The 141,345-nt window shown below is 38.1% G+C and overlaps 5 protein-coding genes, 1 long non-coding RNA gene and 2 other non-coding genes across 10 annotated transcripts in view; 5 read left to right on the top strand and 3 right to left on the bottom strand.

Annotated features, from left to right (window-relative positions):
• Positions 1-8,265, top strand: part of LOC148970766 (uncharacterized) — a 9,025-nt gene extending 760 nt beyond the window's left edge. The window contains exons 2-3 of the long non-coding RNA XR_016147846.1: positions 6,548-6,600; positions 8,004-8,265. This is a non-coding gene — a long non-coding RNA (uncharacterized LOC148970766). The remainder of the gene's footprint in view (positions 1-6,547; positions 6,601-8,003) is intronic.
• Positions 2,036-2,107, bottom strand: trnaq-cug (transfer RNA glutamine (anticodon CUG)). Its single transcript has one exon. It is a non-coding gene; the product is annotated as a tRNA-Gln (tRNA).
• A 1,354-nt stretch (positions 8,266-9,619) lies between the features above and the next one.
• shc3 (SHC (Src homology 2 domain containing) transforming protein 3) lies at positions 9,620-40,005 on the top strand. Its single transcript, XM_089123939.1, has 12 exons — positions 9,620-10,434; positions 17,746-17,816; positions 21,633-21,696; positions 24,346-24,465; positions 24,589-24,642; positions 26,833-26,884; positions 28,339-28,468; positions 28,547-28,694; positions 29,996-30,050; positions 30,189-30,383; positions 31,968-32,272; positions 39,342-40,005. The coding sequence occupies exons 1-12, from the start codon at positions 9,910-9,912 to the stop codon at positions 39,468-39,470; spliced, it is 1,848 nt and encodes a 615-aa protein (XP_088980065.1). The 5' UTR covers positions 9,620-9,909; the 3' UTR covers positions 39,471-40,005.
• Positions 40,006-44,780: 4,775 nt separating this feature from the next.
• Positions 44,781-47,533, bottom strand: s1pr3b (sphingosine-1-phosphate receptor 3b). The gene is made up of 2 exons (XM_039661023.2): positions 47,430-47,533; positions 44,781-46,046 (listed from the first exon to the last, which is right to left on the bottom strand). The coding sequence occupies exon 2, from the start codon at positions 45,912-45,914 to the stop codon at positions 44,889-44,891; it is 1,026 nt and encodes a 341-aa protein (XP_039516957.2). The 5' UTR covers positions 45,915-46,046; positions 47,430-47,533; the 3' UTR covers positions 44,781-44,888.
• Positions 47,534-69,674: 22,141 nt separating this feature from the next.
• On the top strand, positions 69,675-69,747 carry trnav-cac (transfer RNA valine (anticodon CAC)). The gene has a single exon. It is a non-coding gene; the product is annotated as a tRNA-Val (tRNA).
• A 469-nt stretch (positions 69,748-70,216) lies between these two features.
• Positions 70,217-81,690, top strand: LOC120471246 (small ribosomal subunit protein RACK1). The gene is made up of 8 exons (XM_039661032.2): positions 70,217-70,426; positions 71,082-71,253; positions 73,710-73,857; positions 76,722-76,817; positions 77,009-77,119; positions 78,975-79,115; positions 80,118-80,228; positions 81,551-81,690. The coding sequence occupies exons 1-8, from the start codon at positions 70,318-70,320 to the stop codon at positions 81,614-81,616; spliced, it is 954 nt and encodes a 317-aa protein (XP_039516966.1). The 5' UTR covers positions 70,217-70,317; the 3' UTR covers positions 81,617-81,690.
• A 1,128-nt stretch (positions 81,691-82,818) lies between these two features.
• Positions 82,819-86,600, top strand: hnrnpabb (heterogeneous nuclear ribonucleoprotein A/Bb). 2 transcript variants are annotated; one of them, XM_039661033.2, is made up of 9 exons: positions 82,819-82,936; positions 83,378-83,551; positions 84,516-84,684; positions 84,766-84,924; positions 85,003-85,158; positions 85,343-85,439; positions 85,521-85,688; positions 85,778-85,860; positions 85,994-86,600. In XM_039661033.2, the coding sequence occupies exons 2-8, from the start codon at positions 83,397-83,399 to the stop codon at positions 85,843-85,845; spliced, it is 972 nt and encodes a 323-aa protein (XP_039516967.1). In that variant the 5' UTR covers positions 82,819-82,936; positions 83,378-83,396; the 3' UTR covers positions 85,846-85,860; positions 85,994-86,600. The 2 variants fall into 2 exon arrangements, with proteins under 2 accessions (XP_039516967.1, XP_039516968.1); XM_039661034.2 differs by having other exon boundaries at positions 85,003-85,134.
• Positions 86,601-91,745: 5,145 nt separating this feature from the next.
• On the bottom strand, positions 91,746-121,688 carry zbtb7c (zinc finger and BTB domain containing 7C). 2 transcript variants are annotated; one of them, XM_039661015.2, is made up of 3 exons: positions 121,495-121,688; positions 96,702-98,013; positions 91,746-93,160 (listed from the first exon to the last, which is right to left on the bottom strand). In XM_039661015.2, the coding sequence occupies exons 2-3, from the start codon at positions 97,997-97,999 to the stop codon at positions 92,614-92,616; spliced, it is 1,845 nt and encodes a 614-aa protein (XP_039516949.2). In that variant the 5' UTR covers positions 98,000-98,013; positions 121,495-121,688; the 3' UTR covers positions 91,746-92,613. The 2 variants fall into 2 exon arrangements, with proteins under 2 accessions (XP_039516949.2, XP_039516950.2); XM_039661016.2 differs by lacking the exon at positions 121,495-121,688 and adding an exon at positions 106,212-106,508.
• Between the last annotated feature and the right edge of the window lie 19,657 nt (positions 121,689-141,345).

Here is a 141,345-nt window from a genome sequence, read left to right on the forward strand (position 1 = left end):
CACGGGCTAGAGAGCCATCACAGAGCCAGATCGTACGTCACTGTACATCTCATGTTGCCCAGAAATGCTAGCGCGGCACACACAAACACACCGGGCTTGTTCGAGATGGTTCGGCACTGTGAATCTCGAACTGCGAGAGTGATTCAAGAAAACATTAGAAAAAGATTCGATTCAAAGCAGGAGTCGTATGCTCTCCAAACACTCCCACAGCTCCAATCAGTCCATGCCGCTCCGATGCATCTCGAACAAGCCTTACATCAACAATGGTGGTTGTTGCGTTACTATTTATGCTCATGGCTTTGCGAACCAACATCGGTATCCAAACACGGCGAATCCAGCACGTCCGTGCAGCTCGCCGTAACTTGCATTAACAGAGATTACAATCCAGCTGCTATTAGCATGATTAGCTGCTATTTAAAAAATGGTGGTCACAAGTTTCTATTCGTCTTGTTGGTCAAGGTAACCCCGCCCCCAGCCGCTGACGTAAGTGGTTCTTACTTCTAGACCAGCAATGATTTGGTGCTACTTAGGCCGTGTGTCCACCAAAGCGGTTTTCCACGCGCCTGGCGTATGTTTTCAATTGTTTTCAATGGGAGCGCCGCGTTTTTTAAACGCCATGAGCGTGCCGAGGCGCTGAGCGTTTTTTTCACGCTGAAGCGCCGAGCGCCCAGCGGTTTTTACTGGTTGCTGGGAGTTGAAAAATGTTCAACTTTGGATAAAACGCAGCACTCATCACTGTCAATTTTTACCCAGCCGTCCAATCACAGTGGAGGAGGGGCGGGACCAATACCACACCGACCAACTGTCACAACATTCAACTGCTGCGGATATTCTGTATCATAGCAACGAAACGTCTCAACGGAAAAAACGCTGCGCTGCCAAAACGCTCTCAAGCGCCCAAAGCACGGCGTCTTCAGCAGAGCGTCTAGCGTTTTCAGCTGGATAAAAACTCTTTGGTGGACACACAGCCTTAAGAACCACTTTTACTGGTTTGGAGCTGGTGCTTTGGTGTTGGTGTTCGTGTTCTAAAAACAAAGAACCGATTTGAAACTAGGCTCTGGCTCCAAACCAGCACCAGCTCTGCCTTGGTGGAAAAGGGGTAAGTGAGGAGTCCATTACAGTAATCCACCCTGCTGGTGATAAAAGCATGAACATTTCTCTAAGTCTTGAGTGGAAACAAAACATCTAATTCCAGCAATATTTTTCAGGTGATAGTATGCTGATTTAGTTATTGCTTTGACATAACTATTGAAACAAAGGTCTGACTCTAGAGACACACCAAGATTCCTGACTTGATTTTTAGTTGTTAGACCCCTAGAGTCAAGGAATGCAGTCACCTTGAGAACTTTATCTTTGTTTCCAAAATGTCTTCAGTTTTGTCTTTGTTTAACTGAAGAAAGTTTTGGCACATCCAACTGTGCTCAATGCATTGACGCAGGGAGTCAATGGGGCTGTAGTCGATAGGCAATAGGGTTAAGTAGAGCTGTGTGTCGTCTGCATAGCTGTGGTAAGCTATTTGGTTCTTGGCTCATTTGGAGCATATACAGGTTGAACAGGATTGGTGCAAGAATTAAGCCTTGAGGGACTCCGCAAGTCATGGATGTCCACTCAGGCTTATGGTCTCCTATGGTCACATAATAACCTCTCCCTTCTAATTATGACCTGAACCATTTTAGGACTATCCCAGAAAGCCCCACCCAGCTTTCCAGCCTGTCAAGAAGTATGTCGTGATCGACAGTGTCAAATGCAGCACTGAGGTCGAGTAGCACCAGTACTGATAATTTGCCTGTATCAGTATTTAAAGCTATTGTTAACTTTTCACATACTTATAAGTATTGCTTTTCACATGATAACATTGTATATTTTCTTAACGTCTCTGCTGTAAAATAATAAAAAAGTAAACAAAATAGTATACAGTAAACTAAATTGTAGTAAACCACACAGAATAGGCCTACCACCTCACCGCTCAATTCAAATCAGCGCTGTCAAAGTTTGTTTTCGGACGAGGTCCTGTGCACATTCCTGTCAAAAGCACAGGTCCCACCGAGATTTGAACTCGGATCGCTGGATTCAGAGTCCAGAGTGCTAACCATTACACCATGGAACCTTGGTGTGGGTGGCTTTTTCCCACTGAGCAGCAGAGGTGTTTAGTAATTCAGCCTAGAAGCGCGACAGCAAAGAGCAAGTGAAGCTTTTTCTTTTTAAGCCCATGTTTCCCTGATCCCGACTGGGTATTAGAGTGCCCGTTTCACCGGCACATCAGCGGTTGCGCATTAGCTCTGTTTTTTCCCAGCCTTCCACAAAACAAGCTAAAAAGGTTCCACCAACATTTAAACTCGGATTGCTGGATTCAAAGCCCAGAGTGCTAACTATTACACCATGGAACCACGACTCACTGGTCCCTGGCCGTTTGAAAGGCAGATAGCGATGAGGCATCAGGTTGACAGTAGGTGGCATTTGGTAACTGGAGGCCATCGACCAAAAACACAGTGACCAGGTTGCTCTGCCAAAACCCAGAATTGAACCAGGAACCTTTAGATCTTCAATCTAACCCTCTCCCAACTGAGCTATTTCGGCCAGGTCTACTGGCCAATAGTTTGTCCAGAAGGGAATTCTGGGAGACTGCACGTCACTTTCGAGATTAGCAGAGAGCAAAAGCATAGCCCATACAGGGATCGAACCCGCAACCTTGGCGTTATTATCACCACGCTCTCATCACGCTTCTTTGTTTAATTTGCACCCTGAATATGGGTTGGAGCTTTTAATTTTGAACTCTCAAAGTGCACCAGACTGCTGAATTTAACATTACAGAACACAACATTTTCTTACGGGGGAGCATGCCCCCGAACCCCCCTAGAGAAGGGGGGGTTCATCAAGGTGGAGTAGCTAGTTTAATTGTGTTAATAAACGACAATTTTGCACTTATTTTTTTCTGATAGCTCTCATTTCTTCCTTCTCACTTATTACACAGCACACTTACATTACATTTTTCTGGGGGGGGGGGGTGCGCTAAAATTGTTGCTGCATACCCCTCTGAAACTGGGTAGTTGCGCCCCTGCTTGCACACATGCTAGGGATCGCTCCACGCCGTTGTCTTTGAGAACGATGGACACCTTCTCTCCACATCATCAAGGGGAGTTAGTTCAAATGGTAGAGCGCTTGCTTAGCATGTGAGAGGTTGATGCGAGAATCATACCTAGACCAGTGGAAGGCTTGCACAGAGAAGGCTCACAAGCTTATGGGAGACAATACGATCCGGCCGCATCCCATGTTCTTGCCTAAAACGGTCAGAGACACGAGGGGGCCCCGGGTTAGTGTCGCCTTGCTGCTCCCACAAGTGCACTAGAATTCTCCAGAGAGCTCTCTTAGCAGACCCTGTGAGTCCTCCAATCATCTTGTGGCGTCTGGTCATTGCGGAGCGTCCGGTGCCAGGCTTACGACTGATGTATCTTTGAGAGTTTGCTCTAGGCCTGGATGCCCATATGTGTGACCTTCAACAGGTTCCACATGCTTGTTCCACGGCAAGCTCTTATTGAAGCCAGTGTTTACCCTGGCAGAATTCGTCCTGCCGTCCCTGTCAGTGTTGTTATCCTCTGAATGGTGAGAGCCATTCAGGGACCCCGTATTGCACAGCCCTCACAAGGCTAGTCCATACAGTATCTTTCACTATACCTCTAAAGATGTGGATTCCGCAGCGTTCCCTCCTTTGTAAAAGAAGGGGGGGGGGGGGGGGCACGCTTTCCCAGCGTTGTCTAATATTTGTCACTATAAAGGGGTTATTCAGAACAGTAATGACAATCTCTGGGTAAGCCCTTTCTCATCGCCAAGAAGGGAAAGAGGGGTTAGGAGGCTTGCCCAGGGCGCTGGAAGTAGAGGTCTTCACGGGTCCAAAAATTCATGCCCGAACCGGAAGAGACCCGTAATGTGCTCCTCCGAACCGAACCGACCGTCGTTCATTTCAAAACTTGGACCCGAACCCAGCAGAAAGACAAACCCGAATGGACCCGATTGTCACATATTAATTCACACGAGTTGCGAAAAATAAAACGTTTTGTCTTACCTAATTTTAGTAGCCGTCGTCTCACTTCCTTGTAACGTTACCTGACTGACTGTGATGCATTACAATCCACCGACAAGAAAGTTCTATCCATGTTATTTCTCTCGTAATTCCAAGCTTAATCCACTCATGATTTCAGCTTTAAAAGTCCACTTGATGTCACGGTGATGGATGACAAATGCAACCTTGCACATGTACATTCTGACTCGAGTTAACTCGCATAATAACTTTAACTGTTTGCCCTTTTGAACTGTAATAACGATTGCTTGTTGCTTGTTCAGCTTGATCATATCTGTGCTCTCTGCTCTTCGTTGAGTCTGAATCTGACCACCAAAACTTTAAGATTAAACATGACGGTTCATTTATATTATTATAAACATTGGAGAAAATGTAAAGCGCGGTTTGACGGAAGCTCTGCTATGGTTGTCATAGAAACATGACACGCGCTTGAGACTGCACTCCGATCGCACGGTTATTACACACAATGTTAAACAGACCCGGGACCCAAAGTAATAGATTCGGACCCGACCTGGACCCGGCTTATCATTTAAAATATAGACCCGAACCCGTACGGGTCCCGGGCCGACGGGTCTCGGGTGCACTGTGAAGACCTCTAGCTGGAAGCACGCAGCGCCGTGGCACTTTGGTAGGGATCCCATATTGTTTGTTACGACAAGACGTCGAGAGTGAACGAACGATAGGGAACGTCTCGGTTACATATGTAACCCTCGTTCCCTGAGTGAGGGAACGGAGACGTCACGTCCCGTCGCCATGGGCGTTGTGCCGTCACTGGGGCCTGGGTCGTCAACTCCTCGGCGAAAAACTGATTGCATCATGCACCAGCTGCTCATTTATACCCGTGCTGACGAGGCAGTGCAGCTGAATGCAATGATTGCATGCCAACGTGAAATTGGCTCATTTAATCACTTTCGAAGTAGATTGGTCCTCTGAGCGAGATCCCATATCGTTCGTTACGACAAGACATCTCCATTCCCTCACTCAGGGAACGAGGGTTACATATGTACCCGAGACGTTCTCTGGCTAACCGGCTAACTCAAGTTAATGTTACATCAGTCATTCGGCAAACATACGGATATACTATTATAAATACAGTTCACACGTGCACCACAATAAATTAGAAATATCGGTTTGTTGATGGGACGGAGGTAGAGCTATTTTGATGCATGTTGCTTTTTCTGACTCTCTGATTGGTGGAATTTTCAGTACAGCATTATGGGTAATGTAGTTTATCACCAGGAATTCTGCTGTTAAACATGATTATTGTATATAGCTGAAATAATGTGGGCTGGCGGCTCCAGCAGAAGCAAATACCATTGATTAACAACCTCGTAGCTCACTGTACGGCTCTCTTTAAAGGTTTATAAGTTATTGTTCAAAATCAATTTCTTTATGGAAAAGTTTTTACTTCCGGAACCGGACAGTTACAGTCGATAGGTTTGTGCCATTGCAGCTGCTTAAGATGAGCATTTCATCTTCACGCTCCTAAATGCAGCAGAATTTAAAAAACATGAATCAATATTGTTCATGATTCAGTTATAGTGACTCACACCAGGGCATTTGCATTATAGATTGTTTGCACAAAAACAAATGTTTATCTTATGTCGTGGTATCCTAGTAACACCTGAATTCCATCTTCCTGCAAACACATGTAGTGGCATGTACACCAGAATATGCGGTGCTACACCGGAAAACACTCTCACTCACTGCAGCCAATGGCATCCACCGGATGTGAGCTGCCAATCACTATGGCCAGCCCCCTCACCTCATTCCTGTTGCTATGCTGTCTTTGAAACTATGGTTACAGTAAAGGTTCCTGTAGGCAGCGTCTCCCTCTCTGTATGGACCTAACGCATGTGTCTGGATGCATCCGCAGTGAATGCACTCTGCTAAATGCTGTGCAGTGTCACACTGAAATTGAATCTCTGCAAATCTATACGTTGTGAATATTACTTATTTCATCTGTATTTACATCGTTCTACATATACACGTTATAGACATGCACATTCAAATTTGTAGGGATCACAAACATAGTATTATTAATGTAGCCTACAATGTAGTTAAACAAATGCTCCTAGGTCGCTAAACCTCACTATTAGTCACTGGGCTAAAATTGGTCTTGTTTTAGCCTGCGTTTAAGAGTGACGTACCTGATGTGTGTCCCAACAGACATGTGATGTGATTTTTGGACTTTGGAAAGCCTTCTGTGTTCTCTGTCTCTGTCTCCTCTAGTTTCTGTACTTCCTGCTGTTTTAATGAGCATGTGTAGGAGTGAACCCGACACACTTTAGTCACGACTATGAAGATCACACACACACACACATGCGCAGTCCACCACCCACTATCTCTTCTCTCTCTATATGTATAAATATAAACATGTAGAATGTCTAAAGTGCAATACATACATTTACAGTGAAGCAGTTTCATTTCCTATTTGTTTGTAATAGATCTTCTGTATTTTTCATGCTTCAGGACATTCAGTTGTGTTATGAGAGGAAGATAAACCCGATGAACTCTTTTCCACGGTGAGTAAACTGCCTGAGAACCTGTGTGGTGTTCAGAGAGATAGATGTGATGCAGATATATAAATCAAATCCTGATCCAGACAGATGTGCTCAACTGAAGCTTATTCATTAATCAAGGTTTTTGACCAGCTTTTTATATTGAATATTGAAAGTCAGCATGAAGTAATTAAACCCCCTTTATTTTCTTTCAATACATGTTCTTGGTCTTATTTTTCTTCAAAAAGTGCACAATATTTCAACAAATGCTCTATATTTTAAAATTAAAATTTAAGTCCTGTCCTACGTTTTAATAGAGTGCATTAGTTCACTCTTTTTCAGCACGGTTGGTTCCGTAAGAATTTTTTTATTCATTTTTCCAATCAGGATTTTACAATAATCTTTTTATAAAGAGTTATAAGCCATGAACTGAACCAAACCAACCAGCTTTGAAGGTTGATCACTTTGATTTGAAGCAAGAAAGTTTTTGAAAATCTGCCAAAGCTACAAAACTACAATCCCATGAAGCATTACCAACAGCATAATCTAATTAAAAATGATGGAAAAATATAAAACTACTCATTTAGAAATGTTGATTACAGGTATAAAAAAAATCGATTTTAAATTTATTCCCAAATATGCATATACAAACATTTAAGCATTTTGAGAGTGCAGGGAGACTCGATTACGTAATTCGCAGTGCTTTATAGAAGTGGGCGGGGCTATTTTCATTATTCTGATTGGTGGAATTTTCAGTACATCATGGGTAATGTAGTTTATCGCCAGGAACTCCACTGTTAAATTTGATTATTTTAAAACTTAGCTGAAATAATGTGGGCTGACGGCTTCAACAGAAGCAAATACAATCGATTAAAAACCTCGTAGCTCACAGTACGGCTGTCTTTAATGGTTAATAAATTAATGTAGCTTTTACTTCTGGAACCCAACCATTACACTCTATGCCAAGTCATTACATTATGGTAAAATTTAACTTGGTGCTATTTGTGCTTCAAATCATGCGTTTTGTTGAGGAGAGGTGTGCTGTTGCTTTCCTAAGTGATCAGATTTAATAATTCCACCTGCTGGAGGATGAAACAGGTGAAACACACTAAAACACACCTAGCAGCCACTCATATCAGCCTTGCATCCTAACATTTTCTTCAACAAATGTACAAATCCAGTTCCTTTAATTTGTTTGTTTTTTCTGCCTTGTATTTTTATTTCCAGAACTGTCTTGGCTAGCATACTGCATGTAAATGGCTCTGCCGGGCAGGATGCATCTGATAATTCAGTTGATTCAGTTCAGCATATGCTCTTTGATCACCCTTCATTCATATGAATGTGCAAAGTTTGCACTCAGGAGGACACAAGGAGGGGCCAGTTTATTGGAGTGTGCAATTGATCGTTGTTATACTTTTCCGAAACAGGCCACGCATCCTGCCAGGAGATATTTTAGGAGAGCACAACACGGATTCAGGAGTTTAGATGCGACGCAGCGAGCAGTATGCAGTGCTGTAGGATGAGAATGGTTTCTCCCTTCACCTGTGCTTCAAGTGGTTTGCCCCACTATTCAGCCAGCCTACCCTGAATGAGTCATCCTGCTCTTCCCTGATTGGCCGGTCGGGATCCATCCCGAGGGATTGCCGTGCAGAAAGCTGCCGAGGCCTGACTTCATTCACAGAAACGTCGGTATGCCCGTCTGCCTTTCCATTCACAGCCAGCCCGAAACATTTTCCCTCCACAGCTCCTCAGCATCCTCTCTTCCTCTCCTCAGCATCTCTTCTGCATCTCCGTGACAACATCGAGCGAGGAGCACTTATAACGCTTTTTTTTAGTTTTTTGCTTGCTTGTTTGCTTTTGTCTCAGTGGAGAAGACAAACCCCTTGCTCTCTCTCTCACTCTCTCTCTCTCTCGGTCTTTTCTTCTTTCTTTTTTTTCAATTCGCAGGCAGGCAGGAAAGCGAGACGCTGGGAGGGACTGCAGTGCGTTAGCCGCAGCGTTACAGAAGCTTGTGAATGACTGCCGCTTCCCTGTCACTAGCTCTTCTGGACATTTTACATGAATGGCTCCTTTTCTGCTGCCTTAATGTCATGGGCTTCATCCCGTTGGATGCTTTTTAATGGGGCTGGGAGATCTGACATCACTATTTACGGTTGTATCCTTGCTGAATCCGGATGGCGTTTTAGTGAGATCGAATCTCGACATTGTGTATTTGAGAGGGATGTTTAATTATTCAACAAAGCTCATTCAGAAGCAAAGCTTGGCTTGTTTCGCCTTCTGTAGGGGGGGATATTCGAGTGCCCGTGTGGATAGATTTATGTTTCGTAGTATGTAAGGAAGAACGAACGTGACAAACAAAGAGATAAAGCCGTATTGGTCTTGCGATTTAAATTTGTGCACATTTTAAACTAGAACGCAGTTGTGGGCGAAAGGTGAACGCATTCAAATATATTTAACCCTGCTGTCATTTAGGTAATTTGCTAGGTTTTTTATTTATTTTTATGTCACAGTCATGTGCAATCTTTATGCTTACTTTTCATTAGAGCACCTTGCTTCTGAATTAAAGTAAAACCACAATTGTATGTATGACAAATTAGCGATCGCCATGCACACCGACTCAAGTTTCATTCTATGTGGCGTACATGTGATCCGACAACATGCGCGGTACTCTAATGTGATTTTTGCGTTGAATTATGTCAGCAAATTATGACTGTTTTTGCATCATTTTGACTAGTTTGACTCAAAGATTCTCGTTCATTTTGACTGAGCTCGGATTTCAGTCATCTCTTTATAGCATCTTTTTCATTCTATTAATCTGTTTTCACATGAACTGAATCAAAGCAGGAGGCGTTCCTATAGACAGGGCAAATTTTGCGAATTGATTGGTTCTACCGAGCAGTAAGTGGGAGTTTTTTTGTAACGGAAAGTGCTCTGCAGTGTAGAGTGAGTCTTTTGTTGAGAAGGGTCTCTCTCTCTCTCTCTCTCTCAGAGTGAGTCATGCATGTTCAGGGATCTGCCAGGATGCGGGGAGAGAGAGAGACATCTCTTCACTAGAGATCTGTCTCTCTCTCTGCCATCTCTGGCCCTCTGTAGAGGAGTGACCTCGCGCTGCTTTTCTCTCATCGTCCTCTGTCTCCATGGATTCCGCGTTTTGTGGTTTATTTTTGGTCCCTGAGTTGCTGCTGCGTGGCGTCGGATTTTCCTGACGACCACCCGCTCCCTTTCTTCAAACCCCTTCGAGGACGCTTTCTCAGCTCCAGCATGCAAAAGATGTGGACGGTCAGCTGGGAGCTGGATGTGTCCGTTCGTGTGTAGGCTGGCATACCGAGGGGAATGCTTCACCGTGCTAAATACAACCGATTCCGGAATGAGTCAGTTACGTCCGTCGATGAGCTTCTGCACGGTCTCTCCATGAACGCCAAGGTCTCGGCCGTCCCGCCGTCGCCGCCCGTGGGCGACCCTCCGTACGCCCCTCCAGCCGACCCCGAACCCTCGGAAGAGTCGGGGACCTTGTGCACCCTCATCAACAAAGTCTCCAACCTCAAATTCGCCAACTCCTCCGGTCTGCTGGGCATCAAGGGCCTGCCGTCTGCCGTGAAGGACCTGGCCGTGTCCAAACTCCAGGGAGGAGCGTCAGGAGGCGGATCCGGCAGCCCGGGCTCGTCTTCGGCGCCTCACGCCCCGCTGGAGCCCGGCTTCGTGAGCTCGGGGAAGAAGTGCAGGATGGAGGAGTCTCAGCCTGGAGGAGGAGAGGGATGGAGTCTGGGCGGGACGGGCGGGTTGGTGAACAAGCCGTCTCGTGGATGGCTGCACTCCAGCGAAAAGATTTCCGGACCTGGAGTGACGTACGTCGTTAAGGTAAGATCCAAATCCTTTCTCTCTCCTTGCATTTCCCTCGTCGTTCTTTGGTCTTTGTGTCCGTGTGCTGGTACGGAGGGATTATGTGTACGCTTTGGAATAGTGTAGGTCGCCAGTTACGTTCACAACTGACCGCTAAAGCACAGGCTGTTCCGTCACATACAGTACCATGCATGTTTACATGGCATCTGTTGCATTAATGCATGCATGTGGAGGTGGGCGGTATGAATCAAATGGTGTTATTTAGCAACAGTATATCGAGTGATGTATAAATAAATACATACATTTATTATATCACTCTCTGTTCGGTGAGAAACTTTGTATTGTTAGTGGTTTTGCCTATTGTTTAATTATGCAGTAACGTCTTTAAATCATTCATTTTCTTTGTTCTAGTTGGAAGTAAATGGACTCAAATCAAAAGATGATTGTGCATAACAAATGGTTGACATTTTATAGCACTTGAGCTGAGAACAAAAAAGTCAAACTAATATTATCCACACACTTGATCATCAGTTGTCAAGTGTAATGTTGGCCAAACTTCCTCATTGTGTCATATTTATTTATATAGCGCTTTATACAATAAAGGTGTTTCAAAGCAGCTTCACAGTAATAAACAGGAAAATGTTGTAAAATTCATACATTTTATAACAACTGTAAAGCAGCACTACAGAAGACAATAGTCTCATTATTTGGCTCAATTGTTGACTTAGAGTTGATCCAATAGCAGTGTTTATGTTTTATGTAAATAAGATAAATCAGCACCGTCCGATCATAGCCGTGAAACTCTATTTAACTTGGTATATACTAGGGGTGTAACGATACCCTCATGTCATGATTCGATACATATCACGATAATGAACTCACAATACGATATTATTGCGATACTCCAAGACATATGGTAAAAGGTTAACAAAAAATGTGCTTTTGATTAAAATGCTAACTTTGATAGTACATTGTGGGTTTAAATGAATAGGCTTGGACTTGGTGCTTGTAACCCAAGGACAATTAGAGACACCAGAATAGCAATTTTCATGATTCTGAAAATACAGAATTGTTTTAAACGAATATGCTTGCACTCTTTCACTAACTAGATATATTTACTTTTTACTGGTAACATCAGACACTTGGCATTATCGGGACCCACAAATATTCCCCCATTGCATTACTATACAACATTATGTATAGTAGTTGAATGTAGTACTGACACTAAAACTTTTTGTTTTTTGGGGGAACTATCCACGATACATATTGTCACTGTCTACTATACGTATTTTTGCATTTTTGTTTTGCGGTTTATTGTGGAATGATATATTGTTACACCCCTTATAGCATGTAGCCACGTTTCTGCCATCTTCATGCATGAGAAGAATATATTGATGGTGTTCCGGTTTGTCCGTGCAACCGCTTTTTTTCTTACCTCCACAGATTTGATCTATTCAAATTAACTGCAAGTTTATCACATCAAAAGGGAAGTGCATGCAAATCGCGTAACCACGGCGACCAGTTACCAGACCAGGGGGATGTTGTTCAGGCTACAGTTCTGTTACTGTATCGTCTCCGGGGACCATGACGCGTTGCAAGAAAGAGCTGTTATTCTTGTCCACACATATATGCAAAGACAAACATGATAAGTGATCTTTGATTTGTGCACGTACGCCTCGCGTCTCCTGTGTAACTTGCATGTGGCTCCTGAGTCCTGTGCTCTGTGCATTTGATTTAAAATGCTCGCCTCTTGGGTTCCGACGGTCAACAACCCTAGAAATATAATTTTGAATTATTAGGTCTGGCCTGCAATGAGTAAACTCTTGATAAGTAATGGAAATTTCTGTAGTGCATGTACATTTTTCTTGTATACATTAGCAGCTAGCTTTAGAAATACAGACATCATCACCTCCGTTTTGGGTTATTTGAAGATAGTTTTTTTTTAGATGTTTGTGCGTTAATAAGTGCATTAGTTCTAACACATGTTTGCATAATAGATCATGCATATTGTGCACTGACCTCAGGTCTTGCAATATCATGTATTTTAAGCGTATCATCTAATGCATTTGTGATCATATAAGCATGGTCTCAGCTTCAGTGAGCTAAAGGTGACTCTGATTCGTGCCGGATGAATCATACATTATTCCCTTCTAGCTTTTTTTCCCTTCTGAATTGTCAGTGGCTGTCAAGGCAAAACACGAACCGTCGACACGATTGAATTAGATGATGCAAACCAATGTGCAATGGAAGGGAATTAAATGTCTTTATTATCATTGACCAAGGTCTCTCAAAGCATTTATTTCTAGTTTGTTGTGCTTTTTGTTAGAGTTAGTTGGTAAAAGTTGGCAGCTTCAATAACAAACTCTTCCGGCGTCCCTTTGCAGGCTGGATGTGTGTTATTCTTTACAGTTCACTTATTGAGTGACCCTGTGCATGAACGCACACATACACACACCATGCTCCATTTCACTAAAAGGACAGCTGCTGACATTGACTGGACAGGCTGCTTCTCAAACACACACCACCAGCGTTCTGACAGACTACAGACTTTAGAGACGGCCCTTGCTTGATTTATGGAGTGAAGTGAAAATTTGTACACTTAATTTATATTTATTAAAAGTGATAAGACACTTGGGTTACAGTAAATATATAGTGAATGTTCAAAATTGTTGGCAGTTTAGTGTGCCAATATGTTCGGGTTATTCTGTTAAGCTGTGTTGATATTTAGCCGGTTTTTATTCAAGTGTGAATTTGAATGTCAAATAGAGCAATACATACGAGATAGCAAGTTTTGGCTGCATCGGCATGATTGCATGTTTATATCCTCACAAAAATTTCAACTGCGTTATCGCACGGCTATATATACATATATTTATATATATATGTATTAGATCCACCTTTATTTGCATACAGTATACTCATTTAAACTGTAAAGCAATATTTTTTTATTTCATTGCAAAATGTAACTATATATTGTAGCCCAGCACTTTATATAAAGATAGTTTATGTTAGAATTTCCAACTGTATCCGCATATATATATATATATATATATATATATATATATATACATTAAAGTGATATATACTATGTAGCAAATCTCAAATGCTTGATTGTTTATATCATCATAAAATGTAACTCTATTATCACCCAGCTCTAATCTGCTAAATGTGACTATAAGGCATGAAGATAAACATTAAGAATTTTTATTAAGCTGCTTTGAAATTTGTATTGTGAAAAGTGCTTTATAAATACATTTGATTTGACTTGATTATCTTGGCATGTTACTGTATAATAGCCACTTTGTCTAATACAATCAGTCAATTAGCTTCCGTCATTGTATTTAACCATATACCGAGTGCCAAAACATTGCTCTGACTCATCGTCCGCTTCCGGCCTCATTTCCTGTGTGCGCTTTGAACCGTACACCAGTGGGTTGATCTGGACTATTAAAAAGAGGCAGTAAGGAGATAGTTTTCCATGAACCCCTGGAGTAATCTTAACTAACCAGCATTGAATCTGACGTTAGGTCGGACAGCGTGTTAGACGGTTCTCAGGTGGGTTACTGCAGGTGAGTCATGCATTTAGTCAAGGAAAGTTGTAGTGTGACTCTCGACGAGTGAGTCATACGGCTCTGAGAGATCGGCGAGGTGACGGGCTGAAAAAGGCAGAGATGATGTCACTGTTTATGCATGATGTCATCGACTGTTCTCATGCGCAGCTCATCTGTAATTCACAGCTGAAGCATTCATGGCTTTATATTTTTATATTATAATCATAGAAGGATTTCATTTATTTATTTTTTTTATTCATGTTATTTAAGACTTTTTTCTATAGTCCATGCAGGGTTAGGATTTTGTGTTTGAGATTAATCTTTAAAGCGTCTTTTTTTGTAGTTGATCACTTTTTATTTGATTTTATTTTATTATGTAGGTTTAGGGTTTTGAGATTTTTATAGTTAAAATAAAAAATGAGGTACATCCTTTGAAGTTTAATTTTTTTTTTCTGTTTAATTTGACTGTTTTTTGGTTTTGTTGTTGATCACTTTTTTTTTTTTTGTCCATGTAAGGTTAGGGTTTTGATTTTTATAGTTAAAATATGAGCGCTTTTTATAGATAAAAGAATATCATATGAGTCCGTGAAGCTAAAGTGTGTTTTTTTTTTCATAGTCGATTTCGTTTTTTGCGTTATTTATTTATACACTTTTATCCGAAGCGACTTACAATTCTATATATGTCAGAGGTCGCATGCCTCTGGAGCAACTAGGGGTTAAGTGTCTTGCTCAGGGACACATTGGTGTCTCACAGCACGTTCAAACCCGGGTCTCTCACACCAAAGGCATGTGTCTTATCCACTGCGCCATCACCACCCAAATTTCACTTATTGAATACTTAAGGTTCTCTGTTCATGCAGGGTTAGGGTTTTTAAGCTGTGGCAGACTGAAAATGACTGAAAATGAAAAAAAAAAATCACAACAAATCCATTCACTCCTTATCCACCAAATGTTTTCAAGTGAGTTTGTGAAGTCATGTGATCAGATCAGACATGATAATGCCGTGGTATAGAGCATACCACATCCGATGAGGGACATTGTATAAAATCGCAGTCTGTGATTCTGAGAAATTTGTGTAATTTGTTGTTTTTTCCTGAAGAAAATGTTTGATTGTGTGTCTGCACATGTGAGCTTGGCGTGTCTGTGTGTTTTTTGTATGTGGATAATATGACATTAGTCAGAAGTGGTGTGTGTGCGTGGGTGTGTTTTTAACAGTGTGTGACTGTACACAGGCAGATTAAAGTATGAAAGAACAGTTAAATTAACATTAATTACTCGCCCTCATGCCGTTCACAGACTGTATTCATTAATATTATTATTTGATGTTATTTTATTGAATGCAAAAAGGGAGTTTTTGATGAATCTTCATATTAAAAAAATTCAATAAATAAAATAGATGACACTTTTCCACTTCCACTGTAAAGAAATGAAGTCAAAATATCCCTGCTAGTCTCCACTTCTGGCACAGAGAGGCCAACATGAGCAGTGTTTTCTGAATATTTAAATAGGAAAAATACAACACTAGGAGCATGTATGAAGCAATTAAATAGCATTTATTTTAATTTCATGTTAACTTTAAAGTGATCCTTACAAGCCATGTTTCCATCCACCTACTTTTATTAGGGATGTCCCGATCCGATCCACGGCATCGGTATCGCGCCGATACCGGCCCAGAACGCTAGATCGGAGATCGGAGGGGAGAAAAAAATATGAGCGATATCCAGTTTAGCGGCGCAGCCTGTCACGTGATGATTGTTGTGTTTACGCACACGCGCGCAGAGAATCACTCTCGCTTTGCGTGTCAAGAGCGAAACTGGCGCGCGTAAAGTTTGAAGCGAAATTTACGCGCGTGACGCGCGTCAGAATCAAAATCCGTTGGCGGTCATTGTTTTTATGTCCACCGAGCATTCATCAAGAGAGTTACCGCTCTGTATTTACTCTGGATAGCAGAACAGCGGCGTGGGGATCATCGTCGCCGTATATTTGTGTCCACCGGACCCTTCGGAGCCGAACCGTTTGGCGAGTTTCACCATTTGCTCGCTCCAGGAGCTGCGCAGGATGACGGCCGCTGTCAGCGGTACTTCCGCCTGTCACGCGCCCAGTTTGATGACCTGTTGTCCCGCATCTGAGCGAGGATCACCCTCGCCCGGCCCCTCATCCATCTAATCTAGCTGTCATTTATTTTTGTTTTGATGATAAATAGAGCCAGCCTTCAAAAGTTATTAACCTGTCCTGTGATTTTTTTCTCTCTCTCACCTCCAGACACGAATTTATGCACATATGTTGATTGTCTTTACAACATAATACTATTTCTAGATATGGAATGAATAACATTCAATACAAAATGAACATGTCTCCATATAGAAATAATGTTTTAAGTGATGAAACATTTGCTTTGTTGTGCATAATCCCACCATGCATTTAGTCATATTAACAAAATAATTTATTGAAGCATCCAGACACTTCACCACGTGAGCAAGCAGCTAGGCTCCTGATTGGTTAACGCGGCGCGAATTCACGCCAAAGTTCAGCCAACTTGACGCGCGAATGAGGCGTATTCGCGTCTTCCGCGCCGCGCTCCACGCCTCATTCGCGCCGCAGGAATTTTTCTTGCATTGACTTAACATTGAAATCATTCGCGCCTGACGCCCTATTCGCGTCCGGTGTGAACGTAGCATTAGTGCGTCGAAGTTGTGATAGCGCTGTCGGCTAACGCGAAATGCTACTATTTACATTCCATGGATGTTTATTCATATTGTTTTGGACTAAAAACTTCTTCAAATTGGATTGTATGGACGCTTTACAGTGAAACCAAACCATTTTTGTTGGAATGTGGACTAACAGATGGCTAATTGGTGAGTTTCTTCCAGTTTGTGTTGGTTTGTTTTGGCTGTTGGTGGTCTGACAAAGAGACAGATTGTGCCCGCTGTGTTGATTGTATCTTAAAATGGTTTACGTCGTTCGAATCACGAGTTTCTCAGCTTTCCAAAGATATGTATTATGTTTACTTTTGTGTTTGTTTTGTTTTGTCTTTCACAAAGTTAAACCTATAAACCACCCTGTGGGCCGTATACGGCACGTCGGACCACGAAAAAAAAAATATCGGACTAATATCGGTATCGGCAAAAGCCAAAGGTGCGGCATCGGTATCGGTATCGGAAGTGAAAAAGTGGTATCGGGACATCCCTAACTTTTATGTGAATACATGATTTTGCATAAAAAATGCTGATTGGAAACACCAAGATGAATCAGAAAATTGTTTTTATCTAATAAGAAGAAATGCGCATAAACTACGATGGAAACACATTTACTGGATGCACAACAAAACCTCACAAACTGTGATTGGATAACTGGACTAACCAGCGGACCAATCGCATCGCATGGAATCGTAAATGTTGGTTTGATGGTTCTGTCATCAGAATGATTGGGTTTAATTCCCTTTCTCATACGATTGCATTCACAAACCCCAGCATCCAAACGCAAGATAACATGACAGCGTTTATTGTGTTTCATCTGCCGTAAGTCATTTATGATATATGTAAACAGAGCCCAACAGAGTGGCTTCCCCCGATTGCAGCAACTTCAATTTTTAATACAGATATTTTGCGCCAGGAAGTGATGTTGTTGTTCTCTTAACACAAGTTTTATGCAATATTCCTTCAATTTGGTTTGAATATTAATATGGCACTTTATCACACATGGGCAATGACAATATCTAGTTTTAAGGAAAATATGATTTTCAGCTGTTCTAATCTCATTTGTGTCCTTTCTTTTTCAGTATTTGGGCTGCATTGAAGTCCTCCGGTCCATGAGATCCCTGGACTTCACCACACGATCACAAATCACACGGTACAACAACTCTCTGTCTGTCTACTAATGAAGAAGTGTAAGATAGCCCCAAACTCTTCCTCTTGTGTTGTATGAGGAATACTGGGTAATATGAGCTGAAATAGCATGCATGGATTCACACGCTTCCAAAGAAAGAAGTTTTATCATATCATACTGGCATCTTTAGTAATATTTTGAATGCTTTATGAATGGCATTGACTGCCAATTGGAATCCATGCTGCTATGAAGAGTTTGAGCATTTAAAGCACCTGATGACAAAACGTCATCTGGACACTAACATAGTCATCGTTATCTTTATTAAAAAAATTGTTATTAACAGTAGTGTTTAGTTTAGGATTTTGCTATAAAAAAATATTGAAAAAATTAATGTGTTCTGTAACTTACACTCTAAAAAAAGTTTTTGGTTAATTAAAAATGTAATTAAAATTTACAGTTGAAAGTGAAAGTTGAAGTTTTTAATTACATTTTTTTTAAGCCAACATTTGGGTTTGTCCACATTTGACCCAAATTTGGGTTAAAACAACCCAGCATCGTTTAGAGTGTTAGGTGCAAATATCAATGAATATTAATAATAACAAAAGAAAAAATTGTGATCTTATTTTCCCCATTTACATTTTTTTTTTTTTTTTTACAATTTATTAATTGGTTTTAAAAATAAAAATTATATAAAAAGATTTTAAAAGAGGTGCAAATATCAATGAATATTAATAATCACAAAATGAAAACAATATGTTGATCTTTGCTTTTTAAATGTATTTTATTTTGCATATATCTTATAGATAAGATTATGTAAAAAGATTGACAAAATAGAGTGCATCATTCTATTTTTCATGTCTTTTTTTCTTTTTTGACTATGGAACACAACCAAAGGTATTGATTATTTTACTACGCTGTAAAAAATATTTTCAAGATTTGTTATCACAACATATTTTCTTTTGTCAAATCAACTTTGTAATAATTTATTTAGTTGAGATAACTTATTATTTTGAGTTTCTGATGATTAAATTAATCTCCTTCATTGTATTAACTCACTTTTTCCAGTTCAATCAACTTAAAATTTTAAGGCAACCCAGGTTACTTACTTTTTTAAGTTAAACCAACAATATTTTTTACAGTGTAGTAATCACAAAATTTTTTCTTTTGTCAAATCAACTTGAATAATTTATTTAGTTCAGATAACATATCATTTTGAGTTTCTTATGATTAAATTAATCTCCTTCATTGTATTAACTCACTTTTTCCAGTTCAATGAACTTAAAATTTTAAGGCAACCAGGTTACTTACTTTTTTAAGTTAAACCATCAATATTTTTTACAGTGTAGTTTTTGTCCAAATGAATCAGACTCCAGTGCTACACATGAAATGATACCTACTGTATAGAAGGGGAGAGCATTTTAGTTGAGCGTGTTTAGCTTTCTCTTTTATATTATGTTTCTTATGTTTATGTATTTATAAATATTTATGTTTTTGTTGTTTTGCTACTAGATCACAGTTAATGGCTTTTGTAGTTGCTTTAACGGTTACATCACAGTTAATGGCTCCCGTGTCGCGTTACATGACTGTTATCAGCTCTTTTATGGCACTTTTATGTTGTTTTTTTGTTGTTGTTTTTTTCCTTTATTTGCACCCGCTGCCAAACACTCATTTATTGCTGCTAAAATGAGCGCATGAGATGTGAATGTAACCCATCCATGTGTGCTGCTGATGAGTCATTGCGTAACATTAGTGTAGAGGCAGCAGATCGGATCCCAGCGGACGCTGCTTGTTTATTGAACGCTGGGCTGTGTGGGCCGATCCTCATACAGACGCTGGAGATGACATGTCATATCCTCTTTTCTGCCTGACTTCCTGCCACTCTCTGCTGTAGCGTTCGCACGAACACACAACACAGTCTCTGGACACAAAGACGGGTCCAAAAACTGCATTCAGCAGCAAACAGGACTGTGATAGTTTTTATATTTATTGTGCCTTTTGTAAAACATCTCATCCAATGTGTAGAGAAAAACAGTTTAAGCCTGCTTTTATATTTCTTGTATTTTAAAATTACTGTAATTTTTTTAATCCCAATTTCGTTACTATAATACAGAAATTATATATATACATCATGGTAGTACTTTAAATTAATTTAAATAAATGTTTTACAGTAATGAGTGTCTAATAAAAATCAGCATTAAGTTGAGAATTATTTAAAACAACTTGTCAGAACGCATTAAATAGGAAAATGGTTAGAAATGTGGTTAATTGCTCTGAAAATAATGTTATTGTGCAAAATAATATTTTTAAATATTAAAAAATAGGCTTAAAGGGATGGTTCACTTTGAAAGTATTTTTTGGTATGTTTTAGCTTCCCTCAAGGGCATCCAAGATATAGGTGTCTTTGTTTCCACAGTATTTTCAATTTTGATATTTTTAGGTCAAACCGTTCTTGTCTGTCAGTCATATAATGGAGGTCTATGGTCACCACCTCAAAGAGCATGCACAGAGAAGTCCAAATTAAACATGATTTAATGGCTCGTAAATGTAAGTACACACTGATGGCCTAAGACACGAAATGAGTGGTTTGTATGAGAAAACGAACAGTATTTATATCGTTTTACCTTTTGTAATCACAGTCACGTCCAAGTGATCTGAAGGCACGGGCGCTTCGATCTGCACAAGCGCGCCAGAAAGCCCCGGAAGTAATCTCTTGTGTGTGTACGTCACTCATTGTTTACACAGAGAAGTGTTCCTTCACTGTGAAGATCTAAACATATTTAGATATACAGGAAATCGCAATGGAAGATGATTTCGATATATCAACAGACAATGTTGTTGTTGTTTTTTCGCAACCGCACGAGAGATCACTTCCGGCGCATGCGCAGACCGAAGCGCCCTCGCCTTCAGATCACTTGGACGTGGCTGTGGTTACACGAGGTAAAAACAATATAAATACTGTTCGTTTTCTCACACAAACCGCTCGTTTCGCGTCTTAGGCCATCAATGTGTACTTAATCTGGACTTCTCTGTGCATGCTCTTTGAGGTGGTGACCATAGACCTGCATTATATGACTGACAGACAAGAACGGTTTGACCTAAAAATATCAAAATTGAAAATACTGCAGAAACAAAGACCACTACATCTTGGATGCACTTGAGGTAAGCTAAAACATATCAAAAATTATTTCAAAGTGATCTATGCCTTTAATTTTCTTTCTACAAAATTCCAGTATGTTTTATGATTTCTTTTATTTACTTTGTGATGAATATGAATATTTTGCCCTTTTTCACCTGATCAATATATAATATTTTTAGCAAATGCTTTTTAAATCTGTATTATATTTTTATTTATATTTTATGTGAGTTTTATATAGTTTTGTTTGTTTATATAATTGTATAATAATTATTATTGTTCTTATTATTATTAATCAACAATGTATTTATCAAAAATGGTATATTTCCTTTCCTTTCAACGTTGTAAATAGATGTAAATATATATTCAAAATATTACACACACACACACACACACACACACACACACATATATATATATATATATATATATATACATTTATATAATTTTCTAGTTTACGTTTATAGTATTATTATTATTTATGTTTGCATTATTTAATATCAACCATCGGCGACCCTTAATATTATCATGATACTTGTGCTATTGAAAACCAGGCGGGATTGACAGAAACAGATCAAATCTATCCCAGAATGAACAGGTTTGCTTTGGTTCCAGACTGTTTTCACAGAGCATCATTACAGTTTGTTCTCTCTGTACTTACTTACTCTTACTCATGTCTTTATATTTTCTGTAATTTCTCTCCACAGGGAGGCGATCAGTCTGGTGTGTGAAGCTGTCCCTGGTGCCAAAGGAGCTCTGCGCAAGAGAAAGGTAGAAGAGAGAAAAGAGAGATGCTTTGTGATTAGACAATGTGTGGAAATATGTTAAAGACAATAACTAAATAAGATGAACTATTATACTGCAATCCATTCACTTTCACAGAAGTAACAACTCCATTCATATTCTCCATAGGAACATTTATTTTGAACGATTAAACCTTTAAAGAGAGCCGTACAGTGAGCTACGAGGTTTTTAATCGACTGTATTTGCTTCTGCTAAACATTATTTCAACTTAGTTTTAAAATAATCATGTTTAACAGTGGAGTTCCTGGTGATAAACTACATTACCCATAATGCTGTACTGAACTTTACGATATGAAATCAGAGAGTAGAAAAGCAACACGCCAAAATATCACTTTAGTTCAGCCCCTAGTCCCTACTCTTTTATAATACTTGAATATATAAGCATAATTAATATATATACTCAACATTTTTATAGTAGTAGTTCTCGCATTCTCATCCCAAGGCATCATATGACACTTTTGCCAAAGCGTAGACATCCAACGCACATGGCACCCTTTAGCGTCAAATGAGACGCTTCGGTTATGGTAGGTTTTGGTATGGGGTAGGGTTAGGGTTAGACCACTAGGAGGCGCCTTCTGCCCCATAAGTATCTGCGTCTCATATGACGCTAAAGGGTGCCGTGTGGATGTCTACGCTTTGGCAAAAAGCTTCGTATATGACGCCTTGGGATGAGAATGAGCTCAGTAGTTTTATATTTCTCCATTGTTTTTAATTAATGCTTCATGGGATTGTAGTTCTTTCCCTCACTAAAGCCGTGAAGACTTTTTGTCCGATTTTCAAATACTTTTTTTTTGCTTCAAATCAAAGTTTTGAAATTCCTATGGGAGAAATAAATGGACAAAAAATACTTCCGGAACCAGCGCAGCTGAAAAAGTGGGCGGCCACTGTTGCAAAGCCTCTTAAAGTCGGATTTCCAACTCAGAAACGCGTGCAACAATCCACAAGTCTGGTTCTTTTGGGTTGCAATTATTAAGTATTTTTGCAAATTTGATAATGTTTTTATCTGCAGTGTGAGTGTAGTACTCTCAGCGCAAAACATTTCTAAATCTATTCTACGCAATTCAGCATCTTTTCCCTGAAAGTTCAGCACAGATTCGCTGTGCATGTTCACATTGTTGTCTTAGGAAATGTTCAGTTTTCATGGACAATAATATGTCGCTGATGCTAAAGGCATGTCAGGATGAAGCAAACTGAATTACATACCAGAGACAAACAGAGTTATAGATGATTATACATGGCAACAGGAAGTGGACAGGAGGTGGAGGTTATAGATGCAAAAAAAAAAAAAAAGACCAGAAGCGGGGCATCAGAAGGTTTGGAGTGAGATAAAGACGGTTAGAGATCAAATAAAGGCTGGAGAAAGAGAAACGGCATGCTGCAGTGTGTGTGTGTGTGTGTGTGTGTGGGCATACTGTTAGCATGGTGACTCATTCTGTGCTGAGCAGCAGTAATCAGGCCTCCTGCTGTGTGTGTGTGTGTGTGATGCGCTTTGCTTCGAGGATAGCAGCCGTGGAAAGGGCCGTGTCCGCTTTCAAATGAACAGACGTGTGTGTGGGGATTTTAGGAAACCTTTAAAGCGCGCTGCACTTTATGTCCCGATTTAATCAAGCCGCATTGGATCAGTTTAGCACACAAACACAGAATGATGCGATTCATGTGTGTTTTTATTTTTTTCAATTTCTTCCATTAAGTAATATGAATAAAGACTGGAGAGTGATTTGAATTTCATTAATAAAGAAAAAAGCGCATTTTAATAGGCAAAGCATTTACATCTAAATAAATTAGTCAAATAAATGAAAGTAGCAATAGTACAAACGGAATATCAATATCATTCAAATTAATCAAATATTAAATAAATATACAAAATAAAATAATTCAGAATTTATAATAACAATAAACCAAATTAACATGAAATATATATATTTAAAAAATAATTCCAGTGTTATTATACAATGAGATACTATTGTAGTTTTTTTTTTTTCTTTTTTTTGGGGGGGTAGATTTTCCATATTCATTTTAGTTCCAATTTGAATAATTTCTTTGTGTTTTTGTCATTTTTTTAAAAGTTTTTTTTTAAAGCATGTCTATAGTTTTTATGAATTTTTATTTCAGTTGTAGTGATTATAGTACTTCAAAAATAATTTTTCAAAATATTTTATTTCAGTTAACATTTTTTATTTCAAACAACAACAAAATAATGCTTTTAGGGTTTTATTTTAACTATAATAATCCTGAATCATTCAGAATATATTTAAATAAAAACGTATAAAACAATAAATATTGAAACATGAAATCTAATCAAATAATAACTCAGAACATATGTCATCTTTATATGTGGAACATGATTTTTTGGACATTTCACTGTGGAAGAAGCTACCGTTCAACGCAGGACAAATAATTAACAAGCAGTCTAACAGCAACACAACAAGTTTTTCATGGTAAACTGATGTCCCGCTCTATTTCAAATGCAACTTCTCACAGGAATGACAAATGGATTTGCAGCGGTCGCTTTGTCGTTTCCGGTGTGGACGCTGTAGGACATTAGGGATCATCACATGCAAGGAAAGTAAGAAACATTTGAGAAGGATAGTCTGAATGTGTCGCTCTCTCTTTCAGACTCCCTCGAAACTTCTCTCCAGTATTCTGGGCAAGAGTAACCTGCAGTTTGCTGGTATGAGTATCAATCTCAACATCTCCACCAGCAGTTTAAACCTGATGACACCGGACTCCAAACAGGTACAAAAACACACATATCTCTTTCTCTCTCTCTTTCTCTGTGTCTCTATCCTCTCTCTCTCTGTCTGTCTCTCTCTCTCTCTCTCTGTTGCAGATGAATGATCCTCCTTCCTGTTTCCACAGATAATAGCCAATCATCACATGCAGTCCATATCCTTTGCCTCCGGTGGAGATCCGGTAAGACTTCACAACATCACACCAATGATTCATTCTTCAGCTGACGTTCAGTCTCACGACACTTTATGGCGAATCTCAGAGCGCTCGGGGGGGAAATTAAGGTGTTTAGCTTTTAATGATTATTTCCGCCCCTTTAAGACTTCTGTTCGTAAATTACCTCATGACTGGCTAGTCTCTAAGTACTAGTTGTTTAAATGAGATCAAGTTGCTGAATAATCATCTTAAATAATCATGATGTCATAATCATAACATTTTTATGAATTAGACATTTTTTCCATTTTTAATGCGTAAATGTGGGCGGTCAAATGTGAATGAACTCATAGATATAATGTCATAATAATGACAGTCACTTTTCGGTTTTTAGTATGTAAATGTGGGAGCTCATGTTAATGAGTTCTTTTGATGTCATAATCATGACATTTATATTAATTATAAATGTTTCCATTTTTAATGCGTAAATGTGGGCGGTCAAATATCAGTCCCTCCGGAAATGATTTAGTGCATAATCAGCCAAAGCCCACGCATTTATGTGGGGGCATTTTCTCAAATACGCCACACTTTCACCGCATAAATTGCAGATTTTCTTGCGAAACATGCGGGCTTGCATGATTTCATAATCCTCGCATTTTCATTGCAAAAAGTTTGCTTCCCACAAGAGCAGCCATTTCCCGCTGTTGCCTTTGGAACGTTTTGAACTGATCTAATTACGCGACGTGAACATCACCGAAAAGCTGTAAAACAGGAGCACACTTTATTAATATATTTTTATTTATTTATATTTTATTTATTCATTTTTACAGAAGTTGTAGCATATTCCTTTTGTAAAGCTACAGAACTTGTTTGACTTATCAATGCTTTGTAAGTTTGATGTTTTTTTTAAGGTCTGAAATAAAACAAGGTATATTCCAGCACTTTCTGTGATGTATATGCTTGCTTATCATAGGAAGTAATAAGAAATGACTCTTTACATTAAAGGTGCATTGCGCAACATTTCATGTTAAAAATAGCCATTTTTCGAACCCATACATGCTTAAACAATTGCCTGATGGGCTGAATGAGCCCTTCTCGGATCACTGCGATTGCCTCTATAATCCTGTACAGTAAAATAAACAAGAGGGATTCGGGACTGAGTTTGAGACGGGACGTGATGTCATGCGCGTTCACGCTCGCCTGGCTGTCTGGCAGGTTTGTGTATTCGCCGCCATTCTCCGTATCAGCGAAGAACTCGAGAGACACAACTTTAGTCAACTTTCGACTAAAGTAGGAGATGGATTCAAAGAGACCGGCTTGCAGTTCATTCCAAACCCCAAAGCAAACTCCACGTGAGACAAAGAAAATAAAGATCCAGGCGTCGGAATAAGACGAAAGTCAACATCGGGAAGGCTTTCAACAAATGGAGAGATCTCCGCTCTGAACGTGTTTCCATAATAATACAATCATAAGTGGATACAGTAAGCACATAAAACAGATAGATAGAAACAAAGTTTTCTACTGCCCCCGTTTCCCCCCTCACACACACACACACACACACACACACACATAAGTGTGTAATTTACTCAAATGCCTTTCCTTTTATATATTTAAAATGACTTGCAGATTTATAACTTTATTACCTCTGAAGACATTATGACTGTAACAAAAGATTTGTGCGGCTGATGCTTTGGTGATGAACAGCTCGTGCAAGCGTGCGTTTAGTCCATGAGCGCACACACCTCTGGTTGCAATTCCGCTTGTCGCCAGAGGCGGCATAGTTCTGCAAAAACTCAGAGACTTGCGCAGTGCACCTTTAAGGTAGTAGCCTAGTGAGAACAGGGTGTTGGGGAATCACTTTTTTTTCTGTTTTTCATCAAATAAAATTTGCATAAATATCCCGCATATTCCATCGCATTTTTAAAGAAAACGGGCCGCATAATCAAGGATTTTTGCCCGCAACAATCACAAAAAACATAGTTTTTCTGGAAGGACTGAAATGTGAGCTCATAGTTATGATGTCATAACCATGACAACTGACAAATCAGTCATTAGTTTCGATCTGCGCAGACTGGGGAGGGGATGAGATGTACAAATACATCAAACTCCTGTTTCAGAAGAGCCAGAAATATCCTGTTCTCCATTATATGACGCCTTTGAAGAACCAAAAGCATTAGCTCAGTTTAGGTTTGAATCATGTTCTCTGTCTTCTGTCAACAGGACACGACTGATTACGTCGCTTATGTAGCGAAAGATCCTGTTAACCGGAGAGGTATTACTCCCGTCTTTTCCTTTGCTGGATGTTAAAATACTTTCTCATGTCCATGTTAGTGTTCGGAGACAACCAGTAATCCCTTCTTATGTTGAGACTAGAGTAACTCTGTTTGTTTGTTTGAGAGTGTGTGTGACGTGTCAGCTTCAGAACAGAACTACATGTTTGACCAGCAGCAAATGAATTATCACTTTTAACTAATTTCATAATAGTTCCATAACATTCACAATGATGGTTGTTGCAGGATTGGCGATGCTCTTGTTGATCAACCACAGTTTTAGCTGTACGGCTCCTGAGGGCCTTTTCATTGTGTTCACCACAATGGGCCGCCCTGTAGCGCTACATCCACAAACAGGCGTGATTGATCAGTCCGCCACGGCTGCATTTAGCATCAAAAAATCAATTTCTGTGGCTGTTTTATCTTCCTCTCTTTTCATTTCATGGATCTTTTAACTTCCTGTCAGCGCAGAGGCCACGTTTTAAAACTCTTGCTGTACTTTCTAAAGCATTTTTGATATTGTCAGAGGAAAGATCCTGTAATGAACACTTCACAGCGGAGTGAGTCAGCAAATCGCCATCCGTTTCACCATCTGCTGATTTCTAAAACTTCAGCATGTGTGCGTGTCTTATGTGTGTGTGTGTGTGTGTGTGTGTGTGTAGCTGAATGCCAGATTGATTATTGCTTCATTTGTGTTTCATGTATTTTGATGAATAAAAAACATGTTCATGTCACAATTCACCCTAAAATTAAAAAAAAAGTAAATTCAGAAAATTGGATTTGCATACAGACAATGTGAATTTTCTGAAAATTAAACACATTTTCACTCAAAATTCTCATTATCATAATGCACGGTTTCTAAAACTTGTGAAAGAACTGTAGTTGGTTTGTGAGGACATGAAAAGCTCATTCATTTAATAACTATTAGCTTAATTATTAATTATTAAATAATAATTCATTTAATCCCAAAAAAAATTTAACTTGAAATAATCATTTCGAAATTAAAGGCTATCTGTGACAATTAACCAGCATCAGAGAACTGTGAACATGCAAATTTGTTGTTAAATTATTGAAATCATTTTTACAAATAAAAAATCCCATTTGGAATTAGAGTATTTAAAATCAAAAGGCTTTATATATATATATATATATATATATATATATGTGTGTGTGTGTGTGTGTGTGTGTGTGTCACTGTAATAGTATTTTTACATGTTTGTACTGCAATACAATTATTTTTAAATGAACATATAGGCAGTACAATAAATGCTACCATGATGTACAAAAGCATCACAATTTTAAAAGCATAATTTTTTTCGTACTAAACTAATGAGAATTTCAATGGTTAAATTTGCAATTGGCTATGGGGGGGGTGAATTATGACCCATTTTGACCCAAATATGACCCATCTTGACAGGTTTGGTGAGATTCACCCTGACTGTGTGTTGATTTCTAGCATGTCATATTCTGGAGTGCTCTGACGGTCTGGCTCAGGATGTGATCAGTACGATCGGTCAGGCGTTTGACCTGCGCTTTCAGCTCTATTTGCAGTGTCCGTCCAGCAAACCCTCATCCATGCACGACAAGTGAGTCCACACACACACACAAACCTTCAGGACTCTGAGTCTGAGGCTGCTTCTACATCTGATGTGTCCTCTCTTCAGGGTTATGAGTACGGACGAGCCCCCGTGGACAGAGGAAGGGGAGGAGTCCGCCGATCATCACTACTACAACAGCATTCCCGGCAAGATGCCGCCACCAGGAGGATTCATTGATGCTAGGCTGACCAATCAGACGCAAGACAGCAGCCAGGTCTGCAGCACTAGTCACTCACACACACTCATGCGCTGTTTATACCAGCTGACAGGAAGTGACCTGACCAGGGATCAATACATTCAAGCTCAGTTCGTTCTGTAAATGCGGTACATGTGTTTTGGTAAATAATGAGAGTAAAGGATTATGCTATGATGACGTTCCCATAAAACATAGTATTCATTTCTGTTCATAAAAGAAATTGGGTCATTATAATGAATCGAGGGACTATTTTAAATTGAGGGAGCCAAACATATCTGATATTAATGGTACTTAAATTTAAAGACACAAAACACAAAACAATTCCAACTTTCCCACTCCAACATATATAATAATTCAATTAAAATAATAATTAAGTAAAAATTTTATATTGTTATAATATGGAAACCAGTGACTCAAAATATAGAACAATTCCAACTATCCCACTCCAAAATATTTAATAATTTAATTAAAATAATCAAAACAGTAAATATTAAATATTGTTATAATATCGAAACCAGCAGCACAAAGTACAAAACAACAAACAACTTTCCCACTCCAATATATATATAATAATTAAAAGTAAAATAAATAAATATTATATTTTGTTATTATGTCAAAAGAAACAACACAAAATACAGAACTATTCCAACTTTCCCACAAACATATATAATAATTAAAATAAAATAACAAATAAATGAATACAAATAAAATAAAAACTTAACAGAAGTTATTACAGTACAGTATTACTGTATTCATAGATGCCACCTATGTCACTCCGAATAGAACGCCGCCATATTTACGACCGATCTCACCCGGTATGGCCGCCCAGACTGCCCATTTAAATGAGAGAGAGAGACAGACAGAGATACCTGGAGAAAATTTCAATTTTAGGCCCGATCCTTATTTGTTACCCCCAGTTTTCTTTTATCCATTATTATCTGCCCCAGACTTGCCCCAATTTGCCTTCCATGAGATTTATATATCTCGTGCGTAACCCCTCCCCATACAGTGGCGATCACTTGAAGGCTTTTAAGAGTACTAATGCTTATCAATATGCTGTGGCTGGATGGGTAAAAGACGTAAAAGTGCGCCACCTGGCCACTTTATATGTAATCATGGGAAATGTAATAGGTATTATTAAAAAAGATCACATTCCACATGATCTGCGTCTTAATAACTTGTATAAATGTTGATATTATTAAATGACTTCCTATAGTGTGGGCTCTGTTTCCTGTCTGTCAGTGAATGTGACTCCAGCAAGTCAGAGATGAGGAGGCATTTCAATATTGTTGTTGATAACTCATATGCTGTCCACATAGGGCGCCGGAGTCGACCAGACATACTACCAGGGCCGACCCATGTTCTTCCAGCAAGGTACAATTCACTTTTGAAAACCTTTGTGGCAAACCTGTATGACACAAAATATGACATTTTGAAGAATGTTACCACGGTTTTGTTTTTGGTTTTTCAAAATATCTTATTTTGTTTTTCTGTCTTTTCTGTCTCATTTAGGGTCCTGTGACATATACAGTCTCCCTGAGGTCAAAGGTCAAGCCCCTAAAGCAGGAGAAGTCCCCACGTATGTGAACACGCAGCACATTGACACGCAGGTGTTGGCCGCCCTGCAGGGAGAGTCAGAGGCGGCGTCTGATTCGGGCACGACCGGGACAGCTAAAGACAGCCCGAGGAAGGACCTCTTTGACATGAGTAAGAGCCACGGAGGCCGGAGCTTTCAATGTTGCTGCTAATAGCTTCCGATGATTTGATTTGGTGAAAAGCACTAAAGAGTAGGGGTTGAACAGACTAGTCGACTTACTTTGAAATTAATCTTTGGTATGTTTTAGCTTACCTCGTAATTGGTATGTTATGTTTTGGGCATCCAAGATGTAGGTGTCTTTGTTTCCACAGTATTTTCAATTTTGACATTTTTAGGTCAAACCGTTGTTGTCTATCAGTCATATAATGCAGGTCTATGGTCACCACCTTAAAGAACATGCACGTCCAAATTAAACATGAGAGCATGCACGTCCAAGTCCAAATTAAACATGATTTAATGACTCGTAAATGTAAGTACACATTGATGGCCTAAGACGAGAAACGAGCGGTTTGTGTGAGAAAACGAACAGTATTTATTGTTTTTACTTCTTGTAATCACAGCCACGTCCAAGTACTCTAAGGGAGCGGGTGCTTCGTTCTGTGTGTATGTCACTCATTGTTTACACAGAGGTTTCGGAAGTGTTACCCTTCACTGTGAAGATCTAAACATATTTAGATATACAGGAAATCGCAATGGAAGACGATTTCGATATATCAACAGAAAACGTTGATTTTTTTTTTTTTCCCCCAATCGCGCGAGAGATCACTTCCAGCGATTTCCGGTGCTTGCGCAGACCGAAGCGCCCGTGCCTTCAGACCACTTGGACGTGGCTGTGGTTACAAGAGGTAAAACCATATAAATACTGTTCGTTTTCTCACACAAACCGCTCGTTTCTTGTCTTGGGCCATCAATGTGTACTTAAATTTACGAGTCATTAAATCATGTTTAATTTGGACTTCTTTGGGACGCTCCTCCTATATGACAAATAAATGCATACTCCGAGAGCCCTCCACGAGATATGTTTGATTTTGCCATCTGGATGTTCAAGATTGATCGCGTGAATGCACGTTTTACACAGCTTATTGTACATCTTTAAGTTAATCTTTCGTTCTAAACTGCTGCTGCATTGTAACACACACACACACAGACAGTTAAGCACATATCATGTAAAGATCATTCAGTAGTGCAGAAATATTTTGCAAACTTAGTTCAGTGATTTATCTATAAAATAGCTTAGAATCTGCAAAGTTCTAGCATATATTTCTTAGTAACTCAAACCCAGAGCTTCACTATTAGTAGAGAGATGCCGCCAGGTAGAATTATTTGTTTATTTATAACTTTATCTGTATCTGATTTAGAAGAGCTGAAATCTGAGAAATATAACGACCAAAAGACAAAAGTACTGATCAGAATAAGCTGTAATGTAGGAGCGCTGTGTCAATGAGCACAAGACAACCCGTGTTCAGTCTCAGCTCGAGGTCCAGACTCCAGTCTTATTTGCTCATCAGTGACATCATCAGCAACTAGTCCGTGTCGACTTGACTTTCATCACATAAATGCCTGAAGTCTCGATTAGTAAATGTGGTTGTCAATCCACTGTGTGAATGTAGCCTGTATGCGGATAAAGTTATGTTTTGCAATGAAATAAAAAATGAGTTCATGCGATAACAGGTTTTGTGTGCTCACGCCCTCAGAGCCGTTTGAGGACGCCATCATGACTCAGTCTCCAGCTCCTCCAGCCTCAGAACTGCATAAAGCGGCGTCCGTGGATAACTCCAGTCCGCTGCTGATGCGAGCGGCCGCCCTGAGAGCTCAAGAGGAGCTGGAGGACCACGCGTGGTATCACGGAGAGATGAGCCGGCGCCAGGCTGAGAAACTGCTGCTCCACGACGGAGACTTCCTTGTGCGCAAGAGCGCCACAAACCCGGGGTCATACGTGCTGACGGGGATGCACAACGGCCTGGCCAAACACCTGCTGCTGGTCGATCCAGAGGGAACGGTGAGGACTATGCACTACGGCTGTCAAACCAACATTCATTCAGATGCCTTCAACATGTCTCACATTATCACAGTTTATTCGCGATCGTTTAAAAAATGGTATTAAAATATGACAAGAAGAACTCAGAGTTATCAAATCAGTTGATATTTCACTGGTTTTGTCCGTCTTTCTGTTAGACTCTTATAAATGAATGCGCTTGAATATCTGTCCGCTGTTAAATTTAACCCTCGGGTGCTCTTCGGTCATTTCTGACCGGAAAAATTTTTATTTTGAATTTTGAAAAATCACAGTTTCATCGGAATGTTACGAAACTTGGTGACTTTTATGGCATTATGTATGTGAATACAAAAAAAAATTGAGGTCATGATCCGAGCATGCTGGTCGTAAAAAAAATAGTCGGTCAGAAATGACCGACCCATAGGAAATGAATGGGAAATTGACAAAAAAAAAAAAACAAATTTCAGAATTTTTGTACGTGCAATCTACAAATCGGCCACAATTATAAAAAAAAGTACACCGCAGGAAAGGGGTGACACTCTACAACATCTAGAGTGCAAAACAGACAAACCCACCAACAAACACACACATACAAACACACTTTTATACACATACACACCAATACATTTTGATTACAAAAAAGTATGTTTTGAATTTTTAAAAATCGCAGCTTCATCGTAATGTTATGAAACTTGGTGACTTTTATGGGATTATGTATGTGAACACACAAAAAAATTGAGGTCATAATCTGAGCATGCTAAGTGGTCTTAAAGAAAAATAGTCACACTTGTGATCTTTAGTCAAAAATGACCCCCATAGAAAATCAATGGGAAATTGACAAAACACAAAAATTCACAATTTTTTTTTTTTTTTACTTTTTTTTAATTTTTTTAATAAAAAACGTTTTTGGGATTGTTTCAACTATATATTCAAATCCACAAAAACAATGTGTTCATAAACATCTGGGGAATTCACATGCTTCTCCATAGAGAGCTGTACATGCCATCTAGTGGTTACACCATGATTCTACGCTTTTTCTCTATACTGTAACCAGATGGTACTAATTTTCTTAAAAAAATATTTTTTTTCCTGAAGGCCTAGACTCTATATTAAACTAAAATACTGCATTAATAATTAAAAAAATAATAATAATATATATATAGAAATATATATATATATTTCCATGGCAAAAATAGACCATAAATATTAATAAATTCAATCAAATTGTCTCAAAATACTAAATTATAAAGAATAAATATTATAGAACAAAAATAAATTACATTGGTTGTACTGGGATGAAGGAAATTTAATTTTTAGGTGTCCGGTCACTTTTGACCGAGAAGATAACAAGTGTGACTCCGAAACAAAGAGCACCGGAGGGTTAACTATACAATTAGACAATACTAATTTAGGTCAACAAATTGCCAAGTAATGCTTCATTTTGTTCAGTCTGTGGTTAAAATATACTTAAGCAAAACATGGTCAGGTCAGAGTGTCCAAATTTGTATACACTTCAGTGGTAGTCACTGTATGAAGAATTTGGGGGTATAAAATGTCAGAGTTTTCTTTATTTTCCCATCCTCACATACATAAATGAAGTGTCCTGCTAATTTTTGGTTTGACTTTAAATGTAGTCGATAAGAAGAGGCTTGGTCGACCAGATGTTAATTAGTTGGTTGGTCACAGAAAGAAACAAAGTCTGATGGACAGATCGTTAAGACGGCTGATCCATGTGGTAATTATGTCAGGCTGGAAATCCAAACACTCATCGACTTCTCACTTTTTAACATATTAGTAGTAGCCTAAAGTTAGCCGCTCACTCTTACGTTAACCTAGATAAATGTGTGCTATTATTAGGTGCATTTCCAAGTGTTCATGTGGAGTGTGTGTGGAAGCTAAATTAGCACAGCGCTTACTTCCATTTTTAACTTAACGTGCATTTCTCTCTATAGTCAGCCTCGTCCACTTCATTAAAATTTTCAAAATGTGCACTTAATTTATCTTTTAAAGGCTCATTATGGTTTAGTACATTGCACAGCCAAAGAAAAGTCACCAGTGTGTTATATGTTCGGCAACAGTTCTTCTAAGCCGAACTGATGGAGTGTGTAACTTTACATGTGATGTATGTAGACACATCATGGCCATATTCTAGGATGACAATATTAAGATTCATCAAGGCTTGTGAGAGAATGGTTGTTCGAATTGTCAATACTTGTTCTTGACCAAAAATGTATGCCAGTGTTGTAATCGAGACCACCTCACTCGAGTCCGAGTCGACACCGAGACCAGAGAGAGTCGAGTCCGAGTCAAGACCGAGTCCATAGAGAGTCGAGTCCGAGTCGAGTCCGAGACCAGAGACGGTCGAGTCCGAGTCGAGTCCGAGACCAGAGACGGTCGAGTCCGAGTCGAGGCCGAGACCAGTGAGGGTTGATTGCCTAATTTACTTTTATTTACTTAGAGAAATCCTTTTTTTTTTACTGAATTTACTTAGAGTTTAAAAAATAGGATCAGTTTAGGGTAAAAAGGCCACATAGTAGGTGGTGTTAAAAGTAATTTTATTACAATTTGTCATGCGCAGTTGCGCACTAGAAAATCACCAATCACTGGGCGTGTCAATCAATTTAAAGAAATATTTTATTAACATACATTAATAATCATGAAAAATATTTTTAATTGAACTCGAGTGGACTCGGGAATAAGTCCGAGTCCTAAAAAAAAAAATGTTCGAGTACGAGTCAATTCCGAGTCCAAATGGACACGAGTCCATGACAAGACCAAGACCATTAAAATATGGTAGACCGAGTCCGAGACGAGTCCGAGTCTCGAGTACTACAACACTGATGTATGCACCTTTTGATGGAAATAATTAATGCAAACAAATGTTGCGATGCAATTCATGTGTGAAATAATTCTTCATGCTCTTCACAACCATTATCTCAATGTTGATGAATCTTGACATTGTCATCCTGGAATACGGCCATGATGAGTCTTCATCCATGTGTGTTTAAGGAAATGAACAGCTACACACTCCATCAGTTCGGGTTAGAAGAACTGTTGCCAAACACATAACGTGCTATAAACATAATAATCACTGCAATAATGATCCAATCATAGACTCTTAAGAATTTGCCCGTTTAAATGCAAACAGCAACATTTAAGCAATGGTACATAAAGTATATACTGGCTCAGTTCTGAATCTCAAACCATTTTCTGATGCTTCCCACCCACCCCCGCAACACCTCCATATATTTAAAGGGTTAGTTCACCCAAAAATGAAAATGCTGTCAGTAATGACTCACCCTCATGTTGTTAGACTGTCACATAAGACTTTCGTTCATCTTCGGAACAAAAATGAAGATATTTTTGATTAAAGCTGGATCACTCCTCCATAGACTTCTAAGGGATTGAAACTTGCCAGCACAGAAAGTTATTAAAGACCAGTGTAGTAGTCGAGTCACCAAACTGTTGAGTCTCGAGTCCCAGTGTTCGAGTCCGAGTCGAGTCACCATTACCTGAGTTCAAGTCCGAGTCGAGTCTCGAGTCCCGTGTTCGAGTCGAGTCTCGAGCCCCCAGTGCCAACATGTCTCCTCTCTGGCACCCTTAACTGTCACAGTCCCGGTACCGGGACGCCTAACTTTACTTCACTATATTTCTATTAAATCCTAATCTAATTATGACAAATTATATATCATTGGAAAGGTCTAAGACTTCTAAATAGATATTCTACCCCTCTTTTGTGTTAAAAATTATGTAGGAAGAGTAATTGATGAATTTATGACAAGAGTGCACCTCAAAAAATCTGCTTCATAATCATGCTTTTAATCATTGAAAATTCTATTTTTATGCTAAAAGTTCATAATAAAACATATAATCTAGTATTTTTCAATAAAAAATAAAAAATTATAGTATAATATTATCCTCTAAAATTGATAATATTTATATTTATTATCCTCTAAAATATAATATTATTTTTTATCGCCTTTTTTATTATATCACATATTTTAGTAGTTATCATAAATTAGGTATCATTTGAAAGCTTATAAACTCAGAATTCATCGTGTGAAAACTGTTTTATAATTGAACGTTGCGTTACCATAGAAACGGTACTTATTTTATCAGGCTCCTCCCCTTTTGGGCATCATTATATTTCATAATTTATGATCAAAACCTTTTCTAATCTTGACAAAACACATATTGTCAGAAAGGTCTGAGTCTCAAGGTTCCAAATTTTGTGACTGAATTGATATTTGGACAGAAATGTATTAATTTGTTAAGGCAGAATGTTTACAACTAAATTAAATGGAATTCAATGGCACCCGGTGGCTATTTTTGGTACTACGCCTAAACAAAATCTCATGGGAACTTCAATTTTTGTTCAATCTATTACAAATTTGGAACATAAGTTTATAAGATTTATGGCTTTGATTTTATAGAAATTTTAGAGTAAAAAATATTTTGTAAAATATATATTTTATATAAAATAAAAAATATATAGTACAGTATATTTGATTTACTGTACATTTAAACTTTCATAACTTTTTCATACTTTCATTTTTTGAAGTGTTTTCACTTCAGCAATATTCTGCTGAGTGTTTTCTTTAAAACAAGACCAAACTTGAGTATATATTCCAAAGCATTCTTAAATTACAACCATTTAAGTTTGAATAGTGCATGTTAACCCCCATTCTCAAAAAGGGGGGTGACAGCTTAGGGGTTAAAGAGCTGATAAAATGGTTCTACATTGAACAAAAATGACACCACTGTCACGATTGCAAAGGGAGCTATTTACTGATTTGATACACTTTGCAACACACTTTACAACGCCATCAAAAGCATGCATTTACTTTCATTGTTGTTAACCCTAACAGGAAAAGTGTAACATCTTATATCAAATTTGTCATAACCTATTTAGTAGGGGTGTTTTCGATACAGCAAAGTAATGCCAGAGAAATATCCTATTTCTTAAAAGAAAAAAATAATTTTAAATAAGTGTGTTTTCCTACATCTTGAAACTTTTAGTTTTATAAATGGGGTAATCTTTGAAGGATGAAGGATTTTGGTCATCACATTAAAAATATCTTTTTAAATATAATACTATTTGAGTTTTGAAGTGCCGGAAAAAAGATGTGTGATGTAGGATACTTTTTTGCCAAACTTCCATGGTTACAAGTTAGCGTTACTACATTAAATCCACGGTGAATGTTGCTGATCTCTGGACTTAAAACCTATAACTAGTTAATTCATTCACACCACGTCAATGCTGTTGGATCAGTTAATAACAGAGAAATGTCAGTGCTTCTCACTAGATCTCGCAACAATGTTATATTCAGTGGCGAATTCAAATGCTTTGTTTGTTTACTGGATCTCTCCCAGCGCTGTTGTTGATGGTCCAAACTGATAAAGGTCCGTGAAGCACAAAATGAGTTTCGTTCCGCTTTCATTACATTTGCCATTTGATGTTGCACAACGTTAGGTGGTCGCGCCAGTGCAGATTTTGGTCGGCAGGAAAAATGGTCCAACTGTAATGGTTCGGTTTGTAATGCGAGTCCAAGTACGAGTCATCGGTCCATGAGTCCAAGTCGAGTCACGAGTCCAGAGAATGGAGTTTCGAGTCGGACTCGAGTCCAGAGAATAAGGACTCGAGGACTTCATCACTGTTTAAGACATTGTTAAAATAGTCCAAGTGACTACAGTGGCTTTATCAAGCGACGAGAATACTTTTTGTGCGCAAAAAACAAACAAAAATAACGACTTTATTCAACTATTTATTTCCTTCTCTGTGGGCCTACGCAGCGCTTCTGGGTCCAGCGTCGGCCAATGGTGAGACTACGTGAACTCACTCGAGTCGAGGCACACAGAGAAGGAAATGAATAGTTGAATAAAGTCGTTATTTTTGTTTGTTTTTTGCACACACTCGTCGCTTGATGAACTTAAGGTTTTAACGGTGTCTTTAAGAACTTTTCTGAGCCGTCAAGAATCAATCCCTTAGGAGCCTATGGAGGAGTGATCCAGCTCTCAGATTTAATCAGAATATCAAAATATCTTCATTTGTGTTCTGAAGATGACTAAAAGTCTTACGGGGTTGGACAAAATGAGGGTGAGTCATTACTGACAGCATTTTCATTTTTTGGGTGAACTATTCCTTTAAGTAATTCAATTGATATCATAAACTTGCTACTAGTTGATTAATGGCTTAAATGAACAACTACTAGTAGACTAGGCAAACCTTTGGTCGGTCGCAGCTTAACTATATTCACCTATAGTTCATTTGACTAATTCCATAAAGCCTGTAATAGATGTTGCTAAAGTGTCATTTTATCCATGAGAATGAGTCGAAAAATGGATATATTTAGTATTTCTTAAAAATACCCTGGCCGCTCTGAGCATTGATGTTATAAATATCACACAGGAAAGCAGCGGGTGCGAACGTCTCTAGAGACCCAGAGAAAATGCTTCTATTTTGGGTTTGTTTGTAGTTTCATCAAACATTGAAGTTGAATGTGCAACGTTTGGAGTGAAAAGTTGAACATGAATTTAAGAAGTAAATGTGTCGCATTAGAGTCACATGATCCATTTAATCAGTCGCATAGAAATACTGCAATGTATCTTCCTCAGGATAAATTTCCTCTCTTCTGATCACCAAGGCTGCAGTCATTTGATCAAAAGCACAGTATTTTTTTTTTTTAAATATCATTACAATTTAAAATAGCTGTGTGTATTTTTTAAAATGTAAATTATCCCTGTGGGTAAAGCTGAATTTTCAGCATCATTACTCCAGTCTTCAGTGTCACATGATCCTTCAGAAATCACTCTAATAATATGATGATTTGCTGCTCAAGAAACATTTCTGATTATTATCAATGTTGACACAGTTGTTATTTTTGTGCAAACCGTGATACATTTTTAAGGATTCGTTCATAAGTAAAAACATTATGAAATGTCTTTACTGTCCCCTGATCAATTGAATGCAACCTTGCCGAATAAAAGTATGAATTTCTTTACGTTTAAACAGTAGCGAACATGCAAGCGTCTATGTGCTTAATCTTTCAAATCAAATTTATGTCTCCTTAAGGTTCGGACGAAAGATCACATATTCGAGAGCATAAGCCACCTGATTGGCCATCACCGTGACAACAACCTGCCAATCGTCTCGGCAGGAAGCGAACTGTGTTTGAAGCAGCCGGTCGAAAGAAAACAGTGACGACACCTGAAAACACGTGGGAGTTTTACGAAAACAAACTTTCCGTCGGCGAACATGTGACGGCTGTCAAACTGCTTGACTGTGACGACGGAGGACAGCGTTTTTAGAGGACGAAAGCGGAGTCGAAACCCGATTTATAGAACTGATACAGTTATTTTATTGCGCTGGTCGAGAATCTATATTTTTGAAGAAGACGCTGATGGATTTCGTTGCAAAGTCGGGAGGTTTGGAACTCGACCTCCAAGAGGGGATGAGAGGAAAACCCAGATAAAGAAAAAGTATTTTAGAATAAAAAAGTTTTAGTTTTGTCTATCAAGCACAACCGGATTTTAACGTTCGTCGGTAAGAGATGGAAGGAAAACAAATATTTGAGAAAACAAAAAGCTGTTTATATTGACCTATTTTAGGAGTGTGTCCTTTACTGCAGCTAGTGTGCCAGATCATTTGGTAGCTTCTATCGAATCACTGTTGATTATGCTTTTCAGAGGGAAGATGACGTGAATGTGTTTGCTTTAACAGAAACCACACTCCGACATGCTGCACGTACACACACCACGACCAAAACACACACACACACACGGCTTTAAAGTACCTACATTTTTGTATGACGTTGAAACCTGTGGCACTCGCATGACTTAACTTAACTGTACTTGTGCTGATTGTTGGTAGCATCCAGAGCCCCAGCGGAGGAGCTTTTGTGTATGCTCACAATGTTAAATATTTATGCTTCCCAGTATTCATTGAGCTTAGCTCCTTCTTTAAACGTGTCAGAGGTGTGTAGTCGCTCGGTTCGGGGCTTACTTTATACCTTGGATGTTTCTATCAGTTAGGACTTTCATGGTTTGACTGTGGGCTTCACAAACAGACAAATTGGTATCATAATTCTTCTTCTTATGGTTATTTTCAATGAAACGGTTCTAAGTGAATAGCACAATCAACTATTTCCAGTCACAGTCTAATCACTGGGTGAACTGGAATATCATTGGATTTTTCACTGTTTTAGCCACACGTAAAAGTCATGTTTATCACAACCGTAAACATTTAGTTTTGTCTTTAAATCCACATTTCGGACGAATGAAATTTGCATCTGATATAATTAGAAAAATGTCAAAATTAAGAAAATTAAGCTTTTTTCTGTTGAATTTAATTGGTTATTTATGAAACTAGACCTATCTTTGTGAGATTCACCCTTAAATTCACTTAAATTGTGATTTGCATTGCTATTAAATAGGTTTTGTAGCCTAGAATCAATGATGTGAAGACCTGTGTGCAGTTTCATATATGCTCAACTATGGATCTTTTTTCTTTCTCAAAATAGGCCATTTTAATATGATTGTTGTTGTTGTTTGCATCACTTTAAATATTGTCACTCTCACACAACACATATATTTATGTATTGACATTTGTCACATTAAACTCTGGAAATATTTATTTGCAGGCACAGGATGAATAATCTCATATATTTAGTTCGAAATCATTTCATTTTACATTTATTTTAAATTATTTATATGTAATTGAATTATTTTTAAATATTAAAATGAGAAAATAATCTCATATATTTAGTTTTAAATCCTTTTTACTTTACATTTATTTTAAATTATTTACATTTAATTTTGTATATTAAAATGAGAAAATAATCTCATATCTGTGTGTGATATAATTTTGAATTATTTTGCATTTATTTTAATATTAAAATGAGAAAAAAATCTCGAACTTCAGCACAAAATAAAATCATTAGTTTTACATGTGCATATTTTTATTGATAAATATATCACCCTCTATTTTGCGAGTCAAAGTCGCATTATTCTGGTCAAAACTAAAGTGTGAATCAACAGGTCTGGAAAAGAAAGACTAGTTCAGCTTAAACTGCTTCATGACACAAACTCTAAATCTTGAAATGCTGTTTTTAAAGGGCGCTGGAAACTGCTGGTGGATTCGATACCAGTGAGAAATCTGCATCTTAACCTCTAAAGTGATTCTGAACACAACATGCATTTGTAGTCTGCGAAATGACCTAAGGATTTTCCAGCGGTGACGACTTTCCCCATTTAAACTGCCAAATCCCAGCAGAGTCTGTTTCACATGTTTATCTAAATGACTAATGTTAGGGAAAGATGTTCTGTTACATTATACACATTAAACTGACTCCAACTAAACAATGGTGGTTTTACTGTTTTTATAATGCTGCAACACTATCCTAACTAGACTGCTCCTAGTTATTCATTATAGAATTTTTAAATTGATTGGCCAAATAAGTTCTGTTAAGCAAAACGTGCCTTTTATTAGTGCTCTCATGCTTTTCTCTTATAAAGTGCAGTCGTCAAAGCTCATCTGTGTTCTCTGATCGCATCCGGCATTCCCCTTCAGCTGTGACGCTCAGAAGATCACAGGTGACAAAACCCTACACACACAAAACTGTGTTCACAGGAATAATCTTTGCTCATGACTTATTCATTCTTTATGATTTGTGGCAATAAAACAAGATGTGTGTTACTCTTTGGCTGAATCTCACAGAACCTGCAAAGAATCATAGTTCAAATTCAAAATAAATACACAAATTATGTTTTACATCAAGAAAATGTATCCCATTAGGAGCATTGTTTTGATAATGAGCACTCAGTTTGCATTAGCATAACGTTTTAGCATATTAGCATAGCTGTAATGTGAATGTAATAGAAGACTTTAAATCGTGGCAGTATTTGTTTCAATTCTTATATATGTCCTGATGCTTTATTGTGTACTTTAGTATGCACTAATGTTTTAAAGTGCACTTAAAAAGTAAATGTAAAGATGTATAAGTCCTAGCTATAGCATGCGCTAATGCTGCAGTGAGATATTCATGCGATGATCACGAGCACTGGAGTTGATCTTGTGCGACTTGTGTGTGTGTCCAGCAGAGGGCACAAGTACAGTATTCTATCACACTTACACACACACTAACCTGGAACGACACGCTTTACCATAAACAGCTGCATTGGTTTAAGACATTACGCTTTTAATCTTAAAATAACTTTACAGCAGCCCACATCTACTCCATACAGACAGATCTTGTATGAATGTTCTTTTTAGTCCTTTGGTAACAGTTTAGATACGTTTCAATTAAGTTATATCGACAACCTATATGCAAGACAAAAGTGGAAAACATGCTAGTATACAATATAAACACCTGGCATAAAATACTTTGGGTATCATTAACCATAGCACAATATAAATAGTCAGTATTTATATAATTGTTAAATCAGTTTGGTATGTCCTATCTAAGAACTGAGAGCTTATCGATTAGAATCATAAGGTTGGGATGTAAAATGATGCATCTGTTTTGTTATAGCTACACTATCTTAGTACATTAGAACTGCTTGCTGACTTTGGGTCAATATGCACTTAACATGTGCGGATGCTTTATTGTGCACTTTAGTGTGCAACAACATTTTAAAGTGCACTTAAAAGGTGCATTCTAAAGTTGTATGCACTTATGCTGTGTGTATCTTAGTAAACACTCTGAGTGCTTTAGCTTTTGTCAAGATTCGGTGGGTTGATTTGTGTACCGTGTGTATTCAGTTTTCACGTGATGTCACACCTGGAGGGAAGGATAAGGCTGTCCTCACTACCCGCCTGTTATTTGATCAGGTTTGTACTCTATTAAGTATTAAGACAGTGATATTAAAAGACCAAACTCAGTATACACTTTACGAAGACAGATGAATCCAGAATATGAATGTAGTACATTTTCACATACAAGAAAATGCTTATTATGGCTTAAAGCTACACTGTGTGATTTTTTTACCCCCATTTAGCGGTGAAAAGGTATATGACCATCCAGTGAATATAAGTTTCTGTTCCTCTCAATTCCGATTTCGTTTTAACTCCTACGGTGGCCAATGTAGTCCAAGATTAACATGGCTTCCAGTTCGACCTCGTCCATGAGTGTTAACTCAAACGTAAACGCGAAAGGCAAAGCTTGAATTAACGGGTATGTCCCTCTTTGGCTAATGTACTTTCAAGATGGAGGGGCAACATGGCGACCGACATTAGAACCCCTTACCCGTATGTATTTTCAATGGCATATTATACTCTCACGAGAATACTTTATTACTTGAACAAAGTAAATATACATTAATGAGCATAAATATTTTTGAAAGAACTAAGTGTTTTTAGCTAAGAATAAACTAAAAGAGTTACACAGTGTAGCTTTAAAGTCACCATGAATCTTTGTTTTTGTTTTTTTTATAGAATATTACAGTATTTGTTATATAAATGATTTATCCACGCACATTTTTTTTTCATTTGCCTTTTCTTTAATCAAGTAACTTCCCATCATGCATCATCTCTTCTCTGATGACGAGGGCCCTGTATTTGTTCTTGTTTCATAAGCCGTTTCACTCGGATAATATTACGTCACAGTAGGAACAAAAATATTGCAACTTACGTTTCATGCTGACTTGAATAGTATAATAATATAGCCTACCAGTTTGCAATATTAAGAAGCGTAACACCCTGTTTTGTCCAGCTAAAAATAACTTGAAGCGGATGACACCGGAAGCCTCGCATTCAAGCTATAAATTGTTAATAAGTTGTGTAATGAATTTGATCTTTTAATATCACTTGGTGCATTATGTGTAACGTTGAGTGTTTTTTTGGGGTTTATTTAAGTTAAGGGCTTGCGCCAGTGCAAACTATTTTTTTGGCGTTAAAGCCACACTATGCAGGATTTCCGTTTTTGTCAAACTGTGACCCCTAGAGTCGCTGTGTAGTACTTGTCGTAAATAGCACTCACGCAGAGATGTCTCTGCACTCACGGCCTGATACCCTCCCCCTTTATACCGGTACCTGTTCAGTAGGACGGAAGCTGTAACGAGTGGAAATAAGGTGTGGCCCCTTTAAGAGCTGCGCCCTGTTGAACTGTCGGCAGTCTGTATTGTATGCACCTCGAACACCACATGTATACGGCGCCGGGTTATTTCTGATGCTCATTTTAGCAGATCTTTCTTGCCATAAAGCAATTCGTTACATCGCGAGACCTTATATCACGCGACACTTCCTGCTGCTGCGGCCGGCGAAAACTGCATAGTGCTGCTTTAAAAAAAAACTACTGTCAGGGTTTACTAAATGCGTGGACAGGGAGCTGAGCTTATTGCATATGCATTTGTAGGAGTTTGCTTTTCAAACGCAACGTGTAGGAGGAGAGTATTTAAATGAGTCACGCAAGGTGATTTACTAAAGATTGTTCTTGTCACTTTACAGGTATTTGCGCCATTATTTACGACCTATGAAAGCTTTTGCGCTGCTCTTGGGAAACTTCTGTATATGGATCGCAAGTGGCCAAAACAACTTCACATATCTTTGTGAAATAAATATTTAAAATTTGACAGGCCTGTGCTGCAGTATTTGCCCTCTCCGCAACAGTCACGTGACTGAAAACTATGAATTGGCGTCTGGGTTTTCTTGTTCAGCCGCCCGTGGGCAGTTGGAGCTGGACTTGCTCCTGCTAGGGTCCGTGTTCTGCTTGCAACCCACGATGCCGTCCAGCACCAAACACCCGCATACGAGCTTGTAAAACGCCCTTCGCATTTCCCTGCTGGCCAGCGTGTAGATGACGGGATTCATGGCGGAGTTCACGACGGCCAGGGCGATAAACCAGTCGGCTTTGAGCAGAACCGGACACTTTCTGGGCTTGCAGGCCACGTCGACGAGGAGGAGCACGAAGATGGGCGTCCAGCAAGCGATGAAGACGCCCACCACGATGCTGACGGTGCGCAGGAGGGCCATGGAGCGCTCGCAGTTGCTGTGTTTGGTGACTTTACGGCTGCTGCTCTTCACGAGGATGTAAATGCGGGCGTAGAGGACGGAGATGGCCAGCAGGAGCGAGATGTAGATGGTGATGCAGAACGCCACGTAGTTCTTGCTGTAGAGAGGTAAGATGGTGGAGCACTGAGGAAGATCATCGCGACAGTTCCAGCCCAAAATGGGCAGAGCTCCCAGTGTGATGGCGATCAACCAACATGTGCCTATTAGCAGAAACACACGGTACTTTTTGTTTGCATCATAAGGCCTCATTTTTATCATGGTGAGATGCCGCTCGATCGCAATCGCCAACAGGCTGAAGATAGAAGCGCCTAAAGCCACAAACATACTTCCTTCGCGAACAAACCACTCGGCTGGAGACAAGTGTAACGTCCGCTGTCCTGACATCAACAAGTTCACTAAGTACACGACACCGGCCAATAAGTCACATAACGCCAGGTTGGCAATAAAAAAGTACATCCGGTTGTGAAATTTGTGGTTTTGCCAAATCGCCACCAGGACTATTAAGTTCTCCAAGACGATGAAGCTGCAAATGACCAAAAACACCACGGTTTTGGGGTCCATTGGGGCCTCTTGGGTTTCATTGCGATTGTCTAGTTTCCCAGTGTAATTGTAATGCAGGAAAATGTGTTGATTAATCATTGCAGCGCCTCCAACAGATGAGGATGATCATGAAAATGAAGCAGCTCTGTGTTCGGCAGGTGAGACGGGTGACGGCCGGGCGTTTGCTGTGTTCTTCACCCCTGTACTGTCATGTCGGTGGCACACATCTCCCTGTGGAGTGAACCAGATGATGAACACAAAATTACTCTGGTCTTAAAAGGGATAGTTCATCCAAAAATTCAAACATTGTCTTCACTCAACCCTCATGTCGTTAAACTGGGATCTTTTGGATGAAATCTGAGAGCTTTCGGCTCCTCCATTGACAGCTGTCCAACTACCACTTTCATGCTTCAAAAAGTTCAGTGAGATATTATAAAACTAATCCATATGAATTGAGCAGTAGTCCAAATTATCTGAAGAGACTCGATCGCTATATAGGATGGACAGTTTGAATTTAGGCTTAGTTTTGCAATCTCTTTATGAACTTTTTGAAGTGTTAGTTGCGTAGACTGTCAATGGAGGAACTGAAAACTCTCAGATTTCATTGAAATTATCTTCATATTGAGTATCATGTGAATTATTCCTTGTATTGATATCTCTTATATTTCAAGAGCATCCCTTTCATGATTCAGTCAGTTGCTGATGGGTCTGCTCTTCATTTTATTTCACTCACATATATTTCATGAAAACCATGTTGACTTTGACTTTATCTGAGATGTTTCCATGATGCTTAAAGTCCATGATGACAATAAAGAATTAACACGACTATCAAGCATAAATTAATATTGTAGCTGTACAAAAAAATGTGGTGGTACTACTCAGATATACTGTGTGCTGAATAATTACTGTATTTTTTAATGTTTTTGAAAGAGGGCTCTTCTGCTCTCCAAATGTGCAATTATTTGATCAAAAATATGGTAAAACCAGTAATATTGTGAAATATTATTACAATTTAAAATAATGTTTCTATTGTAGTATGTTTTTTTTTTTTCATTTAATTTAACTCTGATTAAAGCTGTAAATTCAGCATCATTACTCCAGTCTTCAGCTTCACGTGATCCTTCAGAAATCATTCGAAAATGATCATTTCCTGCTCAAATTAAACATTTATTATCTATATGCTGTTGCACATTTTTGGAACCCGTGATACTTTTTTCAGGATTCTTTGATGAATAGAAAGTTCAAAAGAACAGCAATAATTTTATATATTTTGTAAAAATAATAATAATAATAATAATAATTAAATGTCTTCACTCTTGACGTGTTATTTTTTTAATAAAAGTATTCATTTCTTCTTACTGGCCACAAACTTTTTAACGGTATCTTATGATCCATGATTTATAAGCTAAATAACGTTTTGTCGTTTGCACTGCTCGTCGTAGTGTCCATGCATCACCACATGCCGATTAAATAATACTAATTACATTTTAAAAAGAGCTATGTTCCGCATTACAAAATACATTCCCAAAAAGTAGTTTAAATATCTAAAAGACTTTCAGAGATGCACCTGAAGAGTAGTTTAAGACGAGTTTGTTCCTGTCTTTGAGTACTCACCATCAGATATCACGAACCGCAGAGTTTCACTGAGACCCATCCGTGTCTTGTTTTGTTACATCTCAGTTCGGAGCTCAATAAAGGGACTGTGCGCGTGCACGTTGAGATCACTGATTGCGCGTAATGGAACTTGGAAGACGGTCCTTTATCACAACCGCATGTCTGCTGCGCTTTTTCTGCGGTGTGTGTGAGTGTGTGTGTGTGTGTGTGTGACAGACAGTCCAGCCCACGACACACCTCCACAAGAGGAGATTTCTGAAACAAGATGTAGGCTAGCCTATTCGTCTAGTAGCTATTCTCCTCTTAAAAACACGTTCACTGCTGAAGAAGGGAATAAAAAATTGAACTATATTTAAAATAATGAACAGTTTTATTTTATTTATTTGTTTTTGCTTAATTTGCTTAACTTGGCGCTCTTTTTATTTATCATCTTTTTTCATGTAACATTTTAGTGATCATCATTTTGATGTATCATTCGAAAGCTTATTCATCCAGTGGAAAACTATTTTTGTTTATCAAAAAAAAAATGTTTGTTTTTTTTTCCACCGCCCGTTAAAGAGAGTATCCCACTAAAAATAACAGAGTACCCCATAGTGACAACCATTTTTTTGGTTATTACTATGGGGTACTCTGTTATTATGGGGTACTCCTTTTAGTGGGCGGTGTCAGGTTTCATATTACAAAATTTATTTGAAGTATTTTATAATCAAAACCTTTTCTATTCTTGAAACACTCACCATAGGAAATGTCTGAGTCTCAAGGTTCCATATTTTGTGATAGACGTGAAATTTGGACAGAAATGTATTCATTTCTTGCTGGAAAATGCATTTAAAAAAAATCAATGAAATGTGGGTGACACCCATAGACTATAAAAAAACATGACCGTAGTGTCCGTGACGTCACCCGTAGGTTTCTGAAGAGCATTTTTGAAGCCTAAAGCGGGCTTGGCTGGCCGGCGCCATCTTGGAAGCACGTCACCTCTCGTCACTACCGGATAAAATAAAATTTGCAAAGAGGCGAGAAGTGGGTGGAGCTGAGGTGCTAATGCTGTATGCTAATTGTCTCACAATAAAGAGTCAGCTGATTGAAGAAGTAAACCCAATAGTGTCACGGTGGACAGTTCCTCTGTTTCCTTCTAGTCTCGTGTTTATGTTGTTGTATGAATGCACGTGTGTGAGGGGCGTGTCTGTGTGGCATTACCTGATCCACTCCAGCTGCTCATCATCAATCATCACCAGCTGCAGTCGATCACCACCTTGCATATATACTCACCACTGTTCTCTCATCTTTGTCAGATCGTTGTTTGGTGTTTGGTGTGTCTCTGTTCCTGGTCCCTGTATTCCTGATCGTCTCGTCCTCCGTGAAGTGTCGATCGTGTATTGAGTATTGTTCACCGTGTCCTGTGGATTTCACCGTCTGTCTTCACATCATCTGGTTGACCGTCGAAGTCCCTGCGTCACCTTGTTTCTGGCTTACTGCATTGGACTGAGTTTCAATAAATCCCTGTTCACTCGCATCTGCTCCCTGTGATTATTGCACCATGACAGAACGATCTGACCGTCAAATGGGAGCAGCGAGTGCGGCAGCCACATCCATCGAGGAGTTCGTACATCACAGCATTCAGAGAATGAACTCTCAGGAGAAGGAGATCGGCGACACGGGTCGCGCAGTTCAAGCTTTGGTGACGCAGGTGTCCGAGCTCACCCAGCAGATCCAGCGCCTACGCGTTCCCGCTGCGCCCCCCACACCTGCCGTTCCTCTCGCACCATCGGGAAGCCCCTCCCAGTCGGAACCCCGTTTGCCGGTACCAGAAGCATATTCGGGTGAGCCTTCATTTTGCAGAGCATTTCTAAACCGGTGTTCTATGCATTTTGCCTTGCAGCCACGCACTTTTTCCAACGAACAGACCAAGGTTGCATTTGTACTGACTTTATTGACTGGGAGAGCGGCACTCTGGGGAACGGCGGTGTGGGAGAACCAGAACCCATGCTGTGCCTCGTTCCAGGACCTGTCGAACGAGATGAAGAAGGTGTTCGACAGGTCAGTATCAGGAAGAGAGGCGGCCAGAACGTTGGCGGAACTTCGCCAAGGAAGACGTTCAGTATCGGAGTTCTCAATCGAGTTCAGGACCCTGGCGGCGGAGTGTGGCTGGAACGAGGAGGCGCAGTGGGACATGTTCCTGCATGGGCTGGCTGACCACGTCCAGAAGGAGATCTACGCCCTGGATCTCCCCACGACTCTCAACGGCCTGATTGACCTCGCCTTACGGGTGGACGCTCGACTGTCCAGAGTCGAGCGCAGAACAACTTCCACCCGTACGTTCGGAGAGATGGACGTCCAGCGATCCAGCGGCAGGGACGTGGTCAGTCCCGTCAACGATCACGAGCCTATGCAGGTGGGTCGAGCTCGGCTTTCCCGGGAGGAGAGGGAGAGGCGGAGGTCCCAGGGCCTTTGCCTGTATTGCGGAGGGACTGGTCATTATGCTTACAGCTGCCCGGTAAAAGGCCAAGCCCGACAGTAAACGTGAGGCTACTGTCGGGTGGGATCTCCGCCAGGAAGACCTCATCAGCAACATCTACTTCCACTCTCCTCTCGGTAAGACTGAGATGGTCAACTAATCAACACGACTGTCTTGCACTACTGGACTCCGGGGCGGAAGGTAACTTTATGGATTTTAATTTTGCACGCACTTTTCAAATTCCCCTCCGTTCCCTCGATCACCGGATTTCTGTGCACGCATTAAATGGCCAAGAACTCCCCACCATCTCACACAGAACCGAAGATATCACTCTCATCACCTCTGGCAACCACACCGAGACTATTTCTTTTCTGATTTTGGACTCACCCCTGGCACCCGTTGTTCTTGGACATCCTTGGCTCATCAAACACAACCCCCGTGTGGACTGGATTCATAAAGCTGTGCTGGAGTGGAATAAGGAATGTCATAAGTCTTGTCTTGTGTCTGCTTGTTCGTCTGTACCTGTTTCTGTGTTACAGGAGGAGGCGGGGGATTTGTCTAACGTGCCCGCGGAGTATCTAGACCTGAAGGAAGTGTTCAGTAAGTCTCGTGCTGCTTCTCTCCCTCCGCATCGTCCCTATGACTGTGCGATAGATTTACTGCCAGGTAAGTCTCCGCCTAAAGGCAAGTTATTTTCACTTTCGATTCCTGAAAGAGAGGCTATGGAGAAATATATTTCTGATTCTCTAGCAGCCAAGTTCATTCGCCCTTCCTCTTCTCCAGCGGGGGCGGGGTTCTTTTTTGTGGGGAAGAAGGATGGATCGCTGCGACCTTGCATTGATTACCGAGGGTTGAATAACATCACGGTAAAGAATACTTATCCTTTGCCGTTGATGTCTTCAGCCTTCGAGAGGTTGCAGGGAGCATCCATTTTCACGAAATTGGACTTACGTAATGCATATCATTTGGTTCGCATCAGGGAGGGTGATGAATGGAAAACTGCTTTTAACACCCCTAGGGGGCACTTTGAATATTTGGTCATGCCGTTCGGATTGTCCAACTCCCCAGCAGTTTTCCAGGCATTGGTCAATGACGTGCTGCGAGACATGATCGACCAATTCATTTATGTCTACCTGGACGACATATTGATTTTTTCTTCGTCTCTCCAGGAACATGTGCAGCACGTCCGTCGAGTGCTTCTGAGGCTGCTAGAGAATGGGCTTTTTGTCAAGGCGGAGAAATGCGATTTTCATGCACAGTCTGTTCCCTTTCTAGGATACATCGTGTCGTCCGAGGGGATGCGGATGGACCCTGAGAAGATCAAGGCTGTGGTGGATTGGCCAAGCCCAGATTCACGCAAGGCCCTGTTGAGGTTTCTGGGGTTCGCCAATTTTTACCGGCGTTTCATTCGCAATTTCAGCCAGCTAGTCGCGCCTCTGACTGCCTTGACCTCCCCCCGAACTGCGTTCAGGTGGTCCGACTCAGCCGAGGCTGTGTTCGCTAAACTGAAAAGCCGCTTTGTTTCAGCTCCAATCTTAATAACCCCTGATTCATCACGTCAGTTCGTGGTGGAGGTCGACGCATCAGAGGTGGGAGTAGGAGCGGTGTTATCCCAGCGTTCACCTGTGGACGACAAGATGCATCCTTGCGCGTTTTTTTCACATCGTTTATCTCCAGCCGAACGCAATTATGACATTGGTAACAGAGAGTTGTTGGCAGTCAAGTTGGCGTTGGAAGAGTGGCGCCACTGGTTAGAAGGGTCGGGGGTACCTTTTATCGTCTGGACCGATCACAAGAACCTTGAATACATTAGAACTGCCAAAAGATTGAACTCCAGGCAGGCTCGGTGGGCACTTTTTTTCGGTCGTTTTGATTTCACTCTCTCCTACCGTCCGGGTTCCAAGAACATCAAACCGGACGCTTTATCTCGCATATTTGATTTTTCCGATCGCCCGTCTACTCCCGAGTGTATTTTACCCAAAACCATATTCGTTTCAACACTCACATGGGAGATCGAAGCGAAGGTCAAGAGAGCCTTAGAAGGGGTAACGCCTCCGCCCGGTTGCCCACCGAATCGTCTGTTTGTGCCGGAGGGATTACGGTCTGACGTTATTCAGTGGGGTCACAGTTCCAACGTAGCCTGTCATCCAGGAGTTACTCGCACTGGTTTTTCAGTCAAGCAACGGTTTTGGTGGCCACGTATGGCTCGCGACGTTCACGATTTTGTTTTGGCTTGTTCAGTTTGTGCTATTGGTAAGTCTTCCAATCAACCTCCAGATGGGTTACTTCAACCGCTGCCGGTGCCTTCGAGACCCTGGTCCCATATCGCTCTAGATTTCATTACCGCCCTCCCACCCTCTCAGGGTAACACAGTGATTTTAACTGTGGTGGACCGATTCTCGAAGGCAGCACATTTCATCCCCTTACCCAAATTACCTTCAGCTAAGGAAACAGCGGTTACGATCGTAGATCACGTCTTTCGGTTACATGGCCTCCCGATGGACGTGGTTTCCGACAGGGGTCCCCAATTTGTGTCCAAATTTTGGCGAGAATTTTGTAAATTACTGGGGGCGACTGTTAGTCTGTCCTCTGGGTTTCACCCCCAGAGCAATGGTCAAACTGAGAGAGCCAACCAAGATGTGGAAAGAACGTTGCGGTGCATGGTTTCCAAGAACCCTTCCTCTTGGAGTCAGCAACTGTCAATGGTGGAGTACGCCCACAATACGTTACCAGTGTCATCTACGGGCCTATCTCCGTTTGAGTGTAGTGTAGGTTACCAGCCACCAATCTTTCCCAGTCTGGAATCCGAAGTCGCGGTCCCCTCCGCCCACGCCTTCATCCAGAGGTGTCATCGCACTTGGACTAGAGCCCGTGAGACTCTACTCCAAGTGGGAGCGCGCACCAAGGCCAAAGCCGATCGCCACCGGCGGAAGCCTCCCGTATACGTCGTCGGTTCCAAAGTGTGGCTTTCTACCAAGAACATTCCTCTCCGATCCGTCTCGAATAAACTTGCTCCCAAATTTATTGGCCCATTTGCTGTCACCAAGATCGTTAGTCCGGTGGCAGTCCGCCTTCAACTTCCTCTTGCGTACAAGAGAATTCATCCCGTGTTCCATGTATCCAAAGTCAAGCCCGTGTTTTATGCTCGCATTAATCCGCCAGTCCCGGTTCCTCCACCGCCGCGACTCGTAGATGGGGAACCATCCTATTCGGTCAATCGCATTCTGGATTCTAGACGGAGGGGACGCGGATTCCAGTACTTGGTGGACTGGGAAGGTTACGGTCCGGAGGAGAGAAGTTGGGTTCCTGCTAGAGACATTCTGGATCACTCTCTTATCGATGATTACAATCGACAGGTAAGGGAGTCTGAGAACGCCAGGAGGCGTTCTTAGGGAGAGGGGTACTGTCACGGTGGACAGTTCCTCTGTTTCCTTCTAGTCTCGTGTTTATGTTGTTGTATGAATGCACGTGTGTGGGGGCGTGTCTGTGTGGCATTACCTGATCCACTCCAGCTGCTCATCATCAATCATCACCAGCTGCAGTCGATCACCACCTTGCATATATACTCACCACTGTTCTCTCATCTTTGTCAGATCGTTGTTTGGTGTTTGGTGTGTCTCTGTTCCTGGTCCCTGTATTCCTGATCGTCTCGTCCTCCGTGAAGTGTCGATCGTGTATTGAGTATTGTTCACCGTGTCCTGTGGATTTCACCGTCTGTCTTCACATCATCTGGTTGACCGTCGAAGTCCCTGCGTCACCTTGTTTCTGGCTTACTGCATTGGACTGAGTTTCAATAAATCCCTGTTCACTCGCATCTGCTCCCTGTGATTATTGCACCATGACAAATAGTTAAGGTTCATGTTTTTGTCCTTCGAAATATTCACACTTACATCAATTAAACAGAATAAAGATTATGCGTATTTGGCGTGCTGTCCAGGGGGAGGGCTCCGAGCTCAGAATTTTTGCCCGAACCCTGGTTGGTAGGAGGGAGTCTCACCATGTTTGAGCTCGGCTCACATCCTGCGCCGGTCCACTGCCAGTTGGAGCTAGTGGTGACCTGAGTACTATACCCTCTCGCTCTCTTGGAACCAGTAGTTGACCGCATGAAAACTAAGTACACACTGGTTCCAAGAGTTCTGGTGGCCCTGGCAGAAGGTTCGTAGTAAACAGCCAATTTTCTGGATCTTCCTCTCGGTCTAACCGTTCGAATAGTGAATGGCATTCTATTCCCTTGATATAAACTCACAGTCTGATATAATGTCTTCTGGGAGTCCATAGTATCAGAAGACGAGATTGAAGAGAAGCTGTTTCCATTACTGTGGGTAGTCCCTTGAGGGGGAGAAGACAACAGGATTTGGAGAATCTGTCAATTATCACGAAGATGCATGTGTTACCCACAGAAAGTGGAAGGTCAAACATGAAGTCCATTTCCAGGTATGACCATGGCCAGTTGGGATTCTTGACCATGCCACAGTTTGCACTTCCTTGGGCGGACCTTCTCACATCCCTAGTCATGTTAGGCCGCCAGAAGCGATCTCTTACCAGCAGATGTATGTGGGAAATGAATCGGGGGTGTGCATTGTGCTCTAGTGACATACTGATGTCCGGTGGGACAGCCTGGTGGAGTGGCGTTGGAGGCATTGAAGGAGGTGATGGAGTCTGAAGACCACTGGATGGGACTAACGATCAACTCGGGTGGTAGGAGGGGCCTGGGTTCTTCTCTGACCTCTTCTGCGGCATAGAGATGGGAAAAGGCGTCAGCCTTCACATTCTTTGAACCTGGACAATAGGAAATGGATAAATTAAATTGAGTAAAGAACAAGGCTCAAGGGGCCTGGCGGGGATTGAATGTCTTCTTCAGTCATTAGAATGCTTCGTTGGCAGATGGAGACCAGGACAGAGACCTGGGCTTGTTCTGCAGGAGACTGGTGAGTGGACTGGTGATGGAACTGTAATCGAAGATAAACTGTTTGGAAAAGTTTCTGAAGGCAAGGAAGCGTTGGAGTTCTCTAATGGTGGATGGTGTGGGCCAGTTCTGGTTGGCTTCCACCTTCCCCTCTTCCATCTGGATACCTTTGTCACTGATGTTATAGCCAAGGAACTGCACTAAAGGTTGGTGGAAGGAACACTTCCCAACTATGAGGAAGTGATGGAATTCCCTCAGGCGTTTCAGGACCTCCGCAAAGTTATGCGATGGTCAACCATGCTCCGTGAGTAAATGAGGATGTGTTCTATGTAGACAAGGACGAATCGGTGAAGGTATTCCTGTAGCACCTCGTGCATGTCCTGGAATAAGGATAGGGTGTTTACTAGACCATATGGCATAACCAAATTCTCATAGTCCAGTAGGGGTCAAAAAGGCGGTCCACTCGTCCCCCTCACGTATCCGGATGATGTTGTATGTGCTGTAGAGGGCCAACTTGGTAAACACCGTGGCTCAGCGGAGGTGGCTCGACGCTCGCCGTCGAGTGCAGAATGAATGGGAGTCTATGGGGTTTCACCCCCAGAAATCCACTTTTCTCAGGATGTAATTTTTGTCTAGTAATGTGAAAGTTGCATTCAAAAGGGAGGGCTAAGATAATACACTCATCTTTTCTAAAAATCCATTTAAAAATGTGATGACGTCACACAATAGCAGAATGCTAGCGTGTTCCGGCCAACAACAGCCTAACCTGTAAGAAATCAAAAGGACATAAGAACTCGTTCATTCGACTTTTGGCCTATGACCTATATTAAACTTGCGGAATCAACAATAAAATCTATGTTGATTTAACGAGAAGCAGGTGAAAGAGACAATTTTAGCCATTTAGCCCCATAGACTCCCATTCATTCTGCGCTCGCCCGCGATCACCTCCAGTGGAATTCTAATGGAACTGCAACCAAGATGACACACAACGGGGCTAATAGGAAGTGCCAAGGCTCTCCGTTAGACGGGCTCTGGGCGAGCTAAGGCGATACTAAAATGTCACGTGAAAACAATGCAGACTTGTCAGAGAGAATTGTCACCATTCACTCGCATCATTACACGCGCCAGATGGAGTATCCAGAATAATAACCACGCTAATTTTAAATAGTTTGGCCATAGGTAGTTACTAAACTAACTACTATTATTATGGCAACTCGGAAGAATACGCCGTGGTCAAACGAGGAGGTGCAGACTTTCCTTGGTTTGGTTGCCGAAGAGAGGATCCTGTGAGAGCTTGATGGGAAAACGAGGAACGAAAGGGGTCGCTATGACGACCAGGTACTATTTGTAGCGGTACTGTCTGCAATGGAAAACAGAACGAAAAGCGAGCTGAGTCGAGCCGAGCTGGTTCCTGGTAATGGAAAAGTGCCATTAATGACTAAGGTATGTTAGACCTGCTGAGAAACAAAAACAGAGAAATAAAAACATTTTAAAATAACTGAAAATCTGCAGTGAATAACCAGATTTTCCATTTTATCAGAATGGCAGCTCACACCAGATTTAAACTGGAGCTCACTGGGCTTAGCCGGCAGATTTGAGAGGTGAGTAATGGAACAGCGGAGAAGGAAACATCCCAGAAAAGAGTTGCCATGACCAGCCAGCAGACCAGAGCAATAAACATACAGTGAGCTGATGTTCAAATGAAGATGTACGGTTCAGTGCTGCGGTGAAGGCCTGATGGCTGCTGACGTGTGTGTGTTGGATGAAAAGTGTGGGTTTAGCATTTCTACACTCCAAAATGAGTGAAAGTTGAGCGCTCTGCTGTTTTTCTTCTTGTTTTCAGTGATCCTAAATCCGATGGGTGTCTGCCTGTGCCTAGTTTCATCACATAAAAAATACAGTATTCAGTTTAACGGGTGAGTCTCATGAAAATGTGTGTCCAGATTACATTTCAGATCAAATTAAAAGGAAAAAAATGTAATTATATTTTAGGTTGTTTGTATACATATACAGTGTGTACACACACACCCACAAGACATTTTCATCACAAGACAATTTTCTTCAACCCTAAAACACAATATAATGCAATGCATAAATCAAAATACACGTAAAAAGTGAAAAATCAATACAGGGAAAAATATTATGCCTATTTTAGTACTATAAGATTTTTATTTTTTTTTTTTGCTTTCAAACGATATTTCTGTAATTCTCATTAAAGATTATATATGTACTGTACATATATGTACTATATTCTCTCCCCTAAACCTAAAAACTCTCCGCAGTTTTACATTTTCAAAGAATATCTCTATGATTTATAAGCTGTTTTCTTCATGGGGAACAAAGAAATTTCCCCATGAGGTAAAAGATTTCTGATATTTCTATTCTTATAGTGGGGATATTTGGTCCTCATAATGTATGTTCACCAGGCAACACACACACTTGTGTTTATACCATGAGCACATTCGCTGAGCATTATCAACTCTGTTTGCACATTTCCCACTGGGACAGCAGGTGTATCTATACAGAAATGATCCTCACTTATCCGACTTTACTGCTGCCAGCAAAACCACAAGAGTCAAGAGATATCAAAGTGTTATTGCTTAGAGGCTTAATGGAGATCTCAGATATGTTTCATTCAATATTGACTACTTTAGAAATAACCAGTCAGACATAAGTCAAGTCAGTATACTTTTCATCTAGCTGTTATTCCAGCCCGTTCTCATCCTTTAACGTCATATAGAACGCTATATGCAAAAACGCTATATGCGGAACCCAAGACGTTATCCTTTAGTGTGAATATGACACGCACACCCTACCCCACACCTAAACTTAGCCCTCACAGCACCTGTTATATTAACGATAACGGGTGCCATGTGCGTAGTATGGCGCCGTTTTGTCATATAGCATTCTACGTATATGACATTAAAGGATGAGAATGCGTTGGTTATTCAGTTGCTTAGAGTCAGATAATGTCTTGAGAATATGTGATATATAATGAATGTAATTCATTTGTGGCTGACCTGACCACAAATAAGCAGAAGTTCATGGTGCGTCATTCACACATTCATGCTGTCATATTGTTGTGTTGTTCATATGAAGTGTGAATTATGGAGAATTTTGCTGAAGTCTGTTTCTCGGATGTTTCTCAAGATTTTCAGAAGAAAGCTGTAACAAAAATATATATATATAATGACGGAAAAGGATGGGAATTGTCATGCCATTACATTTATGGACATTTCTTTAATCCTAAAATGCAATGCGTAATTCAAAATATGGGTAAAACACCCGAAAATCGTCATATAACTGACGTTTTGGGACGTCTTTTGACCATACGTCAATATTCGCCTTTTTAGGGCCCCCTTAAACGTCGGTAGATGAGGTTATGGGATCCTAACTCTACCCCATACCTAAACTTAACCCTAAACCTAACCCGTCACCTAACTGACGTTAAAGGTAAAGCGTCAGTTGTATGACGGCCCGGGATCGCCATCTACCGACGTTTAAGGGGGCCCTAAAAAGGCGGATATTGACGTATGGTCAAAATACGTCCCAAAACGTCAGTTATATGACGATTTGGGATGAGACTGTGTTAGAAAAACCAATATAAGATTGGCATATAACAACATAGCACATTATGGCCTATCTTTACAGACGTTTCTTTGAGTGAATGTCTCAAACTGTACTCAGATTAAAGTCAAGGGATTTTATAGCTGTATTTTTATAACTATTTGCTCAATTGTGTACGTGTTTTATTTCTCCCAATTTTAGGAAGAGGATTATTGAAGGTCCTTCTATCCTGCAGAAATGGTGTCTTTGCCGGTTTTCTCATGTTAGATTCACTGCCGGCCTCAGAAATCTGGAGGCGTTCAGACGGAAACCCCTCATCTACTTATAGAGGAACTCGTAAGCAATTACAGTGAGCCAAAGCCTTTCATTTACTCTCACCCGCTCCAACAGTTCTCAGTTCTCATCTCCATTTGCAAGAATGTATATGACATTAAATTATCATTACTTTTTTTTTAATAAGTGGAATATTTTTGCTTTTAAATATAATAAATATTTGAAAATATTGTCTGTCAAATCACACTTTAGCATGGTGTAATAAGCCTTTTTGGTTGCTATTTAACCAGAAAGTCATAAAACAGGAAATGACATCACAGAGAGGCTTGCATGTCAAAAGGTCAGTAAGACTCAAAGGCTGTGTTTAACTCCTCTTTTAGACGTACACTTGCAAACTTCCCTAGCACTTCACCTCGGGGAAATCCCAATGCCATATTTAGTCTGGGGTTTACAGCGGTAACGTTACTTTAATTAAACTAAGTTATTTCAAATACTTTTTTTGTATCAGTCTTAGTTAAGGTTAAATTCAGCCGTTACTAATACATTAATAAAAACAAAAGTCGTATTATATTATCTAACCCTTTCATGCATGAATTATGATAAACTCAGTCAGGTTTTTTTCCCCTATGTGTTCTTATTAGTCTTAGGGCATGAAAAACAAGAATTGAAATGTATTGCTTTACAATATTGTTTTACACAGAGATTTTCAGATGTGTGTTAGTATTAAACTAAATATAGTAATAATAGCAATATTGTGTGTTTTAACAAAAATCATGTGAAAACTAAAATATATACAAAAACTAATCAATTTTATGTCAATTTAACCCTTAATAGCTGATAATTCAGATTATGTTCAAGTCGTTTCTACCATAGCTCTCCTCTGAGAAAACCTAAAGATCAGGAGTTTTCAATCTCATCTGAAATGAGCAGTGTTTGGGGTAAAAACACAACGCAATCATGACTTTTTGTTGTTATGAGTATTAAAAGTAACATGCATTACGTAATCAGATTTGACAGATAAGGGCTGTTAAATGAAGCTCAGAGAATGTTTTAAGCAATGTTATGCTAACCCTTCTGCTTTCCCACAATTTGCATGTCAAACTGATCTGGATCTGTCCCACATCTGCCCTGTGTTGGTGAAATCCCAACATGCTCTGCTCCACAGACCCACGTCACACTGGGGCATTTTTCCATTCACTGGTTATTTATTTGTACATTCTTTGTAGGCACAAATCAGGACACTGGCTCCTAAAACAGGGCCGGCTGAAGATTGTTTCAGGCAGTGTTTGTTAGTCAGAAGACAGAAGAGGCTTTTCCAAACATTTAATTGATTAGATCCTGATGCTTTCCCTCAGTCTGATAGACATCCGCTATTGATATTATTGATCGGGCAGACAGTGAGAGATATGGCATAGTTTATTATTTTTGACTGTTTGCATCTATTTGATTTTAGTTAAATAATCATGTTTTCAAAATCAGTGTTAAAGGAGAACTCTGGTCAATTTTAACATTGAGCTCATTTTTTTGTACACGTGGAGTGCTGTCAGTACGGACAAAAACTACAAAAACACTGTGTTATCCTCTTTTTAAAATTCGCACTCTGTTGACTACAACGGGGCATGTTCTAAACCTGGTTTTAGCCTCTTAACATCCTTGATTTGTCATTACGAGTGCATGTGAGTGGTGTTATTAAGAGTGACCACAGTCAATCTGACTGCAGTAGATGTGAAAGATATTAATACAAATTATGTTAATTCAGCCAGCTCTTTTTTTTTTTTTTTTTTTTTTTTTTTAATTCAGCCAGCTCACATACCCATTTGCTTCATGTTTTCGGTCGAAGCCACCAATAATCGATTGTCGAGTTCACGAACGCGATCATTTGTGAATATCATCTCAAACCTACTACTGTGTGGTGTTCTGAGAATATCAGCTCAAATGGATAGTGCATCCAAATCAGATGTTGAACATACGGAAATGGTTTGAGAGGATATTCACTGATGATCGCGCGCGTGAGATCGGCAATCGACTACCATGGGCTTCGACCGAAAACAGGAAGCTAATAGAGGTAAGTGAGCCGACTGAATTAAAATCATTTTTATTAATATCTCGTAATGACAAATCAAGGATGTTAAGAGGCTAAAAGCAGGTTTAGAAAATGCCCCATTGAAGTCAACAGGGTGCGAATTTTAAAAAGAAGGAGGTTAGGTGTAGGCAACACCAATTGTCGTTTTTGTCTGTACTGACACAGCACTCCAAATGTACAAAAAAATGAGCTCAATGTTAATTGACCGAAGTTCTCCTTTAATCTGTTCATTTTGGAAAAAAAAAACATTATTTAAGTTAAAAACAAAATATGCAATATTCAGTTAGTTTAAATGTGTGAGATTGAAAGAAATTATATTTATTGACAATAAATATATAAACCTGGCTATTGTGTATTTAAAACACATTCAGTTTGTTAGGACGATTATAGCAATCTGTCCTTTTTCTTTTGTGTATGACTGACATGCATCTCATGTTTATTAGTTTGTTCATGTTAAATCTATGTAGTTTTTTAGTTTTGCAATTGGAAAATTGAAAAAATCAGAAAGTTGACAAATGAGATTTCTTTAAAATACACAGAAATATAATATTTTGTCATTTTTACAGTGAATACCCAGATAGCAAACTGACATTGAATCAACGTGGAAATATGACATCGAAACAACGTTGATCTGACATTGTTTTGCTCATCGAATTAACGTTGAACCAACGTCAGACGCGTCATTCTTTCAAAACTAACGTAAAATCAACTTGAAATCAACGCGTTGTTTCAACGTCATGAAAGCAAACCAATTTTCGATTTCATTTAGCTTTGAAGAATTCCGCGTCTGACGTTGGTTCAACGTTAATTCGATGAGCAAATCAACGTTGTTTCAATGTCATGAGAGACGTCGTTTCCACGTTGATTCAATGTCAGTTTGCTGTCTGGGTAATTAATAGTTGAATTTTTATTTGTCATTTTACGGAATGTCAGAAGAAACTAAGTTGAATGAAACTAAACTGATAACTCAGTTAAGTAGCCTACTTATGCTGATCAATGAAAGAGCAACACTCAATTGTGTTTCCATTCTCACACATTTAAAAGTCAGTCATTTCTCCACGTGCCGACCAGCTAAAGAAAGTCTGAGATGTTCAAGTAAAAGCGGTTTGAATTCTGTAGCACAAAGGTCTTGAGCCATGTGCACCATCATTGTGTCACCACGTAAGCCAACACATGAGCTCAAATTATTCACAGTTATTTCTGTTTTCAGCATTTGAGCTCCAACATGAATGGTTCCTCCAATCATGTGTGTTGTTGAGCAGAAGTGATCAGATGCATCATTTAACCTGCTGGACCAAATAACAGAATAAAGACACATTAATAGAGGAACCTGAAACACTCCGAGACAGCGGAAGATCACAGAGAGACTTCTGTGTCTCATTTCCGAAATGTAGTAATGTCTTCTTGTTTGAAGAGGGTCATAGTGCAGAAGAGTGGTTATAGTGCAGTGATAGTAGGTGTATTGCAAGTCCACATGAGTTTAATATCCTGTAAATGCATATTGATCATGCACTAATGTCTCAACTTCCTGTTTGTGCATGCGGGTGTGTTATGGGCTAAAGAAAGAAAGAAAGAATTTGGCCTTTTCACTTTGGACCGTGGTGATTTAGAGCAGACCCTGGTTAAAATCCAACAGTAACACTGTATAACAGATGCTTGTCTCTGGTTAATGGGTGCATTAACCTCTCTCTCTCTCTCTCTCTCTCTCTCTCTCTCTCTCTCTCTCTCTCTCTCTCTCTCTCTCTCTCTCTCTCTCTCTCTCTCTCTCTGTCTGTCTGCCTGGAAGCACCATAATTGTAATGTCCGTGTCCTTGACTTGGAGCCAATCTAAGCGAGTCAGGGCTGACATGACCTTGTAGAGATGCTGAAAGAAGAAGCTTACGTATGTGTTTCTCTCTCTCTCTCTCTCTGTTTGTGACGTGATGTGTGGTGACCAGCTCAGAGGTTAAGGCTTGTGTTCCTGTTAAGACCGGCGTCTTTCTCTCAATTTATTTCCCGCTACTGCATATTTTATTTTTTATGTAAAATTATTTGTTACTAATTTTAGGAATGATTTAATTGATTTTAGTCAATTTAGTGTTTTTTTTTTATAGAGGCACAAGATTTAAAACCTTTAATTTTTTTTTTACAAATTTTTACCAGGTTTATTTGTTTATTTACTTATTTATATTAAACTCATAATTGCTGCTTATTAATAGTTAGTAAGGTAGTTGGTAAGTTTATGTATTTATGCGTAGAATTAAGAGAGAATATGCTCATGAAGAATAAGGAGATATTTTTATTTTATTGTTGGTTTAAATTAAACAAGTACTGTAAGTTACCTGAGTTCATTGAAATTAAAATGTTTGAGTTAATACAACAAGGGAGACTGATTTAATTAATAAAAACTCAAAATATTATGCCATCTGAATCACATTCATTAACTGGTTGATCTGACAGAAGATAAAAAGTGAACAAATCAAGAAAACAAACAACACAAGATGGTTACCAGATGTAGGTCATCAATTTTTTATTTATATAAATTACAACAGAGTTTATATATGAACCTGGACCATATAAGATATTGACAAATATATAAGAGGCATTAATAAAACATCTTCCTTCCATCATCTCTGATTGTATGTATGGATAACGTGCGCCTCATCATCTTCCCTGTGTGTTATATGTCTTTGTGTGTTCAAGTACAGCTGGCGTCTGAATGCGACTGAAGTAAAAGGCTCTGAATATAATGGAGAGATCCTGTGACCTCACTCAGCATCTTTACTTACAGTCACTCTTAAAAGGGCCCTTGCTTTAGTGCTTTCTCATCTAGAGCCGCATTAACACACACTTTCTGGCCCTTAAGAGGACGCCAACATGTAATGTTGAGCTGCAATGTAAGTTAAGGAATGTGAACTTGTTAAAACATCATTGTTGAAGCGGATTGAATCTTATGAAAACATGTCCAGGTCATTTGTCATCAAAAGTGGGGACTTTTCTTTTTTTAGGGCCATTAAGATTTCTAAAATTAGGTCTACCATTTCTAATATTTTAAATATTACAATTAAAATATGTGTATTTGAGCCCAGAGTTATATATATATATATATATATATATATATATGTGTGTGTGTATTTCTTACTCCTGCCTAGAAACACACACACACACACAAATATATATATATATATATATATACTGTATTACTCCAATGTTATATTTATTTTTTAATTAAGCAAAAATATTTATTTAAAAATATTTATTTTAATATTTAAATAGGCAAAAAAATAAGGCGCTAGAATACTTTACGAATTAAATGATACATAATAAGTAATAAAGTAGCATGAAATAATTTTATGCTAATGTGAATTTGGGAGGTAAATGTGTTAAATTCTCCTGAAAATAAAAATAATTAACAATTTCTTAATGGTCCTGCAAATAAACTGTTTTTTCTTCTTCTTTTGACCGTGTTTCTCAATTTTAGATGACACAGAAGAGCTTGTGAAATCGGTTGTCTACTTCTGCTCTTTTGAAGGAAATATTAAGACATCTAATTTCTTGAGAAGATCTATACTGTAGGTGTGATGTACTATATTCCCACTGTCTGTGACACTGATAATCTTTCAGAGCGACACACTCCTGTGTGAACGGCTGTGTTCTCCAACAAGCGGGCCTCTGGCTGATTTGTTATTATTATGTTCTGAAACAATAGAGGGTGTTGAATATTTTCTATCCTGAGTTGAAGCAGGAAATGTGCTGTTGGGCCCGGGACAGATCCAAACTAATAGTTAACCCCACTGGGATCTTCTCTTCCACCACTTCCCCGCCTGAAGACTCGGGATCAAACTTTAAAAAGCTTGTGACTCAAGGTCTGTGTGTATTTGGTGTGAGTTGATAAGATTACAAAGGCCATTGTGAGGGAGTTTCCTGTGGCGATCTTCAGCCAGTCGTCCCCATGGCGACAGTGTCCCCGACTGATGATGTCACAATGGGCCGAAGCCCTCGGAGCGCTTCAGTGTTTCCTCGGTTTCCTCAGCGGATGAACTCAGGAAATCTTTTTTTAATTTAGCGAAGTTGATTGATTGGTCAGAAGTCTTGCTTTACTTCACAGACGTTATCTATCTATCTATCTATCTATCTATCTATCTATCTATCTATCTATCTATCTATCTATCTATCTATCTATCTATCTATCTATCTATCTATCTATCTATCTATCTATCTATCTAAGTGCGTCTATCTGTCTGTCTGTCTGTTTGATAGTCTGACTCTGGTTTCCTCTCGCCTTGTTAACTCTATTGTACCTGCTGTTTCAGAAGCGTAATGTTTTCAGAGAGCATATTTGACTCACACTCACTGTCTCCGCTTGTTACACTGACACAGTGGAGATGAGTTATGAGTTCGGAGGGAGGGAGGGAGACTTTGGAATAGCAAACTCCAGTTTTTCTCAGTCGCTTTGGTGCATTTCTCACATCATTATTTACATTTGCACAACAGTTAATGCAGTTGCAAAACAATTAGTACAAACTGTATGGAGCTATTACAGTAATATGACAAAATGATCTGAATTTGAATTTGTACATTTGAATTATTTGCAAGTGTATTCTAACAAAGTTGAATTTTAGGTGGTAGTTTAAATAGTTCTGAATTTGAATTTTTTGTAACGAATATTGAACATTTGAAATTTATCAAACTAAAAGGTTTTTACAGTATGGCTGAATTTTATAGACATGTATTTTCAAACAGCAAGTTTTTTTGTTCTGAATTCAAATACTGCAAATATTCAGTTAAAAAAATACAGATTCAAGTTTTCAAGATGAAGAAACTTCTAATTCAATTTTCTAAAATTCAGTGTCAAAAATTCAATGTCAAAAATTTAGATCTTACAGAAAGTAGGTCACAGGTCATCCACATGGAAGAGTAGATGATCTCAGAAAAGTCGAACAGAGCATTTTGGCCAATTAGGGACTGCGGTATAGTTTTCCAGCTGAACGTGGTGGTGGTTCAAGAGGCTGCCACTCTCTGACTCTGATCATGAATCGCCCGGGGTGATTAAACGTGGATGATTTTGTGTTTAGGTAGCGTTCTCAGCACATGAGACATTGGTCTCTGGTGTCAGTTTATTTTGAGTAAAATTGATTAGAACACGACCGCTCTAGCCCTTTGGTTGTCCTATAGGCGAAAAAGATTTTTGCGACAATTCAAAATTAAAAGCTCCAATCCATAATCAGTGTGAAAATTGAAAATTTTTAGTGTCTGTCTAAATTATACATAATAATAGTTATAATACTCCCATGACATTTGTTGATCAAAGTTGAAACGATGATGAAAACGTCTTGTGTTTGGGGTTGCGCTGCCAGATTTACAGAAAAAGGTGTAGGGGTTGTATCGATTTCTTGTTGGTGAGGAGGTTATAGCGAGTGGACATTGTCTCGTCAAAAGTTGGAAATCTTAATGATATCTATAGATCCATATATGAGTTCAGCTCACTGCAGTAAGTTGGAGTGCTGATCCCGCATTGCTTTCTGGTATAAGCGCATATAACTTTACCAGTGAACAATTTAAAAACTATACATCTCTTAAAGCCCGCGGACATTTCACCTTACCTTCGGTAGGAATGTGAATAAACCCTGTAAAGTTAGTAACAGAAAAGATAGGTTTGCTATGTTAAGGATGGTTTAGTTTGAAAAAAAGAATAATAAAAAAATCTCCAATTCCAGCATCGATACCTTACAAATGGTGGCTACGCCTATAATGCACTTCATGTATCACAAGTGTGACGTCACAGTTCAGATGCAAAAGCCTCTAAGTGCCATTTGAAATTTTCTTCTAGAATGATAATTTTTTATCAAGCTTGTATACAAGCTCCGTTTTTCAAAAAAAACATTTTTTATTCGAGAGAGAGAAGAGAGTATTTTCACAAAATGTTATGCCTACATCACTGTTTGAACGGTTAACATAATCAGCATTTGACAGAAAAAGCGGCCATCTTAAAAAAATGGCCGCCATGTTAAATTTTTGGGTGGCCAATGCCTTTTTCACAAAAAGTGACCCTTAGTGAGCATCTGTGCCAAATTGTATGCTTCTATACCAATTTCAACGATCCATTAGTCTGCTGCACTGAGCAAATGTGACTGTGAATGAAAAGTGAAGTGTGACCACATGAGAATAGCCAAACAGTTTAGATGATTCACAAAATTATACACTAAGAAATTTGCATAATTGGCCAAAATGTTACTGTTAATCAACAAAAATATGACCCTATGAGTTTGGTAATTTGTAGAATAGGATTTGTGCACCTGCAATGAAGAAAAAGGTGTAACTGGTGTGTTGTGTTTGTGAGAGAGAAAGGAAAGAAAAAGAGGTTTGCAACTCATAAAACATTTTCTCGAAGACAAAAACTCTACAAATTGCACTGTTATTGGGACTCTGTTTTGCTTCAATAATACTATGATACAGTGTCAATCTTATTAACACTATTTATTTTGTATAAAATCATATACAGTACCGGTCAAAAGGTCAAAAACCATAAACGTTACTATTTTTTTATTTTTTTTTGGAAGAAGTCTATTCTGCTTATCAAGCTTGCATTTATTTGACAAAAAAAAAACACTAATATTGTGAAATATTATCATAATGTAAAACGTGAGTATGTAGGCCTATGTAATTTATTCCTGTGTATAATATTATGGCATATTGTCCATCATTGGCATATTGTCCATTACCATTGTTGGCATTTTTTATTCTTCTTAAATTGTTGGTACTGTTGTCATAATAAATACTTGTTACTGTGGTAACGCTGCATGATAAAATATGTAAACAATCCATGACCAAAGTAATAATGAAGCTCAATGTATTAATCACTTATGGGGAACTTAACTGGGGTGGGATTAAATAAATTGTCTTCTTCCCAATCCCTTTCAGGCAGAATTCGATTGTCCGTTAAATATATGTTCTGTGTTTTTTTTACAGTGTATGACTTAACAATATTTTGTCTGCCTTGTACTTTCTGTGCCATTGCCTGAAATAAAATAATAATAATAATAATAAAATAGTTTTGGTCAAATTTCTATACTTGAAAGTAAGCTATATAAGGTTACTTGGAAGTAACCCAGCGCTGCCAATTAAGCAAAACAAAACGAATGGGCTGCCGATGTACAAGTTTTATGGACCGTTAAAACGACCGCCCAAAAAGCACGTCGGTCACAGTTTTGAACAACATGTAGCCAGAAAACACTGTGAAAAATATTGAATAAAGTTATTTAGATTTTTAAAAAGTTCTTCAAACTTAGAAAAAACAGTTCTTTCAAGAACTATTCACTGAAAGGTTCTTTCGGAACCAAAAATGCTTCTTATGACATCACTGCAGAAAAAGAACCCCTTTTGGAACCTTCGTGTATCAAATTTGATGATATAGGGTGGGAGGCTTTCTGGCTCCTTCGGCAAAAATATTTCTTATCTAATAAAGTGTTTGAAGTGTCAATTAAAATTATTCACAATTGCTTCCCACTTAATTATAAATTTGCTAAATTCAATAATAGTATTTCCCCCTTGTGCTCCTTTTGGCATCAGTTTGATGAGACGATTATTCATTTGTTATGGGAATGTGTGTATTGCAAAATCTTTTGGGTTAACTCTCCAAATTTTATTAAAAGGTATCTTTCTTTAGATTTCTGTATAAGCCAAAAAATATGTTTTTTGGTGACTCTCTATGAAATTAGACCCCTCTCATTTTAAATTTGTCCTTAATTTGCTACTTTTTCTTGCCAAATTTTATATTCAGAAGTGTAAATTTTCAAAGAAAACTCCTATATTTTTTAGAAAGATATTAACTCTGAAATGGTGTCAATCATTTAAGCTTGTTTAATGTTAGCCCTATTTATGTTTGTGGAATGTATTGTTGTAATGTATATTTCTGTCTTGATTTGTTTTTGTTATTACTGCATAAATAATAAAAAAATAATAATAAAAAATACTTTTTTGTACCTTTGTGTACATGAGCTTATGAAACTCATATCAGTGTGAAGAGTCGTGCTTCACTGACATCACAAAAGGGAAGAAAAGACGAGCTCAACTTCCGTTTCCTTTCTAATTTAATTTTATGTTGAAATGCACGTCACAGAAATAACACCCATATGAATTTTGTTGCTAGTATTGAGTTGTTATATAAGTATCATTGAGATATTATTTTATAGTTTTCAAAAACATTTTAAATTTGAATTTATTGGCCTAGCAGATGGCCTAGTAGTCAGAGAGTTTGAGGTAAAACCAGTCTGAGTTTTTCTGGTATCAAAATAGAAAGCCAGGAAGAGGAGGAGAAGATCTGTGAGCGTTCGAGAAGGCCTGCGGCTGCAGTATATTAGTTCTCGAGGCAGGAGCCACCCTGAGCGGGGAGCTGGAGTCGGGAGCCAGCCCAGCTCATGAAAGGGATGTGGTTTGGATTCAGGGGGGCCAAGAGACCCAAACTCTCCATCTGAGCGCAGATGTGCTGGCCTGGCTCTCCCCTCTGCTGACTGCTTTGTTTCATGGGCAAAGACAAAAGCATCTCCCCTGAAACATTTATAGGCCTGCCGAATTATATTAGGGCTGACTGGATATAAAAAGCTGCAAGAGGGGCCTTTATCTGATGGTGTGCTACTATACCATGGCATACTCTTCTTCGGTTTCGACATATACCTATTATTTCATCCTTTCAAACCCAACAATCTGCTTTTTTAAATGTTTCGTTTTAAATGTGTTCTCTTTCAAACATGTTCATCGATTTATGTTTTGTACAATGACATTTTTAATGTGACTGGATCGTCTAAATACTTTTTGGAGACAATGTTGATTTTGAGCGACATCTTGTGGATTTTGTTTGAACTTCCGCATTCTTCGCTTGTTCAAGTACATGTACTTTCTATCAGCCACCACTAGATGGAGACGTATCATAGCAAATGCGAAAAGTAAAAAATTTGCAGTCAGTTTTTTGTGTCCACGCAGGTTTCCGTAGTGTAGTGGTTATCACGTTCGCCTCACACGCGAAAGGTCCCCGGTTCGAAACCGGGCGGAAACAAATGTTATTTTTTTCTGCCCGTGCTTCTCAGAAAACGGACAACTCGGAAATAGGAGTTGACAAAAAAGCGAAATCACCAGTTCTGAATGTATTTTAGTAGTAGAAGAGGATGTACATTGTTTTTGATGATTATGACCCCAGTCAACTATACAATATATTATATACAGTCTTTGTACATATAGAAATTTGTTTGTATATTATTATTGTTATTTATTATAATGTTTTGTTTAATTGTATTATAATATAAATTTGTTATCAAATTATTGCTATTATTTATAAAAAAAAACGGCGATTCCAAATTTGATGTTTATGGTATGGTTGCGAATAATGTTGTAAAATGAATCTTTTATTTTTATTATTTTACTTAAATAATAAAATAAGAATAAAAACAACTTCAATGTGCTGCATTCGCACTACAACTCCTACAAGGCACTGCGTCGTCTCTGCTCAGGCATGAATATGTACTTCCGGCGTGGAGCCTGTCCTTTTCCTGTGCTGTTAACTTGAGTGAAGCGGCGTTTCAGTCCGTCCAACTCAATCTACAGCCATCGACCGGTACCGAGCGCCGAGATGACCGAGCAGATGACCGTGAGAGGGACCCTGAAGGGCCACAACGGCTGGGTGACCCAGATCGCCACGACCCCGCAGTTTCCAGACATGATTCTGTCCGCGTCCCGAGGTGACAGATACACACAGTTTACCGCTCAACCACAGCTGTCTGACGGCAGTTAGCGCGAATAACAAGTGTACAAGTGGTACTATACAACCCGATGATAATACCATGGGCGTATACATATACATATAACGTTATATACATATATATATAGTGCTGCTGAATGATTACAATGTTCATTTACCATGGTGTGTGTTCAAAACATGGTATTACAACGAAACCATGACTCTGGTGGTAGTACCATAGTACTTTTCAGGAAAAGGAAAAGTTGCAAAGTTCTACCTTTCTTACAGAAAAGTAACTTTACTGTGCTGGTACAGTGATGGATAATAGCATGGTATTGTCATTGTACACAAAAGTTGTTTTTATCAAATGTGTTTACTGTTAGTTGCTTGTAGTTATGCATATTTTACTGTTATTATATGATGTGTAAAAAAAAAGTTTAGCCAACATTAAATGACAGTTCTGCCCTAAATGTGAATAAGTGTTCATATGGCATTAACCTATTTAATAATTGCATTCAAATGCATGATATCTGCCATTAGTTCTAGTTGGGTTTATTGTTAATGAAAATGCGGTTAATGATGCGTTTTGATTTTTGTTGAACTGAAATACTGTTTGACTTCTAGTCGTTCTAATATCTTGATGTTTGTTCCTCTAGATAAGACCGTCATCATGTGGAAACTCACCCGTGATGAGACCAACTACGGTATTCCTCAGCGAGCCCTGCGCGGACACTCACACTTCGTGAGCGATGTGGTCATCTCATCAGATGGTCAGTTTGCGCTGTCCGGCTCTTGGGACGGGACGCTGCGTCTGTGGGACCTCACCACGTGAGTACGAGGGTGTCGAGATTTATCGGCTGATAAAAGCTAAAAACAGCTGATGATCAGGGCAGATTATATCCTGTCAATCAAAAGTGGGCATAAAAACGTGTCGCTGTGTGTGAATAAAATCTCTCATGTGTTGAATTTTGGGCAGGATAACTGTACAATAATGCATTAAAGGTCCTTCGTTGGCTCTGAGTTGTCAAAACACTTTCAAAATGCTTGGCACGGATACGGAAAACGCAGGAAATCGAACCCGCTCGGAATTATTTTATGGCGAACGAAAGTTTCAAAGGCGGTGTGGGTCCCACTTTATATTAAGTGGCTTTAAGTACTATGTACTTACATTGAACAATAAGTACAATGTATTATTGTGTTCCTGTTGTATTGTAAAACACTATTGCTGCTATTGAGGTGTGATACGGGTAAGGTTAGGGACAGGTGTGGTGGTATGGGTAGGTTTAAGGGTAGGTTAAGGTGTGAGGGGAGGGTCAACTGTGTAATTATAAATGTAATTACATAAATTAATTACAGCTGCAATTACATGCTGGAATTTTAAAATGTAAGTACAATGTAAAAACATGTATGTACACAATAAGTCCATTGTATCAAATTATTAATTTCAATGTAAGTACATAGTACTTAAAGCCACTTAATATAAAGTGGGACCATGGTGGTCAAATGTGATTTTTCATTTATTATGCAAGGACCTTAATAACAGTGATATCATACTTACTTTTACACACACACAGACTGGAGTTATCAAAATTGACTTATGTTTGATTGTTGGTCCTGTTTATTTTGTATTCGTCACATTTATATAGTGTCTCTTTTGGACCCTGTGAATCACTGATAGTTCAAGTTAGGGTTGCCAAGTCTGCGTTTTTTCCCATCAAATAATCTCAAAGGGGTGGTAAAGTATAATTTCACTTTTTTAGCTTTAGTTAGTGTGTAATGTTGCTGTTTGAGCATAAACAACATTATCAAAGTTACAACGCTCAAGCAAAGGAAGATATTTGCTTTTAAAGAAAAGGACTACAACAAACGGCTGGTAGGGACTACACAACATTCCTCCAGGGTTAGTGACATCGGCAAACCCCAAAATGTACATAAACCCCGCCCCCCTCCATGTTGAGAAGAGGAAGGGTGGTTGTATAAGAGTACATTTGTGAGTCAGCTCAAACTTTAGCATCCATTTTTTCACATGCAATAGAAAGTCACTCTGTGTGCATCTCACAACAGTTCCTATACGTGCGATTTATAGATTATCATGACAGAATATGCTAATTGAAGATAGTTAACTCCACATCAGCAACATAAGTCCATCAGCTAACCATTTAGAGACGTCCTGTTGCGTTCTACATGTCACTTCTTTTTGAGTCTCTCCATCTTTGACTGACTCCGTTTTAACATTAAAGGGAGAACAGTTTCTGTAATTTAAGTGTGTTTTCGTGAGGGAATCGCAGCTGCTAACACGCGTGAGCTCTTGAAACCCCGCCCTCTGCAGCAGCTCATTTACATTTAAAGGGCCAGGCACAAAACGGTGCATTTTTGCAGACCCTCAAAAAGTGACAACTTTAACATGCTATATAAAAATATCTGGGGGTATTTTCTGCTAAAACTTCACACACACACACACACACACTCTGGGACATCAGAGACTTATTTTACATCTAGTGAAAATGGCGTTTTTCCACCCCTTCAAAGAGTTTGTGCCTTGTTTCTTCTGATATGAAACAAAAAGTCTCAGCTTTCAAGCTCTGTCCATTTTATTTTGAAGTTAAAAAAAAAAATGTCGTTTTGATGGATCCTCAACTAAATCTGTCTTTAGCCAGATGGAACTGGATTCAATATTTTGAATTTTCTGATCCAGTCTGACTTATGACCCGTAATACTGCCCATAATTCCTCCATTCTGTCTCCTGATGGATTTGGGTTTCTTGCCACTGTCCCCTCTGGCTTGCTCTGTTGAGGACACTTTATATTCAACAATATTTTTGAGACTGTCTGCATCTACTAACGCTCGTATTTGAGGCATAGATGTATGAATGCCCAGAGCCGTATTATTGGGTGCTACGAATGTCTATCAAATGCGCCTGTACTTAGCTCATAGCCAATCGGTTCAATGATACCAGATGACGAATATAGAGCGACAGAAAATTAGATGAGGAAGAAGACGATGGGTCAGGGATTTAAAAGATTTAAGTATACACAAAGGCTGTATCAAAAGGTAACTTCGCGTCCGCTGCCAAGATGGGTCCATGGATATAAACAAACTGCTTCGGTGTGTCGCTTATATGTCGTCATCGTCTTGCTGCCCTCCCCGTTCTGTGATTGGTTCCCTATCTCAGATGAAAATTTGGTTCATGGTGTCCAGGCTGCCTAGCAGCGTGAATAAAATCGGCAGCATGGGGAAACCCAGGCTATTGTTTGTGACCTTTTGCTCTTCAAATGTTGTTTTAGTGGAACCACGACCCGTCGTTTTGTGGGCCACACCAAAGATGTGCTGAGCGTGGCGTTCTCCGCTGATAACCGTCAGATCGTGTCCGGCTCTCGGGACAAGACCATCAAGCTGTGGAACACCCTGGGCGTCTGCAAGTACACCATCCAGGTGAGATAAACGTGGGTTTGTCAGAGTGTTGGTCTGGGTTAGCAGTGTAATCTCAGCCTGATCAGTGACTTGCCCCTATAAAGCCTTCCGCATCATATTTCAAATGCAATTTTTATAAGGGCTATGAATGATGCATGATCAAACCTGTTGCACACAATCTACTGCATGCCTTCTGTCGTTTGGTTGATAGTTAAAAAAAAAGTGTAATTGTACAATTAATGTAACTGTAAAAATGTCCACCTTCAGCTCATGGTTCGCCTGTCTTTTTGCTGTGAACATAAACATAACTTTTATATAGTAATATTTCTAGATGAACACGCAATATAGGTTTACTTGATTATCCATATATGAAGAGTTCAGATGCAAAAGCCTCTAAATGCCATTTGAAATTTTCTTCTAGAATGATCATTTTTATCAAACTTGTATATTTAAGTTCAGTAATTTCACTTAAATGGCAATGATAATTACCTATTAATTGTTATTTAAGTGAAATTACTGAACTTAAATATACAAGTTTGACAAAAATCATCATTAAAGAAGAAAATTTCAAATGGCATTTAGAGGCTTTTGCATCTGAACTCTTCATATCCATTTTTAAAAATAATTGAGTGTCCTAACTACACGCGACACGATAAAATTCCAGCTACAGCTGTCCACACTAGACGCGACGCGACTGTGAGACGCCACACATTCAGAACAGCGTGTGGGCGGAGTCTCTCTGTGAAAGCACACTGTTGGCCCGCACTCGCATTGGAAATGGGTAAGGACATAATCAAATCAAGAAATAACATTATTAAAAATCTAAACATTAAAAAAATATACTCATTGACTAATTTTGTTACAAAGTACAGTTGTATGTTTGCATAGAATTCATTTTGAACGCTATATTACATGCTTTCAAAATCTGAGGTAAATTATCCGTTATCGCTTTTGGCACAGTGACCTATTTTTAACTAGAAATAAATAATGTGTACTCATAACCAGTGTAATTTCATCATTCTGTCAGCCGCGACGTTGCAGAAATAGGAACCGTTTCTAAATTAGAAACTTTGCGTGTCGCCGTCGCGTCTGGTTAGGACAAAAACTGGAAAAGATACCTTTTATCACGTGTCGCGGCGTCGCGTGTAGTTAGGACACGGTGTCAAATATGATCATCATCAGGCTTTTGTTTATTTCTTCTCTCAATCATCATTGTAATATATTGGATTATATGATTTAAAACTACAAAGCTTTGATCATAATACTAAACATTTAATATCTTATTAAGACTTACTGCCAGATGTAGACCGAGTAATAACTGATATTTTTACTAGAGATGCACCGATTACAATTTTCTTGACCGATTTTCATTGAGTTTGACGTGCCGGTACAGATTTTATTTTTTTCTAATCACTTTTTTATCTTCAATAACACAAATATTTATTTTTTATATTTTTGTTATTCATAAAACACCTTATACATTTATAGATTTATAAAAACTTGCGGTGGCCTCATCGACCCCTGTTTTAGCCCCGCCCAAAAAATCCAGAAAATAGCAATGGTGAAAAACTGTTTAACTGCACATTTCAGTACTTCATTGCCTTTACAGGGACTTTAAAGGGTTAGTTCACCCAAAAATGAAAATTAAGTCATTAATTACTCACCCCCATGCTGTACCAACCCCGTAAGACCTTCGTTCGTCTTCGGAACACAAATGAAGATATTTTTGATTAAATTTGAGAGCTGTATAACTACCACATAGGCTCCTAAGGGACTGCCTCTTGACGGCCCAGAAAGTCAATGAAGAAAATGTTTAAATATTCCAAGTGACTACCGTGGCTCAACTATATGTTTATCAAGCGACGAGAATACTTTTTGTGCGAAAAAACAAACTAAAATAACGAGTTTATTCGACTATTCCTTTTCTTCCTTGGAAATCTAAGGAAGTCTCGTTTCTGGCCTACAAGGAAGAAAAGAAATAGTCGAATAAACTCATTATTTTTTGTTTGTTTTTTCGCACAAAAAGTATTCTCGTCGCTTGATAAACATATAGTTGAGCCACGGTAGTCACTTGGAATATTTAAACATTTTCTTCATTGACTTTCTGGGCCGTCAAGAGGCAGTCCCTCAGGGGCCAATGTGGTAGTTATACAGCTCTCAAATTTAATCAAAAATATCTTCATTTGTGTTCCGAAGACGAACGAAGGTCTTACGGGGTTGGTACAGCATGGGGGTGAGTAATTAATGACTTAATTTTCATTTTTGGGTGAACTAACCCTTTAACATGCATGCCAAATAAAATGGCCGCCACTCGCGCTTGCGGTGTAAAACAGCCGTAATTCACAAGATTTCCTACGTGTGCGTTCCGTGTGCACAGGTGATGCTGATGTTGCGCGATGTTAAATCAATCATGCGTTGGCCGAGTGCATTTTGACCGCCATAAAATCGGCATATGTCAGACTGACTGGCCAGTCGCCGATCATGGCCAATCACTTGAAAACCATCCGGTTCCGGTAATGCGCTGATCAATCAGTGTAATTTATACGCAATCTATGTAAGTCTATTATACTCTAATAAGACTCTCAATGTTTTACATTACAAGCTATCAGACTTAGTCAGTATCTGCTCTAAACTGCATATTTTTGCTCAGTTTGAGCCTCTGAACAAAATTATACGAGCCATAAAAACAAGATTCATCAAATATGATACTCAACAAAAACTTTTTTCTTATTTTTTTCTTAAGGTATAATAAATGGCTCCATTTAAAAAAAAAAAGTCTTTTTTCCAGACTTTTATTCAGTATGCGACAGGCGTGACAGGGTTAAATCTGTTATCTGAGCTGATGTCTGATCGACCCACACTGAGATGTCTGTGTTGTTCCTCAGGACGAGAGTCACACCGAGTGGGTGTCCTGTGTCCGGTTCTCCCCGAACAGCAGTAACCCCATTATCGTCTCCTGCGGCTGGGACAAGATGGTGAAGGTGAGAACTAAGCAGTGTTCAGCTCAAGTTTGTTTAATTTAAATAGAGCTTTTCACAATCCAAATTGTTTTTAAGCAGCTTTACAGAAAAATATGGCTATAATAATTTCATCTTATATTTTTTTGCCTTTTTTTACCATCACCATGTCCCTTTGCAGTGACTTTTCACTGATAGTGTTTTGTTTGTTTCAGGTGTGGAATCTGGCCAACTGCAAGCTGAAGACCAATCACATCGGTCACACAGGATTCCTGAACACCGTCACGGTGTCCCCCGATGGTTCCCTCTGTGCATCTGGAGGAAAGGTCCGTTTCACTGTTTGTGGTCCTAATCTGAATGTAGGGCCTGTTGAACTTCATCAAAATGTACACGCAAGGGGTTTTCAAACTGAGGGACAGAGAGGGAGTATAGTGAACAGTGGTGTAATTTTTTTTTTTACAAAAATACATGTATAATAAAAAAATTCAAATAAATACATTTTTAAATGCATTTAAATAAATAAAAGGACATAATAATCTAGCATAACAGAAACCAAATATTTTCCATTTATATATATATATATATATATATATATATATATATATATATATAAATATATATTTTTTTTATGGGGTCTGTTTACTAGAGCCCTGCACGGGCTTCAAATCTAGGCCCTAGCCCGGCCCTGGACGTCCAGGCCCTAGCCCGGCCCGTGTCCGACAGCTCATCAGAATGATCAGCCCGAGTCCGACCCGAGCCCGTTATTTAAAAAAAAAAAAAAAAAAAAACACCTTACACAGCCTGCCCTGTTGCAGCAGTCATTTAAACAGATATGTTTTGTCCTCAATGGCAAAGTAGTTACCGTTTAGATTATTTTCATTTCTTTATAAAGTTAATTAAGACAAATGTTTCTTTTTATTTATTTTTTTATGACGACCAAGCACCCGACAGCGAGTTAAACATGTTTGATCCATTTATAGCCTCTCAAATCAACACTTTACTTGGCTACAATAAAATCCATAGATATAAAACAACTTAAACATATTCACACAGACAGTTAACGTTAGTTTAAACGTTTGTTAAACGTTTATTGTCATTTTTGAAAAGCTGAGGCAAACTGCTCTGCTGCTCGCAACAGCGCTCGCACAATCGAATTTACAATACAATACAATACAATACAGAGAATGCAATCTAAACAAATCAAATAAATTAGGCCCTACATTAAAAACAAACATGCAGGTTATCTTACCTCAAAAATCAAGTCTTCACTACAGAACATGGCCATTCGTATTTCCAAAAGTTTCCAACAGACTCATGAAACTAAAGTCCAATCAAACAAAAAACAACAAGACAACCTCCTAAAGAGTCTCTTACAGAGCATCGTGCAGAAAAAGCACCATCCACCGTGGAAAGTTTTAATCCAGTCGTACTTTTTTCAGCTGCGCTGAAGTCACGCTCACTACTTCTGCTGCTGGCGGGACACTTAACAGAGAACGAGCCGGTCGCACGGATCGCGTTGCCGGGAAACCTGTGTGCGCGTGTGCGTGCCGTGAGCAGACTGTCAGTCATATATGTCAGTATGATAGGTTATAAAACGTCTTTCTATGTTTGCTTTTCAATAGTCATCTTCTCATATTTTATTTTAAGTAATATATAAAATAGGCTATAAAAAAGATAAGCCTAAAACAGGCCTGAGGCCCGGCCTGCGTGTGAACTATGACGTTAAAAATGGCCCGAAGCCCGGCCCGAGGAGTGTAAATAAGTCGGGGCCCGTCGGGCTCGGGCTGAAATGCAGGCCTCTACTTTTTACATATAAAAATAAATAAATAATAAATGGATTAAAATAAAAAATGTAATCTAGCATAACGTAAATGAAATATCAAAATAATATTTTACTCATTTATAATATAGCCTAGATGTTTTTTCTTTACAGTATAAATTGGGTCCATTTATGAAACTATATAGCTGCCTTTAGAAATGTTGGATTGGGGTCCAATTTTAAGTATGAGGATGGTCTTTTAAAGACATAACACTGCCAACTAACATTGAAGCTTAACCTGTGAGGCTAATGATTGATTTTCACTTTGATTTTCCAGGGCTTTGATTTTCCTGTGCCCTCATTATGCTGATGAGTTTATAAATGATGTGGGGGTTTGACGTTCCCTGTGTCTCTGTTTTCAGGATGGACAGGCCATGCTTTGGGATCTAAACGAAGGCAAGCATCTCTACACGCTGGACGGTGGTGACGTGATCAACGCTCTCTGCTTCAGTCCCAACAGATACTGGCTGTGTGCTGCCACTGGGCCGAGCATCAAGATCTGGGTACGATCAGCTTTCTGTCCTTTTTACATCAAAACATGTTTTTGGCTGGATTGGGTCAGCAGTCTCTGCTTCAGATATGCATGTAGTTTGTGAACTTTGTGATGCTGAACGGTCAATCAGTATTTGGCATTTTTATATTGGCTTTAGAGGTCCCATTCGTTGAAAAACACATAATGGTCGACTGGTGCTTTGGATTGGTGATTTCAATTCATCAACATTGAAAATCATTGGAATATGTTAAATTTAAAATTGATGAAGAATTGCATTAGTAAATGGTATTGGTAAGTTCAATTCAATTTAGTGAATGAGTTGAATTGTCCATTTCATTTGTGTCAGCACTTAATAAAGTCCCCCTGCAGTAAATAATTGTATCAGGTAACGGCAAATCAGTTAAAATCGTCCATTTCATATATTGACTTTTATTTATCGATTAATTTGTGTGTCCACTGAAAATCAACTCTGGAAGGCATTGCAATATGTTACAATTAAAAAAAGACAGTTTGTCAAGTTCAATTAATTTTGGTTGATTTGTTCACACTGTCAATTTTAATAAAATGTACTCTTGTTAAATGATTAAAGGGTTAGTTCACCCAAAAATGAAAATTCTGTCAGTATTTACTCGCCCTCATGTTGTTCCAAACCTCTGTGTTTATTTGTTCTGCTGAACACAAAGGAAGATATTTGGAAGAATTTTTTAATCAAACAGATCTCATTCCCCATTGACTACCATAGTAGGAAAAAATACATAAATACTGACAGAATTTTCATTTTTGGGTGAACTAACCCTTTAATTTTCCACCTCTTAAAGTTAGTCATATAACATATATATAAACCTTATATAAAAATATTAAATATCAGACACTAATAGGCATTTAGCATAAAACTGTGCGGAAACACTGATTTTAAAATACATTTTTATTTGCAATAAGCATTTTGTATCTACTTGAATGAATGTGAAGATTAATCTTTGGCTTTCAAATCTTTGGCTCTCTCTCTCTACAGGATTTGGAGGGAAAGATCATTGTGGATGAACTCAGACAGGAAGTCATCACCACTAACAGCAAGGCTGAGCCGCCCCAGTGCACATCTTTGGCCTGGTCTGCTGATGGACAGGTAAGAGTTTCCCACAGGCCCTTTCACACAGGACGTGAAGCGATTGATAGCCTTCAGCTAATTCACACCTGCGCGATAGGTGGCGCTGACCGAGAATACATATTTCCTCATGTGTTTGTCTCGTAGAATTTCTTTGTACATTGCACAACAAACAACAGAAAATAAAGACAAATCAAGTTTGGTAAAACACAGAAACCACCATTGCGTGCGTGTAATAACTTCAGACTGCGATGTGATTCATTTGATTTAAATAATGAGCAGACATGTTTTATAGCAAACTGAACGCTACATCATCTTAGCATTTCTCATTCTTAATTGTTATAAAAATACCTTGAGCTGCATGAAAAACACGTACATAATGTTTATTTGGATTCATGTTTCATCTATAGAAACGTTGATCTCAGTTGTTTGTGTGTGGAACGAGGGAATTAACACAACGTCGCCCTTCGGAATTAAAGGCAGGAGTTATGATTGATCACATAATATGACTGACAGCTCTAGAGCGAATGAGTCAGAGAGCGCATGACACACAGGGAAGAAAACGGCGCTCCGTATGCAGTTTCAAGCTCTACATATCGCATAATTTAGTGGAAAATAAATAGAAAAAATATCGGTATAGACCATTTCACAAGATGTAAACAACACTGGTCCAGAAGCACTTCCTGTACACACATAAAAGCTGGGATAAAATACAACCAACAGAACATTTAAAACTGAATCAAAAAGTTAAACAAACATCTTTAAGATGTTTTCTTTACATGTGAAATAAAGAAAACATTTACAAACTGAAACAGGAAGTGTTTCTGGACCAGTGTTGTTTACAACTTGTCAAATGGTCTATAAGGAACATGTAAGAATAAATCTGTTCTCAGACACCAATGATAACACTTAAAATCCATTTTCTTCTCTGTTCTGAATACTTTTCTTCGGTGTTCACAGTGGTTTTCAAAACAGCGCCACCTCTCTCATTTTTGTAAACTCGGATATAATTGGACCGTTAGTTTCAGCGCTGCCTGAGAAGGGAAAACATCTTGCTTTGTCTCGCTGCGACTGATGACGCCCGGTGTGAACGGCTCCATCGGGATCCATTGTTTCAATTCAAGAGTGTCATCCCCACGTACATTCGCGCGGTTTATTCGCACTATGTGTGAAAATCCCTTTGTTGTGTGTGATGAGGTTACTTTGCAGATAATCAGCATCGGTTCGGATGGTGGATCTCTGGGTGATTTGTGGCATTGAGTATGAGTGCAGTGGATAAACCTAAATATAAACCCGTGGACAAACAAAAAGGTTTCATTAATTACATTTTTTTTTTTCCTCAGACTCTCTTTGCTGGATACACAGACAACCTGATCAGAGTTTGGCAGGTGACCGTCGGAACCCGATAAAGATGTCAATTCCAAGAGCAGAATACAACGTGGAAAACTTTGATAACAAATAAATGATGAAATGATGAAAGGGACCCTGTTCTTGTTTTTCTTTTGTGCTAATACCGGCAGTTTGTTGTACTAAATGAGTGCAATTCAGCTGTTCTCTTTGTTATAATAAACAACATTATATTACTCATGATTTCATGCCATATTGATCTACTTGATGAGGCTGTTTTATGAGGGACTTTTTGTTGAACAGTTTAATTGGGTAAAAAGGAAAGGCTGGATTCTGTTAATACTTCAGCAACTATAGGATGCATCTTGTTTATGTTTGAATGAGCAAAGCATTGACAAATTCAGATACTTTCTGTCTGATTGTTTCTTGCATAAATTGTTGCTGATTTTTCTGAGTTAAAGATCTAAGTGTTTTTGTTCAGTGCTATAAAATCACACCATGACACACTTTAGGTCTGGGAGTTTCTTTTACCCTCACTTTTCTTTGTTTTTATTTGGGAAGCTGAATACAGCTTATAAGCAACATCAATTTAAAGTCTGATCAAATTAAAGCACACATATGCAACATGTAGTGACTGTGGCAAAAGAAAATACATTTATAACACGCAAAGGATGTCTATAGAAAATGTATGCTTTAAGGATATGTTATAACGATAGTAATAGTGACATACTGAATAATACCCACAAAGCTATTGTTCAAAAAGAAACAGGGTTTACAAACCCCCCCCAAACCTTTTAACTCTTACATTGAAACTGTTCCAATATTAAAGAAAAAACTAAAACAAGAAATATCAGGGAATTTTAAATCGAGATTTTCTAGGATTGAAAGGTTCGTGAAAAAAAGCGAAAGTGAACATATTCTGCTTGTTATGCTCGGCTTTAAAATATTTAAGACTAGAAATTCGCGCAGTCCTTCATCGACGAGGAGGGGGGAAATTAATCAAATTAATTGGGAAGCCTAACCAATGTATAAAAAACCCTCATATATTATATATAGTATTGTATTGTACACGCTGGTATCCATTGTGTTTGATTGCACAACGCTCTCACTATCGTGTTTTATCGTGCACGCGCTTTGAACAACATCTCGTGCTAAAGCGTTTGAGCTGAAAAGAAGTGCGCAAGAGGAAACCATAACGGGGCGGGGCTTTTACAGTCACTGGCCAATCAAAGAACGTTATCATTGCCTGGTCACTCCCAGTCATCCAGTCACAGCTTGTTTTATTCAAACGAGCTCATCCGGTGCTATAAAACTGGCCACGAGTTGGTACTGTACGCGAGAGTCCATCTTGGAAAGCGGCTTTTCAGCGCCAATATTTTACAGTAAGCCGGTTAATTTAATTTCGCATGCTTCTCGAGTTCTGCTAAAGTATATTTAACGAGACTATACGTAAAACAGAATATTAGATGAAAAAGCTTGTTTATGCGTTCTGCGTACCTGGAAACGACTCTAGATGAGATCGTGTAGCGTTAGCTCGTTTAGCTTTGCATGCTTCTTTAGCTTTCTGCAAACGGCCTGAATGAATCTTTTGTTTTTTGTTTTGTTTTCAGAAGACAGACGCGTTTTTATACGCTTCTAACACGGTTTCGCGCCTGATTCCATTTGTTTTCTTGTGCATTTAGTAAGCTAAGACCTGAAATCGAGCTTTTGTGCGCTAAATCTAATGGCGTAGGGTTAACCGTGTTGCTCGCTACTCTATTATTCTGGCACCGTCCCTATTATTTCACACCGCGAACTAAACCTTAATCATTTGTAATCCAAAGGTGATCAAAAGAGACTAAAATGGCCGACGCAGAGCAGCAGTTTATGGAGACCTCCGAGAACGGGAACGAGGAGGATGTGAACGGAGCGGAGCTCGCGGAAGGGGCCGCGGTGGAGGATGAGGAGAACGGTGATGGAGGACAGATCGACGCCAGCAAGGGAGAGGAAGATGCTGGGTAAGAAAATTCAGTTTAATTGCGGTTTCATGCTTAATGTAGACCGTGTGTTTTAAGTCAAGTTGCTTGGCGCCATGTGTCTTTGTTAATAGAGGGGGGTGGGGTGGTTTAATGCCCGGTGTTGTGCTCATTGTTGGAGATAAGGGTTGTTTAGCAGGCTCGAAACTCACGCTGGCGGGTGGCAGCTATTATATCGGCCTGTACACTATCTAAAGTTACCGCGGTAAAATCACCAAACTGCCGTTTTAAAGGGATAGTTCACTTAAAAAGGAGTTGCTATTTTGTCGCTCAAGTTTTTCCAAACCGGTAGTCTTCTGAAGAATGTTCTAAATAGACAGACTCCTACAGCTTTTTTAACAACTTGAGACCGTGTAAATGATGGTAATATTCATTTAGGTCAACTATGCCTTTAAGTGGCATTCCTTGCTTCAAACCTTAACTATGGGAAACCCAGTTCTGCGTGGTAAAATATTTCGGCAAAGTTGTATATGGTTGCCTGGAAACGGTCCCTAATGTAGTTTGTGTGGACACTGGCATGTCCAATCAGACTTTACAATTTGGCACATGCATTCATGTATGTTAGTGCCCGCCCACTTTAAGCAGCTCTGGATATCCGGAAGCATTCCATTTTTTTCCATAGGGATTTTTACTATTCAAGAGTGAACCAAATTAACGATTAAACTGAAAATTAACAAATAATTTTTTTTTGTACAAATAGAAGTTGAGACTTGTCTGTGTTTAGATACTTGATTACATTACCCATGATTCTGCAGAGTAATATCCACCCATTAGAGTAATATAGTTTGTTTAACATTAAAAAACTGTTCAACGGTGGCATTTCAAGTACATTTTTCTTCCTGAATCTGACTTACAGTTATGGTACTCTATGATGCTATGAGCTTGCTTTTTGTTTGTGCTTTAATGCAGGGTCTAATTTAAAAAAAAAAAATTTTTCTTTATGCAGTAAAATGTTTGTTGGAGGACTCAGCTGGGACACCAGTAAGAAAGATCTGAAGGATTACTTCTCAAAGTTCGGCGAGGTGACAGACTGCACCATAAAGATGGATTCAAACACCGGCCGGTCACGAGGGTTTGGATTCATCTTGTTCAAAGAAGCAGAAAGTGTGGATAAGGTATGGATGCTTTTGCTTCACTCCCGTACAAATACTTATTGGATGGCAGATTTTTACAACGTTTTGTTTTCTTTTTAAAAGGTGCTACAGCAAAAGGAACACAGACTAGATGGCCGACAGATCGATCCCAAGAAAGCCATGGCCATGAAGAAAGAGCCGGTCAAGAAAATATTTGTTGGTGGCCTTAACCCTGAAACTGCAGAAGAGAAGATCCGTGAATACTTTGGGGCCTTTGGAGAGGTGAGTTTTTACTGAGTATAAAAAGTTTAATATTAACTTGTCTACCAGTTTTAATGTTTTATCGATTAACGCTTGCAGATGGAAAATATTGAACTTCCAACGGATCCAAAAACAAACAAAAGGAGAGGTTTCGTCTTTATCACCTTCAAGGAAGAATCTGCTGTCAAAAAGATAGTTGAGAAGAAATACCATAACGTTAGCGGAAGCAAGGTAACGAATGGAGAGGAAGACCTTGTATGTATATTTTTATTCTTTCATACTTTTGCAATAGATGCATGGTTATGGTGGGTAAATGAAGTCGATTTGTGGGTGTGCACAGTTGCTTGATTACAACTGTTGTTGGCTTATTGCATATACGTTTTATTTCGGCCTGTTGCAGTCATGGCTCTGCTCTCATCTGTTTTGTCTCTGATATCAGTGCGAGATCAAAATCGCCCAGCCCAAGGAGATCTACCAGCAGCAGCAGTACGGTGCCCGCGGAGGATTCGGAGGTGGTCGCGGCAGGGGTCGTGGGGGTAAGCGGACCCTTTTATGAGCGTTTCAGCAATGGCATCGTTATTAAAGTCCGTCTAAACTTGCAACATCTGTTTCCTCAGGCCAAAACCAGAACTGGAACCAGGGATATAACAGCTACTGGAACCAGGGCTATGGGAACCAAGGCTATGGCGGTTACGGTGGCCAGCAGGGATATGGTGGTTACGGTGGCTATGGCAGCTACGACTATTCCTCTCCATATTATGGATATGGTGGTGGTTATGACTACAGTAAGTTTGCATCTTCCAGATGCTTTTTATGATCGTTTCGTGTCTCTTCAATGTTCACTCAGTTACACATTGTTTGTTTTTTTTCCCAGGCCAAGGCAGCGCGAGTTACGGAAAGACACCGAGACGCGGCCACCAGAGTAGCTACAAACCATACTGATCACATACAGAACAGGTAGCATATGCGTTTTTATTTATTTATTTTTTTGTAAAATGTACAACCAATGACCAGGGTTCTTGCATTTGTCTGTCTTGATGTTTTCTAACCTTTATGTTGCCACTGACCACATGTGTCCATTTCTACACAGACTGACGTATTCCCAAAAACCATGAGTCTGACGGTGACGCCGACAACAGTTCACACACACATGCAGACTCTTTCCTTTAACCGGACAAGATCATGACCCATTTGTACAGAACCGATGAATAGGGGAAGCAAAGTCACACTTCCACATTTTTATTTTAATTTTATTTTCCTTTTGTCCACATTTCCAGAAATGGAAGTGTTATTTTTACTGTACTTTTTGGTACCTTTTTTGAATAATGTATTGTATGGTTGTATTTTACATGTCTACTGGATTTGCCACATGAGGTTCGGGAGCTGCCAGAGCTTTTGAAATAAAACAATTTTGAGTACATTTTTCTCAATGTTTCCAGATGCTTACTATGCTTATCCTGTTGCGTAGTGTTGGAGAGAGTCTTTTAAAAACCAGAGTCTAGTGAATGTCAGCGTTTTTGGGTAATGTCTAATAGTGACTGGAAGTTTTTCCACTTTTGTTAGCTTTGATTTTAAAACTGTTTTTGATTTGCCTTTTCAGTTATATTGCTTAAGTTTGTCAATTAGTATATTTGCCAGCGGCCATAGTCGCATTGCTCCTATAGTGTTTTTGGTAAAAATAAATGACTTGTAAGTTTTTTTGGAAGTGTTCTTGTTTACTGGATAACATTAATGTTAATTGTTTTAATCATGACTCGTGCTGTGACAATTTAACACATTTTGCTTTCAAAACCCTTAATTTGGCATTAGCCATCACTTGATCTTAAATTACACTTTTACATACATGTAAAAAAAAACAAAAAAACACTTTGCATGCATAGCAACTGCTAAACTGTATCCAACTTTTCTTCTAACAAGCATTGGGAAAGTGCAATACTTCTAATTCATTAGCCAAATAAGTATTTATTGCTGAAGGATGCCAGGCATGCCAAACCAATGGGTTTCTTATCAATACCCAATAGTGTAACTAATGCCAGTTTGTTGCAAAATGGTTTGCTTTTGCTCCACTCCAATTATTGGAAACGGCTGATGCCAAAAGCCTTGCAATTCAAGTTAAAATAAGGTGGCTAAAGCAACTAAGTATTATGGAAACTGCTTATGATTTTTTTTCTATTCATGATTTGATTTTCAGTCAGGTTGTGTTTGAAGTAGTGTACTTCTGTTCTAGCCTTATAATTGATGAATTATATACTATGTTATACAATGCAAAATCAATGCAACTTTTCTATATTCTTAGAATACTTGGTGTATTTGCTAAATCTGCAGTATGTAACAAAGCACACTGTCTTTTAGAGTAGCAGCCCACAGTGCCATTAAGTTAACTTGACCTTTCTATACTGATGGATGACAAGTAATCTTTTTGCTCCTTAATTGGATTGCAATTAGATCTTTGTACTGTCTCTTCATTTGGTGTTTGGTCAAATAAAACAATGTGTAAATATGCTGGGGATATTTTATATTGAGTTTCATTTGGTTTAATCCTAATGAAACTCAATACATAAATTACCTTTTTTTAAAAAAATCAATTTTCAATTACTTTAAGTGATTACCCGGGCCAGCAAACACGAAACCCTAACGCTCCCTTGTGGTTATTTATTTATTTTTCTTTTTAACCAAATAACGTTCTATGAATGCTCTCTTTAAGTGTTTTTTTTTTTAAATTGTTTTTATAAATGTTATGCTAAAATGTGTGTTCAGATAAATTCAAGTTATGACGCCAAGGTTAAACGTCGTTTGGAAAACATACAAATTCTTCTTTCTTCTACAGAAAGCCGCGCGCTAGTGTTGTTTAAAAATTAATGGTCATTTCGTATTTGATGACTAGTTTACAGACCTCTTTACTAAATTATAGTTTATAATTAAATGAGTAACGTTAAATAGTGTGATTTAAGATAAAGAGAAAACGAAGTTAACCTAAGAAGTTTTTGTTCACTGACCAAAAGAGAGAAAATTATGTCTGCTCATCGCGATCGAGTCTTCAAAAAACTTGGACTAGCAAACCACTCAATATGGATTAATTTTAGGATATTTTTATGAAATTTTTGAAGCGTCAAAGTGGTAGTTGCATATAACGATACAGTCAATGGAGGGAAAGAAAGCTCTCGGATTTCATCAAAAAATATATTTTCTTTTGTCTTCTGAAGAAGGTGCGGGTTTGGCACAAACCCGGGAACAACACGATTGAGGGTGAGTAAATTAAGATAGAATTAGCATTTTTGGGTGAAAATCCTTTTGATGGGGTTGCCTTTTTGCTTTAGACATGTTAATTATTCACATTTTGGTTATAAAAATATTGAAATACTATTGTTTATGACCACGTTTATTCAAACATTGCGTCGTAGGCCTTCTACACGTGGCCATCAAAGTTTTACTCTCAATCCCAAGTTCTTTTGCAAACGAATTTCAAATGCGTTTAAACCTATATCAGTTCGCCCGGAAGATCCGGTTCAAAATAACGATTTAAAGAAAGTAGCAGTAAACGTGCAGGTTGAAAGGCAAGAAGTAAACATTTGCATTACAAAATCAAAAGAATCGTCGTGGATGGAGGCCATGGCAGTTCTAGGCTTAACTCAATTTCACCAAGGAAAGATGAGGTTAATTAACTCTAAGTGCATGTTGTTAGTACTTGTACAGTTAATTAACCTCACCTTTCGTCGGTGAGATCTGGGCATGCTCCTGATGAGATGGCAGATGGTGTCCTGGAGGATCTCCTCTTAGACCTGGCTGGACAATATGTGGGGCTACTTGTTGGCACGAAGGCGTTGATTCTATTGTCATGTTCCTTAGACCTGTATTTCAATTGAGAACCTCTGGGATGTTGCAAGGAGAGCTGGACAGGGCCATGGAAGGGAAACACCCCAGCAGCTGGACCAGTATCTGCGAGGAGGAAAAGGAGGAGCACTGCTAGCCCCCGAAAATTACCTCCAGCAAGCTACTGGTGTGCATATTTCTGACCAAACTGTCAGAAACAGACTCCATGATGGTGGCATGAGGGCCTGATGTCCTCTAGTGGGACCTGTGCTCACACAGTCACAGCACCTTACAGCTTGATTGGTATAGGGAACACCAGAACTGGCAGGTCTGCCATTGGCGCCCCAACATGAGGGGGACGTCAGGGCCTTATAATGTTCCCCACAGCATCTCCAGACTTTTCACGTCTATCACGTGTGCTCGGTGTGAACCTACACTAATTCGTGAAGAGAACGGGGTGCCAATGGCAGAACTGCCAATTCTGTTGTTTGCTGATACGACCGGTCCTGCTGCTGGGTTGTTGCCCTTCCACTGCCCCTATCCAGGTCTCCTTGTGTAACTCCTCATCTCCCGCTATCTACTCTGTGCTATTTAAACTGTGCTGGGAGAAACACCAAACCTTATTGCGATGGTTTGTAGGATGTGCCATCCTGGAGGAGCTGGACTACCATGTGCAATCTGATTGGGTTTCAGCTACAAGCACCCTAACAAAACACACAACTATTGGGGCAAATCAGTCCCAAATCAAAGAGAAGGTAATTGTCCAATGGAAGACTTTTTATGCGTTTTGGCCATTCAATTACACAACAATGACATTTTGGTGGCTTGAAATGCAAACTTTTGAAAAGAGGTTTCAAAGTGAAAGTTTTTTTGATAAAGTTGTCATCTGTACTAAGAAAAAAAAACTTTTCCGTTTGTAGCACATCGTTGTTGTGTAAACGTAACCTGATTCTCAATCTCAAATGATTAATGCTTCCTAACTGGACTTCTGAGGTAGTGTAACATATGTTTAGCAAAATCAAGAGAGCTTTTTAATTACTACGGATATTTAATTGTAATTTCTCACTAGAAATGACATCAAAAGGTATAGAATGTACAGGGAGTAACAGTGGGGGTGAAAATGTGTTTGAAGATAAAAGAACTTTACTTTTGTTAATGTGTATCTCGTCCTCATTTCCTTTAGAGGGCGCTAGATATCAGTGAAAGAGGTGGCCATTTAAATAAAGGTATATAAAATGCATTAATTGGTTATGATTTTAAGACTTCATTTGGTGTAATTGTGAATGAGCCATTTTCAACTTAAACATTGAGTCATTGTCACAACTTAAGACTAAAGTAAAGATTAAATTTGAAGCAATCTAATGCAAAATATTAAGCTTATTCTGACGAAAATATTTTAATGTTGTAAGATTGTAATCAACCAATTACATTTTTTTTTATGGTGCAAACATTCAATTCAAATTAAGAGTCAGTCTGAGATGCTAATCCAAAACTGCAAACACACGATGCAAGTCATTTCAGACATTAAAAGTAATGGTGAGAATAAACTTGGTGCTCAGAGAGATTCAAATGGAAAATGGCGATCCTACTTTAAATCCTTTCATAGTGTAAGACAGCATTAGGATGTGTTTGGGAAACTGGTTCATAATGAACGCACAGTTAGAGCGTGTGGGTTTAGATTACTCACAGAGATGGTTAATTGTGCCAGAGAGGGCTGTCTGTCGGATCCTCACCACCTTGTGTCATAACAAACTACCACATGCTATGATTTCAGAGTAATTTTAGGTTGAGGTAAGTTAGCCGTTAAAGAGCTGGTGCATCATCCAGGAAGCTGGACGTTTAGGAGGGAGAACAATTCATGGTCTTCTTGAGTATGGCACTTAACGTTAAAATACTCTAAAGAGACGGTTAATGCTCTTGACCTCTGTGGATAAAAGCCTCTCTAAATGATCCAGTTCTGAAGTTCAGCGTTGGCCTTTGTCAGATTTCCAAGAAAGCAATGGGCACAAAAAGAAAAAAAGCTTCTTTTTAAATTTTTTTTTTTATTGTATTCCAGTTCTTGAATTAATTCAATTCCTTTTCCCAGGGATTAATCTAATATACAAATAACACACACATTTATAAAAATGACTTTCACTGAAATTGTTGTTGTAAAGAGCCCCTAAAGGGACATGGTGGTGGATAAAATATATTTCAATGATTTTTTGCGATCCTCAGAGAAACTTTGCGCAAAAGCATTGTAATATTTCTTTTTTTGTTCTTCACCGCGTCCCTTTAGGGGCTCTTATTACTGCGTTAAAGAGGAGTAAAGTGCATATCTCAGACATGTTCTGTGATTTTTTTGTATTGTATTTGTATTCTTTTTGTGTGTTTTTAAATCTTTAAGAAAAAGCAATATATCGTAACCAATATTAAAAACATCATCAAACAAATAGTGCAAGTAAGTTCCCACCGGTAGCCACAGAAGGGCTTCATATATACATATACAAATCTTTAAGCACCTTCATTTTACATGGCCATTGAAACATCTTTGCATTTTGCACACCAAGATAAAAACATTTTAAATGCTTTGTCAAGTGCAGAGATTTTAAATTGTCATGTCAATTGTCATCGTGAGTACTTGTACGGTGGCTCTTGGGTTGTTAGACTGGTGTTTTGTGGGTGTTTTAGACAAAAGTCCTAAAGGGGAAAATCAGTGAGTTTGTATTGGATAAAAGCTTTTTATTTCAGAAATGTTTTGAGGATTTGATGTCAGATACTGCTTCGACACACATTCTCTCTTGAAAAACACGCTCCCTCTTCAGATAAACCAGAACACGAACGTGTTAGTGTCTTACAAAACCTCTTAGTAAAATATAGCCAAGGCTTATTTAAATATGCATAAATAGCATGAAAATATGTTTGTTTCGTTTTAAACGATGCTGAATTATTCTAGCCATTCAGATATGAAAGGTTGTGGACATGTCCCCCCCATATTAGTTTCCTGTACCTCCAAGACACACGTGAAAAGAAAGACTGCTTTGCAAAAGAGGTTAAAACATTGGATTTCAAGTTTGTTCTTTAACAACACATCTTTGGATGTTTTACAATGTTCAGTATAGAAATACCTACGATAATGAACAATTCCACCATAGAACCTGAAAGCCATCTATACAAATTATCATTTTAAATGTTGCAGACAAGAGCGTTCAGTTTAATCAGGGGTTGATTGAGATGCACAATATAAATAATTTAAATCCTGAAAGTTATTATGAGAAAAATAGCTTGCATTTTTAATTTGCACGTTACTGCAGATTGGTTTGACATCTTATTTTGGCTGTAAAAAAGGTTTTATTGTTTGTGCGTGTTAAAAATTCTTTCCAATTCCTGAGACTTTTTCTGATTCATCTGTCTTTGTGGTTTCTGTTGTAATTCTAGAAATGTAACCACTTTTGTACTTTGCATAGTGGATGTACAATGTGTAGGTTTGTAATTTTTTCCTGTCTTCGGGATTTAGAGAACCATTGTCAGATAATGCAATGCAAACATCAAAGCTTGTAGCTTATTTCAGCAGGACTTATTTTTCTTTCAGCATACCTGATTGTCAATTTTTTTGCATTCAATTTTCACATACTCCATTGCACTGAACAGTCTATGAGCATATCACCATTGTTACTTAGCAAACGCTGAAGCATCAAAAACAGCTTTAACAAAAAAGCACATCCAAATCTAGTCATTTAAAAAGTTTTTAAAATCCCTGTCATCCCATTGGAAGCTGACTTATGAAACGAACGAACGAACGAATGAAAAAAAAACGTAATTCTTTTATTCTTAATATTACAGAGTCCGAACCCGAGGCTTCTCCGAAGCGAGCAGCTGTTTCAAGCTGAGCCAATCAGAGCTCAGGAATTAACGGAAAAGTCACTTTGCGGCTTCGGGAATGGGCGGGGCTCGTTCCAGTCTCACGGCCCAGGGGTCAGAGGGCGCCGTATAAAAGGGCGGGTGGGGGAGAACGTCTTCCGTGGCCATGGCGAAAGCGAACACGCCCCGCTTCCTATTCACGTCCTCTGAGATGATATTCCTGTCAGTCTGTCCACGGCTGTCGTCCACGTCCTCCATGGTTTTCCCTCCCGGAGGCTGCTGTTTCTCAGCCCGCTGAGCCAGCAAAGGGGCTTGGAGGGCGTTGGGATCCTGGGGGAAGAGGAAGTTGGTGGCCCGCCAGGCGGAGGGCTTTCGGCCCCGTCGCGGGCGCGAGACACGGCAGCTCTGGCGCTTGATGTGCCGGTGCAGGTGGTCGGAGCGCGTGAAGCTCTTGTAGCAATGCTCGCACTGGTACGGCCGAACGCCCGTGTGGATGCGCAAGTGGTTCTTCAGGTCGTAGTTGTGAACGAACTTGGAGTTGCAGTGCAGGCAGATGTAGGGCCTCTCGCCGGTGTGCTTGCGCATGTGAATCTTCAGTTTGTCTTGCCTGAAAAAGAGTAAGACTTGTAAGATGTTTTTTGTGTACGGTGTTTTTTCCCAAGGAGCACATGCAAAATCAGAAAAATTAAAAAACAAGATTAGGAGCGCATTAAAAAAAGGTGCTATGTTTTTTCTTAATAAAGGAATACAAGGAGACATTTACAAGCAGTTATTTATAGTTATTATTTGCCTAAGTTGTTAAAATAAAAAAGTACACTAGGTTTTTTAATATTTCTGTATCAAACTGTATTTAACGATAATTAGTGTTCAGATACTACAAAAAACTCTTTCCTCGCCATTGATGGAATTTTCCTCCGTGTTTTCACTGTTATACGGTATATAGGGCGCTATTACACATCTTCTGAAAGAGTGCCGAATCTCCTGAACAAATCGCAGGCGAAAAGCAGCAGAAACAAGTGATAAAAGCATTGCTTATGCATGTTGTAGTCTTTGAGAGAAAAAAAAACACACAATTTTTGTAGCTTTTTGTTCAAGATGTTGCTTTTTTATGAAATGTACCCACTTTCAAGAGTTGATAAAAAAATAAGGCAAGAAGGCACGTTTTTGTTGTTGTTTAAAAGCAGAGTTTTTTTTTTTTTAATTTGTTATCACAACATTTTTTTCTTTTGTCAAATCAACTTAAATAATTTATTTAGTTCAGATAACTTATTATTTAGAGTTTCTGATGATTAAATCAATCTCCTTCATTGTATTAACTCACTTTTTCCAGTTCAGTCAACTTAAAATTTTAAGGCAACCAGGTTACTTACTTTTTTAAGTTAAACCAACAATATTTTTTTACAGTGTATGTTCTTTCTTTTGATATATTGTTAAAAATATTCTGGGGGCCATGAAAGTTTAATGAAAAAAATTATCAAAAAATGGTGGCGGTGGCTGGCAATTTTAAAAAACAAACCTCTGGCGGGGAAAGAGTTAATCTTTCATTTCTGTGACGGAGCAGCTCAGACAGAAGCGTTTACGTTGAATTCTGTGACCAGAATATCACTACTGTAAAATCAATTATACATAATGTGTGATTTTCATTAAAAAGAAGCCCAAAATATGCCAGATCTTGAAATGTCTATGCGTTACTATCGCTGGCGATAAAATATGCTCATCTGAAACATATTACAATATTAAGCACCATAATGTAAACATTGTCATAATTCGTAAACAGTAAATCACAAGCAATCTATTTATTTAATTCACTTCATCACTTTTTGCATTTTAAAAATCAGATTAGGCTGTGATTGCTGTTTTGTCCCTCCCCAAATGTTAGACCTTTTAAAGTAATTAGGATGTTTGTTATTCTATTTAAGAAGTTTTATAACATACATATGAATGTTTTTTTTTTACTTTTTGAGGACCCGTTGGGGATTTTTTTTAATCTATTTTCTAATCTTAAAATGATAATATGGGGCAACTTTTTGAGCAATGTTGTGTATCATCACGTTTACACTGTAAACACTCTTTCTCACGCGCCTTCGATTGAATATGCATGTAAGAAAACACACAGACATGTGTACGCCTTCATACTTGAAAAGCATACATCTGCAAGTTGCTCAACTGTAGCAGCCACAGAAGAACCTAAAAACATGAAAACCGAAACACTCAGGATTTAGTGTTCCTGTTATGTGGTATCCAGATGAGTTATCCAGAAGCTAAAAAAACCTTGTTTGATCTATTTCTCACTCTAGATCTCACTCATAGAAATTTCATTCCTTTACAGAGCGTTTGAGTCCAAAAGTGAAATGTAGGTCTTATATTAACATCACCACGCTTTGGCTTTTATTACAGTGTGGAAACCTCATGCGGGCTTCGACCACAGTGATGCATAAAGTGTTTCACAGCAGGTTGGTCCTTATGATGCTGCTCTAGTTTTCATGTGCCATTTCATTGTTGTAATACTGAAGCTTAGCTGTTCAGCTTCAAAGAGGCTATTTATTCTTGTAGACAGTCAAGTGTAATTTGTTTGAGGGAAAAAAATTGTTTGAGGGACAGCAAGTCAGAATTATTTCTCGTAAATCTGTCATTGTAAAACATTCTTTGCCTTTTTCAATTTGTCTGTTTTTTTAAAAGTGTTATTCTTGCACTATATCTGATTGAATGATGTTAAAAACAGTCCTGAAATGTTAAAGGGATAGTTCACCCAACTTTTTCACGCTCATGAGGTTTTGAACGTTTTCAGATTAAGGAAAGTCAGATTAAAAAAGATTAGGTTTGGAACAGCATGAGGGCGAGTAAATGGCAAGTTTTTAGTTAAATTTGTGGGTGAACTATCACTTTAATGGTGTTGTTGTGCATTAACAATGTCTCCATTTCCTCTTATCATTCCCATCAACAATCACTATAAATAAAGGTGGCAAAAAAATAATAATAATAGTGATAATTTTAATTAAAAAATAAAAGTAATTAAATAGAATTCTAAATAAGATAAATTAAAAAAGCAAAAAAAAAAATAAGTTAAAATGGTAAATAATAATTATAAAACTACAATAGAAAAATACAAAATACACCCACCGTAATTCCCATCAACTACAATATAAATCAAACTGATAAAAATAATAAAATTAAATGGTAAATAGTAGTTGTAATACTTAAAAATGTATATAAAATATTACCATCATTCTTCCCATCAACTTTTAAACTTTTAACTATTAAGTGTAAAAGTTATTTTTAAAAGAGTAATTTAATAATAAATGAAATAAAATACAATTATAAATAATACAAATAATAAAATTAAATGTTTAGTAATAATTGTTACAAGTGTGTCTCAAAAATACAAAGTTTAACGAGGGAACTACAGGAAAGTATACTTTACTAGTATCAATTCCTTTATCTTCTCTCATTAGCCCCTTTTCCACCGAAGCATTTTGAGAGCTGGTTCAGAGCCAGTGCCTGCGCACGAACCAGTTCTTTGTGTTTCGACAGCCAAAGAACCTGTTCTTGGCCAGGTGAACTGGTTCCAAAGCTGCACCAACTTTTTGCTGGACTAGAACCGTTCTTTTACCACGTCATGCTTACGTCGGGCGCTGGGGCGGGTTTAGATGTGTTCTAAACATATTAATAAAGGATCGCAAAGCCAAGAGAAACATTTGCAGAAACACGATGGAGTCCGCCTTTGTAATTGTTATGCTTGAAGTAAACACAAGCGTTTCTATTTTTGTAATTTTTTTTGACACAATTACAGGGGTACATAACTTATCAGAAAAAATTACATATCAAACGAAAAGATTATAAGACTTACATATTTCAATTGTTTTTAAAGCTTTCTGGGTATACGAGTTAGAGATAATCCGAAAGTAATGTTGTATTTGCAAGCGTTTCTAGCTAAGACATATGGCGACGTACACAGTGATGTAATGACGTCGTTCCCTGGGCGCTCTAGTCAGTGGAAAAACAAATAGGTTCTGAAGTGGTTCGCAAGTTGAACCAACCCCGAACCAACTTTGAACCAGCACCAGTTCCGAACCAGTTCTTTTTTTGGTGGAAAAGGGGTAATTAACTATCTTTACTGAAGTTTGCGGCTCTCATCTAACCCGACTCACCTGGTGAAGCGGACCTCGCAGATGGTGCACATGTAGGGCTTCTCCCCCGTGTGTGTTCGCATGTGCCTCGGCAGCTTTCCCGCTCCTTGAATCACCTTGTTGCAGATCGGGCACTGCTGTGACGCTTTGGGCTTCATCTTTCTCTCCTCCTCCAGCTGCCACGGAGGAAACAGTGTCCCGAGATGAGAGGCGGAAAGAAAACTCAGGTAGGACCGCAAGTCCGATCCCTCCTTGATCGGGCCGAGAGCGGGGTCCGAGGTTAGACCCAAACCTGGACTCATAAAGTCTTTGAGGAAGTCTCTGTGAAGGATAGGGTTCGTGGGTTCATCCTTTAGCTCTTCTTTGATGACTTCTTTCTTGACTGCGAGGTCGAGAGGGCTGTTTTCCAGCGACGCAGCGGGGAAACGGTGTCGGGGCTCCAGAATCTGAGGGTAGCCCGGGAATTCTGCAGCCCACATTGGAGGATAAAAGCCTGGGAGAAGGGGTGAGAATCCAGCTCCTCTTTCCAAGCCTGGCACTTTCGGATACAGCCCCTCTTGAAGTAAGGACTCTATGGAGAAGTCTTTCAGGGCCCGGCCCTCCAATCCCTCCGGGCCTCTGGGTTTCCCAGCACTTGGAGTGTCCAATGGGCGTCTTTGGGATTCTTGTCCATCACGGTCTGGCTTCGGCGCCTCTTGTTGCGAGCTGCAGGGTGGGCTGTCCGTTCTCCTGTCCTCCCAAACTTTTCGTTCCTCTAGGCTTTTATCTTGGTTTTCCGCCACATCTCCTTGTGCGGACTTCTCACTGTTATCGTCCTCAAATTCTCCATCTTTCGAGTCAACCTCCTCCTCTTCGTCCTCGTCTTCCTCGTCATCCCCTTCAAACTCCTCTGCTTCTGCAGGTCCTTCTCCCCCTCCACCTGTGTCCATGATTTCCAAACACACGTTTATGATGCAGGGAATTTCCAGGAGCCTCGCGGCACTCAGAATCTCCTTGACATTGGATGCGGTCACCGTTAGCGTCGACGTGTACGCAAACTCCAGAATGGCCGTCAGCGATTCCGGCGCCACGAAGTCCAGCTCGTAGATGGCGTGCGGGTTGGCGTCCCGACTGGAGCCGGTGGCCACCGTGAAGAGTTTTTTGAAGTACTGGCTGCAGGCGGCCAGGACTGATCGATGGGTCCGGTACTCCTGATCCCTGACGACTAGGATGACGTCGCACAGAAGCCCGTCCCGCCGCTGCTCGTTGAGACTACACAGGATGTCATTGCTGTGGTTCGGGAAGGGGATTCCGATCAGGTCCTCGTCTGTGTGCGCCATCTTTTCTGGGGAATCTGTGTACAGGTAAAATGTGAAATTGGTCAGAGCTACATTTACCTTTACATTTATTCATTTAGCAGACGCTTTTATCCAAAGCAACTTACAAATGAGAAAAATAGAAGCAGTAAAACTAACAGTAGGACAACAATACGTAAGTGCAATAAGCCCTCTCAGTTTAATTTTAGTGCATTTTTTTTAGTAAAGAATAGAAGAGAAGAGAAAGTGTTAGTACTACTGAATCAAGTGCTGCCGAAAAACATACGTCTTCAGCAGTTTCTTGAAAGAGCTGCAGTTTGTTATCCTATTTATCAAAAAACAAATAAATCATATCAATAATTAATTTTGGAGTAAATTTCGACACAATTAGATGCTAGAATGCAGGCTATAGCTTTGCATTACAAACTGCCAAATTAATACAATAGTCAACATTTGAAGTGGATCAAAACCTTTCATCAAAGTTATAAATGATTTTGAACAATCCCTGTTCTTGTTTTCGCACGACTAACTTTTTTGATCCACTTCAAATGTTGACTACTGTAGTTCAGTTTAACTGAAATTGACAGAAATATTTTTCACTGTGTACACGCTAAAAACTGGTGTAGGATTTTCATTCTGAAATTGCTAGTAAATTTCACAAATAATTGTGAAGAGAAGGGGTGACACTTTGAATTTAACGTGAAATTCTAGGAAGACGGAAGTAGTATTTTCTTGTAAAACTTACTCCAAATTGTATTTGCAACTTTGAAAAAATTAAAAAAGTATTATTATTATGATTTAGGGATAACCAAGGTATTTGTTCACCCATGTTTTAGTATACAAGTTCTGTTGTGTTGCACCTTATTTTAATAATAAAAATGCAGTATTTTGTTGTAAATGAATTGTTATGTTTTCAATTGTTGACATTTTAAAAGATTGATTAAATGAATTTCACCAGACACCATTTTTTATGATACATTTTTATTAAATCATAAAACATTTTTAAAACAGAATTTCAACAGATTTCATTAATAAAATGGTAATGTTGTTTAAGTTTACTTGTAACAAACATTCATTTTCAAACATGTGGAATGCATTTCCTTCCATGTTAAAAGTATAAATTATTAATATTGATATCAAATGAAATGGGGAGTAATAAAAGTATTGTGAGAATATATATGGCCATATCACCCAGATCTACATTACAATATTATTGATATACAATGAGATTTGAGCAAATGTTTTTGCAAAAGTGTGTAATTTGTGTGTGCGTGCACTTTGCGGTTAAAGAGGATGCGCCACATCATCAGATAATTCATTAGCTCCCATAGAGCGTGCAAGGATCAAATCTCTGTTTCTCTCTGATTGCGATCAAACAGCAGCTCCACAGGCTTCTGCTTTTCATGACATATATTGAAAGCAGTGGCTATTTCGTTGTGTAGGCCTTGCAGATAGCAAAATAAATCAGATCGTTTGCATTGTGAGAAAAGCTGACACTTATCTTTATCACGTTCGGAAAGAAAAGACAAGACAACACAGGAAGGCAAAAGGGGTCAGGCTCTAGTTTCTGCTTTCCACGGGAAAAAAAGTGTCAGGGCATGAGTAAACGTAACCCACCACCTCCAGTTTTACTTGCATCACTTGAGAGCCCTAATGGGGCTACTTAATTGCAATTACTTTTGATTAATTAACAGGCATGCAATGTTGAATCGTTTTTATTTTATTACATTTTTTTTAATATTATTCTATTTTAGTCATGTCTAATTTAGATGTGCACAGTGTCCAACAATAATAAAGTATTTGCAAAGCTATATTTTTGCATACTCTGTTCAGTTGCTCCTAAACTACAGTCCTTCATGAATGGAGCCCGAATTGTACCTGCGGATTCCCTGAAATGTTTACAGTGACTTTTTAAGAGGCATTTTGGCAGCATTGTCCTTCATTCATGACTATGAATAGAGTTTAATCTCAGTGTGTCTCATCCCCGTGGTCACTGCAGGCATGTGTGGATGGATGCTTTCATACGTCCCGCCACCACCGAAAGCTATCAACTGGTGTTCAATGGTCCAAAAACGGCTTCTGAGCCAAAGAAAATGAGCTACTGGTGGTTTCTGGATTTTTTTTCCCTACATTGTCTGTCTTGATTCTCTATAACATTGAGCTCAGCACTTACCAATCAGGATTTTAATGTCGCTTCTGCTGTTGCTAGGAGACTGATGCTATAATTACCGTTTGAACATATAGTCAAGTAACACGCGATACATCTTTTAAATTGAGAGCCTTGTGTTTTAAACAATGTGACCCTTCAGGTAAATATACATAAATATAGATGCCACAAAAAAAAAAAAAATTTTGGCCTTTATGAACCAACATGCAATGCATTTAATAATGCCTCGGATTATTTATAATTGATTGGTTTGTTCTTTGCTAATTGTGTATAAATAACATTTTATTCTTTTGATGATTTTTAAAGGATTGTTCACCCAAAAAGTGACAATTTTATCATTACCCACCCTCATTAATTGTCATTACTCACCCTGAATTAATTTCTCTTTTCTGTAAAACACAAAAGAAGATATTTTGAAGAATGTTGGTGCAGACAGTTGATGGCACCCATTGACGTCCACAGTACTTTTTATCCTTTTATTTATTTTTTTTTGATTTCCAACATTCTTCAACATTTCTGCTTTCATGTCCAACAGAAGAAACCCATACAGGTTTGGAACAGCTCGAGGGAGAGTAAATGATGACAAAATGTTCATTTTTGGGTGAACTATCCCTTTAACTGCATGTGTACAAACAACACAAACACTTTAAAATGTTTAATTGCAGAAAGAAACGAAGAGAAAGACCGAGGAAGAGGGAAGGATGAAATTTCATGTCCCCAGAAGTTCCCTGACAGGTTGAGCAAAAAAAAAAACAAAAAAAAAAAACTCTGCCCCACCCTGGAAAATCCAGCCAAGTTAAATAGGCGTTCAGAGCTAAAAACAACAGTAGGGAGGGAGTGAAAAAAGAAGGAAGAGAGACAGTGAGGTCTCCCACCCACCCTGGGAGCACATGCCTTTCTCGTCTCCTCTTTTCTCAGTCCGGCCCTCCACACCTCCTCCCTCACTCCCATAATTATAGTGTGTGTCTTTGAGGGCCGACTGGCCCCTCCACACACGCTTAACACTGACTAACTCCTTCAAACCGTGACAATTTACTCCTTCGTGTGTGCCAACGCATGTTGCGCTTAATAATAACTATATACTCGTACATCAATTAGAAAACCTTTTGGATCATTTGTCTAACTTCTTGCTAAATTTTGTCTGCGACTTTTCTGTTGGTTTCAATCCTGACCATACCCTTACATGCAACCTAGAGTGAGTATGTTTATTAAGCCGTTGTCCTTGTTGGTTCCCACCGAGCTGACTGACCCACACACACCTCAGCGATAGATGCTATCTGAAATCCTGTCGAAACTGTTGATGTGGCACTGCTAGGAAAGAGCTTGCTTTAGATTGATATCTGCGACTGGACCGCAGCTCAGTTTGTCCTCCTCCAGACAGACAGAACGTACTTTTTTACACTTTTTGTTTTAAAATCATTTGATAATTTGCACTCAATTGGAGTGTCGTAGAATTAGTCTGTAGACGTAGCCTTTGCGGTTTGCTTGTGATGTTTCTAACGATAAGGAAAGACGACGTCATTTTCCACAGTGTACTATTTTATTGTGATGTTCACATCCTGCTCATTATCGTTTCAGTAAAGGCTATTTGTTATAGTTATAGTTTAAACATATTAAATTTCGTTTGTGAGCTTATATATATATATTTAAATGTAGAGTTTTGTTCTATGAACGTGTTTACATTTAGATTGTAATATTATTTGGTTATATTTCAAATATTTAAAACATTCGTTTAGTAAATTTTGAATCCCCTGAGCAATTTAAAATAATATAAGTATGATTATAAATCAAATAAATTCATTTTTTCAGATGCTTATTTGCTGCATTTTGTTGCAACGCCAAATCAGATGCCCTGCTTGAGGTTAATGGATGTTCTTCAGAGATCATCTGAGGATCTGAAAACAATGTTCAGGGTTAGTTCTGGTGTATCTTAATCTACGCAGTTTGTGGAAAGACGTGAAGAACGTCTCGTAAAATACCCTCACACGGTCCCTTCAGCCTGATAAAACACCACACACTCATTTCAGCTCAGAGAAGCGTTTGTGATTTGAAAAAGATGCATGCATGTGGACCAGTGTTTCCTGCACCGCTATTCAGGAGGAGCATTGCAAAAAAAAAGCTAGATGTGTTTCTTTGATATTGCGGTGTTGTCCTTGTTGTTAAAACGAACATGCAATAAGCACGTTTCAGTGGCGCTTGATTCACAAAATCGTCCGTTTTAACGAATCGGTTAAACCTATGTGTGAATCAGTCTGAATTGATGATAAAAATGGTCGTTTACAAGCTCAGATGTGAAATGAACGCATGCAGTGTGATTGAAGCAGGATCAGTGCTTACCTTGTTTGCAGATATTTCCTATTTTCACCTTTACTCGTTCATGCATTACTAGTTCTGAGTTCAACATCAATCACAATGTGTCATATCTCAAAACATAAATGACACTGTGAGTAAAAACCCAAACTACCCCCTCAGTTCTTTGATCGTTCAAAATAACACACTGTTTGAACTAAATGCATAAGCACACGCAGGCGAACACCTGCTTTGATGATCGTCTTAACTGGGACAAAGACTGTGACTTCAAAATTAATGTAGTGATTATTTGTTCATGTATTCACGAGCACAATTTTAGGGGTTAAATGCATGCGTTCGGTGCACGACAGGTGCCTCGTCTAACTTTGTGATGCAAAGATGACCAACTCTTGATATGGTAAAGTTACGACATCTCTTCCAAAAGTTAAAACAGTTCACATTTGTGAGAGATATTTCATCATGGCCTCTTTAGGGAGGCAGGGCTGGAGTGTAAGACAGGAGCGAGCGCGTGTCACGGTGCTCAGACTGCTGGTAAATTGGCTAAATCCAGCCGTGGGTTCGTGGGTCCTGAGGGAGATCATTTAGGGGCCTCACCTGCAGGGGCACCTGTAGGTTTTAGTCTATTAGTGCTTTGCTGAGACTCACGGCCCTGTTTACAGCAGATCTGCCTCTCTCCCTCTCCTGCGCTCTAGCGACGGCACGCCAATCGCCAAATAGAAGGCTGTGGATTTGAATACGGTTTATCTCTGCCCTGTAGTGATTTGCATATAATACACAGCAAACGGTTTAATGGTGCTTTGGTTACTGTGAACTACTGAGACTTCCGATTCAGTTTAGAAGGTTTCAGACATTTGCAGGGTTTCTAATGTTTCCTCAGTCTAATTACTTTTGTGGTTGTGGAATTTTGGCATTTGCATTAAATAATAACCGAAGTTTTGAGTTTTGCTAATGGGTAGCTGAAGTGACGTCAAGATGATGTCAAGTAAAAAACTGTTTTAAATCCGATTTTTCTGATTCTTCACAATATTTCTATATACCATGACTTCAATTTAATCATGTCACCTCTATTTATACATAGTGTTTCAAAACAGCTTCACAGGAATAAACAGGAAAATAACAATCATGTCAAATATATGTATATGTGAGTGTGTGTGTGTGTATATATATATATACACTCTAAAAAATGCTGGGTTGTTTTAACCCAACTTTGGGTCAAATATGGACTAACCCAGCCGTTGGGTTAAATTTTTTGTCCATTTTTTGGTTTGTCCATATTTGACCCAAAATTGGGTTAAAACAACCCAGCATTTTTTAGAGTGTATATATATATATATATATATATATATATATATATATATTAAATAAATAACATATATATATATGAAGAGTTCAGATGCAAAAGCCTCTAAATGCCATTTGAAATTTTCTTCTTTAATGATGATTTTTGTCAAACTTGTATATTTAAGTTCAGTAATTTCACTTAAATAAAAATTAATAGGTAATCATCATTGCCATTTAAGTGAAATCACTGAACTTAAATATACAAGCTTGATAAAAATGATCATTCTAGAAGAAAATTTCAAATGGCACTTAGAGGCTTTTGCATCTGAACTCTTCATATATATATATATTAAATAAATAACCTATATATATATAGGTTATTTATTTAATTAAAAATACAGTAAAAATCTATAAGATACTTAATTGAACCAGTTCAGTTTCTGTATTCTTTAAATAGGCTTACATCATTTTATTCTTAATGTATTAAGAATACTCTTATGTATATATGAACACACTAATAGTCAAGAGTTTGGATTAATATTTTTGTTTATAAATAATCTTTTGTTAATGTTTTTTAAAGGCTCTAGTCTTATGCTCACCAAGATAAAATTACAATTTAAAATGATTTCTATATTCTAATATAATTTAAAATGTAATTTTCTTCCAGTGATGGCAAAGCTTAATTATATGTATAAACAAAAATCTAAAATCAATGTGCATGTCAGTTGTCAACCAACCAAATACAAATTGATGACAGACCACACACTTAAACCGGGACCTTGTTTAACAAAGTTAAAGAAAACATAATAAAGTGTGGCGTGAAGGTTTGGCCTTGTGTTTTTTGGCCCTCTCTGAGTTCTTTTAACGTTCTGCTTTAAATTTGACCCAAATGTTTGAGCTGCTTTTCACCCGTAGACTGATTCCCCCGCCAACAGAGGAGAGCAAACGTAAACGACACTTTAAGAGACTTGTTAAGATTACACACAGGGATTGTGTAATGTCTGTTTGCTAAATATATGAAGCAAGACCGTACAGACACCTGCATCACACGCTTCACCTGCTACAAACAGTAATTTACACTGTGTTTAATCTGAGTTCAGGCCTCTTCTAACACACACAAACACGCGTCATCTTTCTTTACAGACTTTCAAAAAATCCTAAAACATAAGGATATTCAAGTGACCGTCTATGAAATTTTGTTTCGCATTTGTGCTTTTGGTGGATTTCGATAAAGCAGATAAAGCTCAAATCTGTTTTTGGATGATAATGTAAACAGCAAGATTCATTTGCCAATCTGATCTGGGCCGATTGTGTGGAAACAAATCTGATATGCATCCGATTTTTGCATTGTGGCGTCAGTTTTTTTTTTTCTTCCAACCCCAAATATAGTTTATAAATTGCACCATATGAAGTATGTATGTAAATTAAATCTATTTACATATTATGTATGCATATATAATTCATGTATAATAAAGTTTTACTTTATTTTTATATATGGCCTATAACTACAAATTTTTAGGTATATACATTAAATACATTGTTTTACACTTAATTACAGCAGTGACAGTCAAAGTTCAAATGTTTGGCTTAATATATCTAAGCGAAAGGTTCTTCTGTTTCATATAAAAATGTAATGTGATACAATATCGGTCGAAAGTTTTGAAACATTAAGGTCTCTTCTGCTCACCACGGCTGCATTTATTTGATCAAATACAGTAAAAACAGTAACATTGTGAAATATTACAATTTTAAGTAAGGGTTTTCTATTTGAATATTAAAATGTAAATTAATTCCTGTGATCAAAGCTGAATTTTCAGCATCATTACTACAGTCACATTATTTTTTGATATTTTAAATAATATGTCTACCTTTTTACTGTTTTTATTGTATCAGCCTTGGTGAAACTAAGAGGCTTCTTTTAAAAACAATAAAACCTTAATGACCAAATACTGTATATTTAAAGATGATATGAAAATCATCTGTTTAGATCAGTGGGCGACATTTAAAAGATCATGAGAAATGAAATAGTGCACTTTATCGAACAGTGTGAACAACTTGTAAAGTAAATAACTTCAAGTCATGTTGTGATAACGGAGCACTTTGCTCTGCTTCTGTCACACACATCAGAGTCAGCGGTGTCTGGTGTAATTGTCGATTTGCTGTGTCATTACTTGTTTGTGTCAGTTCGCGTTTACAGCCGGCCAAAGCTACACGCGCTCATTTTCTGGAGACGACATCTAAAGAATGGCCCAAATAATTACATGAGTCATCAAATGACTGCCCACAGACATGCTGTTCTCTACCTGAGATGCACACAAACATCCCGACGGACACGTACAAACAAACATAAACAGCTTGTACGAACGCACATGTCAACCACAGACTCAAATATTGTGCGCATCGTGACTCAAACACACACTGAGACAGACTTTCACACATGCAGAACTCTTGAAGACAGGTTAGCAGTAACTCACTCACCCGTCCAGATCCTCAGGTGTGTCTAAGTGTGTGTGTGTGTGTGATTTTATTCCAGGACTAAGTGTGGTCTCAGATCCGAGCCGGTCTCATCTCCGTCTCTGAGGGACACAAAGACGTCTGTCCATCCTCTCTGCCCGAGCGTCTCCTCTCCATTCACAAAAAAAGCAGAGACGAGCATCCAACTACAAGCCCAAAACAACAGCACACGCGGAGAGACTGAGAGGTTTGTGTGGACGCTGACAGGAAGGAGGAGAGAGAGGGACACAGAGAGAAAGAGAGAGAGAGGAGGTGGTGGATCTACTCTAGAGCGGCGATGTAGTTTTTATAGCTGGGTGGGAAGCTCAGGATAATAATACCCATCCTCCTCCACAACACAGTTTAAGCTCAGTATGTAATAAAGTCCATGGTGCACAAACCCTCTGATTTGGGGTCAGACAAAATGAATTTTTAGTTTTATTCGTGAAGGATTTGCAACTCGAACTTGGGCCCAAATGAAGGGAGAGAGAGAGAGAAAGAAAAGTACCAGTTATATATACTGTATTCATGTGCGCTGACTTCAGAAGATGAATTAGACGAAGGTATGGGACCCGAAGTTCACAATAGCACACTACTCTTACTTCTGAAAACTTGCTAAATACTGGACAATATACACTGTTTATGGTCTTAGATATATACAGTATTTCTCTTAAAACAATTACTGTCACATGACCTGAATGGATTTGATTTGGCTAGTGGCATACAGTTGTGATAAACTGTAATAAACTAGTGATAAAAATAAAAATTCATGCAATTTATTTAAACATTTGGCAATCAATTCACATAATATGCCAAGAAATATTAAATAATGGGATTTATCATTATCATTTGCCAAAATGTTGTATTTGACCAGAACACAATGCATTGTGGGATACAGTATCTGAAGCATTGTATTATAGTTGTATACTAGATACATACTATACATTTTGGCAAATGTAGTATGTAATATACATGCAGGATAAATGACTTCCTGCACACCAGGGTTATTGTCATTAACTAAAACCAAAAGCAAAGAAATGACTGGAAAATATTATAAAACAAAATCTATGATTATGCCAGTGACGCTTTATTAAGACTACCGTGCAGAAGTATGACCGCCATACAATGCAGCAAAAGGAAGATTAGTATGCTCGTTTTCTGTTCCTGCAGAATATAGTATGTCACAGAAGTTCTGCACCGTTTCCTGCGGCGCACAGGTCAGATTGGCTGCTTATATTTTTCATGTCAGTTTAATTAAGCGACACTTTATATAATGGCAGAATTGACAGACATTACGACTCTCTAGTTAATTAGAAGTTGGTTGTTTTATACGTGCGGTTTGACCCATATTGCAGCTCAGACTGCATGTTCCTCAACAGGGCTGTTCAATTTCCCTTCGTTGAAACTGAAACCAGAGGTAGACGGATAATCAGTTAGTTAACCTGTAAACTTATACTCACAGTTGTGAGAGTACATGTGTTCATCCAGTTTTTACTGTAATGTGTTTTTTTTTTTTACATATGTGTGTACAGTATGTTTGTGTATATTGATATATATATATATATATATATATATATACATAATTTTTAAATATAATATAATAGATTTAAGTAATATACATGTTCTATAATTTTTAATATAGGATATATATTTTAATAAATGTTTTCTTAAAAATGTATACATACATATATATATATATATATATATATATATATTTTATTTTATTTATTTTTTTTTCCTATGTGTACACTCTAAACGATGCTGGGTTGTTTTAACCCAAATTTGTGTCAAATATGGACAAACCCAAATGTTGGGTTAAAAATGTAAATTAAAATTTGAACCCAACTTCTACTTTCACTTTCAACTGTACATTTTTTTAATTACATTTTTAACCCAGCATTTGGGTTTGTCCATATTTGACCCAAATTTGGGTTGAAACAACCCAGCTTTTTTTAGAGTGTATACCATTTTCTAAATATAAAGTAGTTTAATAATAATTTTTATATATATATATATATATATATATATATATATATATATATATATATAGTAAGTGATACACATTTTCTTTTTAATTTTTAATATATCATATATTAATTACATAACATTTTCTTTTTAATTTTTAATATAATATATATTTTCTTTATTATTTTTATTAAAACATTTTATACGTATAATTTGTAATATATTTTAGTAATGTACATTTTCTTTATCATTTTTATATATCTATAGTTTAATAATATATATATATATATATATGTATGTAGACACACTTTGCTGTCTGCTCTGCTTTTTTGAATCTAATAAATTTTATTTGGTTTCCATAATTTATCATATATTGTATATAATTGGATTAGATTTCCATAGGTAGTGTAGTTGAATGTGTGCAAAAGTAATTTAAGTAAGCTCAAATATAGTAATGTCTAGGTGAAACAAATTTTCAAAATATTTCTATATTCTTAAAAAGAAAAAAACTCCAGTGTTTTTGACACATGTGACTGTGCAGCATTTTCTGTGCTGAACAAAACTTGTTTTCCCACCAGCACATTGTGTGATTCTTCTGAAAAAAGCTTTAGATTATTAAATATACCTGGTTATGGAAATGTTAGCATAACACGCATTAATCCGTCTAATGAATGTCTATTATCTTCTGTTTTTAAAGCTGGACATTACGATGGACAATCTCATCCTATAATAATACCCAAAGCTGTCAATGTTTCATTTAAGTTATATTTGTATTTTATTGTAATGTCAATGAGATCTTATTTTCTCACCATTTTATAACAAAATCTCTTGTCAAGGTTAACAGTAAAAATCTATTTTGTTCAGTAAAATATTTAACTCAAGCTAAAATCAGTGTGAACTTTAAAATGTCCCTGGATCATGTTTGGATTCTGATAATCAAAGATGTTTGACATTGTCACAATCATAATGTTTCAATTCCATTCAATCAGTTCAATTCAATTCTTAACACTGCAAATGTAGTCTGCATTTCTGAAAACAAATGTACAATATGTGAGACAGACACATGTTGAAATGACGGTACTTTTTCAGAAATAGAGCATGTGTTTGGGTGAAAAGAGCGAGAGGGAGTGCATTTCCTTCAAATCTATTGTTTCAAAAGACATAAAACTATTACAGACTCTCTCTTTGTGTTTTTTGGCACTGTGACATTTTCCCCCCGAATCTGTCTCTTTAAATCATGACTCGACGCTTTAACACGGACAGGATTTCCTAAATGACATCAAGAATCCACCTAGTTATGTAATTTATGACAGATTCATCACGACCTGCTTTTTAATGAGCACAGTTGCTTTATACCAAAGCCAGCGTTTAACTGGATAAAATATGATTTACATTTACTTTGTGCTGGTGAGAACGTGACGAATGCAAGATGTGAAAATGTAAGAGATTTTAGTTAGACAAATTAATTATGGAGACCTGTGTCACGCACACACACACACACACACATATTGTTTGAAGATATTTGCAGTTAGTTGTCATAGAAACCTTAGACAGGTGATTCTGTTCGTCCTTTAAAACAGATTCCTGAATTAGACAGTGTTTTATACTCTAAGAAAATTAAATGTGTCAAGCGCAATTCATAACACAACACAATCTGATGCATTCTCTGTGGTCAAAAGTTGCTTTTCGGGGTAAAAACGGGCGGTTCAATCAAAATACCTCATATAGGCTACTTAAAAATAATGTTTTTCAGTGGTTCAGGAAAGAACTCTAAAGTCATTGTAGTGTTTTGGTACCAGAGCATCTAAAGAACTACAAAATAAAAGTTTTTTTTTTTTTTAAACCCTGAAAAGCAATTTGTGACAACACTGAGAATGTGTCAGGGATTTGTGTTGTGTTATGAATTCACATGCTTGACACATTTTGAAAACGTAACACAATGACGCATTAATAAAACTTGCACTGGTAACGCTTTGTTTAGAATATTTTCCACAATAAGAAAAAAGAGGTTCTTTTAAGAAGTGATGACTGAAAGGTTCTTTGAGGAACCAAAAATGGTTTATGTCTCTGTTTTTATCTTTTTAAAAATGTTTTAATGTTAAACTAAATGAAAAGTAAGTGTTTTTGGTCCCGCTTTATATTGTGGCTTAATTTACTATGTACCAACATTGAAATGAATAATTTAGTAATGGATTTATTGTGTACATACATGTTTTTACATTGTACTTATATTAAAAAAAAATACATGCATGTAATTAATTCATGTAATTACATTAGTATTTACACTGTTGACCCTTTCTTTACACATTAACCCACCCATAAACTCTGACCCATACCACACACACCTTACCCATATCACACCTCAATAGCAGCCATGTCTTTTACAATACGACTTGAACACAGTAAGTACATTGTACCTATTCTTAGATGTAAGAACACTTAATATAAAGTGGGACCTTTGCATCAGTCCGAATGCAGTGAGAACTGATGTGTTTGTTTTTTTCACAGCAGGAGTCAGACGAAGACGAGACTCATTCACAACCACGACTGACATCCTTCTCATACAAACCCTTGTGTGTTCGCTGACCCTGTGATGCTTCATTTCATGGAAGGTCAGATGTTTCTGTCTTTCTTTCTAGTTTGCTATTCAAAAGTCTTTATTACTTTTGCTTGTGTGTTTTAATACATAAATTCATCAGTTTGATATCCTAAGCCTTTGGATTTGCAATTTGGGACGCCGCGCACAGATGTATTGTGGGAGTGGGGGCTTTGGCGCTCAAGGGTGTGGCCTTGTGGGAAACATTTGTCATCTCTGCCCACTTACAGACAAACCCACCAACTAGGGTGGGAAACAGCCGTCCAAGGACGACACACACACATACGGAGAACCCAAAATATGCGACAAGGTCATCTGTGAACCCCTCCACACATCAGCTCCTGTTTTTACTGGATGTGTTGTGTCTTTTGCTCGTCTTCATCTGAGTTATCTGCTATTTTCTACACACACACTCACACAGAGTAACAGTGATCGTTTTGGAAATGCTGCTGATAAGAAAGTTTTTATCTGTTTTTGTCTTGGTTAGGCTTGTTAGTCTGTGTTTATGAGTGTGAACTAAATATCGATAGTGATTGTGCCTTAATTCCTTTAATGGAGGAATGATGGGAAATACAGTTTTGTTGTGCAAGCCTATCAAAATGCATACAAGTTAAATTGTACGTTAAACATTGACAGCAGACGCTTTTTGCTATTGTATTGAAGGCGTACATTTTATTAGTTCGTGCATTCGTAAGCATTGGTAACAGCGCTCTGCTGTTTAAGCTGCAGAAATTATAAATGATTATGACTGAAACCAATTAACTTTAGCCATTATTTTGTAATTGACACACCTTCAACCCAGAAAGGAGAACCAGAGTATCCTGTTGGTGATTACGACATTGTGCTGGTGTTCATACTGTGTGTGAAGACGGTCATTGTGACATACTTGACGTCAGATACTCCAGCGCTCAAGCTCAAATGTAGTGTAATGTACATCCCATAATATGTCGTTAATCAAACTAATCATGCATGTAAAACACAGCTATCACACGTGTTTGCGACAGATGGAGTGTGTGAGGGTGTGTGTTTTTGTGTTTTTGAGATGCTCCTTCTGAAAGGACATTTTTTTGTGGAGGATTGTGAGGGGGAGGCTGGCCCGTGTGTGTGTGTGTGTGTGTGTGTGAGTGATTATGACTAGCCCCTGTCTGCCCTCAGGCCCTCTGGCTCTACCTAATTAAAACCAACCAGGCTGCAGGGCACAGGAGACAGATGTCTGTCAAAGCGCGCTCTCACACACACATAGACACACATAGACACACACAAGAAAGATGCAAGCTTTCATAGTGATCAGTCACAAACTATATGCACATATGTCGCTTCATGCTAAAAAATGCAAGCGCATATCACACGCATGCTCTCATGCACATAGTTCATTGAAATCTACAAGTATAATGGCACTGGATATTCAGCAGTCTGTCTGAGCTTTTTGCCTAAAAACGTGTTATATATAGTGATGGATCGATATAAAAAATAAATGTTTTTTATTAACAATTAACAGAACAATTAAAGGGACAATGTGTAGGAATTTCTCCCATCTAGTGGTGAAAATGTATTTTGCATTGAAACTAATTGTGTTCTCAAGCGCCTCTCTTTTTCAAATGCGCATTGCATCTACGGTAACTTTTATGTATCAAAAAGCAAAGACAGGATGTCCTCTATGTTCCTTCGGTTGAACAGGTTTGTTATTTCAAACAAACAGCAACTTGACACAACGAACAAACGAATGTTAAAGTATGAATTACTGACTGAAAAACATGAACTATTGTAATGAGTAGTTATGCCTTCTTTATTCGTTATATTTTTTAAAGTATGTGCATTGTTAGATATCATCATCAACTTTTAACTATAAATGTTCATCTGTCAATAAAATAAAGTAATTAAGACTGTAACATTGACTTACCTGTCGAGAAGCAGGACTTCAGCGTCTCTTTTGAAATCTTTAGCTTTAGCATTAGCTCTATCCACCTGGAAAAAGCTATCCCGACATTAACTCGTGTTTTTTTGTAATTTCCGTCACGATTTCTTTTACGATCTATTTTGGACTTTTCTGGCGACGAGGATTTGCAATGCTGCCTTTTAAACTTGCCTCTCATTGCTCTGCTCGTCCGCTTCTGCACCAAAACGTGCTGTGGAAACGCGTTGGCCTAGCACTTTTTGTCCCACTCTGCTATTATAGTTTTTCAAGATGGCGGAACTACATGTAAGCCTTCGTGGACTTACCGTCCCATGTATATAAAGATAATAAATTCTTCATTTACGAGGATAAGTCAGATAATTGGCAGAGGTATTTATACACCATTGAGGACATATTTATGAATACAAATATTGATTTTAAATTATAACATACATAGAAAAGTACACATTGTCCCTTTAACAGGACAATTAACCAGACAAATTATTTAGCTAAATGTGACGTATTAATTGATTTGGTAATGAGTGTGTTCTAAAATCAAATACATCATCATTTACTTATATTTTTTTATATACATAAATAAATGTATTTGTAAAAGTTTACATATATATATTAGGAGTTGAACAGACTAGTTGATTTTAATGCTCTGCCATGATGCTTTAAGCTTGACTAGTCGCGGATCATTCATGGCCTATAGAGGGCGCAACAGGATAATATATCTTTGAAGTCCACTTTTACGCTCCATTTCCAAACAGTTAAAATGACAAATAAATGCGTACTCCGAGAGCCCTCCACGAGATATGTTTGATTATGCAATCTGGATGTTCAAAATTGATCGCGAGAATGCATGTTTTACACAGCTTATTGTACATCTTTAAGCAGTGTTGTGCAAGTTACTTCCAAACTGTAATACATTTGGTATTACTTGTTACTGTTATTTAAAAGTAATTCATTACCTTACAATATTACTGTCCCAGAATTGTAATGCGTTACATTACTCATGTATTACTTTTGAGTTACTTTCACCAAAATAACTAAGTAGAACTTAACTTTTGGGCTTCTAACTATATGCAATATGAAACCGAAATCGCGATTCGCCACACTCAGATCCACGAACCTACAGAATCGCGACACACCTCTTCCAACTCCAGCGTTATTCTCCTTACCGTCCAGATCCAATGCTGCCTTATCTTTAAATTAGGCTATTAGTATTATTTGAAGTTAACATTATAAAATACGTAGACCTACACCACAAAACTAGTTGAGGATAAATTATTTAAAATTGGGGAAGTCCAGCATTATGGACATGACATTTGCAGTCAAAACTTGAAATATAAATTCTCAGAAAATACATGTATTGAAACGTATGTAGGCTACTTCCTTAAAGGACTCCAGACATTAGACAAATATCAGTCTATGTTTTATTTTTAATATTAGGGAAAAGACACACATTCATGCGTGACAAAAAAATAGGAGGCAAAATATATTTTTTGTAATTATGTTAATTACACTGCGCAAATCAGATGAGGAAAGGTTGGCTCTCCAGTCTCCATAGAACTTAAAATATTCATTTTATTTTAGTTTTCGTGTTCGCATTTATGAGGAAAAAACAATGTTACAGACGCGACCGCTCTGATGGCACTAAAAGACTGCTTTAAAACTTTCACACAGTCTGTTGCCTTTAAGAAGTAAAAGCAGACAATACACTGTAATACAACTGTAATACAAGCCTCACTGAACATGTAACGAGTAAAATATTACTGAAAATTGATTAGTAATGCCTTACACTACTGCGTTACAACAAAAAGCAATATGTTACTGTAATATATTACTTTTGTAATGCGTTACTCCCAACACTGTCTTTAAGTTAATCTTTCGTTCTAAACTGCTGCTGCATTGTAACACACACACACAGATAGTAAAGATCCAAATCATGTAAAAATCATTCAGTAGAGGAGAAATATATTGTAAACTTAGTTCTGTGATTTATCTATAAAATAGCTTAGAATCTGCAAAGTTCTAGCATATATTTCTTAGTAACTCAAACCCAGAGCTTCACTATTTGTGGAGAATTATCAAGCATCATATAAATGTAATCTTTACTGTGATACTTTATCTGTATCTGATTTAGAAGAGCTGAAATCGGAAAAATATAACGACCAAAAGACAAAAGTACTGATCAGAATAAGCTGTTATGTAGGAGCGCTGTGTCAGTATGCCAGAGCTGAGCACAAGACAACCCGAGCTGTCAGTCTCAGCTCGATGTCCAGTCTTATTCGCTTATCAGTGACATCATCAGCGACTAGTCCGCGTCGACTCGACTTTCATCACATAAATGTCGACTTTAAATAATCTGAAGTCGTTCAACCCCTGTACAACAAGACATTTATTAGGAAAAACAATATTTTTGACTTATTTTTTTATTAAGAAGTATGTGTATATATATATATATATTAAATTAATAAATATTGAAATTATAAATATCTACATAAAATAAATAATTTGTATATTGTTAATAATAAACATACTAATTTAATATTTTATATATTTTATCATTTAATAACATTTAAATTTTATAAATGTATTAAAAAATTAATTTGTGGGAACTGTATCGGTCAAGCTGGATTTAATGTGGATCGCCCGACATGTGTAGGACCTGCCAGGCCACGACTCCATCTTTGACAATATATGGCAAACATTTCCTTCTATTTTGAAGTAAATGTTGTGTAAAATGTGTTGTTTTTCATTGTATATTTGCAGTATATCAGCCACACTGCTCTGTAATACATATCGACCATTGGAAACCTGTTTAAGTCACACAATATCCACAATATCGTAACAAGCAGCTCCCAAACGCTGAGACAATTCCTCAATCATGTGTACTTCCTGAGGTCACACAATACAACCCGACTGTCAGTCCTTCAGGCCCGAGAGCGGCCCTCTGTGATGCCTGAACTCCTCTGCTGAGGTATCTGCTTCAGTCTCTGTGTGTGTGTCGGGTTAGGGTGGGTGGATCAATGTGTCCTTATTTTAAACTGAGTGAGTGAGTGAGTGATGATAGCCCACACACTCATTTCTATCGCTGTCTTTCTCTCCATACACCCCTCCTCTGTGCCTCTCCTCTTTTCTCACACCAGTGGGTGGACCCAGTTTCAAAATCAAAATCTTACAGCAACATTACAAAACGGCCCGCTTTCCCTCTCTCTCTCTCTCTCTCCCTCTCTCGGTGTGTGTGGTTAACTGAGCTTGGTCTCTCTACGTAAAGGTGTGTTGTGGTGCGGTGCCCTCAATAATACTGTGTGTGTGTGTGTGTGTGTGTGTGTTTTGGCTTGTGTAATTTACGCAGAGCAAGAGAGAAAGGAGACAGTCTGGGAGTTGCCACTGGTTACAGTGACTCTTCTCACACAGGAAACACCTACAGGAGTTTAGATGTTCCTCAATCAGCTGCTCTCACATCACACTCACTTTTCATAGAAGACCAGAGGAAATCAGTCAAACACACACCACGGCCCAACGCTGAAATCTAACAGATCAGGCTTAAACGAGAAGATAGATATGTCAGCTGAAAGAAGCACAGGAAGTAGTATAGCTGGAGAATAGAGTACACTTGAAAATGCAGTTTAGTTGTAGTCTTGTCTAGCTATAGAACAGAACAGTTGTGGAATGTAGAGTCTTTTAAAGTTTAGTAGGATAAAGTGTAGAATAATGAAGTATAGTCTAGTTACGTTTAGTATGGTATAATAAAGTCTGGTTGCAGGTTACTGAACAGTATAGCGTCGTCAAGTCTAATCAGGATTGGTTATAGTCATGTGGAAGAACGGTAAAGTTCAGTTATAGTCTAATAAAAAGTTTGGCTATAGAATACTCTAGCTATTAATTAGTCTAGATATAGCACACATTATAGTATAGTAAAGTCTAATCTGGTTTGGTTAGAGTAAAGAATAGCTCTAGTTTAGTCTAATGATGTTAAACAGATTATTATAGTATAGGCTGATCAGGTTTGGTTAGAAAAAGAACAGATTGTAATGTCTAATCAGGTTTGGTACAGTGACAATAAAATATAAATATAATATGGTATAGTGATAGAACAGTAAATATTGTCATTATAAGTCTGATTATGTTATTAAAGGGATATTCCACGTTTTTTTGGGGAAATAGGCTCATTTTACAACTCCCACAGAGTTAAACAGTTTTCGAATCCAATTAGCCGATTTTCTCATATTTAGAAGTATATCACTTACCAGACAGTTTCTGGTCTCATTGACTTCCATAGTAGGAAAAAAAAATATACTATGGAAGTCAATGAGACCAGAAACTGTCTGGTTACTGATATTCTTCTAAATATCAGAAAATCGTCTGAATGGATTCGAAAACGGTAAAACCCAACTGTTTAACTCTGGGGGAGTGGTAAAATAAGCCTATTTCCAAAAAAAGTGGACTATCCCTTTAAGTATATAAAGTCTAGTCATAGAACTGTACAGTCTTGTGAAACATACTAATTATTGTATGATGTCTATCTACTGTAGATCTGATTATGATCCTGAGGGGCTGATCATGTTTAGATTAATCCGTTTGGTTTCTATTAAACAGATAGCGGTAGAGTGTTATTTTAGATGCATAAAACATTTCATTCTTTCTGGAGACTTTGACCTAAATTTGTGGTTAATTTCCTGTTTGTTATGGGCGATTAGTCATGTGACCTTGTGATGTGTAGGAGCCTCTGAAGAAAAACACTTGTTGAATTCTTAAAGATATATCATATAATCCCAACCATCACAGCGCTCAGAGTTTATAAATAGCGGTTCAGCTCACTCACCGTGACCATAGTGATAGTGAAATTACATCACCATGTGACATGGTCAGTTGCTATTAAAATGAATATGTAATGACATCAGCATCAGGTACTTGAATGTATGGCTGTGAATAACCGTTTAACTTTTGAATGATGGTTATTCAGAGCAGGTTCATAAAAGATGCAGTCGTGACCCCAGAAAACACATTCATTACGACGGTTTAATGCAGCACAAAAGAAATTGGTCTGGCAAGTTTAACTGTCTCTCACTCTGTGTAAAGGTGAGGTCTGGGCAGTCCTCACGGTTTGACTGATAAGCGTTACCTAAATCACCACAAATGCTTTTTTGAAGATGAAGAGAGAGGAAAGAGAATGACATTATTTCTCTCTCTGTTTGAGTGTGCTGGTGGGCGTTGTGTTGTGTTGTGTGTGCGGATGTGAATCCCCTAACTTTCTCTTTGGGTCTTAAACTGGACAAACTAACTCTTTATAAGATTGATTCACTGCTTACAAACACACACACAGACAGACAGACATTCATAGAGTCTCCATTAAGTAACATCAAACCACAGATTTCCTCTCACAAAATTATAAGAAATGATCGGCTGGTTATAATCACAAAACAAACCCTGACAGGGTGATCTGAGGGGTTTGTTTCAACCTGAGGGGGTTTATTTTGTGATAATGAAACTAGCACTGAAAGATTTGTTGAATAGATCGGACTAAATAATTTCACTCTCTTTTTTGCGATAATGAAACTAGCACATATATGTAGGACATCGGTTGCCTGGGACAACGATAAAGTATTTAATTTAGCGTCATGATGCACACATATCTTTTACTGCATAATGCCACGTGCGACCAATCAGAATAAAGTATTCCAGAGAGCTGTGTAACTCAATTAATGGATCATACTTTTATTCAGCAAGGATGATTTAAACTGATCAAAAGTGACAGTATTACAAAATTATCTATTTCAAATAAATGCTATTCTGTTCATCAAAGAATCCTGAAAAAAAAAGGTCACAGATTGGACCAAAATATGAAGCGGCACAACTCACTTTCAACATTGATAAAATTCATAAATCTTTCTTGAGCAGCAAATCATATTAGAGTGATTTCTGAAGGATCATGTGACACTGAAGACTGGAGTAATGATGCTGAAAATACAGCTTTGATCACTGGAATAAATTACATTTTAATATATATTCAATAAAATTTCATCATATTTCTGTTTTACTGTCTAAAAGCATTGATGAGCAGAAGAGACTTCTTAAAAGAACTTTAATACATTGATTATATTGAATGTATAGCCTACATTCTCAACACTGGGTGTGTATTTTGAATATTATAGCTATTTTAATGTATTTAATATATATACATATATAGTAAATTTGTAGCTTCTTTTTGATCGTTTTCACCACTGATGTTGTTTTGAGCTGTGTGTATGTCTGCAGTCTCTCTATGTGTGTGCGTATGTAGGATCTGTTCTGTATTTGTTCCCAGCAGTGATCTAGAACCGCACTGAGAACCCAAGCATTGTTCTTGTTAACTCGTTCCCACACCCTCCCGCGTGGAGCGCACCACACTCTCTATGTTTGAGAGCACGCCAGTGTAAAAGTATCTGGCGTGTAACAAAAGACTGTTTCGGATCAGGTTCAACTTTGATAAACCTCGTCCTAGTGACTCGACAGACAAAGGCGTGGTGCGTATCCCGGCATAACCCCACTCCCTCACGCTCCCTCACGCTGCTTCTCTCTCGCTCCCTCGCCGAGGTTTGGACTCCCACCGCAGGAGTTTTTATGTAATCACGGCCTGTTAATGTCAGGTTAATCAGGGCTGCTCGAACATGCCGTGATGGATCTGAAAGCAGCTGCTTGGCATTGAAAGGAAATCTGGTACCCGTCACAGCCACAATTAAAATGAATGAATAATTGAGACCGGCGGTCATCTGCCCATTCACCTGATATACGGTGTCCCTGACCACGCCGAACAAAGCTCCCCCTCTCTCTCTCTCTATGTGTGTGTGTGTGTGGATACCGTATTCACACAGTTTACCCGAGTGCACTGAATCTACATGTTTGAATACTTCTGCATTTAATCCTCCAGATTCTTGATAGAGTCTCGGCTTATGTTCACAAAGAGAGCAGATGAATGACGTTTCCTGTATTCCGTCTTAGACACGGACAGTGCTGCTCACGGTTTCATCGTACGTGAAGTTTCCGCAGAATAAAAGTCACAGCAGATAGTGAAACCTCCTGATCTGTGTTTTCAAAGCAATCTTGTCCAAAAAAAAAAAAGATTTTTTTTTCTTTAAACGTTTCATTTTTGGAATTTTTAATTCGTTTAAAGAATCTTTTTATTTTCCAAATAGTGGAAGACATTAACATTTGAAATTTTGAAAATCATTCAGAAGTCTTAAACTTTGTTGAATGTACCAGTCTTTTTTTAATGAATGTTTTTACTGTTCCCAAAAAATATGCAATAATAAAACCCTTACAAAACAGAGCAGAACCATGATTTCCTTAACTTAGTAATTTTATGTACGGTACATTACTGACTTGAAGAATGAGACCCTTACAAAAAAGCTTGCGTTTCTGAGATTGCAATATTATGCTATTCAAGTGACGTATAATCAGTGTTGTGCAAGTTACTTCCAAACTGTAATACATTAGGTATTACTTGTTACTGTTATTTAAAAGTAATTCATTACCTTACAATATTACTGTCTCAGAATTGTAATGCGTTACATTACTCATGTATTACTTTTGAGTTACTTTCACCAAAATAACTAAGTAGAACAACTTTGGGGCTGTAACGATATGCAATATGAAACCGAAATCGCGATTCGCCACACGACTCAGATCCACGAGCAGAATTGCGACACACCTCTTCCAACTCCCAGCGTTATTCTCCTTACCGTCCAGATCCAATGCTGCCTTATCTTTATTTTATTTTTAAAAAATTAGGCTATTAGTATTATTTGAAGTTAACATTATAAAATACGTAGACCTACACCACAAAACTAGTTAAGGAGCATTATGGACATGACATTTGCAGTCAAAACTTGAAATAAAAATTCTCAGAAAATACATGTATTGAAACGTCTAGGCTTCCTCAAAGGACTCCAGACATTAGACAAATATCAGTCTATGTTTTAATTCTGTTAATTACACTGCGCAAATCAGACGAGGAAGGGTTGGCTCTCCAGTCTCCATAGAACTTAAAATATTCATTTTATTTTAGTTTTCGTGTTCGCATTTATGAGGAAAAAACAATGTTACAGACACGACCGCTCTGAACTGGCACTAAAAGACTGCTTTAAAACTTTCACACAGTCTGTTGCCTTTAAGAAGTAAAAGCAGACAATACACTGTAATACAACTGTAATACAAGCCTCACTGAACATGTAACGAGTAAAATATTACTGAAAATTGATTAGTAATGCCTTACACTACTGCGTTACAGCAAAAAGTAATATGTTACTGTAATGTATTACTTTTGTAATGCGTTACTCCCAACACTGCGTATAATGAAAGTCTAAAATTCTTTTTTTTTTTCTCAAGTGCAGATAATTTCTGACTTATTATGTAAACTTTCCTCATATTTGAATTTGGTTCCCATGCATTTTGTGTGTAGTCGCTGACTCGCTGTAGAGGTGTAATGGATAATGTTGGTCACAGCCTGATTTGTCTCTAACTGGAGTTCTCTTGCAGGGCAACACTGAGTGATGCTGAGATAGCATCAGACCCCTGTCCCTGCCCTGTCATCTCATTTTACTGTATTAGACTTTCTAATTAAACAGACGGTGAGAACGAGGGGGTGGGGGGGTCCCGCAGAATCTAGTGCACTTTACGTGACGTATGCACAAGACGAGACGAAAAAAATTCCATCACAAACCCCTTTACATTTCACCACAGACAGTGATGGAGCAGTTAGACAGGCACTGAGAGAAACTAACTTTGAGCGAAAGACAGAGAGACAGAAAGTAGTGGTTGCTGACCTTTAGGTGTTGCTGGTTGAGTTGCTTCTTGGAGAGAAGTCTCTGCGTGTCAGGAAACAGACTGCTATCCTCCGATTCAAACATGTGAAAGTGAACACAGACGAGAGAGAGAGAGAGAGAGAGCGACAGGGGGAGAGAGATAAGCAGAGGAGTTGTGTTTTGCACAGAAGGTGTGTCGTGAATCAGGGAGAGGGAAAGAGAGACGGAGAGAGAGAGAGAAAGAGAGAGAGACACTAAACAAAAGTTCACACCCACCCAGCCCTCCCTCCAAACCAAAAGTATGTTGGCAGCCGGCCGCACGTGTCCACCTGACATGCACCTCTCACACACACACACACACCAAGCACAAAACCCTCCCTGCGTACCTGCAGACACTGGCAGTGTGTTATGCACTAATACCAACATTCTCAGCAACATGATTCTGATAATCTCATAAATGCACGCACACACACACACAAACACGGTGTGTTGTATTTTATGCATCTATTTGCAAGGTGAACAATTTAATGTATTTTATTGGATTTTCCTTTAAGTCAGAGAAGCATATTTGAAGTTTTACTACTGAGAAATATGTTTTTGTGAGTGTATTGTTCAGTTAGGCAAACTACTGTAAATAAATATACTGTGGTGGTTTTGTTGGTTAAATGATGTTAGCATGCTATTTTGATACTGTAGTAAAAGCTCTTTGTACCTGGTACCTCTTTTATTGGTGAAATCTAATGTAACTGTTATTTAGTCAATAATATTTGTGTGTAAAGTATAACCAGTAAATTTAGATGTTAGTTACCTGACCACATTTTACATTCTGAATAAATGCAGCACATGCTATATTCGCCACAATTTAGGTTAATGAATTCGCAAATGAATAATGCATTGTTTTTTTATTTATTATATAAATATTAAAATTCACCTCAAATATATGTATATTATTAATTTTATTTATGAACATTCATGAATGTGTCTCCTTGCCTTGTGAGAGGTCAGAATAAACATTTACAGGTAAAATGAATTGTTAATTACTAACATATTAATTACTATTATTAATCAATATAAAACAAAACCGCTGGAATTTATTTATTTATTTATTTATTATTTACTGGATGAAAAAAAGATGTATTGAATAATATTTATTGGTTATTATTTTCTTAGTACTTCTCCGATACGAATGGTGGTTTTATTAATATACCATTGTACGATGGGATTATCATATTCATGTGTTATTTTTATGGTACTTCTAGGTGATACCGTAGTGCTTATTTTGTAAGTATATACTCGTGTGGCTAAATAAGCCTCATATTTATTGTATACATTGACCGCAGCCCCCATAGAAGATGTGTATATGGGTGTGATGTGTAAATACGTGTTGATTCTTTTCATGGCTGCGTTCCCAGTATTTAGTGTCGTATTAAACTCTGGGAGGGGCTGGATATATGTGGGCCGCTCCATTAATACCCACCTAAAGAAGGGAGCGGACATGTTTCTGTGAGGCTCATGAGTAAGGTGTTTGTGAATGCAGGTTTCCAACACGTAGATAATTATACAATGCATCAAGTGTACAGGGCTTAAACACATTACTGCGTCATCATTTAAAGATCAAGATTAATAGATGTTTACCCAGCTCAAATCACTCTCAAGCACTTTGATACCTGCAGGTTGTTGGTATTCAGTGGCGTTTCATTAATCAAGTGATGTCACAGAAAAAAGGTTCTAAATAGAACCTTAATGGGTTCCATGTATAGAACTTCATATATAAAGAATCTTTTAGGGCTTTAAATTTTTTTTTTATTTTTTTTTTACTTTTTAATTAAATTTTTTATTTTGATTTACATTTTATGAATTAAACATACTTTATCATTAGATTTTTTTTTTTTAAATAACCTGTTACACATTTAAGACAAAGAAACTTTTTGCCAAAAGGGGATCTTTAAAATTGAGCCAAGAATTCTAAAGGCCCATCCAAGAACAATAACTAAAACGAGAACTACGGGCCAATCCCAATTCTACCCCTTACCCCTTCCCTTTCCCCTAGCCCTACCCCTTCGCCTTCCCCTTGACCCTTGAAACAGAGTGGCAATGCGTAGGGGTGAAAATATTCCCCTAAGAAATGGGACACCACTATGCCTCCGTTAAACGTCATTATAAGTCGTCGCTAGCGCCTACGTCACAGGAGATGCGCCGATGTTTATCACAACTTCCAAGATCCCGTCGACAGCTGCAGTTATCTCAGTTGCGTGGGTTACAGCTATTTTCTTGCATCTTGTGAAGTTCGCAGGAAACAACGGAGACGACGAAAATATGTTGCGGGACTATCGTTAGCAAACTACAGTCATTTTAGCGATTTTTTTTTTTACAAACGTTTCTGTGAAGAAACTGACCGTAAATATGAACACAATATTGAATGTAACATAAAGCAAATCATTATTTGTCGTTATAATACTTATTAAAGCCACAAATACTTAAATTTATGGGTCTCCTTTGTCGCTTGGGCAGCCAGCCCTGGGTTAGCAGTGACACTTCTCATACCCCTTCGTTGGAAGTGTGCTCCCGAAAAATCTTCGTTTGAAGGGCTATCTGGCCCTTCACCCTAGCCCTCCCCCTCCAACCAAAAGAGAATTGGGACAGCCCTACCCCTTCACGTGGACGCGCAAAACGGAGGGGAAGGGGAAAGTGAAGGGGTAAGGGGTAGAATTGGGATTGGCCCTACATTAACATCCGTACCAGCGCATGATATATTTCTGTTTTATATAGGCACGCTGCAGTTTTGTCATCCGTCGCTTAAAATGCTCAGGATCTTTAAAGCAGGATGGATTCTGATTGGCTTTCAATGTGTTGTTTCGTTCATCAGCTGGAAAAAAAAATTTCCTTAAAATGATTTTGATGATTTCGTTCTTCGGTGTGTAAGAAATATGGTAATAGTTGTGGTGTGGACTCGAGAACGATTTTTAGAACTATGTCTGTATCGTTATAGTTATTGTCAGCCCGTTCTCATCCCAAGGCGTCATATACTGGCGCTTTTGCCAATACGTATACATCCAACGCACATGGCACCCTTTAGCGTCAATACGGATGGAGATATATATGGGCCAGAAGGCGCCTCCTAGTGGTCCAACCCTAACCCTACCCCAGAACTAAACCTACCCATAACCGAAGTGTTTTATATTGACACTAAAGGGTGTCATGTGAGTTGGAAATATACGCATTGGCAAAAGCGTCAGTATGTGACGCCTTGGGATGAGTATGCGTTGTTATTGTCCTTGATGTGAACGTGCCTCATGTAGGGCCCTACGAAATCCATTTTATTTTTTCCCAAATTCTGTTTTTTCCGTTTTAATTTTTGGAAATTCATTTTTTTTTTTTTACCCTTGACTGTTATTTTATTCGTAAAAGAGTGTGCTTTTAAAGATAATCATTAAAATGTAAACAAATAAAATAGGAATGACCTTAAATTTATTGAGGTAAATTTGCCCGGGTTGCTCTCCCAGATTTGCTTCCCCCGGTCTGCATTTTCACCAAACATACGTTCTTCTCCCACACAAAAACAGAATTTCAAACCTAATGTGTAAAATTCCACGAAATTCCACGTTAGCACTGAATTCCGCGTTAATTTGCCAATTCCGTCTGCGATTCCGTGATCGCGGAAATTGTAGGCCCCTACGTATGAGTGCATGATTTAGTATATGGTAGTGTCATTAAAAAAAACACGATTGACATAATAAGACAAAAATGACATTTTCTTTCTCTCTTAAATGATTCAAATCTCTTGATCTTCTGAGATAAGAGTTTGATGTTTGACACTGAAAACATACTGTAACTTTCAGAACTCACATTCTTCCTCAGGTTAAAAAGAGATACTCAAATGACTCGTTCTGAACGTCCGCAACTCGTCAGACAGATGAATATTTTAACACATGACTGCCCACATTCACATTTCTACAACGCCTATTGGATTATCAGAAACATAGAAGCGAGCAGTCGCATTTGTTTTTTTTTGTGTGTGCAGATGAAATGGTGGTCTTAAACTCTGAAAACTGACACATGTCGGTGTGGGTGCAGCATCACACAGAAACATGATGCCAGAAACGATCAATTCATGAGCATTACTCTTGAATACCAATATGACGCGAGTCTTCATCTCATTTTAAACATTTGCTAAAAGTGCTTTTAATGCCATTAGAATAGATGTAAGCTATACTTCTGGGGATCTTTAAAATCTCTCTTTCATTGGTTATTATGATTTAGAATGACACGGTCTAGTTTTTTCTGCCTCTTTCTCTTTCTGTTTTGTGATCACTGATTGTTTCAAATGAGACAGACCTATGAGGACTTACTTTTTCAGCTGAAACTGCAAAAAAATCAACCACTTCCTTTCCTGCAGTGTGTGTGTGTGTGTGTGTGTGTGTGTGTGTGTGTGTATGTCCCTCAGCAGTACATGGGTAGCAAACGTCTCGCAGGGGAGTTCCTTCAACTCTGGGCCTTTTTGACCCTGTAGATTGTTTTATGAACAAACTAAATCAAAATTTGTTGGTTTGATATTTTTAGAATAAAAAGATTAAAAATGTTTTCATATTTTCATAGTATTTTAAGTATCCAAAATGGCCATTATTTCAGAAATATTTGCATGCTTTTTGCACAATATGACATGCTTATAGATGACTGGAAATCCATCTCAAACATGCCTCTCCCTTATAATCAACATCAAACTCTTAAAAGCAAAATTGTTTGTGGAAATGATTTGAATTAAATATGCAGATGTGATTGATGGATTTTCATTTTCTGAGAACAAGGGTAAAACAATACACTAATGTTTGTAAGGGTGCTCTGATTGACCGGGCTCCGATCATTATCAGCTGGTAGTAGCTTTATGAAGTTTGATTGGGGGTCTCTATATAGGCCGTTCAGATCAGATGACACAAAACTTGCGAGGCAATTTTTCTATGCGCAGCTACAGTAGCTTCACTACATTCACCGGTCTGGTAGTGCTTGCTGAAAGGTTTGCCTGACACTTTGAGGACAAGATTTAGTCACAGGCTCTTTTTAATATTTCATTGGTTAGATTTTTGCACAACCCACAGATCCTACACTTCTGGGGGCCCTAAGCAAAACGTTTGTGTTTCTGTGTGTTCTTAAAACCCCCAAATTTCTATAAAGTAATAATTGCAATGCCAGATTTCTATAGAGGTGAATTCAGGTTGAGTTGGACTGGGGCTGCACAATTAACTAAAATTAAACTGCAAAGGATTTGGCATGGGCTGCTTGTCAGTGAAGTACAGTCCTGTGATCAGTAGTATATACTGCTCCATCTGAACACCAGAGGGTGTCTCACGCAGAATCTCCAAATATGCCCCGCAGAATAAGATAACGCACGTCATTCCACTATCACTGTAGCTGAATTAACTGAAAATTGAAACGCTTTGATTGATTTATTAAATGTTGTTGGACAAGGGGTTCATAAATGCTTCTCTAGTTTGGAAAGATGTTTGACGGGTGTCTTTTCAAATGTACGTTATTAGTAAGTCAAACTCGCACTGCTTTGCGATTTCATAATCGCAATAAGCCAAATTGGTTTAAGCGTGATTTCATGTTTATTGCGATTAACCCATGCAGCACTAAAATGGGACACTTTTCCCCATCATATCAATAGCAAGAAATGTAACAATCAACCTGAGTTCACCCTACTGGAATTAAAACATTATGGAAACATTATGAAAAAAATTTATAAATTTATAAAGGGAAACCTGTCATAACACTTTAAGACCACATTTACACATTTAGAGAAACAAATATTCCCCCCCCTCGGTTTTCAATAATAACATTGTGCACACAACACCGTTTTCAAAAAAAGTTGTCATTTACATCAACCCGCATAAATGCGCCGTCGAGCGCCATCATAACTCTGCCAAACTGGGCGCTCGCTTGACGTTAAGGATTTCCTGGTGCATAATGTGACGTTTGAGAACCTAAAACCCCGTTTCTCCCATTTGACACAGCAACACATAACCGGCGTTATCAGAAATCTCCACTTTCGTCAAAGCTTTTCTGTGATAATAACTGTATTTTCGTGTAAATGAGAGGCCAAATATCTGCGTTTTCCCTTCGTGTAAATGGGGCATAAATTCACAGTGAGTTTTTTTTTTTTTTTCAAATTTCTTTCAAATTTTTTAATGTTTTTAACCTTTTTTTAAATTTCGTAATTTTTCAAAATGAAATAAAGTAAATGCATTTTATAATAGTAATGCTCTGGCACCATCTAGCTGTCAGGAAAACTATAACACACAGCCGAATTGACTTTTTTTTTTACATGCGCGCTAAATTCAGTTCCAGAAGGATAGTTTTGTTTTGCAGCCATAACCATGTCAAGACGCATGTTATTATCTGCCGCACTGCAAGATGTCCGAGTCTGAAACGGTTATTGAATAGATATATATATCATTATTAAAAATATTTCCGCATGACTCCACAAATGTTTAGTTAACACCGCACATATATTTGCATGTTATAAAGAAATATTCACATTATGGACAATTTCTGTCATGAATATACATTTATATAGTGATGAGCAAGGGTGCCCCCTGGTGGTTCAGGGGCCCTACGCAACTTACGTAATTTGCGTAATAGAAAGGATTGGCTCTGCCCACAGACGTAAAGCGTCACCAATAGAAATGAATTATGAAAAAAAGAAGAGATTTCTATATGACAGCGACACTATTTCTCATATATATATATATATATATATGTGTGTGTGTGTGTGTGTGTGTGTGCATGCATTCACAATCTTGTGTAAAATTATTTATGCTTTTACATATGTGCTGTGCATATATGTATTTATGCTATAGAATATATATATATATATATATATATATATATATTGTATATACTGTATATATTGTACATATGTGTGTGGTTGTACTGGAAATTCTGAGAAATGGTGTGCATTAGTGAAATATACTGTACTGTTAGTGGCTGTCAGTGTTGACTACACCCCTAGAGTGGTCCAACTGGTTCACACCAGCCATCCCTCTGTCTCTCTCTCCCTCTCTCTCTCTCTCTGGTCCCACAACCCACTGCATGAGAGGACAAGGCAAGGAATGTAATCCAACCACACACTCATAGATTACCTCACCCTCCTCCAGTCCTCTCTCTCTCTCTCTCTCTCTCTCTCTCTCTCTCTCTCTCTCTCGCCCTCTCCCGTGATATTGCTGCCAGGTCGGAATGTTTTTCTTAGCCTCTCCTACACACTTTCTCTCACACACACACAAACACACACACACACACACAGCCCTCTCCTCTCCATTCTACCCCCGTTCCCATCCCATCCCATTTCTCTCTCTCTCTCGGGGTGGGTGGGTCTAGTCTGGTTGAGCTGTGCTGAGTTAAACCCCCTCACTGTGATCTCATGTCTAAACCTGCCCGCTGGAGTTGCTGGTGTTACTCAAGTGTTTGGGTACGTCTTCCCACAGACACGGTACAAAAAGGACATTTTTGCCACACTTGCCAATGATGGGTGGTATTTACTGGGCAAAAGTATTTCTATATAAACATATATTTTGGTGCAAAATATTTTCTTTTTCTTCTTGCAAATCAGATGTTCTGGAAAAATTGTACATAAAGCATGTAATGAGTTATTGTGCATCTTACTCGCAGCATCAGATCAATGTTCAGCCATCACTGAAACTGCACCTGTTCATAAGGACTTGAGCATGAGATGTTGATGGCAAAGAATATTCCACATCATGTATGTTGCTGGATTCAGTGTTATTGCATATAAATGTATAAAAGTTTTTTTGATAGTTTTTGGCTTTAACTTAAATGTTTAGTTTTCCCTTCACATCTGAATAATGAAATGTGATTGTTGAATCCATTGTCACTCACGTTGGCTGAGACTGTCAGGAGGTTCGTTGTCATTACACCAAGTTCACCATCTTTAAAGAAGGGCCTTAAATCATGGATTTGATTTGCAACCTGTCGATTTTTATTAACTTCCCAAAATTAATTTAGTCATATCTGGTGTTTGGCGGGTGTTCATTTTGGACCCACCACTACTATCAAATCCACACTTAAATGCAAATTTCCTCCTGTCATTTCGAGAGTTTCTGTTATTTAAATGACAGGAAGTGTGATGTAGCTTTATAAAGGTTACCAACCTCCTTATATTTTTTTCCCCTCTTGATGTGGTGTGTAGAGCAGAAAGTTTATTCTGTTGTGTAGCCAGACTGACTTTGGAGTTCATCCATAACTTCATCCTTTCCACATACACATGAGTAGCTTTGACCAACACTAATGATAATTGTTATAAGGATGAAAAAAAACATGAATTGAATGAGGGGAAGATTTATTCATTTACATATTTATGTTTGAAAAATATCACAAAACTGCTCATAAAATCAACTCCAGGCAAAGACACTACCTATTTTGCTTCAATCACTTTTCTTCTTTCACACTAGTAGAAAGAAAACATCCAAAATACATATCAAGTGCTTATTTTATTGCACATCTCTACTTGAGATTTCAATCACGATCCATATCTGTAAAGGTCGTGAGTCAGAAATCTCCATTTCAGCAGCTTTATTCACACCAGACTTTACAGTTTTACAACTTTACAGCAACAAAACGAAACAAGAATTTGAACCTGGCTTTATCCAGCATTCAGATTTCTGTTCTGGAAATGTACATTATGAGGGAAGAACAAAACACTAAACTTTGTTAAGGTATCTGAGGAAAAAAAGACAAAAAAAAAAGGCTAAATACAGCTATGGAAAAAAAAAATGCTTAGAAAAAGAGGCTGACTGAAAAAAGCATACACTGACTATTATGTTTAGGGATGCATGATATATCGGCCACCATATCGGTATCGGCTGATATATGTTCATTTTTAATGTTATCGTTATCGGCCTGGTAAGAAAATGTGGCCGTTGTATTAAAGCCAATAAATAATGTAGTATTCCCTTCAGCTGAGACACTTGTTGAGCACTGTTTATGTTTTTGAATTTCTTGAAATATGATTGAAATCTCTTCAAAATATGAAAATACAGTTCGGTACAACATGTGCATTGCAAATCTGTCATATCGGCTACATAACACTATAATGAGAACATCATTATAATCGTGCGCTTGGGAAATGTGAGACTTGTTTTTGTAATCAGGCTCTCAAAATTATACAAAAATTTGGATTTAAATTTATCGACCGATATATCGGTTATCGGCTTTCAAATATAAAGGATTATCGGTATCGGCCAAAATTTTCATATCGGTGCATCCCTAATTATGTTTTTTATCTCTTGGACAGTGGTCAAAATTGATGTCGGCAATTTGTCATGTTTCATTGCGTTATTATCACAAATAAAACAATGGGCTATATGCACGCATAAGTTCCGCATTTGACGTAAGGATGCTCGTCCATTTCCGGTTGTGTAGATTAAAGCGGAGGAAAACCGGAGAAAATGGGATTATGGCAGAGTCTTCAATATTTACTGTCCTCCCGTCTTTGAAACGAAACGTACATACGTTTAGATGTAATTTTATATATAGTTATGTTTATTTAATATAATTTTAAAAAGAAGCATAAATACAACGAGGGGTGTCTGTTTTATCTGTTTTTGTGACTAACGTTTCATTAGTATAACCATGGAGTATAAAATTCAATATAAATTCTCGGTATTGCATTGGACTCTACGATCGGCGGAAGTTATCGAGCATCCCTAATGCTTCACCGGAAATAACGCCGTGCATAGAGCCCATTGACTCAGTTTATTAAGCACAACTATGTAAAATGTTATAATATTTGAATTAAGGGTAAAGATGTCAATTTTCCCAGGCCGGGCAGACATCACGTTTCTCCACTACTGTATGTCAAATAGTGCTTATTTGAATAGATAATGCCTTATTTGCATATTTAAAAAAAAAAGCATTTCAGCAAACCTGTAATAAAAAACAGTTCTAATCTGCTGTGATTACTCAACTGGGGAAAGTATGTTGAGATCACCCTATTCAAGTGTTTCCCAGTCAGTTAAACCTGTGAATGTGACTCCCGCAGGTCAGTCCGATTGGAGCTTGTGGTTTTCACAGGTTCTGTCCAGTTTTGCATCAGAAGGTCAGCGAGTGGACTGTGGGTGTGTGCCGTCTGAGACTCAGACTAGTCCACGGGTGACCACATGCTGTTCACTGGACGTTAAACTAGTAATCACTCCGGCTAGCTATCAGAAGCTGGCGGGGAGGGAGGGCGTGGCTGGTCACTGAGGGATTATGGGTAGGGCCATCTTTGGTGTTGAGATGTTAAAATAGCCTGTTTCAGTGTGGACTCCCGGGCACGACTGCTCACCGTTGCCAACACTCGTTTAACCGAGCGCCGTCCTGCAGAAGCACTTTTATCTGAGTGGCACAATGAAAGATGGGGTCAGAGATGGGAGACCCGTGTGGCGCGCGCGTGTGTGTGTCTAGACTCCAGAGGGAAATTACATGTTCATAATCCACATCAAGTTTTCTGAGCGTATTGTAGTCTGCTACTATCAAAGCAATTAAAAATACCATCCGTGCGATGTGTGTTGTGAATACTGTGCTGAAAATGTAAAAGTATAGTCCACCCAAAAATAAAAATTCTCTCATTTATTTACTCTCAAAATATTTTGAAGAAAGAAAGTTCGACAGAAGCCCATTGACTTCCATTGTTTGGACAAGAAAATAAAGAAAGAAAGTCATACAGGTTTAGAACAATAAAATAATGACAGAATGTTGTGGGTAACCCATTCCTTTAACAAATATTACACTGTAGACATTTAATTTAAACAAACATTGGGGGGCATTATACTGTACATTATAGTATTTATATAATATTTTACGGTAAGAAACTACAATAACTGTTTATTTGCATATATGCTTTTGTATGCATTGCATTTATGTATTTTATAGGGATATTTTAAATATAACGTTTCAGAAAACATGTTATAACAAAATGTTTGCAAATCTTAATATAATTGGGGAAGTATGGTGATATCAGTTTTTTTTACCCTTTATTCACGTGGGGTTTCTTTTTAGCATTTAAAGGTCCTATAGTCTATATGCATGCATAAGTTATGCATTTGACGCAAGGCTGCCCTTCAGTTTCCGGTTTGGGGAGATTTCGGGAAAACGAGAAAAACGGGATTATGGCAGAGTCTTTAAAAAAAATTATCGTGATTTTAACGGTAAAAGACTGTAAAAATGCTATGGTGAAAAACTGTTCTAGTAAACAGAACCTTTCCTTATACGATAAATAACTGTGATAGATCTAATGGTGAATTTCATGTAATTTTACTGTAAATTTAAATTTAAAACTTAAATTTACAGTTTTTAAAGTGAAAAAGAACAACTCATTGTATAATTTACAGTGAAAAAACGTAAATTGACATTCCCACAATTCCCTACGTCACGTGACACTTCACATTTGATGTATTTTTGTTGAAATAACTGTTTCTTCATAGTCTGCTTAGTCTTTTTCTAATCAATACATTAGGGTTTTATGTGAAATTTAATGTTGTTCAATTAATGTTTATTACCTTTTTAAAATTTCATGTGTTATGATGGTGTTTATGTTTGAGTGAATGACTCTGTGCAGCTTCTATATATTAATATTAGGTTTCGTATTGAAGACCTTCATGTGTTTAGCTTCCATATATGACGTGACTATCATCACTGCTGTGATTGTTGGTTGTCAGTTGTATAAAACAGATATTAATACTTCAATTGGTCGATAATTTAATATTATATCAGATAATAAGTAAGGTTTATTTCTGTAAAGTTTGTTTAAAAGTTAAGTTTGATTTAAAGTTAAGTTTGTAAAACCTTGTTACCGTAAAGTCTTGCTACTGTATTTTATACGGGAAATTTCTGGCAACCACAGCTGCCGGTATTTTACCGTAAATTGAACACTTTTTGTTTTTACTGTTTATCATCTTTGAAACGAAACTTTAATAAATTTAGATGTCATTTTATATATAGTAATGTTATTTTAATATAATAAACAAAGAAGCATAAAACAAAATGAGGGGTGGCAGACAAACAAAATGAACGTTTCTTTAGTATAGCCATAGAGTATAAAAGCCAATTTAAATTCTCGGTATAGCATCGGGCTCTACGATCGGCGGAAGTAATCCAGCATCCTTAGACCTTCACCGGAAATAAGTCATGCGCCGCCGTGCATAGAGCTCATTAAGTCAAAATTGTTTTTTTTGTGAAATTTTGTCCATTCTGGTTGCAATAAAGCTATAATCCTAATGCAAGTGTACTGAAAGGTTGAGACGCATGCTTTTACAATGTATAGTAGAGCCAGACCGATATATATCGGCCGGTCGATATTATCGGCCGATATTAGGCATTTTCCATAATATCGGTATCGGCAGTTATAAATGGCGATAAATGAATATTTAAAAAATAAAATAAAAACGAAACGCGCTTTAATCATCTCTCCTTGGCCTGTTATATTGAAAATGTATGTATTACAATTTGCAGTATGATATCTATTTCTAAATTATGGCTCATCATAGACTAGCTAACCACAAAGCTAGCTAACGCCACTATCATCAGTGGAAGACCGCTAACGTTAACATTAATGAGCTTGGAAATCACAATGAACTTTTTCTGCCTAAATAAAGTAATTATTACTGTATTTATAGTCCCTGCATTGTAAAATGTAAGTTATACTTGCGAGGAGTGAACATTTAGACATAGAGGAAAAAGTATCAAACGTATCTTGTGCAGAAAAGTTAGCTTTTCTTTTACACGTGTGTGAAATCCAACAATATTTAATAAAAAAAAAATATCGTCCGATATCGGATTTTAAAACCCCAAAATATTTGTATCGGTCTTCAAAATCCTTTATTGGTCGGGCTCTAATGTATAGTCATTGTCTTACGGAAAAACGAACCAAAAATATTCATGACTAGTTTACAAAGAAAATAATAATAATAAAATATGAGGATGAAATGAGAATGTCATTTCCCCTTCAGGAATGCTTTGTCCTTTTTTATCTTGTTTCACAGAAAGAAAAAACAGAAAGCCATACGAGTTTGGAACTACATAAGGGTGAGTAAATGATGACAAAATGCTCATTTTTAGGTGAAATATCCCTTTATCACCACTAGCAATAGCAAGTAGAACATTGTGGTTAAATAAGGCTTAGTCAAACAGTAACCTACCACTTGAAAAGGAAATGCATCAACACAGAATATTCACAACTATAAGAGCTTTTTTCTGCTGAGCCAAAGAACTATTGAATAACCTTTATATTTAAGAGTGACAGAGACTTTTGTCGTCTAAAGCTCAAACAGGTGACAGACCATCATTCTATGTGATTTTCATATGAGAAGGAACGTTGGAGCAGGTCTTAAAATGCATATCTGATTTCTTGTCATGGATTTCTGTGTGTGTTTTATGTAATGCATGAATCAGAAGTGTGAGCAGGCCGCTGGAGTTTGGGTGGGTGCTATGATTTACCCCTCTACTGGGTGGATAGAGGGGAGTGCTGATCACTCACTTAGTTGCTCGCTCGCTCGCTCACTCAATCACTCATGCTGACTTTAAAGCTCCTTTTTGTTGACAACATTTTGCGTTCACAAATACATGTTATAAGATCAGCATTTACTGTGAACTGATTCACTCCAAGACAATGAGAACATTAAATCATGAGTCGAATCATTGACGTGTAAATGAACATGTGTAAGTGCCGTGCTTAACACTGAATCATTGAACATCATTGAATCGTGCCGTCTAACTCAAACACTGACACCGAAAGAAGACATTTAGCATTTTTTAAGAATTGAAAAATCTAGTTTTTTACTTTTGAGAAATGGTCATGTCCAGCGATGTGCTGTTATACATTATCTAAAACTATTTTACAGCTCATTTTGCTCACATAGTTATTACGCACGTATGTACAATTAGAGTTAGAGCACTCCTAATCCAACTCTCATTTCATTTATGAAGTTCCCTAAAACATCCTTGACCTATTGTACATATTATAAGCGTGTCTGTCTGACTAAATGGCAGAGTAAGTTCATTTTAAAACAAATGATTTTGTTGGCTAATAACACACACACCCACATGAAGGCGCACGCCGTAAACCAGCACCTTGCAAGTGATCAGACGTGATAGATGGCAATCTCCTGAGGGAAGAAACGAGTAGTGAAGTGAAGCCAGCTGCCAGCGTGTATCAGAGACTCTGGCACACACACACACTCGCGCTTAATTACAGGAGCGCAGCGAGCAAATTTAGGCAGGATGCTAACCAGAGAGGAGGAGGCAGAGGCAGTCGGGCCTGGACGGGCTCTGAGCGGGACAGAACCGCAGAGGCGACGGGGGAGGCTATTTCAGTCGGCTTCACTCTCATTATTTATCTTCGTTCGAGTCCCCGCGCTCAGGCACAACCTACAATTCAGGCCTGCAGATGGGCCAGTGCTTCAGACCCTCCCACAGCACGGCAACCCACGGGCACATTCACCTAAATATACCACACACACAACTGGACCCTCCCACACCAGATCTGAGTAACACTCGCACTCATACACCATCTATCTGTTCGTCGGTCTGTGACGCTGTTGGTAGAGGAACAGCAGTGGTTTTTAGGAGATCTTGTAAAGCACTTTATTTTTATTAACATGAAATCAAATGTAATATTTAATAATATAATATCATTTATATAATTTAATAATATAATCTAATATTAATTGTCGTTTCTCTCTGTCGTTTGACTTTTTTAATATTTAATATTTATACTTGATTATTTAATATGAATGTTTATTTAACAAGTGTATTTATTATTATATTATAAATTATTTGATATTTATTGTTTCTCCTACATGATGATGGTTCCTGAAGTTTTCAATAAATTTATTTACCATTAAATATATTTTTATGTATATTTGATTAAATAATTAATTTAATAATATTTTATGTGTTTTATATATTGTTATAGTATATTTAATGTTTCTCTTAGAAAGAATATAATATAGTGTTACATACATATTAAATGTATATTATAAATGTTTATATATATATATATATATATATATAAACTTTGATAATATACATTTAATATTTATGTAATAAAATATAATATATTATTATATTAATATATATATATATATATATATATATTTAATATTTATGTAATAAAATATAATATATTATTATATTAAAATATAAAATGTGTGTGTATGAAGAGTTCAGATGCAAAAGCCTCTAAATGCCATTTGAAATTTTCTTCTTTAATGATGATTTTTATCAAACTTGTATATTTAAGTTCAGTAATTTCACTTAAATAACAATTAATAGGTAATAATCATTGCCATTTAAGTGAAATCACTGAACTTAAATATACAAGCTTGATAAAAATGATCATTCTAGAAGAAAATTTCAAATGGCACTTAGAGGCTTTTGCATCTGAACTCTTCGTATATATATATATATATATATATATATATATATATATATATATGCAATTGTTGTTTCACCTCAGATCAAGATCACAGATTAAGTGTAAATTGTATCTTGTGAGATTTAAGCAATAGAATTTCCTGTGGCATTATAAACAAATATGTAAGTATTGTCAAGAACGTTAATGTACAGTATAAAAACATTAAATGGATATTATAATGTAATTTTGCTTTTACTGGAGTCTCATTTAAAAAGAAAATCTGTTTTTGCGCTGTGAGGATCGTCACATAAGGAAGCCGGTCTGGGGTTACCTTTGGATTCATCTGTTGATATATTGGCTGGATGAAGTGTTTTCACACTTACACTGAGATTTTCGGTGAGCTGTGGGTTTTCTGATGTGGCTCAGTGTTTTTAATAGAGCTGTAATAGAACATTAGCGAGTGTTCGATTAGTGTTGGTGAGTTATAGCTAACGGCTGTTGACCAGCAGCACATCCACCCACTGTGTGCTCCGTACAGATGACCTCACATCTCGCTCGCTCTTTTTATTCTTGCTCTTAGCTTATGTATATTGATTTGAAATTAATTGAGTCTAATTATCTTTCTCTTGCTGTCTTTTCTTGGATTTTCCATTCGCAGACCTCATGAATCAGTTGCCGCCTTCAGTTGCATGGCAGCTGGGAGGTTTTTCCTTCTTCCAGCATGTAATGATTTCAACTCAGATTAAAATTTACATCACCATACAGCGCTGAAATTGATACTGTGGACATTCACTAGATCGACTGTGTTTGCTTTCCCACTTCTTTCATGTGGACGTGTCAGAAATGTCCAGCTAGTTGAATTTTGCATTTCATGCTGGTAAATATGATCGATAGTCCACTTTCTACTGACTAAATGAAACTTTGCAACATATCAGTTAATTCAACTAACCCAAACCCTAACCTAACTGTCTACTAATGCTCTACACTGTAAAAAACAATGTTGTTGGTTAAAAATTGGTTAAAAAAAAAATTAAGTAACCCGGTTGCCTTAATTTCAAGTGGATTGAACTGGAAAAAGTGAGTTAATACAATGAAGGAGATTGATTTAATCATCAAAAACTCAAAATAATAAGTTATCTGAACTAAATAAATTATTTAAGTTGATTTGACAAAAGAAAAAATGTTGTGATAACAAATCTTGAAAATATTTTTTTTTCAGTGTAATGAGAGTTAGTCGACATGTAGGTGGCAAGTTACTTAAAGTTAGTGGAATGTGTAAAGTGGACTTATCAAAATAAAGTGTTACCTTTGACAACTTGTTGTTGATGCAACTTTGAAACTGTAGCTTGCCAAACTAAGCTACTCGTAATTTATAGTAGTTTAACAACAATCAGGTCCTTTTGAAATGTAGTTTGCTACAATATCAGCTATTAAAAAAGTAGATAACCTCTACTATTCCTAAGGTTTGGGTCAGTACTTTTATTCAGCAAGGATGCTTTGAATTGTGATTCAAATTGTGTTTGAAAAGTGACAGTATAGATGTTTTTCTGTTACGAAAGATTCTGTATCAAATAAATGCTGTTCTTTTGAACTTTTTAATCATCAATGATGGTTTCCACAAAAGTAATAAACTGATGTCAAAATTTATAATAATCAGAAATGTTTCCTGAGTATCATCATATTAGATGACACTGAATACTGGAGAAATGATGCTGTGAATTCAGCTACAGGAATAAATTACAGTTTACAATATAATTATATAGAAAACATCTGTTTTAAATTGCAATAATATTTCCCAATATTAGTTTTTACTGCATTTTTGGTTAAATAAATACAACCTTAATGATCAGAAGAGATTTCTTTATATATATATGTATATATATATTATCTTACCAACCCTAAACATTTGCTCATTTACTGTGGTGAACTACTGAATTTCTAACTCAATTTCTAAAGTTAAAGTAATAACAATAATAATCTAATCTCTAATCTTTCGGTGTGTGTGTGTGTGTGTGAAGAGAAGGATGTTTTTTGACCTCTGGCTGCGTAAAGGGCATAATTTGTAAACATCTCCCTGTTAGAACTTCATGTGAATTGAGCTCCACGTCTGCATACATTGATTGTGTAGGAGTTTTGTGGATTGACATGAGTTTTCTCTGATTAGCGTGTGGAGGTGAGATGCCCGATGGTTCAGTAATGAGCAGATAATGCTCACGCATCTGACTGTACAGGCATATAAACAATAACGGCTTCATTAAATCCGAGTAGCTGTAATTAATACATGCGCATTCAATAGAGATCTGTTCATGCACTTATACTGACCTAGCTTGCACAAATATACCCTTCAGAAAAGAAAATCTCACAGAGGACAATTGGAAATAAAATACATTTTATATAATGTATACAAATATATAAAATCTCTGATGTGAATTTTGCTGTGTTTTAAATGTATTGTTATTAGGATTATTAATAAATTAAACAAATACTATAAATATTCAAGATTATTACACTTACCTAAAGGATTGCACCATACTAACACGAACACCATACTAATACTGTGTTTGACCCGCTTTCGCCTTCAGAACTGCCTTAATTATGTGGCATTGATTCAACAAGATGCTGAAAGCATTATTTAGAAATGTTGGCCCATATTGATAGGATAGCATCTTGCAGTTGATGGAGATTTGTGGGATGCACATCCAGGGCACGAAGCTCCCGTTCCACCACATCCCAAAGATGCTCTATTGGGTTGAGATCTGGTGACTGTGGGGGCCATTTTAGTACAGTGAACTCATTGTCAGGTTCAAGAAACCAATTTGAAATGATTCGAACTTTGTGACATGGTGCATCATCCTGCTGGAAGTAGCCATCAGAGGATGGGGACATGAGCCATAAAGTGATGGACATGGTCAGAAACAATGCTCAGGTAGGCCGTGGCATGTAAACGATGCCCATTTGGCACTAAGGGGCCTAAAGTGTGCCAAGAAAACATCCCCCACACCATTACACCACCTCCACCAGCCTGCACAGTGGCAACAAGTCAAGTCAAGTCACATTTATTTATATAGCGCTTTTCACAATACAGATTGTATCAAAGCAGCTTCACAGTGATAACATGAAAGTAGCACAACACAGATCAACAACATTGCTAAACACTAAATAACCCCAACTGAGCAAGCCAAAAGCAAGGCGACAGTGGCAAGGAACCAAACTCCATCAGATTGGATGGAGAAAAAACCTTGGGAGAACCCAGACTCAGTCGGGGGCCAGTTCTCCTCTGGCTTACATTCATATTGTTTAAATATAAATATTAAATATAAATATTGTTTATGAATCAAACGGCGCCATAACATATCGCAGGCGTTGAGTCGTCTCATCACAGGCGTTGGGGCATCCGAAATCCCCGTGAGAGGCTGGACACAAAACTGGACCTGACGAACGCCATTTTTCTCGGGACAAGTGTCCCGAGATAACAGCAGAAAGGCAGATGGGAAATAATTAGCATAGCTGATGTTCATAATGATTTCCGTTATAACTCACAAACTCTCCGTAACCTGAACTCTCCGCAACCCAACCATACGCGCCGACCCGTTTGTCTAAAAGGCTGTCGAGCCCCACTGGTGCGTTAAGCAGTTTCAGTGGCAAACGGTTCCGTATGGCATAACAGAGGACTAGAAGGTAAGCATTATGTGAATGCTTGACTAAAGAGATGCGTCTTTAATCTAGTTTTAAACTGTGTCAGCAAGTCAGAGGCTCGGACCGTATCGGGAAGGCCATTCCAGAGTTTTGGAGCTAGATGCGAGAACGCCCTCCCTCCTTTAGTGGACTTCGATATCCTAGGAATGACCAAAAGCCTTGAATTTAGTGATCTTAAGGAACGCGGTGGATTGTAGGGCGAAAGAAGGTCCGTTAAGTACATAGGTGCTAAACCATTTAGGGCTTTATAGGTCAGTAGTAGTATTTTGTAGTTGATGCGGAACTTAATAGGTAACCAGTGTAGAGATGATAAAATCGGTGTAATATGATCATATTTTCTTGACCTAGTAAGAACTCTAGCAGCTGCATTTTGTACTAACTGTAGCTTGTTTATTGAGGATGCAGGACAACCGGCTAATAAAGCATTACAGTAATCTAGTCTCGAGGTCATGAATGCGTGAACTAATTTTTCTGCATCAGAAATAGATAGCATGTTACGTAGCTTAGCAATGTTTCTAAGGTGGAAAAAGGCTGTTCTTGTAACATATGAAATATGATTTTCGAAAGACAAGTTGCGGTCTAGTATAACACCCAGGTCTTTTACTGTAGTGGATAAAGTAACAGGACATCCGTCTATATTAAAGTTGTATTGTGAGAGGTTTTGTGAGTAGTTTTTGGACCAATAAGTAATACCTCCGTTTTATCTGAATTTAATAGCAGGAAATTACGCGTCATCCAGCATTTTATATCTTTGAGACACTCTGTCAATTTAG

This window comes from Pimephales promelas, chromosome 19 (assembly GCF_988280905.1).
Source record: "Pimephales promelas chromosome 19, fPimPro1.hap1.1, whole genome shotgun sequence".
Lineage (NCBI taxonomy): Eukaryota > Metazoa > Chordata > Actinopteri > Cypriniformes > Leuciscidae > Pimephales > Pimephales promelas.

Excerpts from the sequence above, each read along its gene's own strand:
- shc3 (XM_089123939.1), top strand. The coding sequence starts at position 9,910 with ATGCTTCACCGTGCTAAATACAACCGATTCCGGAATGAGTCAGTTACG. Across the intron at positions 24,643-26,832 it reads TTGCCTCCGGTGGAGATCCG|GACACGACTGATTACGTCGC; the intron begins GTAAGACTTCAC and ends TTCTGTCAACAG. Across the intron at positions 32,273-39,341 it reads TGGTCGATCCAGAGGGAACG|GTTCGGACGAAAGATCACAT; the intron begins GTGAGGACTATG and ends TGTCTCCTTAAG.
- s1pr3b (XM_039661023.2), bottom strand. The coding sequence starts at position 45,914 with ATGATTAATCAACACATTTTCCTGCATTACAATTACACTGGGAAACTA.
- LOC120471246 (XM_039661032.2), top strand. The coding sequence starts at position 70,318 with ATGACCGAGCAGATGACCGTGAGAGGGACCCTGAAGGGCCACAACGGC. Across the intron at positions 71,254-73,709 it reads CGTCTGTGGGACCTCACCAC|TGGAACCACGACCCGTCGTT; the intron begins GTGAGTACGAGG and ends ATGTTGTTTTAG. Across the intron at positions 73,858-76,721 it reads TCTGCAAGTACACCATCCAG|GACGAGAGTCACACCGAGTG; the intron begins GTGAGATAAACG and ends GTTGTTCCTCAG.
- hnrnpabb (XM_039661033.2), top strand. The coding sequence starts at position 83,397 with ATGGCCGACGCAGAGCAGCAGTTTATGGAGACCTCCGAGAACGGGAAC. Across the intron at positions 84,685-84,765 it reads AAGCAGAAAGTGTGGATAAG|GTGCTACAGCAAAAGGAACA; the intron begins GTATGGATGCTT and ends TCTTTTTAAAAG. Across the intron at positions 85,689-85,777 it reads TGGTGGTGGTTATGACTACA|GCCAAGGCAGCGCGAGTTAC; the intron begins GTAAGTTTGCAT and ends TTTTTTTCCCAG.
- zbtb7c (XM_039661015.2), bottom strand. The coding sequence starts at position 97,999 with ATGGCGCACACAGACGAGGACCTGATCGGAATCCCCTTCCCGAACCAC. Across the intron at positions 93,161-96,701 it reads TGCGAGGTCCGCTTCACCAG|GCAAGACAAACTGAAGATTC; the intron begins GTGAGTCGGGTT and ends ACTCTTTTTCAG.